Source organism: Carcharhinus amblyrhynchos, chromosome 10 (genome assembly GCF_965287045.1).
Source record: "Carcharhinus amblyrhynchos chromosome 10, sCarAmb.v2.hapA, whole genome shotgun sequence".
Taxonomy (NCBI): domain Eukaryota; kingdom Metazoa; phylum Chordata; class Chondrichthyes; order Carcharhiniformes; family Carcharhinidae; genus Carcharhinus; species Carcharhinus amblyrhynchos.
In genome coordinates this window covers 76,045,381-76,182,049 of record NC_137333.1, presented here as the reverse complement: position 1 = coordinate 76,182,049, position 136,669 = coordinate 76,045,381, and the positions used below count along the sequence as shown (strand labels likewise).

The 136,669-nt window shown below is 43.2% G+C and overlaps 3 protein-coding genes across 3 annotated transcripts in view; 2 read left to right on the top strand and 1 right to left on the bottom strand.

Moving 5' to 3' along the window:
* Positions 1–8,874, bottom strand: part of pan3 (poly(A) specific ribonuclease subunit PAN3) — a 178,657-nt gene extending 169,783 nt beyond the window's left edge. Inside the window, exon 1 of the mRNA XM_080197405.1 lies at positions 7,529–8,874. Within this exon, the coding sequence (XP_080053531.1) occupies positions 7,529–7,928 (400 nt within the window). The 5' untranslated portion in view covers positions 7,929–8,874. The remainder of the gene's footprint in view (positions 1–7,528) is intronic.
* A 17,896-nt stretch (positions 8,875–26,770) lies between these two features.
* On the top strand, positions 26,771–108,796 carry LOC145349405 (receptor-type tyrosine-protein kinase FLT3-like). Its single transcript, XM_080197930.1, has 25 exons — positions 26,771–26,847; positions 59,204–59,328; positions 61,768–61,855; positions 62,032–62,179; positions 64,837–64,952; positions 65,785–65,899; positions 67,377–67,513; positions 70,670–70,821; positions 70,920–71,070; positions 74,117–74,279; positions 77,659–77,765; positions 80,580–80,682; positions 82,709–82,893; positions 83,058–83,155; positions 85,757–85,889; positions 86,799–86,903; positions 90,198–90,308; positions 90,408–90,561; positions 92,825–92,961; positions 94,607–94,728; positions 94,818–94,940; positions 105,599–105,710; positions 105,802–105,901; positions 106,865–106,970; positions 108,387–108,796. The coding sequence occupies exons 1-25, from the start codon at positions 26,796–26,798 to the stop codon at positions 108,450–108,452; spliced, it is 3,009 nt and encodes a 1,002-aa protein (XP_080054056.1). The 5' UTR covers positions 26,771–26,795; the 3' UTR covers positions 108,453–108,796.
* Positions 108,797–125,779: 16,983 nt separating this feature from the next.
* urad (ureidoimidazoline (2-oxo-4-hydroxy-4-carboxy-5-) decarboxylase) overlaps positions 125,780–136,669 on the top strand; it is a 12,448-nt gene continuing 1,558 nt past the window's right edge. The window contains exon 1 of the mRNA XM_080197929.1: positions 125,780–125,954. Coding sequence (XP_080054055.1) covers positions 125,780–125,954 — 175 coding nt within the window. The remainder of the gene's footprint in view (positions 125,955–136,669) is intronic.

The following is a 136,669-nucleotide window of genomic DNA, read 5'->3' as shown; positions in this document are numbered from 1 at the left end:
GTATCAGCCTAGTAAACCTCCTCTGCACTCCCTCCAAGGCCAAAATATCCTTGCGCAGGTGCGGCGCCCAAAACTGCACACGGTACTCCAGCTGCGGCCTCACCAATGCCCTATACAGCTGCAGCAAGACCTCCCTACTTTTATATTCAATCCCCCTCTTCCTAAACACTTGATACCCCTGGACATTTAGCTCCCAGTCCCTGTCACCTTGCAACCACGTTTCCATAATGGCAACTAGATCATATCCATTTGTGCCGATCTGCGCCATCAGTTCATTCACTTTGTTCCGAATGCTTCGTGCATTCAGGTAAACTGTCTTGATACCAGCCTTTATCTGGACCTTATTTGAAGGAACGCTACTTATCTCTCTCATGCCCCCTACTCCTTTCATTATTGGGACATCCTCAACATTTTCCTGCGCCCGTACCCTCTCCTTTACTTTAGATTTTGTAATTTCTCCCACCCCCTAATTAGTTTAAAGCCCTATCTACAGTCCCAGTTATACGATTCGCCAAGACTCTGGTCCTGGCTCGGTTCAGACTAAGACCATCCCATCTGAACAGGTCCCATCTGCCCCAATACCGGTGCCAATGCCCCATAAATTCAAACCCACTCCTCCCACACCAATCCCTGAGCCACCCATTCATCTCTTTAATCCTATTTACCCTATGCCCATCTGCATGTGGTTCAGGTAGTAATCCAGAGATAACCACCTTGTCGGTCCTGCTTTTTAATTTGATTTCCAGCTTTGCACACTCCCTCTGCAGATCCTTAGTTCCCATTTTGCCTATGTCATTGGCACCCACATGAACCACAACGGCCGGATTCTCACCCTCCCACTCCAGGTTCCTCTGCAGCCCAGATGAGAAATCCTGGACCCAAGCACCAGGCAGACAACACACCCTTCTGTATTCTTTATCCTTGTCACAAAGGACTGTCTCTATGCCCCTAACTACACAATCCCCAATTACCACGCCCGCCCTCCTCCTCCCACCCCGGGTTCCACCCGCCCGCCCTCCTCCTCGGGTCCTCCCCCACCCTACCCTCCTCCCCCTCCTCCCCCACCCTACCCTCCTCCCCCTCCTCCCCCACCCTACCCTCCTCCCCCTCCTCCTCCCCCCCTCCAACCCCCACACTCCCCATGGCCACACTCCCCCCCCACCCCCACCACCCTCCTCCCCCTCCCCACCCACCCTCCTCCCCCTCCCCACCCACCCTCCTCCCCCTCCACCCTCCTCCCCCCAACCCCCTCCCCTCCCCCCCTCCAACCTCCCCCCCAACCCCCTCCTCTCCCCCCCCCACCTCCACCCACCTCCCCAGCCCCCCTCCTCCCCCCACCACCTCCCCCCCCACCTCCCCCACCCCCCCTCCTCCCCCCCCACCTCCTCCTCCCCCCTCCTCCCCCCCCCCACCTCCTCCTCCCCCCCCCCACCTCCTCCTCCCCACCTCCTCCCCCCCTCCTCCCCCCCCACCTCCTCCTCCCCCCCCACCTCCTCCTCCCCACCTCCTCCCCCCCCACCTCCTCCTCCCCCACCTCCTCCCCCCCCACCTCCTCCTCCCCCCCCACCTCCTCCTCCCCCCCACTCCCACTCCTCCCCCTCCTCCCCGCCCTCCCCTCCACCCCCTCTCCACCTCCCCGCCCTCCCCTCCACCCCCTCTCCACCTCCCCCTCCTCCTCCCCCCCACTCCCACTCCTCCCCCTCCTCCCCGCCCTCCCCCTCCTCCTCCCCCCCAACCTCCCCCTCCTCCTCCCCCCCCTCCACCCCCTCCTCCTCCTCCCCCTGCACCTCCCCCTCCTCTCCCCCTCCACCCCCCTCCCCCCCCTCCCCCCTCCCCCTCCTCCTCCCCCTCCCCCTCCTCCACCCCTCCTCCTCCCCCCCCTCCCCCTCCTCCACCCCTCCTCCTCCCCCCCCTCCCCCTCCCCCCCCTCCCCCTCCACCCCTCCTCCTCCCCCCCTCCACCCCTCCTCCTCCCCCCCTCCCCCTCCCCCCCCTCCCCCTCCACCCCTCCTCCTCCCCCCCCTCCCCTCCACCCCTCCTCCTCCCCCCCTCCCCCTCCCCCCCCTCCCCCTCCACCCCTCCTCCTCCCCCCCCTCCCCCTCCACCCCTCCTCCTCCCCCCCTCCCCCTCCACCCCTCCTCCTCCCCCCCTCCTCCCTCCTCCCCACCGCACTACCCCCCCCACCTCCCCCCCCCTCCTCCTCCCCACCGCACTACCCCCCCACCGCACTACCCGCCCCACCTCCCCCCCCTCCGCCCCCCACCGCCCCCCCCTCCACCCCCCCACCGCACTACCCCCCCACCGCCCCCCCCTCCACCCCCCCACCGCACTACCCCCCCACCGCCCCCCCACCGCACTACCCCCCCCACCTCCCCCCCCTCCGCACTACCCCCCCCACCTCCCCCCCCTCCGCACTACCCCCCACCTCCCCCCCCTCCGCACTACCCCCCCACCTCCCCCCCTCCGCACTACCCCCCCCACCTCCCCCCCTCCGCACTACCCCCCCCACCTCCCCCCTCCGCCCCCCCACCGCACTACCCCCCCCCACCTCCCCCCCCTCCGCCCCCCCACCGCACTACCCCCCCCCCACCTCCCCCCCCTCCGCCCCCCCACCGCACTACCCCCCCCCCACCTCCCCCCCCTCCGCCCCCCCACCGCACTACCCCCCCCCACCTCCCCCCACTCCGCCCCCCCACCGCACTACCCCCCCCACCTCCCCCCCCTCCACCCCCCCACCGCACTACCCCCCCCCCCCACCTCCCCCCCTCCACCCCCCCACCTCCCCCCTCCACCCCCCCACCGCACTACCCCCCCCCCCCACCTCCCCCCCTCCACCCCCCCACCGCACTACCCCCCCCCCACCTCCCCCCCCTCCACCCCCTCACCGCACTACCCCCCCCCCCCACCTCCCCCCCACCGCACTACCCCCCCCCACCACCTCCCCCCCCTCCACCCCCCACCGCACTACCCCCCCCCCCCCACCTCCCCCCCTCCACCCCCCCACCGCACTACCCCCCCCCACCTCCCCCCCCTCCACCCCCCCACCGCACTACCCCCCCCCCACCTCCCCCCCTCCACCCCCCCACCGCACTACCCCCCCACCTCCCCCCCTCCACCCCCCCACCGCACTACCCCCCCCCACCTCCCCCCCTCCACTCCCCCGCCGCATTACCCCCCCTCCACCCCCCCCACCGCACTACCCCCCCCTCCACCCCCCCCACCGCACTACCCCCCCTCCACCCCCCCCACCGCACTACCCCCCCTCCACCCCCCCCACCGCACTACCCCCGCCTCCACCCCCCCCACCGCACTACCCCCGCCTCCACCCCCCCCACCGCACTCCCCCCCCCACCTCCCCCCCCTCCACCCCCCCACAGCACTACCCCCCCACCTCCCCCCCCTCCACCCCCCCACAGCACTACCCCCCCACCTCCCCCCCCTCCACCCCCCCACCCCCCCACCGCACTACCCCCCCCACCTCCCCCCCCTCCACCCCCCACCCCCCCACCGCACTACCCCCCCCCACCTCCCCCCCCTCCGCCCCCCCACCGCACTACCCCCCCCACCACCTCCCCCCCTCCGCCCCCCCACCGCACTACCCCCCCCCCCCACCTCCCCCCCCTCCGCCCCCCCACCGCACTACCCCCCCCACCTCCCCCCCTCCACTCCCCCACCGCATTACCCCCCCTCCACCCCCCCACCGCACTACCCCCCCCCACCTCCCCCCCTCCACCCCCCCCACCGCACTACCCCCCCTCCACCCCCCCCACCGCACTACCCCCCTCCACCCCCCCCACCGCACTACCCCCCCTCCACCCCCCCCACCGCACTACCCCCCCTCCACCCCCCCCACCGCACTACCCCCCCTCCACCCCCCCCACCGCACTACCCCCCCTCCACCCCCCCCACCGCACTACCCCCCCTCCACCCCCCCCACCGCACTACCCCCCCTCCACCCCCCCACCGCACTACCCCCCCTCCACCCCCCCACCGCACTACCCCCCCCTCCACCCCCCCCACCGCACTACCCCCCCCTCCACCCCCCCCACCGCACTACCCCCCCCTCCACCCCCCCACCGCACTACCCCCCCCACCTCCCCCCCTCCACCCCCCCACCGCACTACCCCCCCTCCACCCCCCCACCGCACTACCCCCCTCCACCCCCCCACCGCACTACCCCCCCCTCCACCCCCCCCACCGCACTACCCCCCCTCCACCCCCCCCACCGCACTACCCCCCCTCCACCCCCCCCACCGCACTACCCCCCCTCCACACCACACTACCCCCCCCTCCACCCCCCCCTCCACCACACTACCCCCCCCTCCACCCCCCCTCCACACCACACTACCCCCCCTCCACCCCCCCTCCACACCACACTACCCCCCCCTCCACCCCCCCTCCACACCACACTACCCCCCCCTCCACCCCCCTCCACACCACACTACCCCCCCCTCCACCCCCCCTCCACACCACACTACCCCCCCCTCCACCCCCCCTCCACACACACTACCCCCCCCTCCACCCCCCCTCCACACCACACTACCCCCCCCTCCACCCCCCCTCCACACCACACTACCCCCCCCTCCACCCCCCTCCACACCACACTACCCCCCCCTCCACCCCCCCTCCACACCACACTACCCCCCCCTCCACCCCCCCTCCACACCACACTACCCCCCCCTCCACCCCCCCTCCACACCACACTACCCCCCCCTCCACCCCCCCTCCACACCACACTACCCCCCCCTCCACCCCCCCTCCACACCACACTACCCCCCCCTCCACCCCCCCTCCACACCACACTACCCCCCCCTCCACCCCCCCTCCACACCACACTACCCCCCCCTCCACCCCCCCTCCACACCACACTACCCCCCCCTCCACCCCCCCTCCACACCACACTACCCCCCCTCCACCCCCCCTCCACACCACACTACCCCCCCTCCACCCCCCTCCACACCACACTACCCCCCCCTCCACCCCCCCTCCACACCACAACTACCCCCCCCTCCACCCCCCCTCCACACCACACTACCCCCCCCTCCACCCCCCCTCCACACCACACTACCCCCCCCTCCACCCCCCTCCACACCACACTACCCCCCCCTCCACCCCCCCTCCACACCACACTACCCCCCCCTCCACCCCCCTCCACACCACACTACCCCCCCCTCCACCCCCCCTCCACACCACACTACCCCCCCTCCACCCCCCTCCACACCACACTACCCCCCCCTCCACCCCCCCTCCACACCACACTACCCCCCTCCACCCCCCTCCACACCACACTACCCCCCCCTCCACCCCCCCTCCACACCACACTACCCCCCCCTCCACCCCCCTCCACACCACACTACCCCCCCCTCCACCCCCCCTCCACACCACACTACCCCCCCCTCCACCCCCCCTCCACACCACACTACCCCCCCCTCCACCCCCCCTCCACACCACACTACCCCCCCCTCCACCCCCCCTCCACACCACACTACCCCCCCCTCCACCCCCCCTCCACACCACACTACCCCCCCCTCCACCCCCCCTCCACACCACACTACCCCCCCCTCCACCCCCCCTCCACACCACACTACCCCCCCTCCACCCCCCCTCCACACCACACTACCCCCCCCTCCACCCCCCCTCCACACCACACTACCCCCCCCTCCACCCCCCTCCACACCACACTACCCCCCCCTCCACCCCCCCTCCACACCACACTACCCCCCCCTCCACCCCCCCTCCACACCACACTACCCCCCCCTCCACCCCCCCTCCACACCACACTAACCCCCCCCTCCACCCCCCCTCCACACCACACTACCCCCCCCTCCACCCCCCCTCCACACCACACTACCCCCCCCTCCACCCCCCCTCCACACCACACTACCCCCCCCTCCACCCCCCTCCACACCACACTACCCCCCCCTCCACCCCCCCTCCACACCACACTACCCCCCCCTCCACCTCCACCCCCCCTCCACACCACACTACCCCCCCTCCACCTCCACCCCCCCTCCACACCACACTACCCCCCCTCCACCTCCACCCCCCCTCCACACCACACTACCCCCCTCCACCTCCTCCTCCTCCCCACCACACTCCCCCCCCTCCACCTCCTCCTCTCCCCCACCACACTCCCCCCCTCCACCTCCTCCTCCTCCCCACCACACTCCCCCCCCTCCACCTCCTCCTCCTCCCCACCACACTCCCCCCCCCCACCTCCTCCTCCTCCCCACCACACTCCCCCCCCTCCACCTCCTCCTCCTCCCCACCACACTCCCCCCCCTCCACCTCCTCCTCCTCCCACCACACTCCCCCCCCTCCACCTCCTCCTCCTCCCCACCACACTCCCCCCCCTCCACCTCCTCCTCCTCCCCACCACACTCCCCCCCTCCACCTCCTCCTCCTCCCCACCACACTCCCCCCCTCCACCTCCTCCTCCTCCCCACCACACTCCCCCCCCCACCTTCCTCTCACCTTTGTTCCCTACAATCCCCCCCGACCATTAACTTGATCCCAGCTCATTTTACTTTATTTCTGTGACCAGGTAACGCCCCAAGTTTAAGACTTATCTACGCTTTGTTTCAATTTCACAGAAGCAATTCAATTAATTTAAATATAGTTTATCAAATAACTTCTAAATTCATCCCAGCAGAAAAAAATAAAATTAAGTGTCATAATATGTCAAGAACACTTGAGAGCTGTGGCTGCAAATGGAATAACTTTAAAAAGTTACATTTTCAGATATGTTTACCTTACCTTTCTGAAAGCAGATATCGCCCAAATAATCAGATAAATTAACTAATGAAAAAATTGCCAACCTGATCCAGATTCTAGCCGCCTGTGTACACTGCACACCTCCACTTCCTTTTACAGCACCACTGATGGCTATAATATACATGCAAATATCCCTGTTTCCTGTCCTCAAAACCCATCTCTGATTCGGATTTTGGTGATTTCTACCAATATCTCTCCTTGGTTTAACGTCAATTTGAATCTCGCTTCTGTACAGTACCGAAGGATTATTTTTCGCATTAAAGAAGCTGTGCAAATATAAATTAAAATACTCAAATTTGAAGTCAGATTGAGCAGCCCAGTTCCAGTACTATAACTCATCAATCCCGAAAATAAACAAATGCACGGGTACAATTGTGTGCAGTTACACCCAAAAGCCCTGGGATTTAATTGGCACCTCGGCCTCATCCAGGTCAACAAGATGTGCTCTCAGAAAAAAGTTAAACTTCTCACTATTGAGGTTTCATTTTAAAAAGTGCATGCCATGTCAAACCGCTCTTTTCCAGAATTGGCCTGAGATGATAATAGCACTTTTTTTGTTTTGAGACGTCTACTCTTCCGGGTCCACTTGACAAGCCGTTTCCTTTGTAGGAGTGGGGGGCGCGGGGAGAGAGAAGGGAGGGGAAGGGAAAGTAAAAGCAAATGTATTTGCATCAAGCAAACAGCGTCTCCCCTGAGACGCGGGCACGGTGGGGACTGGTTTTTAATAAACACACCGAAATATATCCAACACTCACTGGTGAGCAACTGCCCGGGCTCTACCAGGCTTCCGAGTTCGCTTTTTTTGGGCCCTCCGTGTGGATATCCTCCACCTCCTCCTCCTCCTCCACTACCACCGCCGCCGCCACCCCCTCCGCCGGCAGCTCCTCCTCCGCCGCCGCCGCCGCCTCCTCCCGGCGCAGCCGCGGCCGGCCCGACTCCCAGTCCCGGGTGGTTGTTATTGACGACAAGACCGAGGCTCGCGGAAGCGGCGCCATTGTTGGGATCCTCGTGCAGGAACTGGCACTCGTCGCCGTAGAAACAGGTCTTGTCCTTGGCATAATAACGGCAGTACTTCACCTTGGAAGAGCCGCCGCCGCCGCCGCTGCCACCACCAACACCGCCACCCGGCAGTGCCCCGCCGCCGCCACCGTTCATGGCCGGCGGAGGAGACGGGAAGAGGCTGGAGAAAGCCACCTTCAACAACAACGGCGGCGGCGGCTCGCCACACGCACGGCCGGGGGGGCAGAGCCGCAGGTCCAGGTCCGGCCTCGCTGCTGCTGCTGCTCCCGCTGCTTCCACAATTCAAATCCGTAAGCCGAGGCCGAGTAGAAGAAGAAGAAGGACAACAACAACATTGGAAGCGGGCAGGCGGGCGGGTGGGTGCGGGAAAGGAAACACCACACACAAACAAAAAACACCGAAAATAATAGATAGGCCCCGCTTGCAGCCGACAACTCGATCAGGGTGAAGAGGGAGGGAGGGGGGAAGGGCGGTTAATCGGGTTAGGCTCAGGCTCCCGAGCGGTGGTGTTTATTTCTGCCGATGGTGGGAGCCGCTCCGACCGCAGCCACAAGTTTTTTTTTCGGCTCCCCCCCTCCTTGTTTTTTTTCGGCTGGAAGCGGCCTCCGCCGAACAGCCAGCTGGCGCCTCAGTGCGCATGCGCAGCCTTGGCGCATTCTGGGCGCCCAAGGAATCAAAACAAATGTAGAGGGAGAGGAGAGGACATTGTGCCCCTGGCTGTCAGCTGCTGCTTCCTTTAAGTGTTCTCCCTCCCTCCACCCACTTCACAAGAGTTGTGTGTGCGCGCCTACTGATTACATTCCTTATCAAGACTGTTTCTTCCCTACCCTGCTTGTCACTTTTTTTAAATATAAAAAAAACAATATGCATGCAGGCAGAGAATGAAGGAGGCAATTCTACTCAAGCTCTTGAAGTTTATTTCCCAAGCAGAAAATGCTGGGAAATCTCATCAGGTCTGACAGCTTCGGTCAACAGAGAATAGAGACAATGTTTGGAGTCCAGATGACCCTTAGAGTATTCTCTCTGCTGTCAGACCAGCTGAGACTTTCCAGCATTTTCTGTTTTCCTCTCAAATTCCAACAGCTGCTGTACTTTGCTTTCATTTAGACACTCATCACCCTCTGAGTGAAACAATTGCTTCTCTGAACCCTTTTGTAACTGTCCCCTCTCACCTTAAACCTATACCCTTTAGTTTTAGACTCCCCTACCTTTGGGAAAAGGTGCTGACTCTCTTCCTTTTTTATGCCTCTCAATCTTTTCTAGACCTCTATAAGTTCACCCCTAAGCCTTCTACAATCCAGGGAAAAAAGTCCCAGTCTATCCAGCCTCCCTTTATAACTCAAGTCATCAAGTCCCAGTCACATCTTTGTAAATCTTTTCTACACTCTTTCTAGTTTAGTAATATTCTTTCTATAATAGGGTGACCAGAACTGTACACAGTATTCCAAGTGTGACCTCACCAATGTCTCGTACAACTTCAACAAGACATCCCAACTCCTGTATTCAATGTTCCGACCAATGAACCCAAGTATGCAAAATATCTTCTTCACCACCCTGTCCACTGTGACTCCACTTTCAAGGAACTATGAACCTGTACTCCTAGATCTCTTTGTTCCATAACTCTCCCCAGTGCCCAACCATTAACTGAGTAAGTCTTGCTCCAATTTGGTCTACCAAAATGCATCACCTCACATTTATCTAAATTAAGCTCCATTTGCCATTCATCAGCCCACTGACACAATTGATCAAGATCCCATTGCAATCTGAGATAACCTTCACTGTCCACTATGCCACCAATCTTAATGTCATCTGCAAACTTACTAACCATGCCTCCTAAGTTCTCATCCAAATCGTTAATATAAATGACAAAAACAGTGGACCCAGCACTGATTCCTGAGGCACACCGCTGGTCACAGGTTTCCAGTTTGAAAAACAACCCTGTACAACCACTTTCTGTCTTCAAGGTAATTTTGTATCCAAAGAAGAATTTGGCACGGCCGATCCATCTAAGTCCATCCTCTTGGGTTGTGAACAAAGAACAACACAGCACGGGAAACAGGCCCTTCGGACCAACAAGCCCGCGCTGCCATTTTAACACTGAGTCCCCTCTCCACCCATGACCCTTGTCTATGCTTATAGTATTCCACATTGAGGGAAGACTAATTTAGGGACGATGCGAGAGGAAATCAAAGCACCTGGAGGAAGCCTACACAGACATGTGGAAAATGACACACAGACGATTACCCAAGACACCCAATTAGACAGGCAAAATACTGCGGATGCTGGAATTTAAACAAAAATGCCGGGAAAAGCTCAGACAACATCCGTGGAGAGAGAATACAGAATCAACGTTTCGATTCAGGTGACCCTTCCATTAGACACAAAACGTTGGCTTTGTTCTCCCTCAGACTGCTGTCAGACTTGATGAGTTTTTCCAGCATTTTCTGTTTTTGTCCCAGTCAAACAATTATATGGAGTATCAGTCAAAGATAACCTCTTGTCTAGTATTTTAAGGGATTGTCCCTTTATTTTGACCATTTGTCAATTATTTTTAGGACAGTTTATGAAAGACTTCCCATTGCCTCTACCTCTTTTTTTTTTGCAAACCTGTGCTCTCCCCTCCCTCCATCCCTACTTTATGGTAACCAGAAACTAACCTCACCTCAGCATTTATGCTCAGTGGCATCCCACAGTCAAAATGTTCTTTATTTTCAATCAGAACAGTTGGTCAAGTAATCATGAGGGATCATGATGGAGTAGATACAGATTGTTCCTGTTAATGGAAGGACGGAGAACCAGAGAACAACAGTTTTAGACAATAATTGGCAAAAGCTGCAATGGTGATATGAGGAAAAACTTTATGCAGCAAATGGTTAGGATCTAGATTGCACTACCTGGAACTACACTGGAGGCAAATTAATTTGTGGCTTTCAAAAGAGAAGAGAAAAAGAATACAAAATTGTGCGGAAATGGCCAGGTAATGGGGCTAGCAGCTGGCAGGAACATCACAGTCTGAATGGCCTCTGCTGATAATCACACTGTATACAACTATTAACTTCAGGACAAAATTCTAATTAGGGCAGGATAATACTTGTAGTTAATGGTTTCAAGCTTAGAAACCAAATACATTATGGCAGATGCTTGCTCAAGGTCTCTGCTCAAGGATAAGTATCAGATTAGCCTTTACGAAATTGAAGGCTGTTCCTCCAGGGCTGAAGAAAGTGACTGGTAGAAAATCATGGTCCAAACTTGAGGCAGATAACCTGATGGGAATGTGGGTTAATTTGGAAATGCAAAAATCAAAAATTTAAAACTTAAACTATGAATGGAATATCGTTGATCCTGCAGCGGTAAGGAGAAATAGAAAATTTACCCAACTTTCAACCTAGGTGCTGTGCGTGCTGGAAAGGGCTATCCAGCTGAATCTTGTTTTCCAGTATTAGTCCATAGCCCTGTAAGTTACAGCACTTCAAGTACATACCCAATTTATTTTAGTGGGATTTTTGGCAGAGTTCTACACCTGTCCCATACTTTATATCCTAAACTCCCTTCTGATCCTTCTGCCAATTGCTTGAAATCTATGCCACTTGGTTATTTATTCTGCAAACAGAAATAGGCTCACCTAGCCATTTTGAGGCAGCACGGTGGCACAGTGGTTAGTACTGCTGCCTCATGGGGACCAGGATTTGATTCTTGGCTTGGGCTACTGTCAGTGTGGAGTCTGCATGTTCTCCCTGCGTCTGCTTGGGCTTCCTCCAGGTGCTCTGATTTCCTCCCACAGTCCAAAGATGTGCAGTTAGGTGGATTGACCATGCTAAATTGACAGTGTCAGGGGACTAGCTAGGGGAAATGTGAGGGGATAGGGTCTGGGAGGAATTGCGGTCAGTGCAGACTTGATGGGCTGAATGGCCTCCTTCTGCACTGTAGGATTTCACGCCCTTCATAACTTTATACACTTCAATTAAATAATTTTCCTCCACCTCTGATGCAAATTAAGCAACCCACTCTTGATCTGAAATGCTAATTTCTTTTCTCTCCCCACAAATGCCGCCAGATCTACTGAGCATTTCCAGTGTTTCCTGTTTTCATTCTATCTTATACAATTATCCTTATAGCTAAAATTCTCACTTCCTTGCAATATCCTCATGAATCTCCTTGTACCCTCTCTAGTGTCATCACATCCTTCCTGTAACATAGTGACCATAACTGTATGCAGTACTCTATAGCTGGGGCCTAGCTAGTGTTTTATCTCATTCTAGCATAACTTCCCCACCTCAGCTAAAAAGGAAAGCACCTATATGCCTTCTTGATACCTTATTTACCACAATCCTATTACCATCAGGGCTACATGCACTTTATAGACCCTCTGTACCGCTACACATTACCAAAGCCTACAATTTATTGTGTTTTCCCTTGTATTATTTGCTCTCCCAACTGCAACACCTCAACTACCCAGCTTGAATTATTTAACACTTTTCTGCCCATTGACCAATTCATTGATAATGTTCTGCAGCCTACAGCTTTCATCCTCACTAGCAATGATACAACAAATTTATTTCATCTGCAACTTCTTAATTACAGTCCCTACATTTAAGTCTAAATTATTGACTCATAACGTCCTGGCTCCCCAGTATCGGATTTGGGACGACCCCTAAGATGCGCTGGGAACTCCTTCTCCGAAGATCCCAAGTAGTTTACCCGACAATTGTCCAAAAGAATTTACATCCTCTGGGCAATTGCGTTGTTGTGGGAACTATCAGATATAATTATTTAAATCGCTAACTTCAAAAGACTCTGACAATTTTACACTCATGGTTACTCCGAAAGAGTTAGAAGCAATAAAAATACATTCGAACTTTGGCGTAACTATTTTAAAGACGCAGACTGAGCCCCGCATGGGACACTCTCCATCTCTCAAGGTATTCCCCACCCGCACAGGATTCACAACCACGCCGCTTGACCTAACCTCCCTCTGACACAAATCGGCCCTAACATCCCCACTGGCCCAACCACCATCTGACCCAAAAGAACCTCCACCAACCTGCAGCCCCCGTCCCCCGTCCAATGTCTAACTTCCTCGATGTCCCTCTCTTGCCGACAGCTGAACCCACCACCTTCCCCCCCCACCGCCCCCCCACGACATCCTATTCACTTACCTTAGAAACTTACCTTCTCCCTGCTCTGTTATTTTCAATGGGACCTTTAAACGCACTTGCTTTATGGCAGCTAATATTGTAAAAGGAGGGATTGTCCTGCTTTACTCCGCTTCTTTTACACTTTGCCGCTGGAGCAGGGGACACAGTTCACTTTGAGTCTCGCCCCGCTTGAGTCAGAAAGGTTGGATGAGAGAGGTGCTTTACATTTTTTTAAGCGTAGGTAAGCGTATGAAGTGGCAATCTGCTGCAGGTTGCCACTCCAAGGAAGTTACAACCCATTGACATACAATTAGCCAGGGGACCCGATATTGAACCCTGCAGAATACTACTGATAGAAGCCTTTTAATCACAAATACTCATTGACCATTAGCCTTTGCTGCCAGCTATTGAGCCAGTTTTGAATCCAATTTGCCACTTACCCTTGGATGTCATTCTGTTATATGTAACCTTGTCAAAGGATTGTTAAAATTCATATAGATAGTATGGAAATGCATTACCATCAGTGACTCTCCTTGCCAAGTTTTCAAAAACCTCAAACATTAGCTAGACATAACCTTCTCTGCACAAGTGCAAGTTGACTGTCCTTGGTTGATCCATGCCTTTCTACATAATTTGTGCTATCTATTGGAACTTTTTCCAACTATTTGCCTACCACCAACGTTTCGCTGACAGACCCAGTTGGGTCGGAGGGAAGTTAAGTCAAGCAGCGTGGTTGTGAACTCTGTGTGGGTGAGTAAAATCAAGGAAAACCCAGGGCTAATTTAAAAATACATGAAGAACAAGAGGAATGCCATGGAAAGAGTAGGGCTTATAAGAGGCAAACTTGTGTGTGGAGGCAGAAGTCAAGGGCATGCATCTTAAATGGAGGGACAATGAATATATTGCAGTTAAACAGCAGTGTGGAATATTAGATGTTATTAAAAAATTAGCATCTTTAAAAATTGATAAATCACTAGCCATGGATGAAATGCATCCTACATTTCTAAGAGGGGCAAAGACAAAAATAACTGAGGTTCTGAATATCATTTCACAATTCTCTCTGGGAACAGGCTGGAGAATGCAAAAACTGCTAATGTTGTACCATGATTTAAAAAGGGAGAAAAGGGTAGATCAAGTACAGACCTATCAGCCAAACATTGGTGATGAGCAAATAGTTGGAAAATATTCTGATAGATAGTATAAATTATGTAGAAAAACATGGGTCAACCAAGGATAGTCAGCATGAACTTAAGAAAAGGTGATGTCTGGTTGATGTTTGAGATTTCTGAAAACTTAACAAGGAGGGTCAGTGATGGTAGTGCATTTCATACAGTCCACGTGGATTTTAGTAACACTTTTGATAGGGTTACTTTAATGAACTCAATAAGGCCCATGAGGTGAGTCTCTTGGAGTATGAACTCCCTGATTAAGATAATGATTGTCTGCCCAATTGGGAAGTCTTACCTGTGTACATAATGAGGAGTGTCTGATCTACTGACACTCTGGATTCTGACTTAATACCAGAAGCAGAGGTAAATTTGTAAATGAAAGGAATATGGGGAAGCAACACAGGCCTCTGAGGAGTTAGAATCAGAGTCAGAGGTTTACAGCATGGAAATTATATTTTTAGTTAAAAAATTTCAGCTACACATGACAGATTGGTATTTCCACATAACTGAAATTCCTCATGCCTGGAATTATTCTTGTGAATCATTCCTGCATTCTCTCCAATGCTTTCACATCCTTTCTCAAATATGATGCTCAAAACTGTACACAATTTTCTAGCTGAGGTTTTATACAACTTCATTATAACTTCCTTGCTTTTGTGCTTGATGCCAGGATCACATGTCATTTATTAACTGCTTTCTCAATCCGCCCTGTTATCTTCAGATTCATTTGCTCCTACACTTCCTTTATTTTACTTTTTTTCTCCTCATTATTTGTACCAAAATAAATCAATTCATACTTCTCAGCGTTAAATTTCATCTGGCACTTTTCTGCCCAAGTCCTCTTGATGTTTATCATTATCCTCCTCACAATTCTTAATTCATCCAAGTTTTGTGTCACTCACAAATTTTGTAATTGTGCCTGTGCATCCAAGTTTAGGTCATTAACAGATACCAGGAAAAGCCTGGGTCCTAACATGCAAACTTCCCTTTCCAACCTTATCCTTCGAGAATCCCACAGTTTTGCTTTCTGGGAACATTTTGTTCTGAATCTTCTCTATCTTCTTGATGATTTCCCAATGTGTTAGAACTTACATCTTGAAGTAGCTTTTTCCAGTCCACTTTTGCCACCAATATTGTGCAGACTATTTAATTTTATTCACATGCTTGTTAAAATCCAAGTACCTCTATATTTGTGTACAGGAAAATATGAAGGACCTTTATTTGTGTATCCCTGCCATTTTAGTCCTAGAGGGATGTGATAAACTTCAGAATTTATATTTATATTTAATTACTTAAAGTTTCTCTAAGTATCATGGCAGCAAAATTCTGGAAATTTGATTGTAGAATAATTCTATCCAATCAGTTGTAGAGAAATGTTTTGGGTGTCAAGACTCGTAATCAATGAAAACAGAAAATAATCAATTGGAAAGAAGAAAACACAGACAATGCTCAATGAACAAGAAGATGCACAAATCTTAATCATTAGATGCAATAGATTCCAGAAATCATTGTTGTAAAACAGTAATGTGACACCTTATAAAATTCACAATCTAAATAAAACAGTCATATGACTAGTTTATGATTTAACCTTGTAGGATTGTACAGGGGCTATCATTAATCCATTAATGGACAAATAATTTTTTGTCCAAAAAAATTGATGATGTTTTAATCAAATTAATATAATTTGGGCAAGACTGCAATTTTCTGGACTTTTTTTTAAACATGTACCCTAAGACTTCAATCTTTTCATGATTAAACTAATTTTGAAATGTATTTCTAAACCTGTTAGCTAGCACATTGAAACTAATAGTGAACCATGTTTTAGGTACATGACCAATTAATGTTGCCAACAACTCAAGTACATAACATTAAAGTAAAACTCAATCGAATTAAGGGGGAAAAAAAGGGCAAAATAAATTAAATGTATTACTGGTGCTTAATCCAAGGAACCTTCTCTTTAAAACTATTTTTTCAATCTTGTTATACCAGATATTTCATATTAGTTTATGATTGTACAAATTTTCACTTGCTTGTACACCAATAAGTAGCTTGCATGGCAAGAGGAAATGATACTTTCATACCACAAGAATAAATTACATTTCTCTGAAATTACTTGAAATGGTTTCAGAGTAAATTTTTCAATCAAATAATTATAACATTTAATTGCTAGCTTATTTCTAACCGGAAATACTGTTTTGATCTAGCACGAATTAACTGCAAAGATGGTTAGCTATAAGCAAAAATATTTAATTCAGTATTTAACTTATATCATTTGAAATTTATTTTAAGAAAAACATAATGGTGAGTCTTGATTAACAATAATTTGTGAATTATAATGTTGAAAGGTGTGTATATGATTGTGTGAATTGAGATATTTTAGATAGCTTATGTACCTCCCGAAATACACTCGTGTTATTTTATATTCAGAGTATAGAGCATACTTTGCACAAGCAAGCACATAGACCAAGCAAAGCTACATTTCTACAACGTACTGACTGTTTAAAAATAAACTGTTGTTTGTACCAGACGGACTACAATACATCATCATTCCCAGCCACGGGACCAATTTTTTTATTTGATTGGATAAGATTCATTTAAAAATGGTTTAATTTGTCATTTATTGTGTATGTCCCCCTAATAAGGAGCACCACTATCTTTTTAATTGGCAATGCCACTGTTAATCATTGTTAATATAAAAAATTAGGCAGATGTTTCCATGGTAACAACTTTATTATAAATTGCCCCTAGGCAATATGGAGCAGCGGGGCATAAGAATCTCTCAGATGTTACACAGCTGACCCTGAATTATGGGTCTTCCATCATTACAATGTTTCCAGCAGTTCAGGAAAATGGCTCACCATCATCTTTTCAGGACAATCAAGAATAATCAAAAAAAAAACCCATCAACATCTACATCATGAAGGCATTTTCCAAAAGCTTGCATGATGCAAAAAAAAAGGAAACACATGAAGTAGATCTGGAATGTTGTGGTCTCTGCATGTTGCTCTTTCACTACACCATTTAGTATGGGCAGGAAAGGTTTTGCATGAAGCGTTCCAAGATATTTAAGCCTCGTCATATACTCCCAGACTGCCTGTAAATGTTGTGTCCTTAACGAGTCCATGTTTCATCTATTCACAGACAGATGTCGCAACCCATATTCCATTATTTGAAGTGTTGTTCTTCAATATCTGACTTCACTTTAATCCCTTTGCTGATCTTTGGCTACCCAGAGTGGAGGAGGATGGAATGTTGGCCGAACTTCTCATAGAACTGTTCCTGATCTTGATCGAGGTGGTTATGCACAAGTTAAACCAAACTAGGCCCATAGGGGTGGTTTTTAGCTTTCTGCCTCTAGTCCATGGATCTTCCGCAACCATGTGGCACTGACAAACAGCACACAGTGTCAGCTGTTATGCTTGAGGTCTTCCATGACCAATGGGCACCAGTGTTCTGGAGTGCATAGTTGACATGATTGGCAACGTTATTATTTAGTTTTTAAATTGTTTTCTTAATGATTTGGGTTTCTATAAATGCTGGGACACTTTTGTTAAATGCTTCAGTTAACAACACTGTGGTGACCACACACACTTATGTGCATTAACTATAGCAGACCTAAGTTGCAGCGTAGAGGACAGCAGACACAAGGGAACAGTTGCAAATTCCCCTCCAAGTCTCTCGTTATTCTGATTTAGAACTATATCAGCATTGCTATATTGTTGCTGGGTCAAAAATTTTGGAAATTCCTCCCCAGTTGCACTCACTGGAAATGTACCTAAACCACAAGGACTAGTGCTTGAAGAATGAAGCTCATCACCACCTTGACAAAGGCAATTAGGGACGGATAATTTCATATCTCAAGAACAAATAAAAAAATGCACTACACCATTTTTAACTATTCAGTGATTATTAGTGTCATAAAAATAAAGTACTTGCATTTGTTTGCAGCTCTTTGCATGGCAAGTTTCTGCAAAATGGAAATGAAATAAATAATCAGTTTTTCTGGGGTTTCTTGGCATTGTTGGTTATGTAATCCAAAAAAAAAGTCATTCAAATAGTGCAACAAGAATTTTTAGATGCACTTGAACCACCAGATGAGGCTTTGGTTTAATGTCTCATCTCTGATAATGCAAAATGCTCAATATTGTTATCCTAAATTATACACTGAAGCCTTGGAGTCAATGCACAATTTCAAATCTGGAAAGGATTCAGAATCATCTAACTCAGACAGCACACTGCAACCACTAGGGTAAATTGACATCTGATTCCACATCCTCTTGATTACACATTCCATGTAACAGAGAAGCTGAACACAGCTCAGGAAATAGACAAAAGGAGGATTACCGATCTGTGTAGCATTTTCATTTTGTTTAAGGAACATCCTCCATGCTCCTTGAGTGAGCAACTAGGTCATATTTCCAGGGGAAAAAATAGACAGGACGTATTTTATATTATGATGAATTTAACACCAGAGATATGATCCTCCAGCTGAATCACAGTGTGCACAAACTGATTTCCTCTCTTGTACTTCATTATGTTTTTGCCCTCCAAATATTTCAAGAGCAATATAATATTTTAAAGCCTATGGGAACAGTTGGGTGGTGTGCTCCCAGTCCTATGGCAATGTCCTAGGGCTGTGATGATTGGTTTACAAAACCACAGCCAATTTCCTTTGTGCCCAGCATGACTCCCATCTCCTGGCTCACCTCTGGAATTCAGCCTTTTTGTGCATGTTTGGAACCAAGTCGCCCTGAAGGAACCCAAACTGAGCATCAGTGAGAGGATAAGGACAAAGCAATTAAGTGATTGAAAACTTGATGTATTAGGGGACCCAGAGTTAATATATATTGGAGAACACACTAGTGATGAGTGAACCAGCCTTGGTGCAGGATGAAGTATGGATGTCAAAATTATGATTGAGCTGAAGGTCAGGGTTGGGAGTTAAAGCAAAAGAGCTGTGGAATTGATGAGTTTGGAGACAATACAAACAATCATTTGGATTGAAGGAGAGACAGGGATCATGCATAAGAAATTGGAAGTCAGTATTTTTGTGATAGAACATGGGGACAGAATACCAGTTCAGGGTTTGAAAGATACAGAAGATACAATAGGTTAACAGTCTGAATCAGCTTGAGGTGGGATCATTCAGAGGATATGCAATATGTGGTGGAACCAAAGACAATGGCATTTTTCCAATGTTTCACAGATGGACTTAGCTAAGCAGAAAATCAATGGTAGTGGACCTGTGCCTGTAATACACCAGGCCAACTGACTCTACTGAAAAGGTAAATGAGACAGACTGTGTAGTGCACAGCCAGTCTTCTAATTCCTGTTCTGCACCTCTACCAAGGCAAGTTTTACTCCCAGCACATCTGAAATCTTTGTCCTAATCCTAACCTGTTTCTACAGTTTTTTCAGATTCATATATCCTCACTCCAAACATTTTGATTTGGTCTGATTTATTATTATTACTACATGTATTAACATACAGTGAAAAGTATTGATTCTTCATGCTATACAACCAAAACATACCATTCATACAGAAGGAAATGAGAGTGCAGAATGTAGTGTTATAGTCATAGCTAGGCTACAGAGAAAGATCAACTTAGTGCAGGGTCAAAAGTCTGACAGCAGCAGGGAAGAAGTAATTCTTCAGTTGGTTGTTATGGGACCTCAGACTTTTGTATCTTTTTCCTGAAGGAAGAAGGTGAAAGAGGGAATGTTCGGTGTGCGTGGGGTCCTTAATTATGCTGGCTGCTTTGCAGAAGCAGTGGGGAGTGTAGACACAATCAGTGGATAGGAGGCTGATTGTTGTGATGGATTGGGCTACATTCATGATCTTTTGTAGTTCCTTGCGGTCTTGGGCAGACCAGGAGCCATACCAAGCTGTGATACAACCAGAAAGAATTTCTCTGATTGGCCTCCCTTATTCATAGCAGCCTTTTGCTACATGGCAAATATCTACAGTTCTCTCCCTAAACATTTTGTAAGGGTACCAATGAGAAACCCAAGGTTTCTATTATGAAGTCAGACTGTAACCAAACAAATTTCAATTTTGTGTTAGTATGCGAATAAGATGTTTCATGCCAGGCATCATTCTACTGGGAAGCTTTTATTAAAGCAAACTTTATTTAACAACACAGTTTAAATATAACAAATGAATTAGCTCAACTTTTAACAATTGAACAACACTTAAACATGACAAGATACAATTCTTAACTGCTAACCTATTACTAAATTCCAATCAAGCAATATTTCTTTTAAAGACTGAAACCCTCCTTTAAAATTAGTTAGCAAAACTCAGATATACTTGTTGTAATTAAGGTTACCAGGTTTGGAGCTTTCAGAAAGTTTTTGGAGAGAGACACAGAGACACTACTATCTTCTGGCAGCCCAAACATCAACTGCTTGTATTTTAAAATGAAAATGAAACTTTTTTTCCTGCAAGTTTAGCTCCTCTCATTAGCCATGTACTCATTCCATGAAAATCAACGAAAGCCTCACAGACCTCTGCATACCTAGTCTAAAATCACAGGAGAACCTAAATAAACAAAAGGCCCAATAACTCTACAAAGTGTTACATTCCTAACTAAAATCAGTTATTATCCTGCATTCTTAGCATCTGCTGCTAATTTCCCAGACAAATTGACTCTTGTAACAAAACACTGTCTTAAAGCAGTTTACAGAAACATAAAATATATCAAAACAGCACATCATCATTACACTCTACACTTTCCTTTTTAAGGACCTACTCTAAACCCACTCCGACCAAAACTTTGACCATGCTCCCTAATCCATCCCTGGCTCAGTGTCTGCTTTCTTTGTAAAATGCCTTAGATTTAATGTTCAGGGTGTCAAATAAATGCCAGTCACTGTTGTGCAACCTTAAATGAGCCAACATTTCCTTCTGCTCAATGTCAACGAAACCAAAAGCATGTTTTCAGTTCATGTAACATGTAGCATGCCACTGGCCCTAATTTCATGCATCGCTTTATTTACCATTTTATGAGGTTTTGCAAGCACACCACACTGCTCATCACAAGCTTCATTGGACAATTAAGTTTTGTTCCACAAGAATGTCCTGCACTATCAATATTCTTCCTTTACCCTGCTGTTAGTTGTTATTTATTTTCTTTTTCCACTTTTTATTTGCTATTTTGTTGAAGTTTACATCATTACTTTTTCATGATCATATTATGTTTTCTCTTTCATATCATTCAATTCATTATGAAGCTAATGATGCTATAGTTATTTTCTTTTCCCACTTCTATATGGTGCACAAGTAGTAACTGAGTTTCCTTTCATAATAACACGTACATTTTTCTGAGTTATGATGAAGATCAACATCCTACATTTAAAATCTGTTTATTAGAATGTTTGTTCAAACAACTGGTTGTCTTTTTTTGTACAGTTTAGCACCACTTCAAAAATCCCTTCTGCAAATCTAGGTTTCTAAGGGGTGATCGTCTGAAAAAAATTTTAAGTCCAGAACGTGCATGGAAACTGGAAAGATTCGGATCCATTTTTTGAATGAGTTCAAATGTTGAATCTTATACACTTTGTGCATGAAAAAAATCCTGAAATCCATTTCTCACCAGTAGGGTGGGGGGGGGGGGCTTAAAACACCTGAAAACTGGCTCTTCACATAAATCTGGGAGCAAAATACTGGGCCAAAGTTCCTTCAGATAACTCTGATCTAGGGATCAGCTCTTCTCTGCACTATGCCCTGTGCTTGAATTTTTTTTTTTGTGTCTCAATGAACAGAGGTGGATGTAGTACACAAGCTGTGGTGAGAACAGAACATTATGATTATAAAGGAGGGAGGAAAGAGTTTCTGTTATAAAAGTGACTTTCGTCACTTCAGAAAGTCCCAAAGAAATTCACATCCAATTAAGTACTTCTGAAGTATAGTCACAATTATGTTGGTTTAGCTCAGTTGGCTGAACAACTGATTAGTGATGTGTGTTGATGCCAAAAGTGTGGGTTCAATTCCTGTACCAGCTGATGTTATTTGTGAAGGCCCTCCCTTCTCAACCTTGCCCCTTGCCTTAAATGTGACGATCCTCAGGTTAAATCACCACTGGTCAGCTCCCACCTTCAAAGGGAAGAGCAATCTATAGTCATTCAGGACTATGGTGACTTTACCTTTATGTATCAGCTAGGACATCGAAGAGAGCTCCTTTGCTTTTATTAGAAAAATCCAGTGTGATCCTTTAACTGAGATGGTAAACGGGGCCTTGGCCTAGTGCCGAAAGAAAGCTCCTCTGACAGTGCAGATCTCCCTTTGGTCCTGCACTGAAATGAATAGATTTTATTCTTGGAGTGGTACTTGAACCCATAGCCTTATGACTTAGAACCATGACTGGCATGTTTACGTCCAAAGCAGCTGCCGAAGGTAAAAACAAACATAATTTCTGCTTGTTACCACAGTTGCAAGTGCAAACCTGTTCAGAATTCAATCTTTGGATCACCCATCTTATCCATTGGGAATTATAACACCAAATTTACAGTGATTGATAGGAACTAAAATAATGGGAGAAATCATACCAGAAAGTGCCAAAGTGTTGTTTCCGGCCGTGTTTGTCTCCAAAGAAACAGGCTGGTTTTCTCTCTAGATCACACTATGCTCTGCCTAAAAAGGGGGTGTGTTTCACGTCATCGTGCAGGGGGAGGGGAGCCTCAACATGCCAGCCTGCAAAACCGGAATGCACTGAGCATCTTTAAAGGGAACCTCATTAATAACAGGAATAAACCTTCCCAGAGCCTACAAGGGCTATAGCCCCCGCTCTGGAATGAAGTCGGCACTTCTCTCCCCCTTTCCTTGATCATCGGCCCTACCCCCTTCATCATCGGCATCCCCTGCTCTTCTGGTCACTCCCATCCACAACCAAATCTGAATGAATTACCCCGCTACTATGAAGCTCCCACTGGAGCCCACCCCTTAACACTGCTTGGTTGACACTGCCAGAGTGGCCTGGGCATGGTGCCAACCAGTACTAAGGGGCAGTGCCAGGCTATGTCCTTCTACCTCAGAACTATACTCACTCTTGTGCCCATGGGGAGACCCCCCACGATAGCTTCTTGTCTAGGTGAGCCTATTGTAAACCACGGCAAAGTGACATCAACCGGCACCCGCTGAGTACCTGGTGAGGGGGTTAAGTCCCAGAGAGAGAGTGTTTGCTAATGACATGTTAATGTATTAAAATTAGCTTTCTGTGGTCCTGCAGCATGTTTCATGCTATTCCACCGGCGACGGGGCTAGCAGATCGGAACTCGGAAATTCACTGGCATGAACTGCGCTTTTCGAATCACACCGGACTTTGAACACAGATGGAGAGCGTGGGCTCAAAATCAACCCTGATAAGTTGATTCAGATCCTAGTTGCTTACATAAAGAAAAGTATATATAATCGAAATGTTGTACCATTATTCCTGTAGTCTTCAATCCTGCTCTAATCCATCCACCTGCTTTTTTAAAAAAAAGCAAAAGACTGCATGCTTTTAATAGGAATCTGACCTGTTGTGCCTTTTTCAAGCTCAACTTTACAATTTGTATATATTCTTTGTTTAAACGAATGCACGGATCAGCAACCTCCAAATGAATGCACCCTTTAAACATTGACTGAATGAGTTTTCAGAGAGTCTAAACAAACACTTTGTTGAATGCTTCACCAGCACAAATGGCATCCAACACTATTGACTGTCATCCAATCACGTGGATCACATTCGTCAATAAAACATGGAGCTCACCCTGATTGGCCTGTTCGAAAAGCTCTCTGATTGGTCAGAATTTTCTGACTATGATTGGTTTGTACTAATAAGCGACTGGGTGCATCGACAACAATCGGAATAATGACTAGCCAATTGCAGCGTGAGAACTCTTGGTGGTGTGTGCTGGTACATGCAGGCAGGCACATGAATGAATGAATGAAAGGCTGTACTCACTCTGGCCCTGCGGTGCTGAAGCTGTGTTGCTGAGCACGTGCGTCGTGTGCAAGCAAGCACATAAGCATTGAACTGAAGCGACAAGCTTGTTCTGAGACTGCTTTGGAAACGGCTGCAAAGGGAAGAATCGAAGAGGAAAATTGAGAATTTCAAGATGAATGGACTGATTCATTCGCATTCATCCCAAGCCTGGCTGGCCTCCCCATGCCTCTCAATCACAATGAGAAATTCGCCAACACCAAGAAATCAAATCCTGAGAGGCATTTCACTAAAAAACACAATGCCTCCGCCGGAAATTATCCAGCTGAAGGAGCCTGATAAAAAACAGTGCGCAAGGCAGATACATCTAGGACAAGTTCACTAAAGTGACCAAATCATGAAAACTACTGCTAGTTTTGTAGCAGCTGGAGAGATTGTGAAACTCGGAAAACTGTAACAGAATGCGTTCGCAAAATCTCAGAGCGGCTGTACAGTGATTTAAAAGTATTTAAAAATAATGATTAAAAATGCGAAGACATGCCTTTATCGGCGAAGGCTGAGAGAGACAGAACAGTGAAAATGACTATTGGTATTACCAAGCAGCAGACTGAGGATATAAATTCAGCTCATTGTGATCTGTGTGTTTAAATATTAATTTCATAAAATGCACATTGAGAAGCTAATTGCATGATGAAAGTCTACAATCCTGCTTGAAAATGAAAACAACAGCATTCTGACCAGATATCGAATAACTCCCCGAAGAAATCCATCAATAATAGACCGGCGCGGACACACTGGGCCGAAGGGTCTCTTCCAGTGCTGAAAAATTCTAAATTGTTTTAAAGAAATAGCAGTTTTCATTTAAGAAAGGAGTTAATGCTAATTAAACGGTCTGTCTGGACGATTTAAATGTTTATTAACATTGTACTTCCAAGAAAGTATCATACAATTAATAACCTCTTTCAAATGTTGTTAATCAAATGTCCTCTTTCACGGATAGTAATACATGTACATTTACGAGCATCAGTAAAATGGCATAGTAATTCATAAATGTGGCTTGTTTTGATTTCAGTTTTATTAATGAACAACATTGCAGCATTTAGACTTTTCTTTCAAATGGCTTCTCTTGTCATTATGGTGACAGACCCCTGATCTAACCTCTTGCATAGTTACGCTCATAATACTGTATGTACCTACGTGCCACTGGCGTCTATTTAGATGCGTGCAGAGCTTTGACTCGTACTGCCAATTCATCTTTGCTTTTTTGGTTGTTAGTTTTTTAACATGTGCAGAGATCCATTTGCTTGAAGTGCTGCATCAAATGTTAACATCTGTTATGCTTCCATTGGGCACTCAGCTGTTTCGTAACATGAAGCAGTTGAAAATGCAAGTTCAAAATATTAACCTAAACTTTAAAATAAAGAAACTTGGTTTTCAAAAGCAGGTGAAAGATGCAAGTCCAGTACAAGTTCGGCATTCACTATAACAACTTAAATGACATGAGATTAACTTTGTGACCTCCTCTAATATCAGCAGAATTCCATTTGAGCAACTTCGCTCCCCGCCTCTACCACCCTGAAACCACTTTCATTGAAACTTCCCCAGTTAACCTGATGTAGTTTGAACCCAGTTTATTTGGATCATTTGCTTTCAGTGCGTTTATTATACATCATGATGGCCGGATAATGGTTTTGTGGCTGGGATGGCACACTCCACTGAAACTGCGTACAAATGCATCAGAGCAGTTTGGATTCAATTGACAAAAATAAAAAGTAAGCATCAGTAAATGTAGCCAATCGTCATAAAAACCTAACTAATCTCCTTTAAGAATAGTAAAACGTTTATTAGTCACACGTAAGCTTACATTAACACTACAATTAAGTTACTGTGAAAATCTCCTAGTCGCCACACTCGGACGCCTGTTCGGGTACACTGAAGAAGAATTTAGCATGGCCAATGTACCTAACAAGCAAGGTGAGGATTGTGGGTGAAAACCGGAGCACCCAGATGAAACCCACGCAGACACGGGGAGAACGTGCAGACTGAACAGAGTGAGCCAAGCTGGGAATCGAACCCGAGTCCCAGGCGCTGTGAGAACAGTGCTGAACCTTCTTACCTAGTCTGGCCGATGTGACTGTGTGTGACCAGGGCTCTTAATTGCCCTTTAAGCTGACCTAGCGGCTGCTTTAAATAACTGCCATAGGTTCAGGGTGAAGACATCATCATCTTCTCAGGGCAGTTAGCGATGGACAGTAAATGCTAGCCTGGCCAATGATGAGTTACAAAAAAATAGTCTTTTTCAAACCGAGTAGTTACTGAGAAGTTCCGTTTAATATAGATTGAAATGCTGTAAAACAAAATTGATAAACAATGTTTGGGCATATCCCATGAAGTCAAATAAACTATTAAATCTTTAATTTATCAGTTAAATCATGATGAAAAGGTTGGCAGAAAATTCGCTGTTTTTCAATGAAAATAAAATGTTCACTTTCGCTGGATAAGTTAGTCAAATTTAGAAAATATGGTAGGTGCCAAATAGCAAAATACAAAAAAACCTAAGGTTTTCACTAATATTTTTTTCACTGCAGATAAATAAATGAGCAGTGTTAATTCAAGAGGACGGGCTAAGTTCTTTGTACTGGTTCCTGTTGAGTGACGTATGAACAGGTTAAATAAAGCCCCGCAGTCACTTTCAGTCTAATTACTTGTTCCAGTACACTTGGAGTATTTTTTGATATCCTGTTTTTGATAACGTTTATAAAGTGTAAAAGCACAATGCTGGAATTCATGATTGAGACAACAAGCAAGCTCTTTATTCTGGTCCTGAGTACGTATACATATATATCTGATATCTGTATTTAATGGTGGGCTTTGGAAGACCGAATGTGTTGTGAGTAACCGCATGAAGAGATGCGACTTACAGTTGCGCTATCTTAATCGTTGATAAATGTATTTCAGTTTGTACTGCTAACTAGTTTGAATGCCAATTGTATATTCATTCAAATTGCGAGAAGAGGTGTGGTAAACATGTAGACACTTAATAGCATGAATAGGTTCATGTGTTTCATTTGTAATCCATCTGAATCATAAACCAGAGCCACTCACGCACTGAACCCACGTGTATGGATGGAGACGGGTCTCTGACCATGAAACAATCTCGGTGACACTTTATTCAAAACAACATTTTCGTTGCATCTCAGCTACCTGTTATGACTTCTCGGATCATTTTTTCATCATTTATACGGAGAAAGGCCAATTAACAGAATCATAACTAAAACAAAATATGATAAAAAGTCCCCCCTCCCCCCAAAAAAAATCTTCTGTTCAATTTAATGTTCACGAGGTGGACTTGTATTTGGAAGCACATCTCAAGTACTTGCCTGGTTTTATACTCGTCACGTAGCTCGCATACCCAATAGATTTCTGTGCACGCGTCTCCCAGTTTTATAATCAGTGGAACATTAGCGAAAAAAAATTCTACGCAGCTAGTACAAGATCCGAGTCACAAGTCCAAGTGAGGGATGGAAGACACGTACGACTTCTGTTCCCAACATCAGATAAGCAAGTTTATACAAAGGAGCGGCCATTGGATTTAATATTTGTTTTGTTGGGATGAGTACAAGTCAAAATAATGATCGTTTGCAACGAAATTAAATCTTCACCTTGCTGCTTTGTGAGAATAACTGGGAATTCTCATTGACATGGGCGTTTTACTTACATGGTTGAGTAGATGTCAGCTATGTGAAGTGACTCGAAGTTTGGATACCATCCACACAGGTTGTTTTACACGGATTGTGAAGTTTGCATGCAGTCCCACAGACACCAGTTCGGTTGCTTGTAGGTTCGTGTTTTCACTTCTGTATAAATTTACATATTACATCTAGAATTTATTTCCGGAACAATATTGCCAATAAAGTCTATGTTGGTTTTGGACATGAAACCTGCGGCGGATCTGATATTGGATCCAGAGTTGCTCCCGAACATCTGGGACTCAGGTGAAGGCAGAGAGTTGTCGCTTCAATCAATGAATAGGCAAGGCGACCAAAACTAGTAGTTGTGCACAGGACTCGAAGGTCGGTGCGAATTCTGTATGGTAACAGCAACCATAACCATAACAGTAACCTCAAATCTGTAGAGATTTCAGTGTGTGAAATCTAGTGTGCAGAGCAGTGCATGTGGGATTTTGAGCGTTTCAAGATCAGCAAATTGTCTGTCTGAGCGCTCTGCTCTTCACCCTCTTTATGTGCAATTGAAACACGTGTGGCAGAAGAGGAAAGACATAAACAAGTTCGAAAGTACAAATGACACATTTTTTCCTCTCGTTCTTAAAATGTCCCTTGCCCGTGCAATGATCCGGAAAACAGTAAAACAAACAAAAAAGTGTGCCCCCTCCACCCCCGCCACACACACGCACCCAACATTTCCCCTTTTGCTAACTAATTGCAGTATTTTAATCCTTCATTCTGGTGGGAAACGAGTCCTCTGAAATCGCGACTTCGGTACCGTCCCACAGACGTAAATATCTGCCACCCGCTAAACCAAGTACAAGCAACATTTGACTTCACATAACGCGACGATAATCTTATCCTAGACACGCCGCTAAGAAAACGAAACAAAAACGCACCTTTGGCCTCGGGAGCCCGCATAATTTGACAGAAAACCTCTTCGTGCATATAATGGGAACATGGTATTAACAAGCCACCATCCTCCAAAACACAGCCTGAGAATGTACTCAGAGTACTGAGTCAGAGTCAATGTTAATGTTTCCAAAAATATACTTTATTCAACAGAAATATGTAAAATGATCTTCCACAATAGTTCAGATTGAACCTTACTGAAAGTGCAATGACGTTCAAGTTATTTTCGCATAGTAGGTGGCACTCTGAAGTGTCTCGATACAATTGCGATTGCAGGTGGTATTCACGCATTCCACAAGATATCCAAGTGATGTTACACAACCCCTCAGTATGCTATGGCAAGTGGCCCTTAGACAGTGTCCTTTCCTCATTGAGTTCTGGTGATGGTTGTCTCAAGTTTTAGTGTGCCCCTCACAGCATATAATCCTGGACTTTGGAAATACTAGTCTCCAGCTCTTTGCACTGGAAGACTAATCATTTTTGTGCAGAATTAAGACTTTGGCTAAGTTGATGGTCCTCTAGCAGCATTTGGGGTGGCATGGTGGAGCAGTGGTTAGTGCTGCTGCTTCACAGGGCCAGGGACCTGGGTTCAATTCCTGGCTTGGGTCCTGTGTGGAGTTTGCACATTCTCCTCATGTCTGCATGGGTTTCCCCTGGGTGCTCCAGGGTCTGAAAGATGTGATCAGGTGCATTGACCTAAATGGGTGCTGGACTGTGGTGACTAGGGGAATTTCACAGTAACTTCTTTGCAGTGTTAATGCAAGCCTTATTTGTGACTAATAAATAAACGTTATTTGATATTTATGTCAATGTGCATTCCTAGGTATAAAGTATAGAGCCCTGCATCTCCGAGCTGCTCAGGATGAACCTTAACAAAATTCACTGCATCTCTTTCCAAACCTTCTTTGCAAAGTCATATTCCAGAAAAAAAAAGTGATGGTCTTTTCCCCACTGCAGCCTTCATGAGGTATTGGGCCAAAAATATGTTTGTCATCCGATTCTGACACTACTTATCATCATACATAAACTTCACAGCTCCCATGCTTTTTGCACATCATACCACATAACACAAATCACAGTAAGTTAACGTGCAGGTTCAGTAAACTGAGAAAAACAAATGACAATGTTAGTCTTTAAATCACAAAGGGATTGGAGCATAAGAATAAGAAAGTCTTATGACAATTAAAATACCTTGATAACTGTATAGCATTTTTGATCTCCTGACCAAATGAATGACCATACAAATCTATACACTCCAATAGATTTTTTGCATGCCCATCTTCATACATGGATGAAAGAATGCCAACTTAGGGACTAATTTTAAAAGGGGGGAAATTTAGGTTTACTACAATGATTCTTGGATGACAGGATTGTCCTATGAGGAGAGATTGTGTAGAAAAGACCTATCTTATTGAGTTTAGAAGTATGAGAGGTGAATTCATTGAAATACATAAAATTCTTAAAAAAGGTTGATAGATGTTCGAAGGATATTTCCCCTGGCTGGAAATTCAAAATTAGGGAATATAGGCAAATTCCAATTGCCTGATTTGCCTAGGGGTTTAAAAAAGGTAGCATGGACCAGGTGGGCCAAAGAGCCTGTTTCCATGCTGTAAACCTCTATGACTTTATGAATACAGTTTCTGAATAGGGGTAAATCATTTAGGACTTGGAAGAGGAAAAAAATCCTTTGTCAAAGAATTGTGAATTTTTGGAATTATTTACTCAAGGGGCCATGGTTATCCAATTGCTAACTATATTCATGGCAGAAGTCAACAGGGATGTAGAATAATTTAAGAATGTGTAGTTGAGGTAGAGGTTCATGTATTACCATATTGAGAAACGGAGAAAGTCTGAAGGGCTTTATGTTCTACTGTTATTCCTATTCATTATGTTCTTAAGAGCTATATTTGGAACATCTTGATACATTCAGCTTGACACATCAATTTCACCGGCCAAGCAGCAAGCAAAAACTACCAAGCTTAAAATTGCAAAAAGCTATCAATTGAAATTGGTCAGTCTGCAATGTATTTAATGCAAAGCAACTAATCAGATTGTTCAAATTATTCTTTTGGATGTTTCAGGTGATATAAACTCCATCCAGCTGAGGCACAGTGCCAAAAATTACATCTTCAACATCATGAAAGATGTAAAGGGCAAAAAGCCAAAGGGTACAGAGCAACTTTCCCAGGATATTACCAAGGATATGGGATTTCAGTTATAAGGAGTGATTGCAAAAATTAGCACTCTTCTTGCAAGGGAGGAGGTAAAGACCTAAAAGAGGTTTTCAAAGTAATAAGGGGTTTCAATAAAGCAAGTAGATGAAAACTACTCCTCTGATGAGTGAGCCAATAACTACACATCTTTGTTTTAAGACCTTGGGCAAAAGATTGAAAGGCAAGATGAGAAGTATTTTCACTTGGGAGGGAGTTGGCAGGATCTGGAATATTGTATCTGAAAAGGTGGTGGAAGTTGACTCCATAAATCATTTTAAAAAGGATAGATTCTTGAGAATGAGGAACTTACAAAAGTCAGGATACGGAACTAAGCAAGACTACTCTTATAAAGGGCCAGCACAGGTATGATGGGTTGATTAACCCCTTCCTGTGCTATGTTTCTAACCAATGTTCTTTAAAAATGGTCAATGGAAGCCACCACCAATAAGATAAGTTTGTTTAAATATACTTAACTGATGTGCACTACAGTGCTGAGGACTATTGCTAGATTCTGCAATATTCCCTCCTGATCACCCTACATCCCAGGCAATGATTTCCTCCTCTCACAATTGGTCAGTCCTTCCTGGCCATATCCCCTTTCTCAATATTCCTCTCCTGCTTCTTTCAATCACCACTTTTCATCAGGATTGTTTCACTTCCTTCTAGTTCACGTCCCTTGTCCTGATTACCTCCTCACTCCCAGGATCCATCTCTTGGAGGACAACTGTCTGCAATGACAGTGAGCAGAAATCCAGTGCCAACTTGTGATTGCAGCTGATCCATATCATTTAAATGAGAGCTGAGATTCAATCCCCACAGAGGCCAATAACTTCAAAAAACTGAAATTCAAATTTCTTGTTGATTGCTGAAAGGATGTTGTAAGACTTTTCTATAATAATCTTGTATACTCAGAAGCAGACCATTTGGCCCCTCAAACTTTCTTCATATCCAAGATCATGGCTGATCAGATTGTGGCCTCAACTCCATTTTCTGCCTACCCCCAATTACGTTAGATTATTGACTAACAAGGGAGTCTATCTGTCTCTGCCATAAAAATATTCAGTGACATTGCCTCTACCACTCTCTGGGGAAATGTGTTCCAAAGACTTATGACCCTTTGAGAGAGAAAAAATAATCTTCTCACCTTTGTTCTGAATGGGACATCCCTTGTTTTTAAATGGTGGCCCCTCGTTTTACTCTGTTCCATGTAGGGAATCATCCTTTCAGCATTCGCACTGTTAAGTCTCTTCAGGATCGTACATGTTTAAGATCACCTCTCATTGTTCTGAACTCCAGTGGAAACAGGCCCAGATTATCCAATCATTCCTCAAAAGATAATTCCCCTAACCTATGTATCGATTGATTAAACCTTCTCTGAACTATTTTGAATGCATTTATATTCTTAATGTTTGCAACACAATATTGGAACTTTCTTCACCCTACCAGTGTGAAAGGTCATCAGTCTGAATGAGGAACTCTTTCTCTCTCTGCAATAGTCTTACCTGCTGCCTATTTCCATCATTTTCTGTTTGCATTATTATTGTCTGCACCCAGTTTTTTCTGCAGCCTGACGTGAAGCAATTTCTTCACCTGAGTCTCTCCAGACGTTAGTGGAAACTGTCAGCATAATTACAATTCCCAGCATGTATAATGCAACAGTTCCTGGCATAGCATTATCTGAATCAGTGCACCCATGAAGAAAACTTCAAATTATGTCACCTCATAACAAAAATGTTGAAGGTTGTACTTTGGAGTACTTGAGAAAGACATGAAATGACGCTAAATATTCAGAAAGAAATTGTTTAAAAATTAATGGGATTAAAATTTAAAAGTTACTAAAAAGCATCCCAGAACACTGAAGGGAAAGGCAAATGGAATTTAATGTTGGCAAGTGTGAGGTGGTCCACTTTGGTAGGAATAATGGTAGGAAGGACTATTACTTACGTGGCGAAAAACTGCAGCAGGCGATGGTGCAGAGGGACCTCGGGGTCCTTGTGCATGAGTAGCAAAAACCCAGCTTGGTCAGGAAGGCGAATGGGATGCTGGCCTTCATAGCGAGGGGGATTGAATATAAAAGTAGGGAGGTCTTGCTGCAGCTGTATAGGGCATTGGTGAGGCCGCAGCTGGAGTACTGTGTGCAGTTTTGGGTGCCGCACCTGCGCAAAGATATTTTGGCCTTGGAGGGAGTGCAGAGGAGGTTTACTAGGCTGATACCGGAGTTGAGGGGGTTGAGCTATGAGGAGAGGCTGAATAAACTAGGCTTGTACTCGTTGGAGTTTAGAAGAATGAGGGGAGATCTCATTGAGACGTATAAGATGATGAATGGGATGGATAGGATAGAGGTGGAGAGACTCTTCCCGCTCAAAAAAGACAGTAGGACTAGGGGGCACAGCCTCAAGATAAGGGGGGGGCGGTTTAGAACGGAGTTGAGGAAGTACTTCTTCACTCAAAGGGTGGTGAATCTCTGGAATTCTCTGCCCGTTGAGGTGGTGGAGGCTGCCTCGCTAAACATTTTTAAGATGCGGGTTGATGGGTTTTTGATAAGAGAGGGGATTAAGGGTTATGGGGAGAGGGCGGGAAGGTGGAACTGAGCCACGACAGATCAGCCATGATCTTATTGAATGGTGGGGCAGGCTCGAAGGGCTAGATGGCCTACTCCTGCTCCTATTTCTTATGTTCTTATGTTCTTATGTAAAACAGACACTAACCATAGAAAATATGTGCCAAAGTGAGTTTGGCAAATGTTATACCCCTGTTCAAGAGGGGACATGACCCAAACTGCCACAAACATTGCTGCCGCACCTGACCTTTACTGTGGGAAGTCTCCATCCCGAATTGACATGAATCATACTGATCATACCTGATGTTTGAGGCAGGAAGTCTAGTTGTTTGTCTGCACTGTTTACCTTGCAAAACTTCTCCGACAAGCAGAATCACAGATGGTGCCATGTAAAAGAGATTCCATGTAGATAAGAGCTCATGATATTGGGTGATGTGCTAGCATGGAAAGAGGATTGACCAACTAGCAGGAAACAGAGAATCAGAATAAATGGGTCTCTTTCAGGTTGGCAAAATATAACTAGTGGGATCCTATGGAACTAGTGCTGGGGCCTCATGAGTTTACAATCTTAATCAATGACTTGAATGAAGGCATAGGGCCTATTGTACTAAATTTTGATCAAAGATAGGTTAGAAAGCAAATCTGAGGACTGGATTTTCACTATCAAGTTAGGTAGCTCAAGTCAGGAAATTACTCAATTCACTAGACCCACCTCAATACAAATGCCCCTGTTGTGATCTTTGTTCTGGGGGCTGGGATGAGTTTGGGTCCAGTGCAGGATAAAGGTAGGTCTGTCAACCAAGAGTAGGTGGCTATGTGGGCAGCCAAGTGCCAAGGCAGACTGGTTAAAAGGCCAACGTTGTTCCTCTGAGACTCCATCCCAGTTGTATTAAAGACTGTTATGCCCTCTGGCTCTTCACCCTTACACCTTTTTCATCTTTCATCCACATGCCAATTCATGCCCCTACTCATCCCACAACACCTCATTCTCCCTGTTCCAATTCATGCTCTATGCCCAATCACCCATATACACAATGTACAGAATAAATTAGTCACATGGTATCTCTTGTCTGAAAGCTTCAGGGCAAGTTGTGTTTTGGGTTTCAGATTTGTTTTTACCCAATTAAAGGAATGTGTGAGCATCGCCAGCTAAACAAACATTTATTGTCCATTCCTAATTCCTTGAAAAGGTGGTGTTGAGCTGTCTTCTTGAAGTGTTGCAGTCCATGTGATGTAGACACACCCTCGGTATTGTTAAAAGGTGGGAGTTCCAGAATTTTGACCCAGCAAAAGGAATGGCAATATATTTCCAAGTGAGAATGGTGAATAATCTGGAGGGGAACTTCCAAGTGGTTGTGTTCCTGTGTGTCTACTGCAATGGACCTTTTAAATAGTTGTTGTCAAAAGTTTAGACAGTGCTGCATAAGGAGCCTTGTTAAGTCCCATCAGTGCGTCCTGTAGATGATGCTGTTTTTGTAACAGCAACAGGGTGTAAATGCTGAAAAATCTCAAAAGGTCTGACGACATCTGTGGAGATAGGTTAGAGCCAACATTTTGAGTCAGGATGATGCTTCGTCAGAGCTGTTGCACTGCTGCTGTGTACTGCTGGAGGAGGGAATGAATGTTTGTGGTTGGGATACCAATTGGGTAGGATGTTTTGCCTGGATGGTGTCAAACTTCTTGAGTATTTTTGGAGCAGCACTCACCAGGCAAGTGGATAGTATTCTATCACACTCCTGACTTGTGTTTTAGATGGTGGGCACGCTTTGGAGTTAAGATAATTTTCAGAACGACTACAGGCAATGAAAGCGAGGCTTCACAATCCTTATGGCCTTTTGGGTTTTAAACAGGAGGTGTCAGAAAAGTTACCACAGGAACAACTGTCTTGTGTCAGCCAAGCATTCATAGTGATGTCACTTTTTGATCCTTTGATATCAGCTCTTCCTATCATTGTGAACATAATTCACCAAACTTTGGATTGTTCACCCACTCATAGGAAATATGAGCTGGGAATAGACTATCGTAAAACAGATTAGTTTTACTGTACTGATTATAAAAAAGTGTTGCTGAAATAGTAATCCTAAGTATGAGAGGAACCACAGAAGCAGACATTTGATGTATGATCTTGGCAGAGGAGCCAATGGTGCGAAGCTGCCAACGTTGGACTGGGGTAAACATAGTAAGAAGTCTCACAACCTGGTGTTGAGAGACTTCTTACTGTGTTTATCCCAGTCTAACATCAGCATCTCCACAAATTTAACCTGATGTTGTGAGACTTCTTACAATGATACCACCGCCCCCCAGGATGTTGATAGTGGATGATTCAGTGATGGTAATGCTATTGAATGTCGAGGGGTGGTGATTAGATTTTCTCCTGTTGGAAATAGTCATTGACTATCTCATTTCACCTCTGGAGATCAGTTCTTTTGTCCAGGTTTGAACCAAGGCATAATGAGGTTAGGAGCTGAGTGACTTTGGTGGAATCCAAACTGAGCATATGAACATAAGAAATAGGAGTAGGCCATCTAGCCCCTCAAGCCTGCCCCGCCATTCAATAAGATCATGGCTGATCTGAAGTGGATCAGTTCCACTTACCTGCCTGCTTCCCGCCCCCCCCCATCTACCCGTGACTTAAACATTTTCAATGAGGTAGCCTCCACCACTTCAATGGGCAGAGAATTCCAGAGATTCACCACCCTTTGAGTGAAGAAGTTCCTCCTCAACTCCGTTCTAAACTGACCCCCCCTTATTTTGAGGCTGGTTTCCTTTCTAAGTGGAAAGAATCTCTCTACTTTACCCTATCTAGCCCCTTCATTTTCTTATGTGTCTCTTAAGATCATCCCTCAGCCTTCTAAACGCCAATGAGTACAGGACCAATCTACACAATCTCTCCTCAAACTAACCACCTCATCTCCAGTATCAACCCGGTGAACCTTCTCTATACTCCCTCCAAGTCCAATATATCCTTTCACAAATAAGGGGACCAAAATTGCACACAGTACTTCAGTTGTGGCCTCACCAGTGCCTTGTACAGTTGCAGCAAGACCTCCCTGCTTTTATATTCTATCCCCCTCGCTATAAAGGCCAACATTCCATTCGCCTTTTTGATCACCTGCTGCACCTGCAGACTGAGTTTTTGCAAATCACGCACAAGGACCCCCAGGTCCCTCTGCACAGCAACATGTTGCAATTTTTCACCATTTAAATAATAGTCCATTTTACTATTATTCCTTCCAAAGTGGATAACCTCACATTTGCCAACGCTATACTCCACCTGCCAGATCCTCGCCCACTCACTCAGCCTATCCAAATCTCTCTGCAGACTTTCCATGTCCTCCACGCAATTTGCTTTTCTACTCATCTTTGTGTCATCAGCAAACTGTTACCCTACACTCAGTCCCCTCCTCCTGATTGTCTATGTATATGTAAATCTTCATTGGGGAAAGAACTGTAGTTCCTACAACCTTATAAATGTCCCAATCAAACATAATGTGAAAGGCTCAGTAGCAGAGGCTTCAAACACTTAATACTTCTTGTGCAAATAAACATTAAGACATTTGTCAAAACAGAATCTCCTGCTGAGGTAATCCTTTTAAAACCTCAGGGTCTCAATCAAGCAGCATAATGAGTTCTAGATTTTTGACATACAAGGGAGTCAAGGGTTATGGAGGGTAGACAGATTAATGAAGTTCAGGCCACTGTCAGATCAGCCATGACTTTATTAAATGGTGAGAACAAAGTTGAGGGGCCAAAAGACCTATTTTTGCTCCGATTTTAATTTTTTAAATAAATATACATTTTTTAAAAGTACATTCCTGATGTCCTTTTGAATGTTGTTATCATCAACTCTGCTTCCATCACTGTTCAATTCAGAGAAATATGAAGCAGTATATTTTGGAAAAAGAGTAGTGAAAGGCATATTTAAGGAAGTTAAGGAAGAGTTAAGGAAGAGAAAGATTTCAGTGTGTCAATGCATGGATCTTTGATGTAGGACTGCTAAAAACGAGAAATAGAATTTCAGGTTTTCTAAATAAAAGGAAGGAAATGAGATTGAATTTGTACAAGGAACTGGCTTGGCCACAGTTGGAGCATTGCGTGCTCTTCTGGTTGCTCCATTATAGGAAGACCATTAGAAGCATGGAAGGCTCAATTAGAACAGATCCAAACATGGAAGTTATGGTATGCACTCAAAATGTTGGAATATAAACCAAAAATGCTTGCAACACGCAGAAGAATGGAAAGAGAAACGCAAGGTAAACATTTGTGATTAATGACCCGCTGTTGATCTATTAGAACAGAGAACATTAGGTGAACATAATACAAGTTCTCAAAATTCCATAACTTTCTGAAAGACACAATGAGCTGACGTCTTCCTTATATACTGTAATTTATGATTCAAGGATCACACACCACTGTTGCTTAAGCTCAGGAGACTCAGTAAGGGTAAACTTCACTTTTCTATGCAGTGCTGGTAAATCCAAGGTGCCTACCCTTAACCTTGCACATGACAGCATCTACTACCTTCCAGTGAGCATGCACAGTTTGAATTTTGCAGCATTTGGTGCATTCCAGTAAGTCTGGATCGAATTGCAAGGGTTTTCAGCGCTCTGCAGAAGCAGGCACACATGCCATCCTGTCCTATATGTGGGCCCACAATGCTGAATTCAAATTATATTTCCATTTGGATAATTGGTCAACCATCTAAATAGTTGTACAAAGGAACCCTGGAGCATTTCATCATTCTGCTATACTGGTCTTCAACTCCTCCTCATGGAGTAGCAAAGAATTTTCTCATATTGGGTGCTCATGCAGTGCAGCTACTGGTATAGGACCCACATATCATGTTTGAATGCTCCTATGTCCAGATTTAGAATGAGTCATTGCAGGGACAAAGTGGGAAATGAAAGTTCCAAGCTATCTCAGTGTTTTGTACTGAATACTGCTCATCACCTGGTCTGTGGTAGATAAGTTATGTCGGTTTGCTCAACACTAAAAAGTTTCATTTATGTAGCACCTTTAATAGAAGAAAATTCCAGGGCACTTCACAAGAGAATTATCAAAGAAAAAGTACATTGTGCTAAAAAGGGAGATCTGAGTAGGTGACCAAAAACTTGATCAAGGAAGTAGGTTTTTAAGAAATATCTTAAAGGAGGAGAGCAACCTGGGAGTATCAGCAAAGTTTCCTGAGCTTTTAGTCTGGACAGCTGAAAGCACGGCCAACAATGATGTGATGCAGGAATTGGAGGCTGCTTAAGAGGCCAGAATCGGAAAAACAGATCTTGGAGATTTGTAAGGCTGGAGGGGGTTTCAGGGATAGAGAGAAGTGAGGCTACAGAGGGATTTGAACACAAAGATGAGAATTTAGTATCAATGGCTTTGTTGAACAGGAGCTTCCTTTTGGAGACAAGGAGAATAACATGGCATTATTTGATATGTTTCAATAAGCCTGAATAGAACTGCAAGGATTTTCAGTTTGATGTTTGGCTTGTGCTCTTATTTACCTAAACACTGAGTACCTAAAATTACATTCTGGATCATAAATGGATAAGGGCTCCTTGCACAAATAATGATGGCATGAACATAAGATTAAGGACATCACAATATGATCATTAACAAAAATTCCAAATCTGGAAAATGTAAAAATCTAAACTGATTCATTGCCCACAACACAATTTTGTTTATCTGTAAAATCTGTCTTTATTTTTATGGATTTTTTGGGGTTTTTTTGTATTAATGGTTACTCATTTACTCATCTGCACGGTATATTCCAAATTTTCAGCACGTAAACTTTACCAGCAGATAGTAAAGCTGCCTGGAAATGTCAGCTGCATTAATCTTATGACTTTTTCACAGTAACTTCATTTCAGTGTTAATGTGAGACTACTTGTGACTAATAAATCAACTTTACTTTTCCTTGGGATTGAATTGTTAAAATTCAGTCAGCAGGAATTACTCTTTAAAAACCTGTAGTATTATATCTGTGTGGGCAAATGGGATTGAACCCTTTCAACAGACCAGACCCTTCCCAAATAAGTAGTAAGTTTTCAATCCAAGGTTGCGGTGTTGCAAGAGGAAAGAATGCTTGAAATAAGGGGTAGTTGTGTTCCTGTGCAAAGAATGATTGCAGCTGATCTGTGGAGAAATCCTGTTTCTACAGAAATTTTACACTGTACTCATTGCCATGTTCACAGGTGTAAACACTTGAGTATTGCCCAATCCGAACACTCTCCAAGGCAACCCACTCTCAGGTGGTTAAGTAAATGTGGCATCATGTGAAATTCAAATTCATGCTTGGCTCCACATGGACAGTTGGGGATATCTGTGTCAGAGGAGATGTTCTCCCTAGACTTCCTCCCTTTTTGTACTTCAAGATGAGGGATGTTAGTATTGTTGTATCAAACCTCCCATTTCAGACATCCAGTGTTAGCATACAACATTTGTCAATTCAGGAATAGCTTAGCTAATCCACCTAACTTACACATCTTTGGACATTGAGGGGCAATTTAGCATAGCAATACACCTAACCTGCGTATCTTTGAGTTTCGGGAAGAAACTGGAGCAAACTCACAGACACAGAGAACTTCACACTGTCATTTAGGGCCAGAACTGAACCAGAGTCCCTATGTTTATTTTAAGTTTATTTATTTATTAGTCACACATAGGCTTACATTAGCACTGCAGTGAAGTTACTGTGAAAATCCCCTGGTCGCCCCACTCCAGCGCCTGTTCAGGTACACAGAAAATTTAGCATGGCCAATCCACCCAACCAGCACATCTTTCAGACTGTGGGAGGAAACCGGTGAACCCGGAGAAAACCCACGTAGACAAGTTCTGCACGGATAGTGACCCAAGCCAGGAATCTGATCCAGGTCTCTGGCGCTGTGAGGCTGCAGTGCTAACCACTGTGCTGCATAAGAAGATACAAACAGGAGTTTTATGTAGAAGTTAATCAGAGGTGGCCATGCCCTGCACACAATTTCCTATTGTCTACATATGTAAGTGAAAATGGTTCACGCTTGCTTCCTGACTTTCTGGGTGGGTACTGTGGGAACGTTATTAATATTGTATCTGTTTGGTGCCCACCCAGAAAGTCTCCTCTTACATTAGGAGCTAATAATTGATTGCTACCTATAGCTGCAATTCTAGTATGTCTTAAAGCAGTGCAAACCAAGTTAGAACTGAATTTACACTTAAAAACATCATTTAGCCAAGAGTAATTTTTATCTTTGGATGTAAATCTTAAAGTACCAACTTTGAAGAACACATTTGAAGTACAGTTACAAGTAGCCAGTTTGCAGTCAAAGTTGTGATTGTAAAGTGGTTTAATGATGCTAACTTGTAGTATCATGTAGAATTGGGCTCTAATCTGACTCCAGAGGAAAGCATTGAGAGTTCTCTAGAAACAATGGCCGGAACTCTACCACCAAGTCCACCCTGAGGCCAGCACAGCTCACAGAATGGAATTCTCCATTGGCTTCGGGTGGGATTTTAAGAGTCTCACCTGAGCGAGGTCATAAAATACCAGCCAGTGGGTGGCATGATGGCACAGCGGTTAGCACTGCTGCCTCACAGTGCCTGGGACCAAGGTACAATTCCAGGCTTGGGTAAGTGTCTGTGTGGAGTTTGCACATTCTCCCTGTGGCTGCATGGGTTTCCTTCAGGTACCGCAGTTTCCTCTCAGTCCAAAGATGTTCAGGTAAGGTTGATTAGCTGTGTTAAATTGCCCCTTAGTGTCCCAAGATGTATAGGCTAGTGGAATTAATGGGTTAAATATGTGGGGTTATATGGGGATAGGGCTCGGTAAGATGTTCTGTCAGAGAGTCAGTGTAGATGTGATGGGCCAAATGGCCTCTTTCTGCTTTGTAGGGATTCTATGAAAAATCTCAATGTTTGTAACTAAGTGTGGGGGCGAGTGGCTTTGATGGCCCCTTTTCCAGAATGGTGGACTCCCATGTCAGGTTCTTTACTCGGAATCTCATTAATTGTGCAAAAGCAAGATCCCCCTCCAAATCTCATGGCTGGCTAATAGCTGACTTGTCCATCAGCTGGAGGGTTTGCGGCCCCTATGCCATACTTAAACACAACCTAGCACAGCCCAACTCTCTTCACCGGACCATGCATGATGTCAGCAATGCAGAGGGAAAAGGTTAGCAGACTAAAGTAGAAGTCTGCTCATTGATTCAACCAACTTCTCCCAAGCCTGCAAGGTACTCATGCTCCACTTGGACTTCTACCTACTGCATCTGGAGTCTTTGCCCATCCCCTTCCAGGGAACGATGTGCTATCCCTTTGAGCAACCCATCCCACCCCTCACCCCATCCTCCCTGTCTGTCTGTGAGCTTTTCATGTCGCCTTGTTAGAGTCCATCTTCCCTCTTTCTGGCCTTCCCTCTGTCTCCCACTGTTCATCTTCTTAACCCACTTCCTTTCCTCACTGCTTATCATTAGCCCTCACTCTCCCCCTACAACCTCTTTCTGTATCCTCCCCCCCCCCCCCACCCCACCCTTGTCTGTGTCAGGTCAGGACTCCCCCCCACCTCACCTTGCACTCCACCTTCAGCTGAACTCCCAAACTTTGTTATGGTGGCTGCTTGAGTTCTGCAGCACAGTGCTGTCCAGATAGACAGTGGTGTGTGGCACCAGGGGGAATGAGAGTCCTGTACTCACCAACCCCAGGTACTGGACTCATCTGAGTTGGTAATACAGGAGGGTCTGTGGGTCCAACAACATGATACTGTCCATAAAGACCAGTTTGGCATGGAGATGGAGGGCAGGAACCAGTCTGCCTGGCAGAATGGTGTAAGTGCATCAGCAGTGCAGCACCATGGCAGAAAAGGTTGTTGCACTCACCTCAAATTCTCTTGCAAACTGAAGATGGCTTTGTGCACGTCATTCATTATTAATCCAGTTTTAGATTGAAGTAATTTTACGTTGGTGTGACACAAGATCGGAACGCTCGATGGGATGCAAGCAGCCAACAATTTTAATGAGCATTCATGAGATGCAGATGACATTCAAGCCAACGCCTGTGGGAGGACCAATCTATCATTAACCTGCCACTGGGGGAATTGAAATATAAATGATTAGAGAGTGCAGGCACATCTACCCGCATTCTCTAAACAATTAAATATAAACTGTTGGCACAGAACTATGCACAAGCATGTAGTCATGTACTCATTTTCAGCTAGGTGAGAGTAATGAGGTATTCTTCAGCTAGAACCAATAATGCAGTCAATGACCAGAGACTGGCAGCTGCGGTTCAAAAGACATAATATTGTCTGAAGGTGGAAGAGCACTGAAAACCAAATCCAATCTTTTTTTTTTTACACAACTCCTTTATTAAAATGTGTTTAAATGAAAAGAAAATTCAACCTTATCTGAACACATATTGCCCCTTTTTTGGAGGTGCATCTGATCGAACAGAGCTATGTTGCAGATATGCATAGGTTGTAAACTGAAATGCATGTCCTTAATTGTTCACTTTGTAGTGTGTCAAATTATGCAACGTGAAATTTTTGGGGAAGAAAGAAGACGGGATCACAGGTATGCAAAACAAATATTTCTGGGTAAGGATCAAACCCCAGCATGTGCCTTGTATAAAATGGTTGCATTTGTGATCAATGAATTTGGCTCATTTTGGCCTCAATCCTGAGGCAAAGTCACCATTGTTGAAGTTATTGTAAATACGTTCACATTTTTTGCCAGTGGGAATTTGTTTTGCACACCATAATCGCTATCTACCTTTGGTTACATGCTTTCAGTTCACAAAACAAGTAATATTTCCAGCTAGAGCTGCATTTCAACTGTCAGCTAATAAAACCTAGTGGATAGAGCTGTTTCATGGTGCTGCATAGTTGTAGATGGAGTGTCAGCAGTACCTCAGGCAGTGTTTCACTGAATCAATGTTTAAGTCTCCAACATAGTTTGTCGCTGCTACTAGTTGGGTATTTTGAAGGGGGCTGTCTTTTCTGCCTTTGCTTCACTGCAAAAGGAATGTCTACACTATGCTCACTGCTACAGGATGACTTACAGACTTAAGAAGTGGGATGGGTCTTCCCAGGGCTGTCATGATGTTATGACAGCACCAAGCTATTATGCAGCAAGATCATTGCAGGCCACTATAGGTGACACCTTCTCAATTTACCAATCTGTAGTTCATCAATGGTGACACTTTGCAGGAGAAATACCTTTATCAGTTTTTCAGTGGAAATGCAATATTAAATGTAGAGGAAACAGATTTTTTACCACTGGGAGACTTGCCAGAGGTGACAGCAGAATAAATGAGGCTTATGAAGAGAGATTGAATAGACTGGGGCTATACTCATTGGAATTCAGAAGAATGAGGGGAGATCTTATAGAAAGATATAAGATTATGAAGGGAATAGATAAGATAGATGCAGGGAAATTGTTTCCACTGGTGGGTGAGACTAGAACTAGGGGGCATAGCCTCAAAATAAGGGGAAGTAGATTTAGGACTGAGTTGAGGAGGAACTTCACACAAAGGGTTGTGAATCTGTGGAATTCCCTGCCCAGTGAAATGGTTGAGGCTACCTCATTGAATGTTTTTAAGGCAAGGATAGATAAATTTTTGAACAGTAAAGGAATTAAGTGTTATCGCGAGCAGGCGGGTAAGTGGAGCTGAGTCCACAAAAAGATCAGCCATGATGGTATTGAACAGTGGAGCAGGCTCAAGGCCCAGATGGCCTACTCCTGCTTCTAGTTTTTATGTTCTTATGTTCATATGAGCAGTACACATCAACGATGAGAAAAATGCATGCTAGTTGAGATGGCTTCTGGATTCAACTGTGATCCTACATGTAAATGCCCTTCATCCAAAATGGTACCATCTTGATTTTATGCTTTGGAAGTCCATAATTCAAGCTTTATTTGAGGTGTCAAGAGCCTGAATAAATGGCTGTTGTGAGACCGTGGCAAAGTTTAGCAGCCTTGACCCTTAATTAGAAGTCTTACCTCACTGGCACAAAAACAGATGGCAAATACATTGCCACCTTTGGAGTAGCTGTTGAGCACAGTATAGGGATACTAAAGCAAATATTATGGGGCGATTCTCCCTAAAAAAATTCTAAGTGTTGAATTTGGGGTAAAACTGGAGTAATTCATGCTGGTTTTTACAGTGGGAGTGCAGACTAGAATCTCCCACACTCCGTGCAAGGCAGAGGCCACCAGTGGGATGATCATTAAATTTTAGGGGCCTATTCCCGCTGGAGAGGCTGCAACTAACAGGCCTCTGTGCATGCACAGTGACCCTGAACAGTCAACCTGCAATTTGCTGATCAGCTCAATTGCTGGCCAGCCTGGGATCCTCGCAGTGCTGCCCCCCGCTCCCCCCCCCGCCCAATTGTGGTCTCCCCGACCATTCCTGGCCCGCCCCAGTCTCCAGCCCCCTGTCCCCCCGGCACCAATAGTTCCAAACCCCACCCATCCGCCCTGGTAGACCCCCTGCCACAGACACCTCCCCAGCCTGCCCCAATTTCCAGCTCCCACAAAAAAAAATTCATCCCCCCCAACAGTCCCAACCATACCACCCCACTTGGCAGACCCACTCCAGCCCATCCCAATTGTTGGCCTCCCTCCTTTGATCCCTTTGCAAAGTAACAGTGGGATCTCTATTTGCCCTTTAGCCCCGGCCCTATTAGGCTGTGCCCCATGCCTGATGGGCAATGCCAAGATGACCCTGGGGCATGGGCATTTGCCCCTTGGGCAGTGCTGGGGCACAGGCTGATCCATGCCCAGGGACCACCATTACCACCCCCTGCTGCCCAACCCCCTTGGGGGCCCCAACTGCACCCCCCCAATTTCACTCCAGTGGAGCTGTCTTGATAGATCCTCTAAAGTGGGGATCTACAGTAAGCCCTGCTGGAGTGAAATATCCTGGTGGGGTAGTGAGGTGTTTGGGGGGTGGAGGGGGAAGGGCTAGCGGGCCTGGGTTTGAATTCTCCAGGCCCACTAATATCATTGAAATAACAAAAAATATATGCAAATAATTTACATTGTTTTCTTGCTGGTTTCCAGCGTGGATCTGACAACGTCAGAAATCCGGGGCTGGGAGATGCAGGTGTGGTGGGAATGTACGCTCAAATCCCATGTGCGACCGTACACGAGAATTGCCTCCTACATTGTTTGGAATATTTGAACAGGGATCTGACATATAATCCAACTCAAGTCTCCAAATTCCACATATTTGCTGCACAACTTTGCCATCAGACCAGAAAGAAGCATGCAACAAGGAAAGGAGCTCCATGCAAATGTTAAAGTTAAAATTTATTTATTAGTCACAAGTAAGGCTTATGTTAACATTGCAATGATGTTACTGTGAAATTCCCCTAGTGACCACAGTCTGGTACTTATTCAAGTTAACGTACCTTAACAGCACATCTTTCAGACAGTGGGAGGAAACTAGAGCACCCGGAGGAAACCCAAACAGACACAGGGAGAATATGCAAACTCCACACTGACAGTGACCCAAGCTGGGAAATGAACCCAGGTCCTGGTGCTGTGAGGTAGCAGTGCTAACCACTGTGCCACCATAAGGAAGTGTGAGGAAGATGATAACAAAGAGGAAGAGAGCAATAGAGTGCTTAAATAGTTTGGAACTTTGTGATGTAAAGCTACTTGTAATAATGGACAGTTTGCCATGGACTAGCTTTGATTTTGCCATGAAAGTTCATAAGAACATACCAAATATTGCCTGTAGGGAAACCGAAGTGTTATCTTTCAGTCCCATCCCAAAACTCGCCACTTTTCTACTTCAACCGCTCGATAAAAGCTATCCATTTAATTAAAAATAAAGAAAATTAAGGTTTATTCTGTGCTATTGATGTGACATGTTACATCATTGTGAGAATTTATTAGGGAAATTCCTTGGTCCAACTAGCTCATTTGCGTCAGTGGCCTTTCTCATCGTAGGGCCAGAAGTGGGGTTTTTGCTGATGACTACACAATGTTTAACTCTATTCAAGATCCCTCAGATTGTGGAGCAGTTTGTGCCCACATGCAACAAAGACTGAGGTTTGGGCTGAAAAAAAAAAATGGCATGTAACGTTCGTGCCACTGAATTACCAGACAATAGCTGCCTCCCCTTGATATTCAATGGATTACCATCATTGAATGCCCCACCAATGTCCTGAGGGTCACTAATTATCAAATATTTAACACTGCAACACAAACACTGTAGCTACCATAGCAGCTTAGAGATTTGGCATTCTGTGGCAAGTCACTCACCTGACTCCCCGAATTCTTTCCACTACCTACATAACAAAGGTTGGGAGTGTGATGGAATACTCTCCATTTGTATGGATGAATGCAACTCCAACAATCTGCAAGAAGCTCAGTCCTATTCAGATTGAAGCAGGCTACATGATTGTTTTGTATGGAATGCCAAAGAAAGATTGATTACACAGGAGGCCATTTGGCCCATTGTGTCTATATGACCAGCAAAACATCTTCCACCCTAATCCTACCATCAGCTCTTAATCTGTAGCCCTGTAAGGTACGGCACTTCAAGAGTGTATCTAACTGCATTTTGACTGGTAGACTGATACAATAGTCTCTAACTTCTGATCTCCAGGGGGTTCTATTCTGGAGGTATTCCAGAGATGCACTGGGGATCCCTGGGAGGTCCACATGTAAAGAGTGCTGGGGGATTGCCCAGGAAGTTTAAAATTCTGATGAGCAACAATCTTGCACTGGGAACCACCCGGTACTCCGGTGTAAATCAGAGACTTTAGATGGTTCTGATGCTGTTAGCAGAATAGATATCCAGGAAAGGTTAGAAGGATTAAAACTACTTCTATTTCTTGGGTAACTGTTCTACTGGCCTACCCCAATCCCTGACTACAACCCTAATTATTCCATCTATCCCTGACCAGTCCCCCCAGCTCTCTGACTACCCCCGACTATTCCTCATCTTTCCAACTACCCTCCTGACCAATCCCATCTACCGTCCAACTCTGACTACTACCTACCCGGTGACTATCCCCCACATGCTCAGAACCATTGCTCCACCCCCAAATCCCAACTTCCCTCCATCCTTTCCAACTATCCACCTGTTCCCCCTCCAACTACCTGACCACCCATTATCTGACTACCCTGCAACCCCCTCCACCACCCCCCACTCCCTCAATCCTTCCAATCCAGTTAAAGGGAGCCAGAAAAAGTGTTTGTGGCTTCACTTTTCCTGATGCTGCAGCCCTCCATTGAAGAGTCACAGAGGACAGTATACTGCTCATTCCTCAGCAGGACCAAGCTGGAAGGAAGGGCAAGGAATGTGAAGCTCACAAGTAAGGTAAGTAAAAAAATCAAGCAGTGAATGTAATTCTGGCCCACTGTTATTCACATGGCTGCAAACGTGACAGTGAATGTGATGTTGTGGGATATATATTCATGTGATGATTAGTTCTTAGCTCCTTATGAATAACATAATAATATAATATCCCTTCTTCTTTCAAAAAACATACAATGCTTCTATGTCAAAAAACTGTTCCAATGATTAACATTTTTTCTAAACTAAAAGGAAATCAACAATCGAATTTTACTTGATAAACTGAACACTAAGAGCGTGTAATCTAGAAGAATATTATTCATTGGATGACTTAGTGGTAGGATGTTGTGCCCCCCGTCCTGAGGATTTGGCATTTATCACTCAGTGGCAAGTTGGCACACTGCAGAGCTACTGCTGTGCTTGTTCCTCCTGGTGTTGTAAGAGTCATGCTTGATGTTTTCAACATTAATGTCACCAGGAATTGGCACAATGTTGCACTGCTTGTAGGTGATGTTGGGAATGTTGCTAATGACCTTTTTTCTTTTCCAGCTCCGTGTAAGTCAAATATGACTTTAAAATATATGTTAATGATTTGAGATGAGAAAAACTAAATGTAATATCTCCAAATTCGCAGATGAAACAAAGCAGGGTGGGAGGGTGAGCTGTGGGGAGGATGCAGACATGATTCAGTGTGATTTCAACAAAATGAGTGAGTGGGAAAATACGTGGCAGATACAGTATGATGTGGATAAATGTGAGGCTATCTACCTTGGTAGCAAAAACAGGAAGTTAGATTATTATCTGATGGCTATAAACTGACAGAGGGATATGTGCAATGAGAACTGGATGTCCTTGTACACCAGTTGCTGAAGGTAAGCATGCAGTTGCAGATGTTAAAGAAAACAAATGGTATGTTGATCTTCATAGCAAGAGGATTCAAGAGTAGGAGAAGGCATTTCTTGCTCCTATTATACAGGGCCCTGATGAGGCCACACCTGGAATATTGTGTGCAGTTTTGGTCTCCTTACGTGAGGAAGGGTGTTCTTGCTATAGGGGGAGTGCAGCGAAGATTTTCCAGACTGATTCCTGGAACAGCAGGACTGATATATGAGGAGAGATTGAGTTGTTTAGGATTACGTGCACTTGATTTCAGCAGAATGAGGGGGATCTTATAGAAACATATAAAGTTCTAACAGGACTAGAGAAGGTCGTCCAGGATGTTCCTGATGCTGGAGGTGTCCAGAACCAGAGGTCATAATCTAAGGATATGGAGTAAACATTTAGGACTGAGATTGAGAGGAAATTTCTTCATCTAGAGAATGTTAAACTTATGGAATTCACTACTACAGAAAGAAATTGAGGCCAAAACATTGTTCTTGGGTGAGGGGGAAATCAAATCAAAGGATATGGGTGGAAGGTGGGGGTCAGGCAATTGAGTTGGATGATCTTAATGAATGGCCTACTCCTCCCCTAAATTTTTATATTTCTATGTATATCTCCCCTGCTTTTTGCTGGGACATATCCTGGCTCACTTCAAGGCAAAAAGTTAGATGCAGGAATTTGTACCATGCAAAGGTGTGCTAAATGTTGTCAACAGTGAAGATTCCTCATCAAGCTTCCTGTAACCGTTTCTAGCTTTGAGTTTGCTGAAAACCTTTGTCTCTGCCAGTGATCTCTTCCAGTGCTGGAATAGGATATTGTGATAACCTCCATGGAGTGCCATGGAAAATTATTAATCAACTTCCCTGTGGATCTCGTTGAATATGAGTTCCGTTAGCAACAGACAATAGCCTGTCCATTTGGAACTCATCGCCTGAGCACTTTGTAAGGCAGACACCAGGAAAGGTCCCACTTGGGATTTGTGTGAGAACTGTTATTCCAGTTGGGACTTGTATACGTATGTCACAGAGCAGTGGCTTAATTTTGTGTTTAACAATAAATACTGTTCCTTTTAATTTGGGCTTCCGAGGTTATGCTGGGGAGTTGTTTATATGGGGTTCCCTAGTATGTGCAGCAACTAAGTTGTTACAGGATGGGTGAATCGGAGGGAACGTGCTACTGGAGCAGCGTGAAACTTGTGGGCATAATATTATCACTAATGAGATGTAAGACTCAGTCGCAAAGCACGACAGTGTCCTCAGTGCAAAATATTCAATTTTTCTTCACTGGAAACAATACTCTGCTATCTTTCAGTAAGATTTCACTCAAACGCTGGCGCTTCATCAAGGACAGGCTCTCAGGGTAGTGTCCTAGGCCCAACCATCTTAGCTGCTTCATCAATGACTTTCCCTCTGTCATAAGGCCAGAAGTGGGGATGTTCACTGATGATTAACAATGTTCAGCACCATTCGCCGACTCCTCAGATACTGAAGCAGTCCATGTTCAAATGCAACAAAAACTGGACAGTATCCAGACTTGGGCTGACAAGTGACTTAACATTTGTGCTACATAAATGCCAGGTGATGACAATTACCAATAAGAGACCTTGACATTCAGAGGTGTTACCATCACTGAATGCCCCACTGTCAGCATCCTTGAGGTTACCATTGACCAGAACCTCAACTGGACTCAAATAAATATAGTAGCTACAAGAGCAGGTCAGAGGCTAGGAATATTGCAACAAGTAACTCACCTCCTGACTCCTCAAAGCCTGTCCACCATCCATAAGGCATTAACCAGGAGTGTGATGGAACATGTCCCACTTTCCTGGATGGGTGCAGCTCCAACAACATTCAAAGCTCTTGACACCATCCAGGACACAGCAGCCCACTGGATTGGCAGCACATCCACTTCCTTCACTACCAACGCTCAGTAGCAGCAGTGTGTACTACTTACAAAATGCACTGCAGCAATTCATGAAAGATCCTTAGACAGCACCTTCCAAACTCACAATCACTTCCATATAAAAGGACAAGAACAGCAGATACATGGAACACTACCACCTGCAAGTTTCCCTCCAAGCCACTCACCATCCTGACTTGGAAATATATTGCCATTCCTTTGCAGTTGCTGGGTCAAAATCCTGGAATTCCCTCCTTAGTGACATTGTGGGTCAACCCACAGTATGTGAACTGCAGTGTTTCAAGAAGGCAGCTCACCACAATCTTCTCAAGGGCAACTAGGGATAAAGCAATAAATGCTGGCAGGCCAGTGACTCCCAGGTCCCATGAATAAAAGAAAAGTGTATCTCTTGCTGCTCTCCATGTGGCAGGTAGACTGATACATTGTTAGTCAGCGCATGATTGCAGCACCCCATGATATTTTTAAGAACATAAGAACATAAGAAATAGGAGCAGGATTAGGCCATCCAGCCCTTCGAGCCTGCCCCGCCATTCAATAAGATCATGGCTGATCTGTCGCTGCTCAGTTCCACTTTCCCGCCCTCTCCCCATAACCCTTAATCCCCTCTCCTATCAAAAACCCATCAACCCGTGTCTTAAAAATATTTAGCGAGGCAGCCTCCACCACTTCAACGGGCAGAGAATTCCAGAGATTCACCACCCTTTGAGTGAAGAAGTTCCTCCTCAACTCCGTTCTAAACCGCCCCCCTTTTACCTTGAGGCTGTGCGCCCTAGTCCTATTGTCTTTTTTGAGCGGGAAGAGTCTTTCCACCTCTATCCTATCCATCCCATTCATCATCTTATACGTCTCAATGAGATCTCCTCTCATTCTTCTAAACTCTAACGAGTACAAGCCCAGTTTATTCAGCCTCTCCTCATAGCTCAACCCCCTCAACTCCGGTATCAGCCTAGTAAACCTCCTCTGCACTCCCTCCAAGGCCAAAATATCTTTGCGCAGGTGCGGCGCCCAAAAATGCACACAGTACTCCAGTTGCGGCCTCACCAATGCCCTATACCGCTGCAGCAAGACCTCCCTACTTTTATATTCAATCCCCCTCGCTATGAAGGCCAGCATCCCATTCGCCTTCCTGACCACCTGCAAGTTGGTTTTTTGCGACTCATGCACAAGGACCCCGAGGTCCCTCTGCACTGTCGCCTGCTGCAGTTTTTCGCCCCGTAAGTAATAGTCCTTCCTACCATTTTTCCTACCAAAGTGGACCACCTCACACTTGCCAACATTAAATTCCATTTGCCATTTCCTGGCCCATTCGCCCAGCCTATCTAGATCCTTCTGCAGACTCTCCACACCCTCCGCACAATTTGCCGTTCCCCCAATCTTGGTGTCATCAGCAAATTTCGACACTCTACACTCGGTTCCCTCCTCCAGATCATCTATATAAATGGTAAAAAGCTGAGGCCCCAGCACCGACCCCTGGGGCACTCCACTAGTCACCATCCGCCAATCCGAATAGCACCCGTTGACCCCCACTCTCTGCCTCCTATTTGACAACCAATCCTCTATCCACGCTAACACCCTACCCCCAACTCCATGTCCCTCGACCTTCTGCAATAACCTCTTGTGAGGCACTTTGTCAAACGCCTTCTGAAAATCTAGAAAGACCACATCCACCGGCTCTCCTCTATCCACTGCCCTAGACACATCCTCATAGAACTCCAGTAAATTTGTCAGACACGACTTCCCTTTAATGAAACCGTGCTGCGTCTGCTCTATCAAGCAATTCCCTTCAAGATGCCTTGCAATTTCCTCCTTAATGACAGATTCTAACATTTTACCTACCACAGACGTTAAACTAGCCGGCCTATAATTCCCTGCCTTTTGCCTGGCACCCTTCTTAAACAACGGCGTAACATTAGCCGTTTTCCAATCATCCGGCACTTCCCCGGAATCCAGCGACGTTTGGAAAATAACCACCAAGGCATCCACTATCACCTCCGCCATTTCTTTCAGAACCCTCGGATGCATTCCATCCGGTCCTGGGGACTTGTCCACAATCAGCCCCTCCAGTCTGTCGAGCACCGCCTTTCTAGTAACAGTAATGTCATTAAGACCCTCCAGTCCTACCACCTTTCTATCGCTAACACCCGGCAAATTATTCACGTCCTCCTCCGTGAAGACAGAAACAAAAAAGTTATTCAATACCTTAGCCATATCCCCATCCCCTACCACTAGGTCCCCTTTCTCATCCTCTAAAGGACCAACATTCACCCTAGCCAGCCTCTTCCTTTCTATATATTTATAAAAACTCTTGCTATCCTTTTTTATATTAAGCGCTAGCCCAGCTTCATAGTTTCTCCTACCCTTCCTTATCAACTTCTTTGTCAATCTTTGTTGACATTTAAACCTCTCCCAATCCTCTTCTCGCCCACTACTCTTAGCTACTCTAAATTCCTCCGCTTTTAGTTTAACACTTTCCTTCACCTCCTTTGTTATCCACGGCTTATTACCTCTCCTCCTACTATCCTTTTTGACCATCGGAATAAATTTCCGTTGAGCACCAAGAAAGATCTCCTTAAAGATCCTCCACTGCTCCTCAACAGACCCTCCCTCCAACGCGCTCTCCCAGTCCACATTCGCCAATTCTTCTCTCATCCTACCGTATTTCCCTCTATTCAAACAAAGGACGCGTGTCCGGGAACCCACTTTCTCCTCCTCCATCTGCACCAGAAACTCCACCATACAATGATCACTCTCCCCAAGAGGATCCTTCACCACAAGGTCCCTAATTCTACCCGCTTCATTACATAGCACCAGATCCAAGATAGCTCACTCCCTCTTCGGCTCCAACACACACTGTTCAAGGAAACTATCCCGGCAGCATTCCAAGAACTCTTCCTCGAGCCCCCCACGTCCAACATGGGTCGACCAATCAATATGCAGATTGAAATCCCCCATAACTACGGCCGTCCCATTCCTGCACGCCGCACTTATTTGCGCGTTAACAGCCCGCCCCATCTCCAGATCATTATTTTCATATAACAATTAGTTCCCAACTTTTTATGAATAATTTAACACTATAACATATGCTTTTTCTTTTAGTTTTAGGTTGTCTAAGTTTAGTCATCTAGAGCTTGTTTTTGGCAACTTGAGTTTTTGTCCTTTGGGGTATAAACTAGTTATATATCATGTTAAATTCTTTTCTGAACACTTCTCACTAATCTTTGGTCTTTAGGTTTTCTCATCCATGTATCAGGATAGCCATAAGCCTTTGGTGAGCGTCTTGCAAGGCACAGCAACAAAACAGCCTTGTTTGTTAATATGAATAACAGAAACCTTTATTCATAATAATGACATGGTGCAATATTTACTCACTTCAGTAAGCCTCTTGTAGTTGGGAAGAGCCAAAAGCAATGCAGCCGCAAGCTAAAAAAACTTTATAAGAATATTAGCCTGGAGATTGTTTAAAGGTTGCTTTATTCTTTCATGTTGCTGTTCTAATGTAAAAGTCTTGTAGTTGTAAATTGGTGTGCCTGCAAGTGACTTCCACTATGGGATCAAATGGTCATTGAACAGTATGAAACTGAATGTTAACTTTAATTTGATACTCTGTGTTAATGTATATACTGTTGTCAAAGGCAAATACTATGTCATTATCATTAGCCATTCTTACTGGGGGGCGGGAGGTTTACTCAACGTCCCAGAACTCTATGTATATCCCAGTCTATTTTCCAGGCAGGAAGTAAGGGCACAAAATTCCAGTTTGGGGTCAGTTTCCCATACCTGAACAGTGGCCCAACTTTATCCAATCCAAACCATGAACTCAAAAATCGTTTGTATTAAATATTGTTTCATTACACCATAGCAAAACTCAAAAGAATGAGCTTCCTTTTTTTTGCCAAAGCCAATCCAGCCACAAGCTGAAAAACTAAATAAGAATATTAGCCTGGAGATCATTTAAAGGTTGCTTTGTTTTATGAATCATCTGCTTGAACGAGGTGCGGTTCAGATTATTACTCAATCCAGCCAAAGGTCTTGACATGACCTACTGGATGCCATTTTAATGCATGCATTGTAGCAACACAGCTGGCAACTACTTAAAAGAGGTATTGCTTTAGACCTCTTAAATATATTGAATAAGGAGCTTAATGTCTGTTTGAGAACCCAGCCTATTAATTCATCTGTTGTAAGTGACCAATTGTCTTCTTATAGCAACTGCTGGAGACCGTACCAAAAAAAAAGCTATGAAAATATATGTACCTTACGTGGTTCTCACTTCCACAGGTTCCTGCTGGCTCTCTCTTGTTTACTCACCCACTTCTGCTGGTGAGGCAACCAGAATCAGCCTATGTTGATGCATGCAACATCTGCACCTTTCACCTAAAAATGGATGCAAACCTACTTACCCCTTCAATATCAGAGTTTAATAACTACACAAAATAGATTCTGGCTTTATAAATCCATTCTAAATGGTTCCAGACAGCATCCAACCAAGCCATGGCTTAGGTTGTCTCAGGTGACAGCATTCATTGCAAGCAACATTCTAATTAGATCATCTACTCACCCAGATGCAAGCTCTCTCATTATTGCTTCCTGCAAGACAGAATAAGGTATTTTTGTATCTATTTCTTAATTTTAGACTTAATGCTTTCCAGTAGCAGTTTGTAGCTGTGCCCGGACACCAATTTTTGTTGACATTGTGCATCTGAATAATTGTTAATAGCATTGCTATTAATTCAGACTGTCCATCAACATTTCCTGAAATAAATGAAATTGGATAATAACTATTTCCTAACTCTGACCTTGAGATCCATTTACTATTCCCCTAGTTATCAAAATACTACTCAGAATTGCATTGATAATACTCAATTCATCTGCTGAAGTCAACCAATTATAATGCAAGCAAAGATTATATAAGTCTCAGAATGCTATTTTCTATAATATGGGACTGTATTTGCATCATGGATTTTTGAGGAGGACAATCAGATGAAGAGGATGACCAGAATATCAGTATACAAAGTGCACAGGCATTCAACATGGTGGATATCAAAGAATGATTTGGCACAGTGGTACCATCAGAAGTCTTTGCTACCATCCAGATTATATGACACAGATGCAGGAACAGCATAAATTATATGCAAAACTGGGTACCAGTCCAGGTGCAAACATCATTTTACTTCACACTAGAATGTACATACTCACATAAATGGCAGGTGGTAGCTTAAACAACCAATACCAAATTCTCTTACAATGTCTTTGAGATTCTATTCTTAGGATCCATTGCACTTAACTGCTATGACAGCATCCTATCCTGGTCACTCTAGATACTTTATATAATTGACATCACATGTGCAGTGACTGCAGGCCAAGGCTTGCAATGTTGTGTCCTTGATCATCAACAATCACCTTATCAAGACAATGATGAAGGCCACAAACTACAAGCAGGAGCACTGGAAACCCTATAGTAACAGTGGGAGCAGCCCTCCATTTAAATCTGCAATGCAGATATCAGCCAACAGGCTACATGGCAGGGTCTAAAAATGAATACATATACGAACTCCAAACTTGCAAACTTCATCTGACTGTGGTGCAAATACGCAATAACTATTTAGCTGACAAGAGTGGACAGCAGTCATCACTCGTTGATACTCCCAAGGATTTGCGATGCATTTATCAAAAATCAGGAAAAGTTCAAAGGTGCCCACAACTGGCATGCAGGCAACAAATTACTGAAGCTAATTGTTTGACAATGTGTTACTCTCCATGAGATCCATGGCGAATCACTGATTGATCTCCCTGTGGGGCTCATTGAGTATGAGTTCCCCTGGTAACAGGCAGTGGCCTTCCATTGCTGCCATGGCCGGACTTCAGTTCTGCAGCTTCCAAAACTCCTGATCATTCAAAGCTTCCCTTTTCAACATCAATTCCTGTCCACCTATAACAATGCCTGTCACAGCTCTTTAACTCCCTGTTTATAAATTTTGAATCCTTGGCCTTATTTTTAAATCTTTTCTTGGCCTTGACCTTCCCTATCTCTGTACCAATCTCCTGGAATCCCCTCTAGATTCTGCCTTTCTGATTTCAGCCTCTGGTGCATCCAACTTCTAAGTGCCCCACCATTGATGATAATATCCTCAGCAGCAATGTCTCATTCTTAGGAATTTGTCTCTAAACTTGGAAGTTCCCTCTCCTCAATTCACATCTTCCTCAAAATCCATCTATTTGACCCAGCTTTGGTCAACCGAATTTCCTAATTTCTGTTTCTGTGGTTCAGCATCCAATTTTCTTGCACCCCACTAAAGAATCTTTGTAATCAGCATCACTGACACTCCAACTAAGACTCAAACTTGCTTGGAATTGAATGAAGATCTGGGTTACTAATGGCATCCAGTTCACCATGTTACTCACCATGCTAGAGTAAATTTTCCACTTGCAAGGAATCATTCAATGTGTGCAGGGATTTTTAAATTCAGCCTGAAATTGGACTTTTCAACGGGAAACCATTTTCACCAGGATCCCCCAAGCACAATCCAGTCCTGTTGTTGGTTGGCATCATTGAACCAAGCAGTACCAATGGTGCAAATGAAGCAAATCAAACTGCAGTAAATTCGAATCCTTTATTGCCTGTGTGTATTATATCTCTTCATCCAGTACAAGAATTGTAACCCACACTTGCCAATGGATGAACTACCATTTACTGATGTCCAACCCATCTTCATGCTTTGCATCTCCATCTCTCAGAATGAGGGAAAGCTACTGTTGCTGAAAATTATGGACTTATTTACCTACACTTAGTTCATCTGTCTCATGTGGGAATATTCTAGACTTACCCAAATCTCCTCGTCCAGGTGTAAAGTTTATTTATTAGTGTCACAAGTAGGCTTACATCAATACTGCAATAAACTTACTGTGAAAATCCCCTAGTCGCCACACTCCAGCGCCTGTTCTGGTATACTCTTGGAGAATTTAGCATGGCCAATGCATCTAACCAGCACATCTTTTGGACTGTGGGAGGAAACCAAAGCACCCGGACTAAACCCACACACACATGGGGAGAACATGCAGACTTTACATAGACAGTGACCCAAGCCGGGAATCGAACCCAACTTCCTGGTGCTATGAGGCAGCAGTGCTAGCCACTGTGCCACCCTGTGACCCATAATTCTACAGCCCTATAATGACCCACATACTTTGGGGGAGATTCTCTCATCCTGCTGCGCTGAGATTGCACCTTCCAGGTCTGGATTTTTGGCGGTGCCTGCATGAGAGGCAGAGCTAATACTTAAATAGCCTTGAAATACAATTTAAATGTAATTAGTGGGCCCGAGACTGAATTCTCCGGGCCCGCTAACACCTCCCACCTGGCCAGTGGTATTTCACTCCAGCAGGGTACAGACTAGCTCCCCACTTTCAGGCGACTAACGGGATGATCCCACTGGAATGAAGGGGGGGCAATTGGGGGCCCCCAAAAGGGTCGGATGATGGGGAGGTGGTGGCCTCCCGCCCAAGAGGCAAAGTGCCCATGCTCAGGTGGCACGTTGGCACTGCCCACCAGGGCACTGCTGAGGGGGTGAGGCCCGGGGTGGGGCCAGCTGGGGTCGAGGCTTAGGGGGCGATTCGTGAGGTTGAGGGGTCCCGCTGCCACTCTGCATGGGGATCATTTGGAGCTGGAGAGAGGCCAACGATCAGGGTGGCCTGGGGGTGGTTGGGGGTTGGGGGGAGGGGGGCGGGGGGGGGGGGATGGAGGAGGGGGTGTCAGCCTGGGGGCCGGCCGGGGCAGGGGCGGCGAAGGTATCATCACTGCTTTGGGGGACTGGAGATCGGGACTTTCCAAGATGGGATAGGGCCTGGCCTGGGACTGATCGTGGTGGCCGTGATTGGGCCGTGGAGAGGCGGGTGGAGAGGCAGCACTGCAAGGGTTCCTGACTGGCCAGCAATCAAGCTGGCCAGTAAACTGCAGGCTGACAGTTCGGGGCTACTGCGCTCATGGAACTGTCAAAGTCTGGCGTGTATAGGCCCCATCCCCTGAGCTTTTAATGATATTCCTGATTGTGACCTCTTCAGTGCACAGAGTGTGGGAGATTTGAGTCTGAACTCCCACTGAAAAAACAATCGTGATTAACACCAGTTTTCCCACAAATTTGGCACTTAGAACTTTTTTGGGGGAATCGCAATCTTTGTGTGTATTCTACAGGAAATGATGTGGGTATGCCCCCACATCATGACTACTATCGACACCACAAACTGCCGGATACAAGTGGAGAGGATCTCCAAGAAGATTGCGCATATCGACACAGACATCAAGTACTGTCTGTGCTTTATATGCTCTGTCTGAGGCCAGAACTCTCCATTCACCTGACGAAGAGGCTGTCCCCTCGAAAGCTAGTGAGAATATTATCAAATAAATAGGTTGGACTAAAACCTGGTGTTGTCAGACTTTTTACTGGTTCTACAGGAAAGACAGTGAAGGAATATTCACTCTAAAATGTTCAATTTGTCATTTTCAAATTGTGGGACCAGTAAAATATCATGATTCCTCCCATAGCTCATAAAGGCTTTGTTAACAGGTTAACTGAAGTATTATCCCAAAATAGAATTTAAAAATGTAACTGCTACTCTGTTAAATTGTGATCATAGGAACCTTCCACTGAATATATGTAGAGGAGTATACTAAAGAACAATTTGTATTTTTGACAGTTACAAATGCTGCTTTCCCTGAGGTTTCTGAACAAGCAAAAAACAAGGGATCTTCTCAAACTGGATATTTTTTGATCTATCTTACCAAATTGGATCATCTGGAATCATCACCCATATTAAACAAGGTTGGTTATCACTTGTTCTAGTCGGCAATTTCATTCATTTTTCTTCTCTGTTGGAAAATAATTCTTTTCTCTTCCCATGCCTTAAGTTCTTTCACGACGATTGATGTACTGTATAACTCCTTAAAATGGCAATTCTTCATGTGCAAACCTACAGATTGGTTGTCAATCAGTGGCTAAATAACTGGGGCATCACAATGGACTCCATTCTTGTGTTCAAAATGGGTACTGTGCTCAAAATGGATCAACGGACATCAATCAGAATGGAAACATTCATGAGTTATTGACTATCCAACCGAAGACATAGAGGCCAAGTACAACATCTCACCTATTGCTTCAGTTAATATCAGCAAGTTTCTCCAATCAGTAATCAATTTCAGAACCTTCCAGGTTTATCGACTGCGGTATCATAGAAGGCAATGCATTTAGGAATGAACTATCGGGTTGGCTCCGTGTACTCCTAAGCTTTAGAATTAAATGATGTTGTTCGTTTGAAAACTGATTCTGTTGACTAGTGATCTTTCTCAGTGGATGAAACAAATCTGTTTAACTTCATGTTTGAAACAATAGTGAAGGTTGTCCATGCACATGTTCATAGCTATTCCTCTCTAAGACAAAATTAGTTTTTACCCATAAGATGTATGGTCCTTCCTGTGCACTCCTGCAGTGACTAGTGTGAATCTGTCAGAAGATCTTCAAATTGCTGTTCTCATGCTGACATAAAGTTCTACATATCTGAGTCCCTGTGTTATTGGCTCTTGGAGGGACCTGGCAGAGGGATGACAGTCATCTGATAAGACCAGAAGTGCTTATTTGCTAAAGGATGGAAGTGAAACCCATTTAGAAACATACAAACCCTACAGTACAGAATGAGGTCACTCGGCCCATCGAGTCTGCACTGACCACAATCCCACCCCATATCCCTACATATTTTATCCACTAATCCCTCTAACCTACGCATCTCAGGACACTAAGGAGCAATTTTAGCATGGCCAATCAACCTAACCCACATGTTTGGACAGTGGGAGGAAAGTGGAGCACCTGGAGAAAACCCACACAGGCACGAGGAGAATGTGCAAAATCCACACAGACAGTGACCCAAGCCGGGAATCGAACCCAGGTCTCTGGAGCTGTGAAGCAGCAGTGCTAATCACTGTGCTACTGTGCCACCCTGGTTGCATTTACTCCAGGCAAAGATCGCAGCCAAGACCCTAAGTGAAATAATTTCATTTTTTAAAACTTTTTGAATGGAACGCTTATTCAGGAAATTGGATCTGTTCATTTTAGAGGAGTGAAGACTTTGAGGAACCTCTATCAAAAATATATAAAATGATGCCAAGGCTGGATTGAATGCCGAATGATAGATTATTGCACATTGACTAATGGGGGAGGACCAGAGACGTGTATTCACATTAATAAAAAGTAGGACAGGTGAAATGTTGGCCATTCTTATTTTCCCAGAATGTAGTGAGTCCCTTCAAAAAGGAGTTGGACTGGTTTTTGGCTGTGGCAAAGAATGTACCATGTAGAAGACATTAACAGTTGATATCAGCATTGTCAATGTAATCTTCTGGACTAGCATTGATTGCCTGAGAGCATCAAGGTGAATTTTTCCAGTGATTTATTTTCCTTTATTGCCTCTCCCAGGAAATTGTATGACTTCAGGGGAGTGTTATGGATAGGAAGTGCCTCCTCATGATGTTGTTGGCATTGAGAGTGTAGAAAGTCTTGAGGACCAGTTGGTTCTTTTCCTGCCTGTAATTCTTGTATGTTCATACGATCTCAGGATAAGTACTAATAAAGATCTGCATGTAGACAGATTGAATAAATGATATTGCACACCATTAAATTGAAGCCCATGGTCATCAGAAGATATTAATCTATTCATCTACAATCACCCATCTTGGAGCACCCCATCGGAATATACTTACATTTTTCAAATACATTTTTGTCCTCTTTTGTTACAGTACCTAATGGGAAATCCAGTTTATTGATTGGACATCATGGCTGGAATAAATAAATAATAAGTAAATTAATAAATAGTTCTGTCCAGGATGTCCTCCTTGGAGGAGCATGACTGCTAACTCATGATATGGACCAACAGATAGAAAAAAGTATAAGGATATGCACCACAGCTTCCTTTTTAAACTTTATCTCAATGTGAGGCAACATTTTGAAGACAGGAGCTAACGGAAAGGGACTGAATTTTTCGGCCATTCATGCCCCGCTGCTGCTACAAGCGAGGACGGAGAATTTGACCCTCAGCCAAATCTCTGATCATTGCAGTGGGACCAGAGAATCCCGTTGGTGTGAATGATTGAAAAATTTTGACCCATATTGCTGAAAGCATTCATGCATAAATAATTATATTTAAGCACGATAACTATAAAAGTAGATACAAAATATATATGGGGCATTTAATTTCAGATCTTAATTTTATAGACATTTGCCACAGATGAAAATCAAAGACAATTCTGTTTGAACACCAATACTTCGGAAAGAAGACAATTATTGATGTACGAAGCCAGTGGTATGAATTCAATTACTTGTGCTCCATTTCTTTTTATTACCGTGTTAAACTATTAATATTCCTATAAGACATAAACATGTCTCTTTAACTAAGGATTTTAACTAAATAAAATGTCAGATTTCCAGATTTTGCCATTTTGTTTCTTTTCTACACAATTGATGTAAAATATGACTTAGAATTTCAGGTTAATGTCAGCAAAGTGGAAGTTAATCTTTTGGACTCTGTAACACTGAACGTGATTGTGAATATTTCTGGGAATATATCCTGCCACTGGAACTTTAAGAGCAGAACTCAGTGCAATGTGAATTATTGCACCGAGCACAGGTATTTTCTTTTACAACCAGTACATTAAAAACTATGAAGTGATATTCATGATCTGTGATCTGAAGTTGCCTATTTGTGTTCAAAAGCAGGTCATGGTTTTAAAAGCAACATAGTTTAGATTTTATGCTTGATGCTGGCGGATTTGAAGGTGAGGGGGTGCATTGTAAAACCTAGTGCCACCAGCTGCTGATAACTCACCTCCTCTTGGGCTGATTGAAGCCCATGTGACCAATTAATGGCCGTGTATGGACCTTACATATTGTTTTACCCATAGCAGTGGAGGCCCATGCCAAGCGGGTAGTTTGGTGGCTTGATTACCTGGGTTGATGTTGACAAAGGGGGGGTGGATCCCCTGTTCCCATTGCACACCTTTCAGATCCCTCACCTTTGCCTGTCAGTTTGACCCCAGCGAAACTGCCCCGCTTCCAATTTAACTTGGTGTTCGGTTCCAGCGATGATCTACATTGGGGAGTGGTTGTAGTCCCAGAGGTGGTCACCGCTCCCACCTGGTGACGCTGAAACAAGTGAACTGCCACCCAAATGGTCAACAGTTCCCTGAGGCAGGATTTCCTGTCTTTGAAGGCAGAAATCTGAGCCGTGATTCTCCCATCCTGCTGTGCAATTTTTAGCGCAAAGGAGCAGGAGATTTTCACGTCAGCTGATTTGCAGTGTTCACGTGCATGTTTGTGCTAGTGTCCCAGCTTTTCAAATGGCACGTGCTCCATACCAGAAATCTTTGGGAAGGCACAAAGACCATTAACATGGTCATTTTGGACTGAAGTTTCTGGGCCCACAAATATCTCCGCCGCACCAGAATGGTTCACTCCAGCGGTGGTTACTATAGCTCCCCACTTTCGGGGAACCAGCGGCCAGACCCTTCTGGAGTTAAGAGGGACAATCGGGGGCCCCCAGTTGTGGAGTGGAGATGGAATAGCCTGGGGGGTTGGCCCCCAGGGCATTGGCACCTTAGCAATGCCATTCCGTGCCCCGTGGAACTGCCCAAGGGGTAAATGCCAATGCCTAGGGGGCACCCAGGGGACTCCCACATTGCCAGCTCTCTGACCCCATTGCTGGCCCTTCCCCCCCGACTATTCCTGGGCCCATCCCTGACATCACTCACAGGCCCTGTATGTCCCACTGCCTTGGCATTGCCCTTAGCTCCCTACTTGATTTTAAATCCACCTCCCTGATTGCCACTGCACCTAAGTTCTAAAACAATCCTTGGAACAAAGCCAAGTCACACAGTCTCTCCCCCAGCTCACTAATCTTATTATTTCTTACTTACCTGCAATAATATACACATCCCCCTACAATATTCCCCTTTTGATTTACATATTTAAGCAAATTGTAATGGTAATTAAGGTCACCAATTTAATCCCCCGTGTAAATATATATTAGCATTTGAGACTCATTATAATTCTTACATTGCCTACAATATTCAATACATATTATATATATTAGAAAGAAAATATAATTTGAAATATTCAGTCATATATAAAATAGGAGCAGGAGTAGGTCATTTGGCCTTCTATGCTTGCTCCACCATTCAATATGATCATGGCTCATCCTCTACCTCAATGCCATAGTCCCACACTCTTCCCATAATCTTTGACGCCTTCAGAGTCTAGAAATCTATTGATTTCCTTCTGAAATATATTCAGTGAATTGACCTCCAGAGCCGTCTGTGGGAGGGTTCACCAGCCTTTCTTTGAAGAGGTTTCTTCTCATCTCAGCACTAAATGGCCTACCCAGTATCCTGAGACATTGACCCCTTGTTCTAGACTCTCTGGTCAAAAGAAATATCATCCCTACATCCAGTCTGTCCAACATTTTGAAACTGCAGCCTCAGAAGATTTGTTTGAAAAAGCTACAATATTTTTTAGCTTGTTAAATATATTATCTCACATGTAAAATCTAATTAGCCTTTCACAGAAATCATAGAAATCATAGAAACCCTAGTGCAGAAGGAGGTCATTCGGCCCATTGAGTCTGCACTGACAACAATCCCATCTAGACCTTATCCCTGAAACCCCACATATTTACCATGCTAACCACTGTAAGTTACACGTAGACACTAAGGGGCAATTTAGCATGGCCAATGCACCTAACCCGTACATCTTTGGACTGTAGGAGGAAACCGGAGCACCCGGAGGAAACCCACGCAGACATGGGCAGAATGAGCAAACTCCACATAGACAATGACCTAAGCAGGGAATCGAACCCAGGTCCCTGGAGCTAGCAGTGCTAACTGCTACACTACTGTGCCACCCTATTTCCTTCAATAATAATATTATTCCCAGTAAAAAGCCTCACAACGGCAGGTTAAAGTCCAACAGGTTAATTTGGAATCATGAGTTTTCAGAGCGCTGCTGCTTCCTCAAGTGGCTCATATTCATTTGGTATGTGGTTCCTTCACTTCCTTCTTGAAGTTTGAAGGGCAAACTAGCTTGGTCAACCACATTTACAATTGTATTGCTTATTGCGCTTTTTCAATGAATGTTACTCATTTTCTGAATTCACCTGAGTCCAATGAGGAGAATGGAAATACATTGAAGAATAATATTTCAGCAATAAAGAACAATGCCACAAGTTACATTATGAATATGAAATGATCATGTTTATATCTTGATAACCTGATTCTTATTAATTTTTCGCAGTCAAGTCATTACTTTCACAATTTCTTGGATCACAGAAAGGCATTCTGGAATAAATACCTTCATAATTGAAAGCGAAAACACTAACTATTCAATTAGCTTTCCAATTTTCGTTAGAGGTGAGTACTGAAAATAAATAATAACTTTCAGTACACAAGAATCCACTGGCGTCTGTGCATCTACATACCCGATCTACAGTGTTCCACTTCTCAGATTATCTCCTGACGGGGGGTACATTAGTGAAGAGAATATGTTATCAAACTGGCACATACACTAATGTGTGTACAAAGAGGTTGTGGGTTGAAATCCCACTCCAGGACTCAAACTTGTAAACTAATCTGAGACTCAGTGCAGTACTGAGGAAGTCCTCCTATATTTTCAGAGGCACTTCCTTTAAGTGGGATGTTAAACCAAAGCTCAAGGTGCTTCGGTAAAAGGTGAAAAGTCAGTATTGAAACAAAAGCTATGAGCTCTGCTGCTCTTGTCAATATATTTCCATTAATCAACACCAGTGAACAGGTTAACTGACCATTTATAAAGTTTGGCTATTTGTGACACCTTGATATGGCAAATTGATTGTGGCAAATGCCTACCTAACAATAGTTATGTCATTAGCTTTGATACATCCTGAGGAAATGAACAGTTTTAAATAAATGCGAGGTCTTTCAGCTTTGAAATGAGCGAACCAAGTTTGACATCAGGCTTTCAATGGAATTAGATTCCAGAAAACTGCAAAGTAGAACTATTTAAGATTGTTAAGAATTAATAGAAAGTCTTTAAACTGCTCAGAGTAAATCACTTTTGAATTTAAGTGAACTGGGCACTCTCACAAATTATTGTTCGCAGTGACCGCAGACTTATTCCATTAATGTGAGCTGTTCAATGTTACACATCTCTGCTGTTCAAGTGAACTCTTCTAATATTGTAATATTTTGGAATTCCATTCGGCAGCAAAGCCCAGGAAACCAACAATGACTTTGAAGAAAGAGGAAAATGAGATCACATTGGAATGTGCAGTAGAAAGTTACCCTCCTCCTGTGTTCACTTGGCGATCTAATGATACACGGTATGCTTCCCATTTCATGGCTTTACTTATGGTCACCTTCATTTGATCTCTGTGTTATTTCTTAGCTTTAAGATGATGGGCTTATTTCCTGCCTCTATTCATTCTGGGGAAGTAAGTGGTTGAGTTAGGATAGGTTGAACACCTGTTTTGACTTCCTCTTTCCCAAGTACTTGGTTTCTTCACGTGGCATTCTGTCAAACATATCTGAAGTCACCATGTCACAGGATCATGATGCAGACAGAGATCTTCCACCCTACTGTTCAGTTCATGTATACATTGGACGAAGTGTTAACCCACTTGAAATGCATCCACTTGAGCAGAATTAAAATAAGGCCCTCTAATTCAGCTGGTGTGATTAGTTCTTTGTTTCTTAATTACTTGGTTAGCAATTGTATTAGAATTACTTTGCTTTTATTGTTTGGCTCTGTGAAGTTTATAAAATATATATAAATGTAGATAGTATGTATTTATTTAAATATATCAAATTTCATCATAGCAGATCAAACTGCAAAAAGGAATGTAATGTTTGTGTAATTTTTCCATTTGTTTTAATCAAATGCTGTGGGGTGTATTTCCATCTATTCTCTCATTCCCACAATATAATCACTCTTATTTCTCATCCTTCTATTTCTGGGTATTTAACTTATATTTTCTACTCTGAGGACAGGCAAAAAATCCCTGTTCAATGTATCTGCCATTTCTTCATTTCTAAAGATAATTTCTCTGTCTCTGTTTCTAAGGGACCAACACTTACTTGAGTTATTTTCCTCCCTTTTCTATACTTGCAAAAAGTTCATGCAATCTGTTTTTATATTTCTGTTTTTATATTTATATTACTTTAATATTATTTTTTCACTTTTCTATCAACATAATGGTCATTATGTTTTGAGCTATGCAATTCATTTTCAAATCTACTTAACCCATGATTCCTGGTCTAGATTTTAGTTTGGGCCCTAACTCCTTGAAGTCTCTCCACAGAACATCATTTCTTGTTCTACCTATGTTTTTGGTTAATATGTGGATCACAACAATTTCTCCCCATTTCACTCTGAACTTCTCTTAGCTGCATGGATATGTCTTTAACCCTAGCACCAGACAACACCATCTCCAGAACACCCTGTTGTCACTGCAGAGAACAAAGTCTATTCCTCTGAGTATATACACTCCCTATCTCTTCACATTCCTTTTCAATCCTCCTAGTTGAATGGACCACTTCCTTATTGAAACTTAACCATGTTGGTTCTCAGGGTCAGACAGAAAATCTTTATGACATGATCCAATTGCTTTGGGGAGATGGAAAATAGTTCTAGAAATCTGGCAGTTCAATGAACTTTTCAGGGAAATTTCAAAAGGCAAAATGCTGCAACATAACTATAACAATTTGATATTTTTCTAGCCTTATATGTTATGTAAAATGCTGCAAAAAATGAGAGTATTTGATAGTTTGCTGCAGTAACAATATATTTTGAGATTACAGCTTTGTGAATCATGCTGAACCCACTTCAATTGTTGGAATGAAGAGGAAGCTTTCTGAAATGAAATGCATTTACTGTAATGAATTTTGCTGCGCCACTAATATTCTTGGATCAGACTGTTCAGGCCTTTATACTCAAGGTAATTACAACTCTAGATTATGTAGATATCAACAGATATGGGGACAATGCAGGAAAATGGCATGAAGCTAGAAGGTGAACCATGATCTGAATGTCTGAGTTGGATCGAGGTGGCCTACCCTTGCTCCTACCTACTATGTTCCAAATTCAAAAGCCAACATCAGTAACAGATACTAAAGAATGATTTTAAATTGATAATTCCATGCAGAAATGATAGAATTGTAGTGAACTGACTACGTCTTGCTTTTTAAAAAATATTCTGACTGTGCCTGTCATATTTTTCGGACCAGAGATGCCCAGAGAGCCGAACTTCTGTACCAGTGAACCTAGAAGTTGGAATGGAATCCAGTTATGCTGGAATACCATCCCATAAATTCAGGCCTTTTACTTCCTGATAGGGGTGAGAAGAGGGCGACATGGCCAAATCTTCTACAACCACCTCCACATCGAAGGATTTGTCAGCGTGACTTCCTGTGACACCCTGAAAATTCCACCCTTTATGTTATGAGAATGCCTCACTAGAATTCATGTCTATTAAGGCCTAGATTTTCACTCTGAGGTTGGGCGCACAGAGGCAGAATTCCCAATGCTAGGTTAGGACTTGAGTCTGCCATCCCCAGGAGTGTGGAGGCAGGCTAGGTGCATGGCCTGCCTCTGTGCTCTGGCACTCCGTTTTAAGTTATTTTTTATGAAGATCAAAACAAAAAATAGCCATCCAGTCCTCACTCCTCATACACTCTCCAGACTCTATCCATACTAATCTATGTCACTTCGTTCCTCCCACCCACACCCCATATCCCCTCATACCTCCTATGACAGTGCATGCTGCTGTATTTGGTTAGGTGCATTGACCATGTTAAATTCTCCCTCCATGTACCCAAACAGGTGCTGGAGTGTGTCGACTAGGGCGTTTTCATAGTAACTTCATTGAAGTGTTAACGTAAGCCTACGCTTGCTCCTACCTACTATGTTCCAAATTCAAAAGCCAATGTCAGTAACAGATACTAAAGAATGATTTTAAATCGATAATTCCATGCAGAAATTCAGACAATATCATAAAACATGATAGAATTGTAGTGAACTGACTACGTCTTACTTTCCAAAAACAATAAAAATAAATAACGTTTTTTACTCCAATAATTCCTGTGATCCCTCATATCCCCTATTCCTCCACATCCCCATGTCCCTTTATAGATCCTATGCTAACTTAGTGTCATGGCATGCCAACCCATGCCTGCACCCCTCCATGTCACTTCACCTTTGAGAGTTCCTTGACAGCTTTGACAGGGTTGATATTTCTGGACAATTTAACAGGTTTGATAGCTCCTTAACAATTTGATAGCTTTGCCAGTTCTTTGCCAGTTTTGATGGCATTGACAGTTTGACAACTTTGACAGTTCTTTGACAGGTTGATAATTCTTTGAAAGCTTGACAGTTTATGACGATTACCCCTCTCCCCATCATGTTGACTCTTAAAGATCCCAAAAGGTGCCTTACCTCTCCCAAGGGGTGGCTTACTCTTCAGTAAGGTTTTTTGCTTCTCTTAAAAATGTCCCAGGACCCTACACAAGGAGGTACTTTACCTCTCCAAAGGGGTATCCAAACAAACCTACCAAGTTCAGACCTCTCCTTACCTGATCTAATGCACAAACTTTGGATTGAACACTCTAGCCAATCAAAATCCCACATCAGTGGAACAGCTGGTGATTTAAATGGCCAGCTGCCTTCGTAAACTGTGCATGTGGGAATCCTGACCCAATTCAATCCCGCTCCCATAGAAATAGGAAGTGCTGTGTTAGGGGACAGTATTTAGAATTTTAAGCCATTTCTGGGAATTTTGACACAATGGACAGTTTCTCTGCTGTGGTACAAATTTGGGCCCAAGAGTCCCTTTAAAGCCGTCTGAAGGCTCCAAAGTTTGCTAGTGCTAAGGTAAGACAGGGTCAGTTAGATCTTCCAGAGACAAAAAAAGTCTCCTTTTGTGGTTTAAGACTCTGACCATTAATTGGCCTCACCTTGGAAAATCGCATGTGACTATTTCCCATGGGGTGCAGGCCATGAACCCACACTGATAACAGGGTTCAGAAGCCCACAGGGAAAATCCATTGTTTTACTACAAATAGTACTCTGAGAATCTCTTCACCTTTAAGTCCAACACTCTCAAAACACAGGTGAAGAAACCAGTACTTAAAAAGAAAAAGAAACACCTTTTCACTCTTTATAAGAATAAAACTTGTCTTTCTAGGAATGTACATTAAAACAAAGAAGCAGTTGGGCTTCAGTCACATGGCATTACTGAAACAATAACTAAATTTGGAAGAGTTAATTTCAAGTACAGGGGGTCAATGCAAAGCCTTTATTTTACCCAATATTTATTTTAAAAAATCAAATCATCAGTTAATTATAAAGAAATGAATGTGGCTCACATTGTTAGTGAGTCAACATAACACTGTTACACACAAAGATTTTCATCCTCAAAACCAATTTTTCTGGTCGTAGAAGAGATTACCACCTTGTATGGATAATTTAGTGCAGAGTATAACATTATCTACTTTAATTTTGTTCAAATAGTTACATTACTGTTCAGCTCACAAATACTGCAAAATGTCCAAAATAACCTCTAATAATTACATAAGGGTTCCTGTTTGTCTTGTATATGTCTTTTCCCTGTATCACCTACTACCTTCCCATCACTTCCTTCTCTGAGACCACAATCACCTCCCTCAATAATATCACCTCTGCAGTTCTGCAAATCTTGCCACCACTTCTCTTTACTGATGCAGTCTGCACTTCTCTCTCAAAGGACACACCACTGCTTCCTTCCTTGAGATCACCTCAGCTGTTCCTTTTGAAATTTCAAGCATGTCACTCCTCCGCAGTGCAGCTATTCTCATCAGGGTCAGCAGTAGCTGCCTCCTGTAACTTCATACTGGTACAACTGTATTTATGTCAAAAACTGTATTAACCATTGATCTTATGGACATCCAAACAGCCACCAAAAAGGATACTTTCTTCAATCCAAACATTTCTCTCTCAAAATTAATCAGAAAAAAAAATTTTCCTTGTTGAAACTGAAATTAATTGATATATAGTGTGGTCTATTGTAATTCAGTACACTCCATGCCATTTTACATCATTTTTTCCCTTTTGATTATAGATCTTGATGTCGAATCAGACAAAGAAAGCTCAATCATGAATGTTTATCTGAAAGTTGGTGATCCATTTCTGATAAGATGTGTCGCAACATATGAACAGTATAAATTCAGAATAAGCTGGGTTAATAACACAAAGGCTGGAAGTACTACAGAGGTATGGCGCTGACTTGAAATTACCAATTACCCAAGTGCTTCATTAAGTTTTATTTAATACACTTCAGCGCAGTTCTTGTTGTTTTTACATTTGTACAGGTCTTGCTGGCTGACCAATCGCGGATTCATTCAGAAAAGTTTACTAGGATTAAGTTTCTGTTTATTAGTTCAGTACGTTTGGTAGACAGTGGATCATACACATGTATTTCTACACGCCATTCAAACAAGACAATCAAATTAACAGTGCTTGGTAAGTTTATGCTTCAACAATTGAACATTCTATTATTTTGGGTCATAAAGATGATTTTTCCCATGTGTTTGATGCAATTAAATGTGTACCTGGTTAATCTCCCTAAAAGAACAATGGTCTAAAGTTTGTGGTAATTGTATTTTCAATTCTTGCTTTGCCTGCCTCGTATTGTCCAGTCTTTAAAAGGCATTGCACCCAATGTGACATTCCCCTGCACCTAAACCAAATTTTCATTCAAGATTTTGTACCCTGCAAAATGGGATGTGAAGTAAGTTGTGTCGACTATATAATCTTTAATAGAAATTCAGCTCACTGTTCCAGGTGCATCTCACAAAAGCTTAAAATCAAATCAATAGCCCCAATTCCATGGTTAAACTCTCTTACAGTTTGAAACTCTCACCCTCATTTAGCCTCCACTGGATTTCTAATTTAAGTTGATTTTTTTCTCCGAATATGATGCTTCCTGCCTGAGAAAGGATTTGAATACTGGAGTATATTTCTTTGGGGTCAGGCATCCTCTGATACCATACCTTGATGATTATTCTGTGGCAGTGAACTGTCTTTTCATTCCTGGGTCCTCATTCCACTGTGAGGAGGAAATGCATGAAGTGATTTGCAGGCAGGAGGGCAAATAGGAGGCCTTCCAGCACCGAGAGATAGAGACCACTCCTCTCCACCTCCTTTCGCAAGCTGGGAGCAGCATATGTGGATAGGAGAACAAGAGGGTGATGAAGGAGTCTTCAAACTTGAGAAATAAAGGGGGGGATTCTCCCATTCTGACGCGTTAATTTTTTCGTGCATCGGACTGGGAGAATCACGTGTGGTCTGATTCATGGGATTCGCACGTGCGTTCCCAACATGTGTGCATCTCTGAGCGCCGGATATCTGGTGTCACCAGGACCACGCTGGAACAGCAGGTAACTTATTTTAATCTATTTTAATGTAATTTAAATGTTATTATCAATGTCAGGGCCTGAATTCTTGAGCCCAATGGCATCTTCCACCGTGTCCATGCAATTTCACTCCGGCGGGGCTCAGACTCGCTCCCCACTTTCGGGGAACTAGCAGGAGACCCCACTGGAGTCAAGGTGGGCAATTGGAGTCCACCAGGGAGTCAGGTGGTGGGGGTGGGGGTGGGGGTAGGGGTGGTGGGCCTGGGCCTGGGCACTCTGGCGGTGTCAGTCTGTGCCCCTTGGCATTGCCCAAGGGGCAAAGTTCCAAGCCCAGGAGGAACCTTGGCAATCCCTACCAGGCATGGGATGGTGCCAATGGGGTGGGCCTAAGGGGTGGGGCTGAGGGAGTGGGGCTTAGGGACAATTGGTAGGGGTGGGGTGTCCTGCTGCCACTCTGCAATGCAAACGCTCGGGACCGGAGGGTGGCCAGTGATTAGGGTGGGCTGGGGGAGGTGGCCTGCTGGGAGATCTGCCTTCCAGAGGGGGTTCTCCTGAGGCTAGGTCTTCCAGGTGGATGGGGGGGTCTGCCTTCCCTGGGGGGGGAATCTGCCTTGGGGGGCAGATTGTCACGGCTCGGCTGGGCTGGGCTGGGGCTGGGCTGGGGGGGGAGTTGGTTGCTGGAGATCAGAGCGCTCCGGGATACGTGTCGGGGAGATCAGGGCTAGCATGGGAATGCATGCTTGTGGGGGCCATGATCAGGCCATGGGGGTGGAGGGGTAGCACTGCGGGGGCCCCCGGGCTGGCCAGCGACCAAGCTGACGGGTTGGGGCTACCGCGCGTATGCAGAGGCCCAGAGCTGTCAGACCCTGGTGTGAATAGGCCCCACCCCCCCCGAGCTTTAATCATATTCGTGACTGTGACTTTCTGCATTGTGCAGTGTGTGGGAGATTCGAGTCTGAACTACCACTGAGAAAAAGCAACCGTGAATTACACCAGCTTTCCCGCGAATTCAGCACTTAGAACCTTTTTGGGAGAATGGCCCCCAAAAAGTGGCCCAATTGTATTGTGAAGGCGATGGTTCCCCAGGATGGCCTGTGGCCCGATGGCAGCTCGGGCGGCGGGTGGGGGGTTACGTTTCAGCCATCGAGTTAGGGAAACATTGGCTTCCCTTCACTCCCTCTGCAGCCTTCATGAAAACTGCCAGGAGGCTGCACCATGCCAGCACACAGGAACAGCGGGCAGTAATGGTAAATGGCAGCTTTGTCCCCCTCTGCAGCCCTTCAACAATTGAATCAGTGCCAGCAGGTAACTCAGCCGCAGGAATATTGTTATTTCTTTGATTTCCTTCAGGTGATCAGGAATATTGAAAAGTAAATGGGCAGCGCATAATCTCTAGATTAAACACCGTTGAAGAAATTACATTTCCACAGAATCTTTTCCAGTCAGAAGATATGCCAAAGTGCTCCGTAGCTAACGAATTATCGTTTGAAATGTCGTCACTGTTGTTTTATAGGCAAATAATTAGTACACAGCAAGATCCCACAAACAGTGAAGAGATCATTGATTAGCCAATCTGTTTTAGTAGTATTGGTTACGGGATTAGTATTTGACAGGATAACTTAGCCTGCTCTTATTCAAATACTTTCATCGGATCTCTTCCTTTCATCTGAACAAGCAAATGAGAGTGACACTTTGAGTTCTGCAGCGATATCGCAACTGAAATTACACGTTCCAGTGACTGGGCTTGTGCTTAAGTCCATACATTTCTGACTGATCGAGGCTGCTGCCACTGATCCGAGTTGACACAGGTATATGTATAGGAAGCAACTTGTTGGACCAAGTGGCTTTGCCTTGTTCCATGATTTGCTTAGAACATAAGAAATTAGAGTACTATCCTCAACTGCTGCACAGCAATGGCTGCTGGACAGTGATCAGGAATGGGAACATTTAAACAATTTCTCAAAGCAAATTTAATAATCCAGGGTTGGGCAATACATTCTTCTCCAAGTAGCATGGTACATATTTTGATATTTTAGTTAGGTAAGGACAAATTACATTTAATGCAGTTTGTAAATGGCAATAAATACAGAGACATAATATGTGGGAATCAAACAAAATATCACAGTAAAACAGTACTCTGCTTTTTCTTACAGAAAAAGGATTTATAAATTCAACAACTCCAAACACCATTACCATTGGTGAAGCAGAGAACTTCTGCTTTGAAGCTAAACTGAAGGCATTCCCACTTGTAAGATGCCAGTGGTATTTTTCCCAAAAAGCTTTTGCCTGTTCACTTAAAGAATTATCTGAAAACAGGTACAGGTTTTTGAATTGAATTTACTGGATAGCTCACAAAATGTAATACCATTTGCAAAAGAGAACATGACAAGAGGAGTTTATGACCATGTTCTATGACTTGTTTGCCACTGAACTCTTTGTGTCACGTACTGGGGAAGAATAATTGAGATGGTTTCCTGCACAGCTTTAACTTTCAAAATACGTTCTCCCAAATGAGCTCTAAACAATGCTGAAAGACCCTTCCTACTCTTTTGATAGCTTTCATCAATATTCATTGCAAGCAAGTATTTGTGCTCAACATCAATCCAATATTTAGAGATCTTGGCCAGAATTCTCCCAACCTGCCCACCACTGGAATTCTAGCGGGCAGAGGATGGACCATGTAAAGGTCCATTGAAGTCGGGTGGGAATCTCCGGTTTTCAGGCGAGCGCAGCTGTAGAATCCCGCCCCATTGTTCTGATAGGGAGTAAGCTGCGGTGTAATGGTATTGTCACCGGGATAGCAGTCCAAAGACCCACACTAATACTTTTGGGACACATGTTCAAATCCCACCATGGCAGCTGGTTTAAATAGTTAATTAATAAACTGGAGATGAAAACTAGTTTCAGTAATGGTGACCATGAAATTATCATCAATTGTTGTCATAAACTCTTTTGGTTCACTGATGTCCTTTTGGGAAGGAAATCTGCTGTCCTTAGTCTGTGACTCCAGTTCCATAGTAATGTGATTGACTCTGTGGAATGTTCTCCCGCCCTCACCAAGCCACTCTGCACAAGCAAGTGGCACATCAACCACCTTCTCAAGGCAGTTAGGGATGGGCAACAAATGCTGGCTTTGCCAGCGAATCTACATCTTGCGAAAGAAAGAGATTCTTCACTCACAAAGGCTGTTATTTTTAAGCAGGGTTTGATCTTTTATCCTTTGATTAAAGAAATGCTCCAATTTACCATGCTACCCCTCCTCTCCCTCCCCATACTTTCCTGAGTGGTGGCAAGCAGCTATTGGTTGACTGATATTCTGGAGACTAGTAGCTGCCTGCAGGGGGCAGTTTAGCAGTGACATTTTATTGAGGCCCAACCAAATTACCCAGGCCATGTAACTACTGTGGACAGATGAAATAATAAAGAAAACTTACTGGCTATTAAAGATACACCCGAGATCTCTGAAGTTAGTTTTTGCTATTTTTAACCACTTCTTAGTCGCATAAACAGGAAAACATAACATTAACATGGAAAACTGACTAATTTAAAGGTTCACATTTGAAAAGCTAGAGGAGGATGAAATATCATAGAATCCCTGCAGTGTGCAAGGAGGCCATTCAGCCCATCAAGTCTGCATCGACTCTCCTGCAGAGCATCTTACCCTGGCCCTATCCACGTGATCCCATGTATTTACCCTGTGAATCCCCCTAAATTACCATCCTGGGATACTAAGGGACAATTTAGCATGGCCGATCCAACTAACCTGTAAATCTTTGGTCTGTGGGAGGAAACCGAAGCACCCAAATGAAACCCATGCAGACTCAGGGAGAATGTGCAGAATGTCAGATACACTGCACCAAGGTACTCCTGAACACAGGTTGATGTCAGTGGTTCAGGATACTCAATTACAGCATCAAGGAATGGTATAGAGTGAAAGTCAGATGTTTTGTGAGAGGGAGTGAATCCCCTGAGGTCATTGTCTTTAAGCCTTTGCGTACCTAATGGCATTGATAGAAACCTGGTGGCGGATCAGTTATTTGTCTCATTGTGGTGTACGCCATAGGGAAACATAAGCAAGTCAGTATCTTCCATGTTAAGGGATACGATTTATGGAGTCTGAGGACAAAATAAGAGAGAATAGTAGCGTACAAAAAATAAAATCAAAGTTTTGCTCCCAATTTTTTGGGAAAATTCCCGACTCTGTGAATCTAATTCAAGTGAAAATGATCCGAACTTTTGGACTTTCATTCTGGGAAAGGCAGTTGCTAATGGGAGTCAGATCTGCCACGCCCGCCCCCCCACCCCCCCCACTCCCCCCACTCCCCGAAAATATTCGGAATCAGTCACAAGGGCTGTCGGGTGCAGGCTATTTGGGATATTGTCCCAGATGCAATAAAAGCAACAAAATAACAATCAGCCCTTTAACTCTCACCCCCTTATCGTCCCTACATTCCTTATACCCTACCTATGCCAATTCATGCCAACCTATACCTCTCTATACACCCCCATGGCTAGTCTTAACTTTCAAACATATCTTTGCTTCTCAACCCACTCCCCATGGCCTCTCACCCTCCATGCCAACTGTCGCCCATCCTCAATGGTCATTTATAGCCTCTGTTGCCAAATTAGTGCCAATTTATGCCAACCCATGCCCCCATTCACCATTTGTTGCCCTAATACCCTCCATGCAAATTAACCCAGATATGCTATTGCAGATTTCACTATGTTATAGAAAACATTCTTATTGATAACAATTACATTCCTTCAAGTACATTATTCCTTATAAAACAGACATAATTCAAGTGCTTAATTCCTATTGAAAACACATTTGTATTCATAACCCCACATCAAAGACAGCTGATCCTCAAGAACTACTTGGAGATCAATCAAACTGTGAGTGTACAGGTCCTCCATTGTGATAACAATAGATTGTGGAAGCTCAAGCAGCACTAATTACCTTTGCAACAAATGGTGAAATAGCAATCACCATTTTTGCTTTGAACTGCAGTATGGATTTTTTTCCAAAAATATTTCGTGTTTAGGGTTTAAATAATTTGACAATTTAACAGTTCCACTGACCTTATCCATTTTTTATGCACATTCACGTCTACCCTTAACAATCCCAAAGAGGTATCTGATCCCTCCTAAAGGGCACCTTAGCTCTTCAGAAGGGTATTTTACCTATCCAAATAACAGAACTTTTTGTCAAATGTCTAAAACACGCAAGTCATTTTTTAGAAATCGCAATTAACGGATATTGAATCTGTTTGAAGGCAGCTGCATTTTTACAAATGCAGCTGCCTCTGTGAACTGTGGCTATGTGAAGTATAGCCTAACCCCTTACCTGCCCCCAATCCCACCTGGTTGAAGTAGCGGGTGCCATCCCTCAGGAGAGGGATTCCCAAATCAGGGTTCCATTTTGGCTAAGGTACAGCACCTTTCTGCCTGTGTGAAAATTCAGGTCTTAGAGTGGATTCTAGGACTTGCATGAGTGATGCGGAGGAAAGCTTTTGTCATGCTTTTTGTAAGATTGAAGAAGCCCACACACAGTTAGCATCTATGAATTGTATTCAGTGCGTAACTACATTTCTAATTTGCTTTAAATGTCTTAATTGCAGATTTTTTCCTTGCTAAGGATATACTTTTTTGTATATTACATAATATTCTAATTTTCATTCTCTGTACTGCTTTCTAGTTATTCTGCATCATTTTGTGGTAATGATCATGAGTCAGGAATCTATGAATTATTTGCAGAAAATGAGGAGGCAGAATTTCAGAGATTTTTTACTTTATATATAAAGAGTAAGTACAAATTATTGAGTTAAGTACATAAACTTTGTTATCAAAATTCCAGGAGCACATTTTATTTGAATTTACTTTCTACTTTGAGAAGAAAGATGGTGTAGTTTCTCACTGAAATCTCATGGAAATGATACAGTGTGGAATTAGAATGCCAAAGGCTCAAGAAGACAATGAACTTTGGAATAGTGAATACAGAATTTGACACAACCAAATCTATCAGTCTCCTTGGTGTAGAATGTATACTCAAAGTTTATGCCAGCCCTTTAACAAATGACAATAATGAGACACTATTCTGTTGATTCTTTTGAGAGTTTTCCTCACCTTTTGAATATGTTAACTTTTGGTGAGCTATTGCCCATCCATAATAAACCCTAGTCCACAAAATGTCATAGGCTGTTCATTGCAATTCTGCATGCCACTATCATTCTTCCCTCCATCCAGTTTCTGATGTTGTCCACCCATCTAAACCTTCTCCAACTTGGTCTGTTCCTTCCTGATATTTCTCCTTCTTTGTGCCAACTTACGTCTCATTCTGCTTTTTCTCATGGCTGTGTTTTCTCATTTTCTGCTTGTTCACTTCAGCCAAAAGATGCTTTTTTTTTGCAGAAATATGCTTTATTGATAAAATATCTGAAGGAACATTATAAACATTTCAAAATAGCCATCACACAAAGTGCAATAATAGTCAGGCTCTTTATGTACATCATGTCGTACTATTGAAATATTTCAGTACAGTCAAAGAAATGTTACAGACATTTCAAAATGGTCATTACAAATGGTGCAATGATATCTAATTTGTCTACACAAGTGGCACTCTGAGCTGCTTTCCTGCAATTGTGATATGTGTAAAGTCCATGAGATGCTGGACCTCCAATTTTCCTGCAGACAAATTTATTGGTTCTTCGCTCTGTGCTGCTGGTTCTCAGGCCTCTTCACCAGTGCCACATTTAGCCTAGTAGGGAAGGCAATGGCCTCATGGTATTATACCTGGACTATTAAACTAGAAACTCAGCTAATGTTCTGAGGACCTGGGTTTAAATCCCACCATAGTGGATGAATTTGAATTCAATAAAAAAAATCTGGAAGTAGGAATCTACTGATAACCATGAAACTATTGCAGATTGATTGGAAAAAACCCATCTGGTTCACTGATGCCATTTAGGGAAGGAAATCTGCCATCCTTTTGTGGTCTGGCTTACACGTAACTCCAGAGCCACAGCAATGTGGTTGACTCTCAACTGTCCCCTAAAATAGCTTAGCAAGCTATTCAGTTGTATCAGTGTTTCAAGAACACAGCTCACCACCACCTTCGCAAGGTCAACTAGGTAAGGGCAATAAATGCTGGCCAGCCATTGACACCCATGTCCCACAAATGAATAAAACAAAATTCTAACAGAAATACTTTGGCCAAATAGCCATTTTTCAAATGTGAGTGAACAGGTTATACTATCATTGAGTTCATTGCCGACGAACTCAATCCTCTTCTTATTCAATGTTCAGACATGTGCAGTCTTCAACTGGAATTACAAGGTATCAATCAGGAGTGGAAACACATGTCATGCTGCAATCTTGCACTAACTGAGATTACCTAGCTCAGCACTGACTGAGGATTATCTGTATGGCTCAGTGCACTGCAGTATCACTAACCACCAGAATAGACAATGGGAAGTATTAAAGCGAAATACTGCAGATGTTGGAAAACTGAAATGAAAGGGAAAATGGTGAAAATATTCAGCAGTTCTCTAGCGGAGCACGGCAAATCTCATGGTGGGGGTGGGAGACAGACAGTTGCTGTCCATGCCATTATCTCTTGTGGTTGAAGGTCAAGGCACAATATTTAAAAGGCACCGGGACAACCTGCACTATCCTTCCAACTTTGCTTGGTTGTTGCTCAGCCCTTCTCCACTAATCCTTCTTCCTTTCATTCACCGTCCTCCAAAAAACTTGCACTGCCACCACCAGGTTGAGTGCTAGAATCACTTAAAACTTTTGCTGTCATATTTAAATAAGAGTCCTCAGCTCGTAAGAGCCTATTTGTGTGAAACTGGTCAGTCTGGGTTCCTACTCACCCCTGTACCCCGAATCATTAATGTGAACTGAAAACAACAACTTAATGTGGTTCCTGTGAGCTGCTGGACAGGTGACTAACCATTTTCAGGCATACTCAAATTTCTAGGCAAATACAGTTTAAAAGTAAAGTCTATATATTAGTGTCACAAGTAGGTTTACATTAACACTGCATGAAGTTACTGTGAAAATCCCCTAGTTGCCACACATTGGCGCCTGTTCGGGTACACTGAGGAAGAACTTAGTATGGCTAATGCACCTAACCAGCATGTCTTTCGGACTGTGGGAGGAAACCGGAGACCTGGAGGAAACCCACGCAAACATGGGGAGAACGTGCAAACTCCACACAAACAGCGACCCAAGCCATACATGGCAATATACGAACAGATTGTTCAGAAGTAAATAATGTAAAACAAGGCTTGATAAATGCAAAGTTAGGGCAGCATGGCCTCACGGTGCCAGGGACCCAGGTACAATTAGGTCCCTGGCACTGTGAGGCCATGCTGCCCCAACTTTGCATTTATCAAGCCTTGTTTTACATTATTCACTTCTGAACAATCTGTTCATACATTGCCATTGCAAGAAACGACCATATTTGGAATCAACTAGTAGAAAGATATGAAACATGAATAATATCTATGGGATTGATGTTTTTTATTACTATAGTAGGTTCGATGAACCCGATTACTTCTTAATATGGCCTCACATGGGACTATCTACTAAATTTGCAAACCGTACTTTCTACAGAAAAACCATCTCTAGAGCTATTAATGAGAAAAGATCACATTTTGTGCAAATCCACAAGCCATCCATCAGCCACAGTGACTTGGAAGAAATGCAATGGAAAATTGTAAGTAAAACAGACAAGTGACAAGATGCCACTATTAAAACAATTGTGAGCATTTCCCCCATTGATTATGAAGAAAATAGTTTGGGATCTACTTACTCCATATTAACTGTCCACAGCAATTAAAGTACCTTGTATCTGACCTGCACAGTCACAATCACAGACTCTGGGAGCACAAATGCAGACACAGTCTTAACCCCATCCCCAGTGTATTTCATACATGTAAATTAGATAGCCATCAAATGGAAAGCACCCACTAAGCAATCCTTCCTCACATTGATCAGCAAACTAACCTGTAAACTGTGTCCAGGGACCTATCTAACCCTTAATCATATTAGGGGCAAAATTCAATTTCAGATCAGGAGTGCTGGATGGCAATTGATCAGCCATCTGTTACATATCTCACCCATTTTCACTTTCCTCGTCACCTAAAGTAAAATTGCTCACTAACACTTATTTTGTAGCCATGCAAAGTTGTATTTTACCCTCATTCTGCCTTAACAGTCTCAATCATGGGTATAGTTATTCTAAACTGGGTTGCATACCTGGATCTCTGCTCTTGACGGTCGATTACTTTTATGAATCTACCCATTAAACCATTGACTTTTATGACACATCATCATTTTTATCTGAGAAGCATACATTTGGACTGGAGAGGAATTTCAGAGATATTTTTCTCAAATTCAACAAATTTTTTGTCTTTTGCCTCTCTCATGAGATCACATGGTTTCACATGGGGCGAGTCATATGTACATATTTTAATATATTGTGACGTACGGCATCACAGCTGTGGGGATTGAAGACAGTCTTTGCCTGTCATTGCTCAACCCATACCATACATAATTTCCTTCCATCAGTGTAGATTCAAAGTCCAGACCAATTATACCCCATGTGGGTCATGGGGTAGAATTCCACTCTCCAGTGATATTGGTGCCACTTGGGTTGGAATGGGTGAACCAGCACAAAGGATTGGGGAAGTTAAAACATTTTTAAAAAAATATTAGTGTCACAAGTAGGCTTACATTAACACTGCAATGAAGTTACTGTGAAAATCCCCTAGTTGCCACACTCCAAAGCCTGTTCGGATACACTGAGGGAGAATTTAGCATGGCCAATGCACCTAACTAGTAATCTTTTGGAGGAAACTGGAGCAACCGGAGGAAACCTGTGTAGACTCCACACAGACAGTGAATTGAACCCAGGTCCCTGGTGCTGTGGGGCAGCAATGTTAACCACTGTGCCACCATGCCACACATGAATGATTTGCCTCCAAAACTACTTGCTCTCAAGTATCTGTGATATTTTACACTGGCTCAATATTCAACTCGCCAGGAGTAGGCCCCACATACAAAAATGACTAATGGTCCCAATGGTAACATTGCAAGTTTCTGCCAATTGCACTGGCTTGCACATTTTCTTAGTTGGACAGGTATTAATAGGCATGCTTTAAAGTTTTGTCATATCAAAAAATATGTAATTTATTAATAAGCCATCTGGCGCAGACCAATGAAAGAAGTAAATGGTTCACTCTAGTTTTTCAAGTCATCTTCAGTGACTTAAGGTCAGGTTACTCACTAATGGAGAGCTGGACTATCTTATTAATAACGTTTACATTTTGTGATAAATCCTCTTTCAAGATGTATCAATAAAAACCTGATCAAATATACTGATACGCTTCTGTATTGTAAGCAAGTTTTGGTCAAATATTATGGAATTTTTCTGTATGATTGCACAATATTGAAAAATGTTTTGATACTATTGCTGCTTATAATCAATGGGTAAAGCGAATTATTGCAAATATAACTCAAGATTAACTCTTCAGCACAATTTTATAACATTAGCTAATTTTATGGACATTCTCAAGACATTTGACAAAGTGCTGCACAAAAAAAAACAAGGGGAGTTTTTAAGAATAGACATTAATTGGTTGACATTTGCCCATTTAACTGGGACAATAGTGTGAAGTTGGCACATATGAGATTCAGGAACACAGACTTTTAATGTGTTCTTTCTTTTTGTTGCACTGAAGCTGCGCTGAAGGCAAAAATATAACTGAGGGCGTTCAAACTGAGGAGTCAGATGGAAAAGAATTTGGGTCCAAAAATGTAATGAGTGTACTGGATACAACCAACATGAGGGGTGGGTTTTCAATAGAGTGTTGTGCGGAGAATGGAGTAGGCTCAGCCTGCAAGAGAACCTATCTTCCAGAGCAAGGTAATGTCAAGGTTATATAATTCTTGAAGCTATATTAGTGGTAATATTCTGAACTAATTTTGATATAAGGGTGAGTTTTCTATGTCAAAATGCATATGGTTGTTCAAGGGTGGTATTCCACTGTGTTATTTTCACAGATATATAATACTTTTTTATTATTCCAGGTACACCATTCCAGCAGTTTATTTTCTACATAACCGTTGGAATCTTAGTTCCAGTTACATTGCTGTTAATAGTTTTCATATTCTACAAGTATCAACGGGTAAATAAGCACCTTTCCTTATGAATACTGTACACATTAAGACTAAACTAAATTGTGTGTTCATGCTGCAATGTCTTTCCCTGCCCACCCTCAACACTGGTTACTCAGATCACAGACAAACGGCTTTAATCTAGTTGCTGGACTGTATTGAAGGTTTGTGTGAGATATACAGGGTGTATTTCAGTTAACGTTAAATGATTTGTGATTTTGATACACAAACTGGGAAAAGGAAATATGTTTTAAATTAACTTTTCAAGTCTGTTTTTGAAAGCAACTTTTTAATGATGAAACATTACCACATTTTTAGACTTCCAGAAAGTATTTTGCTGTGATATTTCTATACACTTCTTACTTTTTTTGTGCTATTACTTTAGCATTACTTTAACTTTAATCACACCAAGAATCTTTGAAATTCCAGCACCTTAGCTGTTGTAACAGACTCAGCCGTAATGTTTGTAACTGCACAATGTACTGCATGCAAAATAGACTAAGGTGCTTGTTGAAGGGGAAATGCAGTTGCAGTTTCCCTAGCCTGCTCTTGTGCAAAGTAGGTTTGGGAAGATATAAAGGGGCAATTTTAATTTTGGCTGCTAGTTTAAAGCAATGTTAGATCATTTGACTCCCCTAATTTCCATTTTTTTCACTGTCACTTGGCCAATATCCTGGAACTCCCTCCCTAACAGCAGTCTGGATGTATCTACACTTTAGGGACTGTAACAATTCAAGGAGGCAGCTCATTGTCATCTTCTCAAGAGCAATTAGAGATGGACAATAAATTCTGGCCTAGCTGGCAATGCCCACATCCTGTGGTCTCATTGGTTATGTGGAGATTCAATGATAGTATCGGTGGGATTTTCTAGCTGTGCTTGCCCCAAGGCCAGAAATTCTTGCCTGAGATCAATGGCCCACTGTGATTCTGTGAAAGAATAAAGATAAAATTGGAGCAGAATAGAGTGTGTTCATCCACTCCATTTTGAAGTGGGCAGCACGGTAGCAAGCACCGCTGCCTCACAATGCCAGGATCCCAGGTTCAGTTCCTGGCTTGGGTCACTGTCTGTGCGGAGGTTGCACATTGACTGCATGGGTTTCCTGTGGGTGCTCTTGTTTCCTCTCACAGTCTGAAAGACGTGCTGGTTACCTGACCTGAACAGGCATCAGAATGTGGCAACATGGGGAATTTCACAGTAACTTCATTGCAGTGTTAATGTAAGTCTTACGTATGATTAATAAATAAACTTTAGAATAACACTTTTGAGCCTATAAACCAATAGAAATAATTTATCAGTAATTAATTTATCTATTCCTTTTGTCATGCTCAACATCTCTAACAATTTCTCTCTCAAACTCTCAGGTGCAGAATACAGCCCCATTGTCTTACCTTGCCTTGTGATTTTAGTCAATTATTAGTACTGTCATCCTGCTTTGCATTTTCTTGACATGACATTATTCCTATAATGAAGAACCTTAAACAGCCTTCAAGATATGGCTCCATCTTCTAGTACATGTTGTCTAGTTACCACCAACATTCATAATGGTTCTTGAGAATGGTAAAATCAATTTGTAAGTGTTCTTCTATTTCACGGATCAAACTCAGATTATATTGAATGAAATACATTTTACCAGTCTTCCTGGCAGAAGAATTTCCACTGATAAAACGTCTGTTAGTATCATTTTGTAACCAGCTACCAGGAATGTTTGAAAGTAGTTAAGTGTTTTTCAGCTTTCTCAACTTCCTTTCTATATTCCGCTCACCACTTCCCCAGAGTGCCCAACTAATACCTCAGGGTGACAGAAACCCAAAAGTGCTATGAAACACCCAGTAGGAGAATAAATGCACTCTGTGCATAAAGACGTGTTAATATTTAGCAATAGCTTATCTGTTTTGTAGCAATATAGTAGCACAGAGATTTGCAGTGAGAGACCGGGATTTGAGTTTACTCTGTTGTTTGAATGATGTGCAGGTTACTTGGATTGGTCATGCTAAATTAACCTTAGTGTCAGGAGGATTAACAGGGTAGATATGAGGGGTTATAGGAACAGGGCCTCAGTGGGATTGTGGTAGGTGCAGACTTGATGGGCTGAATGGCCTCCTTCTGCACTGGGGATTCTATGATACCCTCGTAGAATCCCAGTTGTAAAATCTCAATACTGGAGATAAGTATTGATTGGAGGTTACATGTTGCTTCACAATGGGCAAAGGGGTGTCAGCAAGGACAGTCATCACCTCTTTGCTCTCATATATTTGCAAGTGTCTGCTTCACAATTCCATCAGCAGAGAACAATTCATTTCTTCCTTCTGTTGCATACAGTTGAGCATGGGCCACAGCAAACAAGAAAGAGAAGGAAGTAGAAAGCAATGTTACTCTAACTAAAATGTTAGTTATTTTCAGTGGTCTTTGTAAAATAAGAAATGGGGTTAGACTAGATAGCTCCAATGTGGACCCAGCAGTGGCTTAGTTTCCCAACTGATATTTTCCTGATTCTATAATCAAACATTTTCTCCTCAGTACAGTTGATTACAATATGATGCATAGTATTTATTGACATATAAGAAATGTTCACATTAATTAATATACAATCCCATTCCACTCTTCATTTAAGCAACCTGGCTATGAAAGACAGCTCCACATGATACAAGTTGTTGGATCATCTGACAATGACTACATTTATGTTGATTTCACCCACATTGATTATGACATGAAATGGGAATTTCCTCGGGAAAACTTGGAACTGGGTAGGTAATCTATTCCAAAATAAATTCAATTCTTAAATTAAATATTTCCAATAAATAGCCTGAATAAGCCTAAAGTGACAAAATAAGACAGGCTATTCAGATCCAGAGTAACTTTTTATATCCGATGTGCTTAAAGGGAAACAGTTAATTGTGTGATATTTTAAAGGAAGTAAAAAGTTTAAAAATTTTAAAAATGTATCTTATATTTCAAAATATTATAATTCAAAATCACTTGAAAATTCAGTGCTTTTCTATATTCTATTTTCATTATATTCTATGTAATGAAACAGGATTAAAGATCAAGGACTAATGTTTTCTTTCATTGAAACTGCACAACAGATTGAGTAAGATTTGATTACATGAGTTTGTGTGATGCGGGTCTGTATTTGATAATTCTTAATCTGAAAATGGTTTCTAAGTAAAAGAAGACCAACGAGTTTTCCCAGTAGCGTGGAGATGCCAGCATTGGACTGGGGTGGATGCCGTAAGAAGTCTCTCAACACCAGGTCAAAGTCCAACAGGTTTAATTGGTATCACAAACTGTTTGGAGCGCTGCTCTTTCATCAGGCAAGTTTCACCTGATGAAAGAGCAGCCACTGTGCCCTTTCCCAATAGCTCACAAATACTAATTTTTCTTTGAAAAATCATGTATCTTTAAAGCTGAAGACTGCATTATTGAAAATAAAAACACAAAATGCTGTAAATATACAGCATTTATCAGCTCTAAAGAGAAGAAGAGTAATGACATTTTGGGTATTTATGTAACTGACATTGATACAATCCCTTTTTTATCATTTGCTTTTTAATTCACAATAAGATAAAATTCCTTATTTGACAACCTTGGTCAGTGTATGTTTAAATTGTAGACAAATTTGGTATTATTCTTTGTTCATTGTTTGTACACTGTAGGGAAAGTACTTGGCTCTGGTGCCTTTGGGAAAGTAATGGAAGCTACAGCGTATGGAATTAGTAAAGCAGATGTGGCTGTCCAAGTAGCTGTGAAGATGCTGAAGGGTATGTGCAATTTATACCACACTGATCTATGTAGGAGGTTTATGTTCAATGTTGTGCAGGTATTGACTCACATATGGCTAATCATTCAAATATGAATTAAATATATTAATAAAATTATGTATTCCATTTAAATTATTATAAAGGGTATCAATTTATTAAAAATTGTGGGGGCAATTCTCTCAGCCCACTTCACTAGTTTTTTAGCACAGTGGATTGGGAGACTCTAGCACTGGCCAATTTGCACAATTCGTGCTGGGCATCTGGGCCTGAGTACATCTCCCATTGCCAGATTTCCGGCACCGAAATTGGCATGGACCTGCAGTATAGTTAGATCCTGGTTTTAATATGATTTAAATATCATTACCGGGCACTGAGCTGCAATCTCCAAGCCTCCAAGCCTCTTCCTTGCCCCCCTACCAGGAGTATTTCACTCCAGCGGGATTTACTGTAGCTCCCCACTAATGGGGAGCTGGTGGCTCAACCCTACTGGAGTGAAAGGAGGGCAATTAAGGCCCCGCAGAGGTTGGATGCTGAGGGGGTTCTGCTTGGGTGTTGCCATCTTGCCAGAGCCAGATGGGCCCTCTTGCACTGCCCAAGGGGCAAAATGCCAATGCCCAAGGTGCACCAGATGTAGGGAAGTGCCAAGGGAGTGGGGTCTACTGGGGGCCGGGCCTCTGGGGGAATGATCTGCGGGGTGAGGGATTTGCGCCACTCTGCATATGGATTCAGTGGGGGAGGGAGGGAGGGAAGCCAGCAATCAGGGCTAGCCATCGGGGTGGGGGGACAGCCTGCTGGTGGGGTCAGGGCTGCGGGAGTGGGATGGCACGGTGGGGTGGGGGGGGGATAGAGGTGGGCTGGAAGGGGGGTGTTAAGGCTTGCCCAGACATGTTTGGGGGGGCCAGCGATCAGGCCGTGGGGTGGGTGAGAGGGCCAGTGATATGGGGATCACAGGGCTGGCTAGCGATCGAGCTGGCCAGCAATTGGGAGGCCAGCAGACAGGGGCCACCATGCATGTGCCGATCTCAGCGTTGACAGATTGGCATATGCACAGTGGCCTCTTCAGCAATATGCTGCCAGCCTCTTGGGTGGGAATGGGTTCTGTTCACTGATTTATGGAGTGAATTACGCTAGTGCACTCAGGAGTGTAGAGAGTGTGGGAGATTCCTTTTGAAACACCTGCTGAAAAAACCAGCATGATTTACTCCAGTTTTCACGCAAATTCACCCCCTGTATTTTAGTTCTTATTTATTAGCTTAACTACAACTCACAGTGACCGTTTTTATAGATTTTTGCTGGTTGCAAGTTTTTTTATTTTTTTAGAACCATTATTTAATTTAATAGACTTAGCCTTGCCAGCATGTTTTCCTAAATTATTGAACAGGCCCTGCTACTTAAATGCATTTAGTTCAATGTAACGGCTCTAATTTTAACCAGTGTTCTGAAGAAGCCAGGAATAAAAGATAATGTAAATAAAACAAAAAATAAGATTGTGATTTAAATTTCTACATTATCATTTAAATAACAATTGGTCAAACTAAAGCTTGAATAAATATATCCAACTGATTGGCTAACTCATAAATGACATTAGAAATGAAGCTGTGTGTGGAAACTTTGTTAGTTGGAGGCTACAATAGTCAGATAATAATAGAGGATAAGAAGCCTCACCTCTGCTAAGATCACTCCTTTTGTAAGGCACCATCCTATAGATTTGGCTTTTGGAATTTTAGAAAAGATATTTGTCTAGTTCCAAAAATAGGTAAGGTATACAAGGAGCAAACAGCATGTCCTCGAAGCAGCAAGGATCAAATTCGATCAGTAAGTAAAATACCAACATCATAGCCATCTTAGCATGTCCCAGTTGGTAGCTTGGAAGGGAACATCATTCTCCCAGTGTCTGTGGATTTCCTCTGGGTGCTCCGGCTTCCTCCACAGTCCAAAGATGCACGGGTTAGGTGGATTGGCCATGCCAAGTTACCCCTGAGTGTCAGGGGGACTAGGGGGTTATGGGGATAGGGCCTGGGTGGGATTGTGGTCGGTGTAGACTTGATTGGCCGAATGGCCACCTTCTGCACTGTAGGATTCTACAAAAATGCAACATCTACTCAAGCACACTGAATCTTAACTCATTTTAAACAAACGGATTAATTACTTTCATAAAGTAGAACACACAGGAATTTCAGAAGAATATGATAATGAACGTTCTAAAGGAGACATTTTGATTCATTAGTGTCACTTATAAACTACCTGAGAAAATGCATTCATTGACAGAATTGCTGTCTGATGTCAAATCTTTCTTAAAGATTTCCATGCTTTATTCCTAGAACTAAATAATCCTCTTGAAAATTTAACTTAACTGCCTAGACTGTCCATTGTCAGTGAGGTCTAGGGTGCCCCTGCTATTGAACTATTGTATGCTAATGCCTAACACCTCCAGATATGGGTAAAGGGGGCCTTTTTGTATGCTTTACCCACTATGTTGTGATTGCACTACTCAGCAGAACTGTGCATGCATGATGTCCATTATTTTGGCACCTGGTATCTGTGTAGTGGTCATAGAATGGACATTGTGCAATGTAATTTCTATGTATTTTGTTCAGATTACTTTGGATACTAAACTGGAGAAAGCAAAGACTACTGAGGTGCTCAGGTAAATATGGGGTTAAGATTAAAGACAACTGGAAACAATAATTTCAAATGTGTCCTATTCTTTACCCCTTTAAACGTATAGTAAGAGTTAAATGTACAGGTTTAATAGTAAGAAAGGTAGAATGTAATGTTTATTAATTTTGGAAGTTTGTTAGGTAGTACAATTTTTACAAAAATCCAGATGAGTTAAAATTCTGATGGACATTATCAAATTCAAATGTCATCATTGCAGTATGAGAATTTGAAGTCAGTATCAAAAATGTGCAAATAAAAAGTTATTTCACTAAAAGTAACCAGGAAGCTACAGGAGTATTCTAAAAATCCAAATGGTCTTTTAAAGCCCTTTAGAGAAAGGAAACTGCCATCGCTATCTGGCCTGGTCTATATGCAACTTCAATGCCATGCCACTATGAGTGACTCTTAACTGGTCCAGGGCACTATCCAGTTCTCATTGCTTTCTGTGGAAACTAGGGATGGCAAATACAAACTGGTCTTGCCAGCAACACCCATACCCCAAGAATGAATTCTAAAACTTAAACTGGCTGCTCAAATATTTCAAGAAGTTAACAATGTCAAACCATGTCTTGAATTATAATTTAAGTGAAATCAACATGGACTCATTAGTATCTTTTATTATCCACTCAAAAGAAAAATATGAACCTTCCGAAAAAGATGCCTTAATGTCTGAACTGAAAATGATGATTCACATGGGGCGCCATGAAAATATAGTGAACCTTTTAGGAGCTTGTACTATTTCTGGTAAGGAACTATGCCCTAAACCTTTGTTTACATATTTGCATACCTAAATCATGCTATTGATATTTGCTCACTCAAAGTTTCAATTATGTGCTATTTTAGGTCCAGTATACTTAATCTTTGAATATTGTTGCTATGGAGATCTTCTTAATTACTTAAGAAATAATCGGGAGAAATTTCATAAGACATTGACTGATGTCTTTGCACACAACAACTTTAGCTTCTATCATAATCTTTACAATGATGAACAACGCAGGTAAAATATACTTTTACCACTTGATTATTGGTCAGTATTATTATTTTCCAGTTTCTTTATGATTTCTATTATGTTTGTTATCAACAAATGTAGGCATGTAATAATCAAAATGTTTCATATTACAATTTCTAAATTCACCTTCATATAAACCAGATCTAATTGATTCAAATTTGCCTTGGATTCTTACTCACTTATATTTTCAAGTGTTAATATGGTTCAGTGTTAACCGTTGCTTAAGGCAGAAGATCAAAGGTTCAACTTTCATTTTCACATTGGCATGACATTTCAGCCTGAGAAGTTGCTGCATTATCGGTGATGTTACCTTTACAGTTGGGATTCTCTGATCTCATTCACCCTGCCCCTGCTGCCAGTGAGAATGGAGAATTTGGTGCTCAGCTAAAACTCCATTCACTGCAGCGGCACTGAAGAATCCCAGCCACAGACGAGGTTGGAGGTTTCTGGCATCTGTCTGTTCAGAGGAATGTAAAAGGCTCTTTTGCAATACAGCATTGTGCCTACAATTATCCCTCAGCTAATACCTCAAGGACTGGTTCAAAAGCAGAAAATGCTGAAAAATCCCAGCAGGTTTGACAGCATTTGTGGGCTATTCTCCCTCCACAGATGCTGTCAGGCCTGCTGAGATTTTCCAGAATTTTCTATTTTGGTTTCAGATTCCAGCAACCGCAGTAATTTGCTTTTTATCAGATTCAGTGGTTATTCATCTGATTTTTATTTGTAGGATTTTGCTGTGTGCAAATAGGCTGTTGCATTTGCCTACAGCATGTTGTTGAAAAGCACTTTGACATACCCTCAGAACATGAAACACATTGGGTGGGATTCTACAATCTCATTTGCCCTGAGCCCGCTGCCAGAAAGAATGGGGCTTTTAACACTCAGCCAAAGCTTCATACATGGAAACTGTACTGGAGAATCCCAGCCGAAGACAAGGTTGGAGGATTCTGGCTATTATATAAATTCAGGGCTTACCTTTCTGAGATACTTCATATTTGCTGAAAATCATTCAATTGTGATTCACAAAGGTTTTGCAATATATTTAGCAATTACAATGAAATAATTATGGCCATGAAAAGAATATCCTTCTATAATTAGTGAAGCTGAAAGAATGATTTAACCTTTGATATTGCAAACAAATTGCATAATCTATGCCAAAAAAGTTATTTTTTCCAAATATTCCAAAATTTTTTTCCAAAATATCTCCTCTGGATATATGGAAGCTTCTTTCTGTGTCTACCTTGCCCCAGCATAAACTGGACAGTATGCACTTTGCACAGACCTAACTTGAACTTAATTGAACCCACTCATTTTCTCCAACTTTGCCTGGAGCTGGGATTCTCTGGTCCCATTGCTGTGAATGGAGATTTGGCTGAGTGCCAAATCCTCCATTCTTCTTGGCAGAGGTGGCAGAGTGCATAGGACTGAAGAATTCCAGCTGCTCTTTGATGCTCACAGCAAATTGGGAGGTCAGTTATGCGCTGCTGTAGCTTTTGCTGGCCTGTAACAGTGAAAATTCCCAGTGATTTTTTGGCATGATGTCTGCTGCTTGCAGTATTCCATTGATGGACATCAGTTCAGACATCCATTGGATGGAATCCCTGGAAAATGCCATGGAAGCCATCACGATGTTGCTGACTTGTCATGTACCTTAGCAGATGCATACAAAGTACAAAATGGACAGAAACCTGGTGTTATCAGTCTGCTCCTTTTCTTTTCCACCAATTTTCTCTCCTCTCCTTTTCTCTCCTGGATGCATTCATTCTATAGTAAGTTATTATACCAGTTTCCCTGTTGAGCCCTAATCAATGGCCAGTTATTCATACATGAGTCCACACAGTGGGTATCAGCAGGCAATTGCACCACAGAGATATAACAGTCAGCTAATCATGTTCTCTCATGCTGTCTATGCACATAGATTTGCAGCAAGATTTTCTGAATGACAATCAAGACTGGGAACTCTGGATTATTTTCTTCTCTGTGTCCGGAGGCCAATTACAATGTCACATTTATTGCCATTTCTGGACAACTCAGATACTTGTTGCCTTGGCCAGTCAGTGAAACAGAACATTTAAATCAGAGTCATACAAGATCACCCTTACTTTCAGATTTACTGCTCAATTGTGAAAATTAATTGTAAACAACAGTAAATTTTTTGTCTGTTACATGATGTAAATATGTAAATATTTATTTTTATAAGGAAAAGCTTTTAATGTGGAATATTAGTATCTTTGTTCTCTCTTTTGCACAGCTACAAAGCTAGAACTTTTCTGCAGAATGAGTCTTATGTTCCAATGAATAGAGAATCTGATGCTGGAACATTATCACAAAGGTGTGATTGTGATTTACCATTCTGCGAGAATGAACTAAAATGCCCATTGAATACAGGTAAGAGGTTTTACGTGCAGGAAACAGACCAATTATAGAATCATTACAGTACAGAAAGAGACCATTCGGCCCATCAAATTTGCACCAACAACAAACCCACTTAAGCCCTATCCCTATAACTCCATGTTTTTACCCTGCCAATCCCCTGACACTAACAGATTTAGCATGGCCAATCAATCTACTCGGCACATCTTTGGAGTGTGGGAGGAAACTGGAGCACCCGACGGGAATCCATGCAGACATGGGGAGAACATGCAAACTCCTCACAGACAGTCACCCAAAGCCAGAATTGAACTCGAGTCACTGGTGCTGTGAGGCAGCAATGCTAACCACAGTGCCACCATGTCGCCACAGATTCTTTGTTACTGTAAGAATAAATATTGAAAAATAGAGCAAATGTGATTGCAAACTCTATAGTAACTGATCTTTTGGTTACTTAAGCACAGGGGGAAAAAGCACAGGCAAGGTTAGTGTGCTGCAAACATAACTAATTCATTCTGGTATATCATGCAGTTCAGAAGGGAGTGACCACTATTGCTGGATGTGTAAATCTGATGTTATAACTATATGCAGTATATATTGAATTACAACTAACCAGAGAGTATACCATATCTTCTTCCATGACTGTGCTGTAGGAAGATGCACTGACATGTGAAGCAAGCTCCTAAAAATGGTACAGAGAATACCTAAAGAATCCTTGGTGTAAAAGAGTGACATATGCAGGTTACTTCCTGAGTATAGAACCACAAATGGAATTTTTTTATTTGCCCCAGAAAATTTACACAAACATTGAGAATGTTTCAAACATTAATGCTTCTTTTGTGGGTACTCATCTTTTAAAACACATTTGCAAACTTAAATCATCTAACTCCAGTTCAAATATATGTTAAAAAGCCAGTAATCTAATACTGAGTCGTACTCCGACTTCATCTGTTCCCCAGTACAAATAGCTGTGGCAATTAACACTTACAATGTAAAGATTCCAATAAAAGTGTAGGTTGTTATCTACAGCAGAACATATAAGAGAACATAGAACATAGAACACTACAGCACAAACAGGCCCTTCGGCCCACGAGTTGCGCCGATCACATCAACACCTACCAACCTACAGACCTATCTATAACCCTCAATCTCATTAAACCCCATATACTCATCCAGAAGTCTTTTAAAAGACCCCAGCGAGTTCGCCTCCACCACCACTGACGGCAGCCGATTCCATTCACTCACCACCCTCTGAGTGAAAAACTTACCCCTAACATCACTTCTGAACTTCCCTCCTTGCACCTTAAATCTGTGTCCTCTCGTAGCAACCATTTCAACCCGGGGAAATAGCCTCTGAGAGTCCACCCTATCTATTCCTCTCAACATTTTGTAAACTTCTATCAGGTCGCCTCTCAACCTTCGTCTCTCCAGGGAAAAGAGTCCCAGCTCCCTCAACCTAACTTCATAAGGCATGCCTCCCAGTCCAGGCAACATCCTTGTAAATCTCCTGTGTACCCTCTCAATAGCTTCTACATCTTTCCTATAGTGAGGCGACCAGAACTGCGCACAATACTCTAAATGAGGCCTGACAAGGGTCTTATAAAGAGGTTCTGTGAATGCCAGATACCCATAATTACTCGGTCATTTTTGCACCTTTCTATAGAAGTTAACTATCAGAATACCAGGAGATATGAAGATGAAGATCTACATGTTCTTACATTTGAGGATCTTCTCAGTTTTTCATATCAAGTTGCCAAAGGGATGGAATTCCTCACTTCACGAAGTGTAAGCTTACTTAAAAAAAATGTATGGGTCAAATATCTAAAGTTATACCTTTGGATCACCGATGCAAGTTAATCATTGATCTTTGCTAGTGTATTCACAGAGATCTGGCAGCAAGGAATGTGCTAGTGACACATGGGAAAGTAGCAAAAATATGTGACTTTGGATTGGCCCGGGACATCATGCAAGACTCTAACTATGTCGTCAGAGGCAATGTAAGTCCCTGTACATGTTCCTTTTGTCATCTTCTTATGGATTTATCCACACATACTGTGTATAATTTTGACCTTCAGTGATAGTGTGGATGATAGCAGATCAGTCATCCACCGTACAACACTTGCACAGGTAGAGGCATAGATTGGGTTGACAGTCAGAATCTTTTTTAAGATAGCGCCAGAGTGTGGTGACTTCTTGCGAGTTGTCCCCAGCATATCCTATAATTCTATTTTTCACTCTCGTTCTATGCTTTTAAAATTGTACTCTAACTCTCTTAAACACTCTAATAATGCTCCATTTCAATCTCTTGCATATTTGGCACTTTCTCTACATCCTATAGTCCTATGATTATAACACCACATTTTATACCCTCTCCTTTCTTGTTCCCCTATGTACTCTATGTACAATATGCTTTGTCTGTATAGCATACAAGAAACAATATTTTTCACTGTACACCAATACATGTGACAATAATAAATCAAGCCAAATCGAATCAAAACTTGCAACTCCCCTTCCTGTTCTATGACAGTGTAAAAGAAAATTGGGTGAAAATTAACCAATCTGTTATTGATCATTCTAAACAATCGGCAAATGTTAGAATTATCCACATTCCCTGCTATTAGCAGTTACTGGATAGTAATCAGAAGCCGGAATTCTAATTATCCACTCCCTGACCCAATAGTAACATTTAAACACTCTCACTGACTCCTCTAAGAGTAGCGAACTCAGCACAACTGAAGTTTGAATCTTTTGGCCTTTCTGATTTGCCCAGCAATTGACCAGTAAGATGACTGGATATATCACAACAAATAAATGTCTTTTGTTGAACGTTTTCTTAGAACTTGCATAAATGCTGGTAATTTGAAATAAAGGCTAGAGCCACTGGGAATGCATGACAGGAGGTGGCACAGTGGTTAGCACGGCTGCCTCACAGACCAGGGACCCGGGTTCCTTGGGTGACTGTCTGTGTGGAGTTCACATGTTTTCCCCATGCCTGCATGGATTTCCGCAGGTGCTCTGGTTTCCTCCCACATTCCAAAGATATGCAGGTTAGGTTGATTGGCCATGTTAAATTGCCCCTGTGTAGGGTGGGGGATTAGCAGGATAAATACATGGGGTTACAGGGATAGGGCCTGGGTGGGATGCTGTGTCTGTATTGGAGCAGACTCAATGTGCTGAATGCCCTGTCTCTGTGATGGCTTTCACCTAATTGGTCTCTCCCATAATGTTTCATACTCTTGTGGTTTGTTTCTTCATCTCCCCCTCTATATTGCTCTCCCATCTTCCTACACCCCAACCTTGCCCCCACCTATCCCATATTTTCCTTTCTCTGATCTTTTCCTGTCTCTCTCTTTGGAAATGTCCTGCCTTTTTATCTCTCTTCTAACTGCCCACTAAATCTCTCTAGCCTTGGTATCACTTCTTATTTCTTCCCCAAAGTTGCCTTCTATTTGGTCTTAAATTTTCTCTAACAAATGCAAGTACCTGGCGTGAGTGAAGGAGTAGGGGATTGAAGTAGTGCTAGGGTAGCATGTGACAAAATTATTGTTTGAACAATTCATGATGTCAATAACCTTGGTTCAGTAATGAGGTTTGGGCAGCTGATTGGGCAGAAGTGAGCACGGGATCCAGGAGCAAGACATGCGAGACCTAGCTGGACCATTATAAAAGAAGGCATAAGGGAAACAGTGCCTAAATAACCAAAAGACAAAGGGGGGATTTTTCTGCCCCCAGTTTTGATCTCTCAGCAGGCAGAGGGGGCAGAGAATTGAATGGGCTTTCCAAAACGGCTTTTACATCAGTGGGGTTTCCCTTCGATTGTTCCCCGCCTCCATCAATGATACAATGGAAATCCCAACTTGTAGTTGGGATCTTAATTTCAAACTGCTTGAATATGCAGATCCCATCCCCCTGGAGGGTTTAAACTAATATGCCAGGGGGATGGGAACTAATGTAAGGAGTCAGAGAATGAGGGAGCAAAGACAAAAATAAAAGGTAGAAAAGGTAATAAGAAAAACGATAGGCAGATAAATCAAGGATAAAATTCAAATAGGGCTATAAAGAAAAATATCGGGAGTAAGACAAACAATGTTAAAAAGACAAACTTAAAGGATCTGTGCCTTAATGCGTGAAACATTATGCAATAAAGTGGATGAACTAATCCGGCAGATCGAAACACAAGGTAGACCATTTAAGAGCATAAGAACATAAGAAATAGAAGCAGGAGTAGGCCATCTAGCCCTTCGAGCCCGCCCCACCAGTCAACAAGATCATGGCTGATCTGAAGTGGATCAGTTCCACTTCCCCGCTTTCTCCCCATAACCCTTAATTTCCTTGTCTGTCAGAAACCTATCTACCCTTGACTTAAATATATTCAGCGAGATAGCCTCCACCACTTCAATGGGCAGAGAATTCCAGAGACTCACCAACCTTTGAGTGAAGAAGTTCCTCCTCAACTCCGATCTAAACTGTCCCCCCACTTATTTTGAGGCTGTGCCCTCTAGTCCTGCTATCCTTTCTAAGCGGGAAGAATCTCTCTACCTCTACCCTATCTAGCCCCTTCATTATCCTATATGTCTCTATAAGATCCCCCCTCAGCCTTCAAAACTCTAATGAGTACAGACCCAGTCTATTCAATCTCTCTTCATAGGCTAACCCCCTCATCTCTGTTATCAGCCAAGTGAACCTTCTCTGTACTCCCTCCAAGGCCAATATATCCTTTCGCAAATGCGGTGACCAAAACTGCACACACTACCCCAGTTGCGGCCTCACCAGTGCCCTGTACAGTTGCAGCAAGACCTCCCTGCTTTTATATTCTATCCCCCTCGCTATAAAGGCCAACATTCCATTCGCCTTCTTGATCACCTGCTGTGCCTGCAGACTGGGTTTTTGTGATTCGTGCACAAGGACCCCCAGGTCCCTCTGCACCATAGCATGCTGCAGCTTTTCACCCTTTAAATAATAATCCCTTCCACTATTATTTCTACCAAAGTGGATAACCTTACATTTGCTAATGTTATACTCCATCTGCCAGGTCCTCACCCACTCGCTCAGCCTACCCAGATCTCTCTGCAGACTTTCCACGCCTTCCACGCAATTTGCTTTTCCACTCATCTTCATGTCATCAACAAATTTTGTTACCCTACACTCAGCCCCCTCCTCCAGATCATCTATATAAATGGTAAACGGTTGAGGCCCCAGCACCGACCCCTGCGGCACTCCACTAGTCACCAACTGCCAACCAGAATAGCATTTAGGATGGAGATGAAGAGACATTTCTTCACCGAAAGAGTGGTGGACCTGTGGAATTCATTGCTATAGCAAAATGTTGATGTCACAACATTAAATGTGTTCAAGAGGCAGCTAGATATAGCACTTGGAGCAAATGGGATCAAAGGTTACGGGGAAAAGCAGGATTAGGCTATTAAGTTGGACAATCAGCCATGATCGGGATGAATGGCTGAGAAGGCTCACAGGGCCGAACGGCTTCTTCCTACTACTATCTTCTAAGTTAATAATCCCCCCTCATTGGACTGTCCTTTCATGTCAGTGTGAGCACACACTGATATGAATTATGACAGATCCTCCAGGATATGCACTTGGCCAACAGAACCTGTCAGAACCCAGTAAGCCCACTGGTAGGAGAGGGCCCTGGCACTGTGGATGTGCCGGGGGGAGGGGATGGGGCGGTGATTCCATGGGGGAGATGCTAGGTGTTTGGTGTCAGTGGAGGGGTGGGTTGAGGTGAAATACATGTCCATGATATTCAGGATTCTTGTTGGGGGAAGAGGGATTCCACGGTGGTGGGTGGTGGGGGTTGTTCCACAGTGAGGGGTTTCCTTTATTTTATTTCTATCTTTAAAAAGGGCACTCTGATCTTTGACCCCATGGCCTACAGTGGTCTACAGCCAAAGGTCTATATTCTGCTTTTCCCGCTTGAGTTGACACTTAGTCAAAAAGTAGTAAAATTCCACAAGCCTCCATCAGCAGGTTCAATGGTTGGCAGGGGGGTGGGAAGGGGGAGGGATGTGGAGGGTGGTGGGGGAGAGGGGAAGAGGGATTTGGAATGTAGAATTTGGCAGGAGGCCCAAAAATTGGTTTTATGCTGACGTGAATTTACAACGGGGTTTTCTGCTGGAACCCCCCATGGTAAATCAGGCAACCCGCTGGAGGCCCACCTGAAACTCATTTGCATCCCACAAAAGGAATACAGATAAGTGTCGGACCAATCATGTGATTGTCCGTGGCATCAGCAAGAAAACACACCGGTGCAAAATACGCCTGGCAAATACACCTGAAGAATGCCTGGGTCTGACTCCAGAGTTCAGGATGGCAGCTGGCATCAACCCTAGATCCTGGAACACCACAGCAGTGGGGTGGGGGAGAATCTGCAGATGGACCTTCCAGATTCAGTGTCCTGGAAGGGGTCCATCTCCCAGCCTCAAAATGTTCCTGGAGATCCATCTAATTTCTTCCTATCTGAGATTGCTCCCGGCGATCTATCTTCACTTTCAGGAGGTCCACCTTTTCTCTTTAATTGTGGGTCAGTGATGTTGGGCGCCTTTTTAATATGGTGCCCAGATAAGATGATGGGGACTGTGAACCATCAGGCCTGCCGCACCACAGAATATGGCGCAAAACATTCATTTGTATAATTAATGAGCTGGGGGCTGTAAGGTTTGGTGTATTTTCTCTCCAGTTTCTGCAGCAGAAAACACTCCCTGCCACAGGACTTAGTCCCTAGATGGGAGAATGTTGCCCAAAGTAATAAAACAGTTAATAAATGGCTTAGAATTGGGAGCTTAAAATAAATTCTATTAAATTAAATTTTTAAATCAATTTTCCTGGAAGATCTTGTGAGAAAACAAAATGACACATAAACTTTAGTAAACTGTGAGATTGCCACTAGTGGTGAGAGGACAGAATAATAGGCTTATAGTGGCAATTATTTGGAATGTTAGGAGAAAGTATTATCTCTGAGTGTTGGATAAAATTGTGAACTTTAGTGACAACTTTATTAAATGTCACAAAAGCATAACTTATTCATGACAACTGGTAATAGGTGAAAAATAGAAAGCCTTAAAAATTTTACATAACTACTTGATGTAATGTGGACACAGGAAGAGAAGACTTCTCAGTTGAAAGATAGGGTTAGAGAAGGGCCTAAATGGACATAATTCAGTTTCCATTTTTATCACTCAACATTCTGTCATTTATGATGTAATAAGAAAGATATCAATTTAGTTATTCTTATATACTTTGCAAACCCTTTTCTAAATCACATAGTATTCAATTTTATCAATAGAAAGTTTGAGTTTATACAGATGAATTTGGTAAATCACATTGCAGAAATGAAAACACCCTATACTTCCAGAAAGTCTAGGAATCCCTGGGTTATGAAACTTATGAACAATGTTCAGGAAAGTGCAATACATTCCCTGCAGTGTCTGGTTTGATATATGTAATACTGAGAGAAGTGGTGAGTAATTCTGATTCTGTCAACATATTACTTTCAGTTTGGCTTACCAAAAGAGAAATGTGATACAAACATGTATTGACAGTTTAACACATGGGGAATTCCAGATTTTTGCCAGGATATATGAAGGAAGATTTAAACAGAGGTACAATTTTTCCCCATAGGAACAAAAATGGCAGTTCTTTCATGCCTTGGTACTCCCAAGTATCTGACGACCAATGGCAGGGCAGTAGTGAAAGATGTTTGTGTTGATATGTTCAGGTATCCAGGACGAAGAAAAGTCGTGAGACCCATGCATCGTCTCTCCTGTCCACCAGCAGACTTCATTCCATGCACAATTAATCCCAGCCCTGAGGAAAGACCAAATCATAGACAGCTAAAATGGAATATCTTTTTCAAGCATTTCTCTTTGTCAGGAATGTCTCAGGGAGACTTAGCCCCACAAGTATTATCTAGAAATCTTTCACTGTTCTTGATTGTATGTTGTGATCATCTTGTTTTATATCCACTTAACATCTCTATGAAAGACTGTAAGGATTGTGTCATTATTTAGTCCTCTGGAATTGTGCTTCACTGGTCCAGCATCCTCTAGATGAACTAAAACTTCCAGGTATCCCAATTTTAGCTGCCCCTTCCCCAGATTTCATGCATGGCCTCTATTTTTAGCATACCACACCCTACCATTTTTCATGATTTGATTTGATATGTTTTGATTTGATATGTTTTAATATGACTTCACTTGACTTGATTTATTATCATCACATAAATTGGCACAGTGAAAAGCATTGTTTCTTGTGTGCTAAACAGATAAAGCATACCATTCATAGAACACATAGGGAAGAAGCAAAGGAGAGGCTGCAAAAAGTAGTATTACAGTCATAGCTAGGGTGTAGAGAAAGATCAACTTAATATAAGGTAGGTCCATTCAAAGATCTGAAGGCATCAGGGAAGAAGCTGTTCTTGAGTCAGTTGATATGTGATCCCAGACTTTTGTAACTTTTCCTGATGGAAGAAGGTGGAAGAGAATATGTCTGGGGTGCAAGGGGTCCTTAATTATGCAGGCTGCTTTTCCAAGGCAGAGGATTCTGGCACTTTTTAATGATCCTGAAAACTTGAATCAAATCTCCTCTAAGTCTCCATCTCTCCAGCAAGTGGAAAGCCATGGTGTTAAGTTTCTTTTCATAGGTTAACATTCTCAGTCCAGGAATCACCTTTGCTGTCCTTCTTTGCTCTAGAAGTGGTTTACCAGAGTCTGATGTAGCCCTATTATAGTGCTCCTCGTTTTAACATGAACTGTCTGGGGAATGCAGCCCAAGATTCTATTTGCTATGGCCATGGCCTCCTGAAAATAAATCGCCAGTCATCCTCTTAATCCTGGAATGATAGATGGCACACAGCAGTCTATAAAATAGTTATAAAAAGTGGAAAGATTCCACTTGAGAATTCTGAGTATTATTGAATTTATAGAGCCCTTTTTGACCTTTTTAAATTCAGACCGAGGTACATTTTAATTTGCTGCTCCCAGACACCACCTGTTTGTAACAGATAATTTGAAGCATCTTATGCCTGGATCTGAGAGCTATTTGATTTTCTGTTAGTGTTTCTCCCTGGTAAAATGCTGAAGCACTTCCTGTATAAACACATAAAATGAAAGTATGTACTTTCAGATTACAAGCTTTCCTGTTAATTTACTCCATACTTCCTTTAAAATAGTCCTTTAGCCTTTTCTGCTCTTTACATTATATTCTGAGTTCCTAGGGATATGATAAATACTCCATGTAACTTAACAGAATAGATATGTGACCCAAAACACTTCTGCTAGACTATCTGTTGCTTGTTTTTGAAGAAAGGACTTGCAATTATATAGTATAGTATATCACTCAGAGATGCTTCAGACAATTATTAATTATATTGAAGTGCACTGTTCGTTACTATGCAGGAAAATACAACAACAATATTGCACATAAGACTGTATAAACAGTGTTATGATGAGTGACCAATTTTTTTTTTGACAGTGTTGACTTCGGGAGAAATTTTGGCCAGGATTATAAAAAGCTCCATTGTTATTACTTCCTGAAAGTCCAGTTTTGCAGTTTAGTGCCGAACACTTTCAATTCTTTTATATATTACCTCGAAAATACTCTGGGCCCGATTTTACCATTGCCCATTTTCAGGCACGAAAACTTGGGAAAGTCAGGCATGAGGCGATTAGTACCTGCATCTGCGCAGATGCCACTTTACTAAGGCCTGAAAATTGCCGTGATCCAAAAGGGTGCCACGACCATTTAGATGCATTTGCATGCATTTAAATTGAATTAATAGGCTGCCTGCCCAACTTTACCAGCATTTCCCCCTTTACCATCATGTTCACCCGTGCAGATTTGGCACGAAACAGCCATGCTCAGCAAAGGCCTGTTTCGGGCACTCCAGCTTCTGAAGAGGTAAGTTCAGAGCTTCCAACAGCTCTCTAACTGAGATCAGTGGTTGGGGCGGGAGGGGTTGGGGGAAGCAGGCCAGGTAATTCTCCGGTGGAGGTGGTGGGGGGTGGTGGTAAGAAGTGATGGAAGGCCTGATCATTTTCTGGAAGGGGGGAGGGAGGTGGGTCAGGGGGGAGGCCAGATCGCTTGCTGATGGGGGGAGAGGGAAGGACAAGGGCAGCCTGATCATTCTCCGGGGGTAGGGGGAGTGGAGGGAGACAGGTCAGATCTCCGTTGGTGGGGGTAAAGCCCAGGAATTCTCTGGTGTGGCTGGGGGGAAGCTTGACCCCTCTCTGGTTTGGGGGGGGGGGGGGGGGGGGGGGGCAAGGGTAAGGGAGGAGGGAAGCAGGCCAGATGGATTTCTGGTGGGGGGGGGTGGGTGAGGCAGGGACAGGGAGGTTCTGTTGCCTCTCTGCTGGCGATCAATATGGGAGAGAAAGGGGGCAGAGGGTTGAGATCAGTCTGGGTAGTGTGGGGGTGGATAAGGGGGACAGTTATGTTATCGGGGTGGGGCAATGTCTGTTGGGGCCATCGCTCCCACGTTTTGCTCACGGGCCATTTTATCTATTTTTTGTGGCCCGGGAATGATGTGTTTTTCTAATTTTTTTTCTCACTGTGCATGCGCAGTTCAAAGCTCCAATCAAACCAGCAGTGTTTCGGGCGTGATAAACCCCTATCACAGCATGATTCAGAATTGTGATTTTTTTTCTAAGCTAAGTGCGCATGGGGACACCTGGGAACAGTTTTCCAAGTCAGATCTGAATTGCCCAGATTCAGCACTTAGAATGAAAATGGTAAAATCGGGCCCTCTAGGCCATTCCTTGGAGCTGCTCTTTCTCTAATAACAGAAGTTTTCATACAATTTCCATGTTAACCATCATCTTAACACCAAGGAGTCAGTAAGGACTCCCAGTCATGCTGCAAGTGTAACTGCTATTACCTTTCTTACTCCTCCACCACACCCCCACCCTGCACTATTGCTGTATTTGTCTTCCTGTGTACAATGGAGTATCAGCTTTGCTCATTATGCATGCTTGGCTGAGAGGCCAGGCAGCTATTAGAATAGTAATACACCTACTCCCCAGAGCAAACATTTTTTGATTGCCAACTTAGTCTCTGGGATGCTGGCGAATGGGATGCTGGCCTTCATAGCGAGGGGGATTGAATATAAAAGTAGGGGGGTCTTGCTGCAGCTGTATAGGGCATTGGTGAGGCCGCAGCTGGAGTACTGTGTGCAGTTTTGGGCGCCGCACCTGCGCAAAGATATTTTGGCCTTGGAGGGAGTGCAGAGGAGGTTTACTAGGCTGATACCGGAGTTGAGGGGGTTGAGCTATGAGGAGAGGCTGAATAAACTGGGCTTGTACTCGTTAGAGCTTAGAAGAATGAGGGGAGATCTCATTGAGACGTATAAGATGATGAATGGGATGGATAGGATAGAGGTGGAGAGACTCTTCCCACTCAGAAAGGACAGTAGGACTAGGGGGCACAGCCTCAAGATAAAAGGGGGGCGGTTTAGAACGGAGTTGAGGAGGAACTTCTTCACTCAAAGGGTGGTGAATCTCTGGAATTGTCTGCCCGTTGAAGTGGTGGAGGCTGCCTCGCTAAATATTTTTAAGACGCGGGTTGATGGGTTTTTGATAAGAGAGGGGATTAAGGGTTATGGGGAGAAAGCGGGAAAGTGGAACTGAGCCACGACAGATCAGCCATGATCTTATTGAATGGCGGGGCAGGCTCGAAGGGCTAGATGGCCTACTTCTGCTCCTATTTCTTATGTTTCTTATGTTCTCTGTGATCTGTTCTATCAATTTCACAAAGTTTGGTTACACCAATAACGTGGTTGCAAGGGTTTGTGGTTTTTGGTACTTTAAAGGGCATTGATGATTGTCACTTTTGTTAGCTTATACTACAGGTTCCTCTTTCAACAGAAGAGAAGACAACCTATTAATTATGTTTTTTCAACTTCATTTAACACATACCACCATAGGGTTCATTGGTCCTAGAAAGTGTATGGTGCATCAATGGGCATGTAAGTGCCCTAGCTTGGCATAGGTGGCATGAGGGGAATTGGGGTATGTATGGAAGAGCTGAGCTTGACATGGGGGTAGCTGGGGCTGGTAACTTGGCATAGAGAGTATGAGGAGGACTTTTTAAACTTGCTTTTTAAAAGGACCTCTCATGCAGTCTAGGGTTCATGACTCCTGTGAGGGGTTGTAATTTTCATGGAGTTGGGCCAGATTTCCAGACAGCTGTGACTCATGACCCCGCTCCCCCATCCCGCCCCACCCCGCCGTGCCGCACCGCAGGAGATGTGAGCGTTGACTCTTTAAAACTCTTGCCTGATTTCATGAGAATTGTGGAGATGTAGCATGAGCCTCTTCTCTGCAATGAAGCTGACCAGGTTGGGAGTGTCAAACATGGGTTTTTGGCAAGCACTAGCCTGCAACCTTTAAAGGCACTCCTGAAAACTGGAAAACCTGGGGTCTGGAATCCTGGAATTGGGACCCATCCATCATTTCTAAAATGCTTCCAAGTCAACGTGTCAGAGAAAATCCAGGCCATCGACTTTGGCGTGCTTCCCATTTGCAGCCACAGAAAACAATCAATATAGTGCCTCTCTCATTATGCTGAGAAGAAGCAAATTAGAGTGGCCTAGTTATAAGTAACACATTTTAATTATTAACTTTTGTTTCCCAATAAAATTTAGGCACGACTGCCTGTCAAGTGGATGGCACCTGAGAGCTTGTTTGAAGGCAGTTACACAACTCGTAGTGATGTCTGGTCATATGGAATCTTATTGTGGGAAATATTTTCACTCGGTAATGGTTCAGTTTTCATGATAATTCAAATATTGTCCCATGAATTCTACTCTATTGCAGTGCCTAATATCATATTTTCAATATCACTCAGGTGTCAATCCATATCCTGGAATTCAAGTTGATACAAACTTTTACAAGCTAATTCAGAATGGATTTAAGATGGATCAGCCATTTTATGCTACTGAAGAAATGTAAGTTTCCTGACTTTCAATTTTACACAAGAATTTAAAACAAAAGGGAAAGAAAAGAAAGCTGAGATTGAGCCCTTGACCCAGTTTTATTCTGTTGATATACTTTTCAATGCTTTTGGAGTTACCTTCTGAAGAAAAAAAAATGAATAAGGTCATCTGGTGGCACAGTGGTTAGCACTGCTGCCTCACAGCGCCAGAGACCCAGGTTCGAATCTGACCTTGAGTCACTATCTGTGTGCACATTCCTCCTGTGTCTGCAAGGGTTTCCTCCAGATTCTCCAGTTTCCTCTCACAGTCCAAAGGTGTGTGGCTTAGGTTGATTGGCCATGCTAAATTGCCCCAAAGTGTCAGGGGATTAACAGGATAAATATATGGGGCGACGGATACAGGGCCTTTGTGGGATTATAGTCGGCGCAGACTCAATGGGCTAAGTGACCTCCTTCCGCACTGAAGGAATGCTATGATTCTACTATCCTATGGCACACTATATGATGTCCCATGGAGTGGCAGGAAGAAATGGATTCATTCTATGATTCTGGCACGTTGTCAATCTCATAAGGTGGTGCAAAATGGAAGTTTGTTCTTACTTTGAGGAGGACATTTAGAAGGTTGAGCTATCCAAGTGACTGTAGTGTCTGATTACTGGCTGCTGTGGCAGAAGCCTATGACTGGACTATCAGCCCGTTCCCTTGGTCGGCAATATAAGCTGCAGGAATAATCTATGAAATGTGAAACAAAAACTCTGAAGTGAAGGAATATTGCATTGTAATGTCTGTTATCAACACTTTAGGTTCTACCATTTGCTCTTTCTTAGGTATCACTCAGGCAGCAGCATACAATCATTTTTAAATAAGCATCAGGAACTTTTGAATGTATTCTTAAAAACATTCATTACAATTCTGTTATTTCTGTGCAACCCATAACTGTTCTTACCTCCTAATATACGTTTCTATCTTTCCATAGATACAGTGTGATACAATCCTGCTGGGCTCTTGATCCAGGAAAAAGACTCGCATTTTCAGACTTAGTTTCTATTTTTGAAAAGCAGCTTTCTGATGCTGAAGTGGCTGTAAGTCAACATAATCTTACAGGAAGAACTGATAGCATAATTCCAGTACTTGATATGGAAGCTTTTTCTAGAAATGGAAGATCTTATCTATACAACTTTCTTTACATTATTGAGAATGTAAAAGCATTTCACAACCAATAAGTATCTTTCTGAATATAGTCCCTATTGTTATATAACCAAATATGGCAACCAATTTGTGCACAGCAATATCTCACATGAAGTAAATGAGATAAATCATCAGTTAATTCATTTTTTTGTTATATTGGTTAAGGGATAAATATTGACAAGCACACCAGGAGATCTCACCTGCAATTTTTCAAGTGGTGCTATGGGATCTTCTATGTCTATTTGCACAGGCAGAAAGAGGAGCCCCCCACCCCCAAACAATAGGGGTGGACCATGGAAAGGTCCATTAACCTCAGATGGGATTTTACAGTTTCAGGATGAGCAAGACCATGAAGTCCTGTCCATAACTGGCTCTGGTCAAACCTGACAATGTTGGTTCCTGATTCAGGAACTTACTTTTACTAAATTACCATCATTACCTGCTGAATGAATTTATTATTACTTCACTTGATTCATTCACTTTGAACTGGTCATTTCTACAGCATCCACTTTATGCACACCAAACTCCAACAAACAATATTGTGAAAATGTCCGGCAGCATGGTGGCACGGTGGTTAGCACTGCAGCCTCACAGCACCAGGGACCGGGGTTCAATTCTCAGCTTGGGTCACTGTCTGTGAGGAGTTTGCACATTCTACTCGTGTCTGCATGCATTTTCTCCAGGCACTCCAGTTTTGTCCCACAGTCCAAGAATGTGTGGGTTGGGTGGACTAGCTATGGTAAACGCATGGGATTATGGGGATAGGGCCTGGGTGGGATTGTGGTCAGTGCAGACTTGATGCCTCCTTCTGCCTGCAGGATTCTATGATGATCTGCTTTTTGTAATGTTGGTTAAGGAGTAAGTACAGGCCATGACACTGGGCATAATTCTCCTGCTCTTTGAATTAGTGCCATATGATTCTTTGTGTCCACCTGAGGAAGCAGATTCAACATCTCATTTGAAAGAAGGCAAACAGTGCAGCATTTTCTCAGTGCAGCATGGGGACTGTCCTCCTGGATTCTGGTCTCAAGTTGCTGGTGTGTGACTTGAACTTGTAAATTTCCATCTCAGGGGCTAGAGGGTTATTAAGCAAGCAACTGCTGCAACTTCATGGCCAATACCTCATCCTGCTACTATTTGTTCGGTTCTACATTTCTGCAAAAGCAACAATTAAAAATAATTATAAGCTGTGAAATATCATCATCTTATAGTTTTATAAAAATCTTTACTGTGAGATTCATTCCTACAGATGACAGATCCTTGAAAATATACTTTTCCACTAATTCTTTGTTTCTTTTGTTTTTATTTAGCTTTATCATAACTTAAAGGTGTGCAAATACAATTCAAACTATAAAAATCTACGTATCTGTTCTTAGGAGCGTGCCAGCATCCATTCTGCCAATTCATCATGGGGAAAAGTATTCTAAAGACAAAGATGTACAAATGTAACTTTTCTGCTGTATTGACCATCAGGACATAAATGGTTTCATTAGACCCTGAATGTTTTCTTTTCACCACTAAGCTAATCAATGAGTGTCTAAGCTGCTAACATAAAAAAGGGTTGTAATTAATTGAAACAATTTGATTTTTCTTCTGTTGTAGTTCAGTTGTTGCTGAAGGGGTGGGCTGCCACTTCCATTTTCCCCTTTGTATTCAAAAATTGTAGATTAAAAACTATAGGCATTAAGCTATTTGCTTCACTATGAAAGTTAACAGCTCAAAGGCGTTGAAAATTACAATGAAAAAGGGAGAGATAATGAGCCTGTTTTATAAAATGGATGCAGACGCAAACAGCATGTTTAAATTGCACTATGAGTATAGAGTTAGTGGGCAATGTATGAATTGACTAGTCTCCAGCAACAAATGAGAATAGACAGAATTTCCCAATCCGAGTACATAGTTATGTGACGACTGGATTGTCATAAAACCTCCCTGGTTCACTAATGTCCTTTAGGGAAGGAAATCTGTCATCCTTATTTGGTCTGGTCTGTATGTGACCCTGGATCCACTGTAACATGGTTGACTCTCAACTGCCCGCTGGAAGAGCCTAGCAAAGTATTCAGTTATCAGGAAAATGGTTCACCATCACTTTCTCAAGGGTAATCAGGAATGGGTAATAAATTCTGGCCTTGTCAGTGATGCGCAGATCCCATGAATGAATAAAACAAAAGTGAAACTGGCCTCATCTAAGGCGGATAACACCTGAAGAAGAAGAACTGGATGTACACATGGTTAGAGATGGGGTTAAGGGATGTTTAGATACAGATAAAGAGATAATGAAATGCTATGTGAATCATTGTTCCTTAATCATTGAGACAAATATCACTATAAAAATTTGCACATTACATAGAAATATTATCACTGTTCTTAAGATTTAGAATGTAGGATTTAAGATTAGTTTTAGGAGCTTTTGCTTGAATTGCTGTTGCAATAACTTTCATTTAATACCCCTTTCAGTGCAGTAAAAAGTCTTCATGCGACAGTACGTAGAATTCTTTGGCCATTCATGCCCTGCCACTGCTGCCAGTGAGGATGGAGAATTTGGTGCTCAGCCAATACTCCATTCACTGCAGCGGGATGGGAGAATATCGGCTGCGAGTGAGGTCGGACAATCTGGCCCATAGTCTGACAAAATTTTTACAGAAAGCCAAAGGAGGTGTGAGGAAAGGTAACCACAAGCCTGCTCAAAGAAATAGGTTTAAGGAATGTTTTGAAAGAGGTAAGGCAGGCAGAAAGATGAAGAGGCTTAGAAAGAATGGCTGAAGGCATGGCTGCCAATGATGGGGAAAGGGGAGTGGGAGATACTCAAGAGGTGAAAATGACAGGAATGCGGAATTCTGAAAAGAATTTATGGACAGAGAAGGTTACAAGGCTGGGAATTGATTTAAACATGAGGATGACTATCACAATGAAGCCTAGAACCACTATTCATTGTCATTCCTCTGATTAAATAAATTGGATAGGGTGCAAAATTGAGATGTTAGTGCATGTTCTGTGGAGTGGATTTGGTAATATGTTATAGAATCATAGAATCCCTACAGTGCAGAAGGAGGCCATTTGGCCCATTGACTCTGCACCAAGAACAATCCTACCCGGCCCCATCCTCGCAACCGCACCTATTTACCCCACTAATCCACGCCTTCCGGGACACTCGGGCAAATTAGCACGGCCAATGCACCTAATCTGCATGTCTTTGGACTGTGGGAGGAAACCGGAGCACCCAGAGGAAATCCATGCAGACATGAGAAGAATGCGCAAACTCCACACAGATAGGGACCCAGGGCCACAACTATCAGGCAGCAGTGCTAACCTCTGTGCCACCATACCACCCTTGTCATAGAGTCAGAGAGTCACAGAGGTTTACAGCGTGGAAACAGGTCCTTTGGCCCAACTTGTCCATGCAGCCCTTTTTTTTTAACTGCTAAGCTAGTTCCCATATCTCATTTGGCCCATATCCCTCTTTATCCATCTTACCCATGTAACTGTATGCTTTTTAAAAAACAAAACTGTGTGAAAAAATTGCCCCTCTGGACACTTTTGTAACTCTCCTCTCTCACCTTAGACCTATGCCCTCTAGTTTTAGACTCCCCTACCTTTGGGAAAAGATATTGACTATCTGGCTGATGTATGCCCCTCATTATTTTATAGACATCTATAAGGTCACCTCTCAGCCCTCTACGGTCCAGAGAAAGAAGTCCTAGTCCATCCAGCCTCTCCTTATAACTCAAAACATCAAGTCCCAGTAGCATCCTAATAAATCTCTTCTGCACTCTTTTTAGTTTAATAATATCCTTTCTATAATAGGGCAACCAGAAGTGTCCACAGTATTCCAATAAAGGCCTTACCAATGTCATGTACAACTTCAATAAGATGTCTCAACTCCTGTATTCAGTGTTCTGTCCAATGAAACCAAGTATGCTGAATGCCCTCTTCACCACCCTATCCTCCTGTAACTCCCACTTTCAAGGAGCTATGAACCTGTACTCCTAGGTTCCTTTGTTCTGTAACTCTCCCCAGTGCCTTACCATTAACTAAGTAAGTCCTGCCCTGGTTCAATCTACCAAAATGCATCATCTTGCATTTATCTAAATTAAACTCCATCTGTCATTCGTCAACCCACTGGCCCAATTGATCAAGATCCCATTGCAATCCACAATAACTTTCTTCACTGTGCACTATACCACCAATCTTGGGGTCATCTGCAAACTTACTAAGCATGCCTCCTATATTCTCATCCAAATCATTAAGATAAATGACAAATAACAGTGGACCCAGCACTGATCCCTGAGGCACACCACTGGACACAGGCCTCCAGTTTGAAAAACAACTCCCTACAACTACCCTCTGGCTTCTGCCAAGAAGCCAATTTTGTATCCGTTTAGTTACTTACCCAGGATCGCGTGAGATCTAACCTTATGCAACAACCTACCGTGCAGTGTCTTGTCAAAGGCCTTGCTAAAGTCCATATAGACAACATTAACTGCATTGCCCTCATCTACCTTTTTGGTTACCCCTGCAAAAAATCAAATTTGTGAGACATGATTTTCCACTCACAAAGTCATGCTGACTGTCCCTAATCAGTCTTTGCATCTCTAAATACCCATGGATCCTGTCTCTCAAAATATCTCCCAACAACTTACCCACCACAGATGTGAAGCTCACCGGCCTGTAGTTCCCCGACTTTTCCCTGCAGCCCTTTTTAGGCAAAGAGATGATATTCTCTCATGGTCTTATGTTATTGCTGCATTTGTTATAAGAAAAGCAACTTAAACATTTCTCGCTTTACCATATAGAGTGTCCATTTTTATAAATGTTAAAATATTTTTATACCTGTTCAATTTAAGAAGTTGTCTTCTCTAATAGCTCAGATGATGAATAGGTAACAAATTTCAGTCACTCACAGTGCCATTCGACCCAACCACTAAAGCATGTGTTGCTCCAGGAGACCAAATTTCCCCTCCCTATGCTGTGAATAGGATGGTTTCACCAGCTTGCCTTTTCCTTTTGATGGCATGATTGAAAATAGGTAAAAAAAACTTGCAAATGCATTTCAATCTAGGCAAATGTGAGACCATCCACTTGAACCTAACAAGTACAGAACAGTCTAGATGGAGACATTCTAGAAACAGTGGAACTTCAAAGAGACATGAGGGTCCAGATATATAGATCATCAAAATGCCACAAACGGCTACAGACATTAATCAAAAAGGCTAATGGCATGCTGACCCTTTATATCTAGTGGACTTGAATACAGGAGTAAGAGACATGCTTCAGTTATAGAAAGCCCTGGCTAGATTATCCGTAAATACTGTGAGCAATTCTGGGACACGTAGATTTGGAAGAATATACTTTGGTAAGAGTGCAGTGTAGGTTTACCAGAATGATACCTGGAAGAGTTAAATTACAAAAATGACACAGATGGCAGTAATGTTCCCTGGAATTTAGCAGGCTAAGGGGTGATATGATCCAATTTTTAAAGATTTTAAGGAAAACATATAGGTTAGATAGAAACTTGTCAGAGATTCTATGATCAGGGAACAAATAAAATTAAACCTTTCTGGAGTGAAATTAGGAAACATTTTGTGGAAAAAGTTGGAAAATTTCTTTCACAAATAGCAATTGATGCTAGATAAATGTTTAATTAGAGGTTGATAGGTTTTTGTTAACCAGTGGTATTAATGGATATGGGGCAAAAGTTGTCGCAGGTCAGCCATGATCTCATTAAATGGGGGAACTGATTTAAAGGGGCTAAATAAACTACTCTTGTCCCTATGTTTCTATAAACTTAAAAGTTCACTTGACATATCTGCATGCTGAAGTATTCATCACCAGTCAAAAACAACATTCAGACAAAAACAGTTTGATTGCTGAGCTGTGGGCACAGCAGATTCATTCAGGTGATTACATGGATGGCATAATGGCACAGTGATTAACACTGCTGCCTCACAGCTCCAGGGTCCTGGATTCGATTTCTGGCTTGGGTCACTGTTTGCATGAAGTTTGCACATTTTTCCTGTGTCTGAGTGGGTTTCCTCAGGGTGGTCCGGTTTCCTCCCACACTCCAAAGAGGTGTGGGTTAGGTTGATTGGCCATGGTAAATTGTCAGGGGATTAATAGGGTAAATATGTGGGGTTACAGGAATAGGGCTTGAGTGGGATTGTGGTTGGTGCAGACTCGATGGGCTGAATGGCCTCCTCTGCCCTGTAGGGTTTCTATGACATTCAGAGTTGTTGTAACACTTTAATGTGTTATCCTGAGAAAGCATATTGCTTGTTTTGCAAGCTTTCTGAGATTATAGTACAGTAATGGGAAAGGCTCAATTCTGATGTTTCAAGCCTTTGATAAATCAAGATAAAACATGTTGATCAATTAAGTTTGATGGCTATTTACTCAAAACATAATTTTAAACTCTTTTTATGCCTTCTGGCACTATTTACTATTGACGAGCTAATAGGCCAGGCAGGTGACCAGGCCTCTGCTGTCAGATAAGTTTGAGAGGTAGAGGTATTTACCCATTTCTCTCATAAGGAAATGTCTGGTTTTCAGTCAGAAACTTAAGAACCTTTTTCTAATGATGCAACTACTTGAAGAATTGCACTGTGTAGAGAATCAAGTCAGTGAAACAGCAATCTATCATTCTATGGCACCAATACACATAATCACTATGCTGCTCTTCCAAAAACTACTTTCAGTCCAGTTGTGTGATTTGGACAAAGCTATTCATATTTTCAAATGAGCATTGTATCAGTGCATCAACTCCAGCATATAGTATTTCTCAGAAGTGTGCCTATTACATGCTTGGTTACAAATATTTCATTGCTGCAAAACATATTGCTATATTTATCAATATTCTTACTTTTTGGATTTATGCTTCCACATTTTTGTATCAGTTAAGATTGTATTTATATTATTGGTTTGACAATGACTTCAATGTAAGGGCTTAGCCAGTCCAGTTATGTATGTAGCATGTATCACTCATGTTCATTCAGCATGCAGTTACATGGTGAAAGTGTGGCACAGAAATAAGTGTAGACACAATTAAAACATTTTTGGTTGAACGTGAAGTGGACCAACCAGAAATGAGTTTGGGTTATTTGAATCATCTGTACAGCCCAATGTTTTACCAAGCTGATCGTTAATTTACTAATTCTGAAGCACTTAGAAAAATGGAAATGGTAAACTATAACAGGGCAAGGGTTGTAGGCACATAGGAATTAGGAGTAAAAGTGGGCAATTCAGCCCTTCAAGCCTGCTCCGCCATTCAAACAGATCATGGCTGATCCTTCCCTGGTCTCAAATCCACCTCTCCACCTATGCCCCATATCCCTTTAAACCATTTTTAAAATAACAAATATATTTATATTAATGATTCAGACTCCACTGTGCAATAGACAGTAAGTTCCACAAATTCAGCATCCTCAATAAGAAGTAGTTCCCCCACATCTCAGTTTCAAATCTACCATTGCCTATATCTGTGACCTCCTGTTCTAGATTGCCTCACAAGGGGAAAAATTTGGCCTACGTTTACTTTGTCAATCCCTTTTAATATTTTATATACCTCGATAAAACCCCCCTCATCCTCCTAAACTCCAGCTAGTATAAGCTCAAATTGTTTAATCTCTCCTCAACTTTTTATCCCTGGAATCAATTTGGCGAACCTTATCAGAACTGCCTCGAATGTCACCACATCCTTCCTCAAATAAGGAGACCAAAACTGGACACAATACTCCAGGTGTGGTCTCACCAGCACTGTATACAATTGCAACAACTTTTCTCTACTTTTACATTCCAGTCCTTTTGCAATAAATGCTAACATCCCATTTGCTTTCTTTATTATGTGCTGTATCTACATACCAACTTTCTGCAACCTACGGTCATCTGGGACTATGGCAACTTTACCTTTGGTTGGGATTAAAGCATGTTACTGAGCAACATAGCAGTGGTGCATGGATGGACATTGATCTATATATCTAATTCTTACATTAAAAATATCAGAATTTTACAAAGAGCAAAAGACTATCAAGTTCAAAATGTTTCCCCCTTTTTGATAGGTCTAAATCCTACCTTCTACATTCTTCAAACCCTTTCCAGAATTGTGTTGCCACTCCATGCGCACAATTTATTTCAATTACAGTCTCTGATACTCTAGTTCCACCAGTCCTTTATCCAGATTAGGAAAACATTCTACCTGGTTTCCCTCACTGCTAACTTCCTCATTTTTAACTGAGTGAACTACATAACAAGTTCACGAGGGAATAATGCCATGTGTAAATGCTCTTCTTTAGAAAGGGGAAGGAAAGAGGGAGACCAAACCTATTTTGCTTCCATGCACATCCTAGCAGTAGGCTATTGTGTGGCTACGAAGAGGAGGCTTACCTACTCTTCTAGCAATGAATGATGCATGGTATAGGATGGACACTGAGACAGAAGGAATGCATTGATGGAATTATATGGAGAGAGATTAACATTGCAGTTGATCTGTGCCACACTTATATGGAAGTATTTAATGCTGTTGTCACTGAGTGTGCAGTGGGGCAATAATTAATCAATTGTTCCTTAGTTGATAGGTAAAAAGCATACGTATGTACAAATTATAGCTACAAGAATCAATAGATTGCTACGGTATGATGTATGTACTGCTATTATACCATAGAAATAACTTTTTATGACTTTGTATTTTATCTTCCTACACTGTTCTGGACAATATTTATACTAATGAAATGATACTGAAAGCTGCAATTTTTGCTAGTGTACTTACTTTTTTATTGCAATTGAATAAAATTTGAAGTTAAATGTCAAATCTCTTGCCACCATTGTAAAATGCATTTGTTTTGTTTAGAATCTTTGGAGGAAATAAGCACCTTTTAAGGAACCATTAATGAGCACATGTATAAATGCACTTTTTTATGCTTATTTATGTCAGTGCATTTACAGTCTCTGATGCGATTTTATGTTTGAGTGTCTCCGTGTTGAGCATTCTAAGTGTGCTATGTAAGTTGTACACTAATAAATCAAACTGATGCTAGCCGGCAGCAAATTTACCATTATAAACAAAGTACCAAGGCATAGAAGCATAGAAGATAGGAGCAGGATAGGGCACTTGGCTCTCCAAGATTCAATATGATCATAACACTGATATTAAAACAATAATCCTGCAGATTCCACATATCCCTTGACACCTTTAAGTTAACAGGCAGGATTTTCCTTCCCACTCCATGGAACATTTCTTGGTGGAGTGCTACTCGCTGGTGGTAGGATCCTATTGTCCCACCTTTGTCAATGGGGTTTCCTGTTGAACACACCCCTCACCACTGGGAATCCAGTGGCGGAGGTGTGCCATTGTTGGAAATGTAAAATCCCACCAGCGTAAACGGCACCAACTTTTGTGCACAGAAATCTATCTATTTCCCTCTTAAGTATATTCAGTGACTTGGCCACCACAGCCTTCAGTGGGAGAGAATTCCACAGGTTCACTATCCTCTGAGTGAACATGTTTCTCCTCATTTCAGTTTTATAATGGCATACCCCAGATCCTGACACGGTAACTCTTTGTTTTAGACCCCTCTAGTCAGAGGAAACATTACCCCTCCATCCAGTCTGTCAGACCCCTTCAGAATTTATGATGTTTCAATAAATGTATCCTTTTACATTCTGGTGAATACAAGCCTAATTGACATTAATCTCTCCTCATATGGTAATCCTACCATCAAGATACTGAATATAAGTTGAGGGTTATTTCCTTTCATCTTGCCCTTCACATATACGGGTGATGCATCTGACTCATCATGTCGGTTGATTGGCATGATGAGCCATTAAATTTGTGAAAGAGGCGATAAACTGTGTTCGCGCCCAGTTTCTCAGCTCTCGCAATCTTACTGGCCCTGGCTTGTTGGCCTGATCAGTGGTTAAGTGTGGGCAACATATTATCAGGGTGAATTGGCTGGTAAACAAGTTTGGGGCTGGATGGGAAGGTGGTGGGTTGAGCAGCCACCCTATTTTACAAGCCACCCTCCCCAATGAAAATGTACCTGACGGAGGCACGTAAAATCCAGCTCGACAACAGGAATATTTCCACTCACTTCCAATCAAAATGAATGACACTTGCAAACTGGAGGAAGTACAAAGAAAATTTACAAGGCAATGTGGAAAGCTTGAATGATGAGCAAAGCCCAGAGAACTATGAGCTTTTTAATCTAGAAAGTGCCTCAGAAATAATAGTACAAGAAAGTAACAGGTATGGAAAAAAAGTAAACATGTAATATTACTTTATGTTAGGGAATTGAACATGTGGAAAGTAGGTTCAAACTAATAAAATGTTACTCTAGGACTGATCAGAAAATTATTCACACAAAGAATGACCAAACTGTGGAGCAAATTTACAAGAGGGAGCAATGGAAGCAAAAATCCTGCAATCATCTGAAAAGCTATTAGATATTAATATGGGGAAGCTGGGATTCTTTCTGAATTGATGCATTAAGATGGGCTGTATTATCTTCATCATCAGTAATTATCATGACTGAATGAAGATTACAGTGAAGGTTAAGGAACAGGAAGACTAATATTTCTCTGTGTTAATTATGCATTCAATATCTTGATAATGCAAGATGTAGAAATCACATGCTTTGAATTTTAAGCTTATTGGAAGATATTGAATATTTCCTGGCATTATTGAATGCACAATTCACATGTTTAAAATAATACATCAGAAAGAGGGATGTATGAACATCTGGAGCGCTGCAATCTGATCAGGGATACGCAGCATGGCTTCGTTACAGGGAGGTCGTGCCTTACGAATCTACTGGAATTTTTTGAAGAGGTGACAAAAACGGTTGACGAAGGACAAGCCGTTGATGTCGTCTATATGGATTTCAGTAAGGCGTTTGACAAGGTCCCTCATGGTAGGCTGATAGAAAAGGTGAAGGCTCATGGGATACAAGGCCAGGTATGTAGATGGGTGGAGAACTGGCTTGGGAGGAGGAGACAGCGAGTAGTAGTGGAAGGCTCCTTTTCCAATTGGAGGTCTGTCACCAGTGGTGTGCCGCAGGGCTCGGTACTTGGACCTCTTCTATTTGTGGTATATATTAATGACTTGGAAGAGGGGGTAGGTGGTGTGATCAGCAAATTTGCTGATGACACTAAGATGGTTGGATTGGCGGGTACTGAGGAGCAGTGCCTGGCAATGCAACAGGACATAGACAGGCTGGTAGATTGGGCAGATAGATGGCAAATGGAATTTAATCCGGAGAAATGCGAGGTGATGCGCTTTGGCCGGAATAATGTGGAGGGGAGTTATACGATAAAAGGTAGAACTATCCGGAGTATAGATACGCAGAGAGACCTGGGGGTGCAAGTGCACAAGTCCCTGAAGGTGTCGGTGCAGGTGCAGAATGTGATGAGGAAAGCGTATGGTATGTTAGCCTTCATAGGAAGAGGTATAGAATATAAGAGTAGGAGTCTGATGTTGCAGTTGTATAGAACGTTGGTTAGGCCTCACTTGGAGTACTGCGTCCAGTTCTGGTCGCCGTACTACCGGAAGGATGTAGAGATCCTGGAGAGAGTGCAGAGGAGATTTACCAGGATGTTGCCTGGTATGGAAGGGCTGTCTTACGAGGAAAGATTGAATGAACTTGGGCTGTTTTCCCTTGAGAGACTTCGGCTGAGGGGGGATCTAATAGAGGTTTATAAGATTATGAAGGGGATAGATAGAGTAAATGGTGGTAAGCTTTTTCAGCTATTAGAAATGGATAGAACGAGGGGTCATGGGCTTAGGGTGAGGGGGGCTAGGTATAAGACAAATATTAGAGGGCAGTTTTTCACGCAAAGGGTAGTGGGGGTGTGGAATGCACTGCCGAGTAAGGTGGTGGAAGCAGGCACGCTAGGGTTGTTTAAGAGTCACTTAGACAGCCACATGAGCGGGCTACATATAGGGGGATATAGTAGGCCTTACTAAACATTGTAGGCTTGGGAATACGTTTTGCCTCAGGGATGTTAGTCTTTGCCTGTTTAATAATGAATTTTTTTGTCTCCACAGGCATTTAAGTCCAGCAAGGGGCATGCATGCGGCAGGTTGTAGTGGGCTGCTCTTGGACGTTGCTTCGGGAGTTGCCTATTGCTTCATGTCGTTAGTGTGCTTAAACTGGACCATCTCGAGGGCAACATGACAGCTCAGAGACTATCTCTGTTACTGTGCGGACACATGGATTTGGGCCTGTGTCTGTGGGAGTTTGCGCGTTCTCCCCGTGGTTGCGTGGGTTTCCTCCGGGTGCTCCGGTTTCCTCCCACATCCCCAGGGATGTGCTTTTAGGCTGATTGATTGGGTACTAAATTGTCCCTAAATTGGACCTCCCTGATCCTCGCACATTAGGCGTAGACTAAAATCATGAATAGGTCACTGAGACAGTGGGACGGCGGCGCGGGCTCGTTGGGCCGAAGGGCCTGTTTCCCGTGCTGTGTTGTTCTTTGTTCTTTGTTCTTTGTGTATAAATTAATGAAAAATAAAATACAATGGACTGTATTTTACTGGTTGATTGGAGATGGGCTGGATGGTGATAGGACCATTAAAGTGGCAGCAAAGTGATGGGATGGGAGCCCGATGTCTTTCTGTTTCCACAGCATATTACCAGTGATAGGCACATCAGTGCACAGTAACCCAACAGGCAGCCAACTGTGGCTGTGACATGGGCTATTAAAGGTCACCTTCCACCCACCCTGGCATTTTACTAAGGAAGAGCTGCTGTGATTTGACATTTTACTGACATCAGGAAGATTTTCCACCCACATCTGGCATTTTACTGACATCAGAAAGAGCTGCTGCGACTTGAGGAAGATTACCAAGTAAAACCTGGTAGCATCCCAGCAGGTATGCAAGTGTAGAGTGGGGGAGGAAGTCCTCGTTTATGATCTCTCTGAGGAATGTGGAGGGACCCCCTCCGATAATGATCACTGAGGCAGGTCCCAAATCTACCTTGGTGGAAATAGGATTGAACCCTATGCTGTTAGCATTAGTCTGATCCACATGTTAGCTAACTGGGCTAGCCAGCCCTCTATACAACTGTTGCCAGCATTCTAAAATAGTCTATGTAGCAAAGAATTGCAATGTATCAGAAGAAATATGATCTAATGCTTTCCCATTTCTGGGCAGTGTCCAGCAGGAAATCATTCCAATTAATATATTTATTTTTTATTCTGGGATATTATCTTCACTGACAAGCCAACATTTATTGCCCATTCTTAATTGTCCTTCAGAAGGTGGTGGTGAACTGTCTTCTTGAACCATTGCAGTTCATTTAGGACAGGTCTTCTGTCATTAAACCAATGTTGTATCCAATTGGCTACTTCACCCTGGATCCCATCAGATTTAATTAATCTTGTGCAACAACCTATCACACAGTACCTTGTCAAAGGCCTTGCTGAAGTTCATGTGGACAATGTCGATTGCACTGCAAATTATTCAACATTCAAAAACTCAGTCAAATTGATGAGACATGATTTTCCACTCACAAAGCCGTATTGAGTGTCCAAAATCAGTCCTTGCCTCTCTAAATGCCTGTAGATCCTATCTCTCACAATACCTTCTAGCAACTTACCCATTACACTAGCCTACGGTTCCCAGGCTTTTTCCCTGCAGCCACCCTCCAATCTTCAGGCACCTCGCCTGTGACTGTCAATAATTCAAATATCTCTGCTTGGGGACCCACAATTTCTTCCCTAGCCTCCCACAACATCCTGGGATACACTTCATCAGGTCCCAGGGATTTATCTACCTTAATGTACTACAAGACTTCCAGCACTGTACTTATTTGTCCAAGTTCCCTAACATCTATGCCTTTTTCAACAGCAAATACTGATGAGAAACATTCATTTAGGACCTCACCTATCTCTTGTGGATCTACATATAGATGGCCTTGTTGATCCTTAAGAGGCCCTATTTTCTCCCTAGTTACTTCTTTTGCCCTTGATGTATTTGTAGATTGTGGCACTGAGAAAGGAATAGCCCTGTAGGAATGGAAAAGCAGAGTTCTTTAGAGATACCAGACCTGGATGAATGATTTGCTAAATACAACCAGGTTAGAAGCAGACAATTAAAATAGCAGAGGACAGTCAGGAACCACAGCAATAGGATGTGGTGGCTGCATAGTGACTCATAAAAGGTTGTATGAGCATATGAGGAAATCTGAGGAGGAAAGTGAGAACACGAAGAGGGAACTCACTAAGGTTTCTGGTAACCAGCTAAATCGAGAAGCTATTATTCTAAGGAAGCACCTGTGTGTGATGGATAGAGGTATGTTAGGAAGGAATATAGAGAAGTACATTCTGCACTTTTGCTGAAACAAATTTCAGTGCACATTAACAATTATACTGAACTAATAACTTCCTTTTTTTTGGAAGTTCTGAATCTGCATAATTCTCCCCCTTCTTTCCCTGGGGTACGGACTGACTATGGATGAATTACATGTCACTCTGAGGCAGCCACCAGGAGTAACAGACAATGGCCTGAAGAAAATTTAGTTTCAGTGTCTTTTGTGCCTTTTGAAAAAATATTACTTTCAGCATCACTGGCATAGCCAGCATTTGTTGCCCATCCCTAATTGTCCCTGAACCCACTGGCTTGTTAGGCCATTTCAGAGGGCAATTAAAATTCAACCATATTGCTGTGGGTCTGAAGTCACATGTAAACCACAGCAGGTAGAGATGGCAGATTTCCTTCCCCAAAGGACAGGGCAGCAGCATAGCAGGGACAAGGAAACCAATTTTACACAACTTCGGCATTTTTTGTATGTTCCCCAAACTCTCTTAAACTGCATGTTTTACTTCACAACTAGCAACCAGAGAAGTCAAAATATTGTCAAAAAAGGCATACAACTTGCACTATCAAGTAACTTCCATCCAAATATCACTCTGTGTGTTGCCTAGCACTGTGTGCGTTCTACATGGAGACTGGGAGGGTAGGAAAAGAAGCCTTTGCTCCAGAATAACAGCGGGTGGTGAAGTTTTAGTGCTATGGCAAGGACTGAGGCTTAGATTTTCACTTCCAGGTTGAGTGTGCAGAGACATGAGAATTTCTATCTCCGTGAAACAACTTTTAAAACTGGCTGCCCAAACTTCTGATTTCTGGTCCTGGGGAGAGCAGACTAGATTAAGAGTGGGTGACTCAGGCATAGTTAAAAAGCGGACCTTTAGAAAGGCCCATTTTAGAGGTTCATCGCCAATGGTGAAACCCCTTTGCCTCAGAGAAGAAGCCATTGCCTTATCAGGAGAGTGCCAATGCCCTAAGTGTCCATTTCTGAGCAGATCCTGGAATGGATGGCTCATCATGGGCTTTCCCATGGAAGAATTGTCATTGTTGCTGACTATTCAAAGCATACTTTACTGAACGACTGAAAGCATGGAGTGAATTCTCAAAACACAGCTACCACAAACTAGTGCAGATATTATGCAGTCATGTTGTTAGCTGCTAAGACTCAGTGGGTTGATGAATGATGAACAGCGCCATGTTCATTATCCCATCCACTTGCCCTCTTGCCACCCATCTGTCAGGATGTGCCCATATTGTCGACCTTTGAGCAGGTCCCTCACAGCCGCACCTGTCATGGCATAATAGTGTGATTAGTGTGGCTGTCAGTGGTGGCGGAGCTCAGCATGCGACCCCAGAGTCACAGCTGCAGCATACATAGCACCAAGCATTTGTGCAAAACCATTCCTTCCGCCAAGCATTACCAGAAATCATTGCTGATGTTGTGAAAATGGTTACTGCATTTACTTACACACGTGTGTAACTGGTTGTGTGTTTGTGCACTAAAGAGCTCAAAAAGAATGGAAACATTATGAAGGTGGTTCTCACCTGTAATAATGAGGGTGAAATGCTGAGGTCCATCTTGACCTGCTATCAACAGGAGCAAGGTTTTTGGCTGATTTGCGATGCCTTAGAAGTCTTCTTCCATCTCTGCTCTATCACTTAAGAATCCAGAGTTCAAGCTCTGAGATGCTCCTTACACCTTTAATTGCCCATCCAAGCTTGACTTTAAGGGAGGCTCAATGACCAGAATCCACAAGGAGATGATATATACAGGTGCATGTCCAGCATGAAAAGTTTAAAGTTTATTTATTAGTCACAAGGAGGCTTACATTAACATTGTAATGAAGTTACTATGAAAATCCTCTAGTTGCCACACTCCAGCGCCTGCTCGGGTACACTGAGGGAGAACTTAACGTGGCCAATTCATCTGACCTGCAAATCTTTTGACTATGGGAGGAAACCAGAGCACCCAAAAGAAACCCATGCAGACACAGGGAGAACATGCAGACTCCGCACAGGCAGTGACTCAAGCTGGGAATTGAACCCAGGTCCCTGATCTGTGAGGCAGCAGTGCTAACCACTGTGCCACCTTGCTGTTCCAATAATTAACAAAATTACAAGTTAAAAAAGTTACAAGTTACAATTACAAAATTACAATGAGTGTTAGATGCAAGGCATTCATTTGCACTGCAGTGTTACATATTGACCTAGGTGTAGGCATTGCAACTTGAGAGGATATGTATTGTCCAGTAATATTGATGATCTCCTGTACCTACTACTTTGGCACATTTGCATTCCAGGTGTTGCAGGATGTGCTTTGAATAGGGAGCAGAATTATGTGGAAGTCTGGAATGTTGCGTGTGGTGTCCATGCTAGAAACAGGACCACTGGTCGGAATAGCTACAAATAGAGCCGTTGCTCCAAAGATATGGGCTCATCATGCCTTATTTGTACACCGGTTACAACATACACTTCTCTTGGTGTTTATTAGCATTTAAGTCTCATATCATGTCACTCACTATTATGGGCACAGTCTGATTATGAACAATTTGGCTATTTTGCATACATTGGTATCCACACTCGTAGGCTACCGAAATCTGACTGGAGTGGAGGCAGATGCTGGTTTAAGTGGCCAGCTGCTTCCTTAAAACACACATGTATGACATGTATCCCTCCCCCACTTCAGTCCCTGCAAAAATGGGAAGTGTTACGTTTGGGGATGGGACTTGTGATTTTTTTGGGCAGTTCCACAATGTGTGCAACAATAGAAAGTCTGTCCTGAACGCCACTTACCTTGACTGGCCGTATGTCACTGATTTTGACAATCTCTCCCCCAGTGCTCCAGCCTTGGAAGAGGCATCTCAGTGTTTGAGCTTTTGAACATCCACTTTGTCCCCTCTGCCTCATTTCCTGTAAGCAGGGGTGGGGGGTGGGGGGTGGGGGCGGGATTGGTCCTCTAGCTCCTCATGTCATCATATGAATGTTTTGAATTAATGGTTTAAATTGAGTTTACTTTTTTCTCTGTCAGAGGCAAGGGATCATTAAAATCTCCAGGCACACATGTCTGTGTACGGATGATTTGTCCAAATATCGGCAGCAATTGGTGGGCATTTTTCAGACATAATTCCCAAACACACTAATACTCTCCAATACATGGAGCTCACATTTTTCTGACTGTAACAGAATGTTTTAAAGAACAAAAGCTTCTCATATGAAACAATAGGTGGAGTCTTACCACCTCACCACACCAGTTTTGCAGCAGGAAGTCGTAAAACTGGGCATGATGCAACTAGTGGGAATGGCGCCTGTTTTCCAGCCCATTCCCATTTTATCAATAAAATAAAATCAGACCAATTGGGAGGCCACCCAACATGGACAAAACATCAATTTGCATTTTTTTGCATTTATCACAGTATCATTAACAAGCTTCACTCCCAATCGTCCCAGCTCATCTGTCTCGACCACCTCATTCACTGCAACCAGATCGGTCAGGAAAATACCTCATGTATAAAAGTCACATTCAGTCTCTGGAACAGAGAGAGTGAGTGAGAAGGTAAGTCTCTGCGTTCAAACTGCTCCATGCTACTCAGAGGGGGTTGTTTCATGGTGACCGCGTTGCGTCTCAGGTCAGGGGGGCCTGTGAGTGTGTGGGGAAGGGTGGAGGGATTGCTGCTGTTCATGGCGTCCGACTTCGGACCACCTGTGTTCTAGCCATGGTGGTCCAGCCCTCTGCAATGGTGACCTGAGTCGGGGTCCACCTGTCAATGGCCGCAGCAAGTGCCCTCTGAGACTGGCCATGCTCTGCAATCCCACAGTCGTGACCCTCTGTGGGTGGGCCATGTTCTCAAGGGCTGCTGCCATAGCCCATTGTGTCTCAGCGCTGTTCTGCTGGGTCTTCTGCAAGCTCTCGAGTCTCTCAGCCACAGGCTGCAGAATCTCTAGAAGCCTGCTGGGGCCTCAGCTCTGGCCTGCTGTGACTGAGCCATGGCCCTCTGAGACTCTGCTGTGGCCTGCTGTGACTCGGCCATCGTTGGAACCTGCCTCTCATGGTTTTGAATTCATTACCACAGAATGTAGTTGAGGCCGAAGCATTGTCTGATTTCGAGAAGAAATTAGATATAGGTCTAAGGGCTAAAGACATCAAGGGATATAGGAGGAAGGGGGGATCAAGGTATTAAATGTGATGATCAGCCATGATCAAAATGAATGGCATAGCAGGCTCGAAGGGCCGAATGGCCTATTTCTGCTTCTAGTTTCTATGTCCATTCTGTCTGACATTTGGAGCCTCTGGGAGAGCCTGGTATGTTGCTACTGGACAGGTGCACTGACCCTGCGTTCAGTGCCATTAAGCATAAACAAGCCTCTCGACTTTTACACTCTGCTTTCTGCAACAGCTAGAAAACAGACATGGAACTGCAAGCTGTTAACTCCATGAGTTATGAACAGTTTATTGATGTGTTTGGGAATGTGATTGAAAAATGTCCCCTTGTTGCAGCTGCAGCCTGGGCAGATCACCCCTTCTCAAGTTTGAGTGCCTTGGAAAAAAGCATTGGGGATTTTATAGATTCTCTGCCTCGGTCAGGTAAGGAAACTCGCATACATTTGAAAACTCAATTTCAACAAGTAATTGTCAACTTAAACTTAGTTAAAATGTGCAAAATCTTCAGCTGAACACCAGTGTACTAAACTGCTTTTTTCCTTCTGAATGTTACTGGAACTTAATCCAGTGAATTGAAGTCTAACAATTCAGAAACCAGGGACCCCATTTTACAATGCATTGTTGGCTCCTATCCCATCAGGGCAGCTGGAACATTTAAATTCAGTTAGGTAAATGAATTTAAAAGCTAGTAGCAGTCATGGCCATCCTATAGATCTGGAACTGCTGTCAAAACCCAACTATTTCACAAATGTCCTTTCAGGGAAAGAAATCTACTGTCCTTACACATTCTGCACTAAATATGACTCCAGACACATGTGATTGCCCAAACAAAAAGCCTAACAAGTATCCCAGCTGTACCAAATCATTAGGATAATACTTTCAAAAGAATAAAAGTGAACATTTCAGGTATTAATCTAATAAACCTTCTCTAAACTCTTCCAATGCTTTTACATCCTTTTTTAAATAAGGAGGCAGTACCCAGCTATGCAGCATGGCAGCACAGTGGTTAGTACTGCTGCCTCACAGCGCTGGGGAGCTGGGTTCAATTCTGGCCTTGGTTCACTCTTTGTGTGGAGTCTGCATGTTTTTTCTGTGTCTGCATGGGTTTCCTCTGGGTGTTCCAGTTTCCTCCCACAGTCTAAAGTTGTATAGGTTAGGTGGATTGGCCATGCTAAATTGCCCCTTAGTGTCCCAAGGTGTGTAGGTTAGGGGGATTGGAGGGGAAAATAGCTAGAGTTATGGGGATAGGAAGAAATGCTCTGTCAGAGAATTGGTGCAGACTTGATGGGCTGAATGGCTTCCTGCACCACAGGGATTCTATAATCACATTGCCTTTGATCTAGAGTTGAGTGCAGACAAGCAGATTTCTTTCTCTAAAGGGCACTAATTTACAGCATTGTTTTCTATTGGTGATACCAGTTATTCATTCCAGATTTATTAATTACATTTTTAAATTCCACTGGCTGCTGTCTGGGTCTATGGACTGCTAGTCTAGTGATATTATCACTAAACTACCACTTCTTCATAGAGTCAAGATGTTCCCACTTATGGGAGAGACTAGAACCAGAGATCAGGGAGGGGGTGGAGTTTTCCTGTCCCACCCACCATGGGAATCTTAGCAGGCGGCAGTGGCGGTGTGGGGGTTGGGTGGCAGTCCATGTAAAGATCTGTTGACCTTGCTTGAGATTTTCCAGTTTTGGGGTGAGTGTGGCTGGAAAATCCTGCCCCAGAAATATAACAATATCACTAATAAGTCTACTATCAGTAAATTCAAGAGAACTTCTGTGGTCTGAGAGTGGTTAAAATGTGAAGCAAGAACTGTAGTTAAGGTGAGCAGTGTAAATTAATTCAAGGGAAAACTAGATAAATCCATGAGGGAGTGAGGAAGGGAAGGATATATGGATAGGATTCATAAGAGGAGACTCATGTGCTGCATGGATGCTGTCATGGTCTTAATGAGCCCAATGGCCTGTATGTGTGGTGTGATATCTAACAAAGGCTAAAAGCCAACACCAAAATGTGAAGATCTATCGATAATAGCAGCATTACATGTTCACTTTGAAATCAGTCTAATGAATCCTTGTCTTATAGGACGGCTCAGGCCAGGGAATGAATATTAAATTCACTATGACTAGGAAACTGAGTGTGGGACATTCTGAAGCCAGGCAGAAAAGCCTGAAGCCGAGGAGTAGGATCTAGAATGGTCTAAGGTTGTGCATGAAACCTTGAGTGCCACTAGAGTGCGGTTCAGCAGCACAGCCTGAAGTGGCCTGAGGCACATTTAACATAAGAGCGTAAGGACATAAGAAATAGGAGCAGGAGTAGGCCATCTAGCCCTTTGAGCCTGCCCTGCCATTCAATAAGATCATGGCTGATCTGAAGTCGATCAGTTCCACTTTCCCGCTTTCTCCCCATAACCCTTAATTCCCCTGTCTATCAGAAACCTATCTACCCGTGACTTAATATATTTAGCGAGGTAGCCTCCACCACTTCAACGGGCAGAGAATTCCAGAGATTCACCACTCTTTGAGTGAAGAAGTTCCTCAACTCTGATCTAAACTGCATCCCCCCTTATCTTGAGGCTGTGTCCTCTAGTCCTGCTATCCTTTCTAAGCGGGAAGAATCTCTCTACCCTATCCATCCCCTTCATTATCTTATACATCTCTATAAGATCCCCCCTCATCCTTCTAAACTCCAATGAGTACAGACCCAGTCTATTTAGTCTCCCTTCATAGTCCAACCCCCTCATCTCCAGTATCAGCCTAGTTGAACCTCCTCTACACTCCCTCCAAGGCCAAAATATCCTTCCACAAGTGCGGTGACCAAAACTGCACACAGTACTCCAGTTGTGGCCTCACCAGTACCCTGTACAGCAAGGCCTCCCTACTTTCATATTCTATCCCCTTCGCTATAAAAGCCAACATCCCATTCGCCTTCTTGATCACCTGCTGCACCTGTAGACTGGGTTTTTGTGACTCATGCACAAGGACCCCCAGGTCCCTCTGCACCATAGCATGCTGCAGCTTTTTGCCTTTTAAATAATAATCCCTCCTACTATTATTTCTGCCAAAGTGGATAACCTCACACTTGCTAACATTATGCTCAATCTGCCAAGTCCTCGCCCACTCGCTCAGCCTATCTAGATCTCTCTGCAGACTTTCTACACCCTCCACGGAATTTGCTTTTCCATTCATCTTCGTGTCATCAGCAAATTTCGTCACCCTGCACTCAGCCTCCTCCTCCAGATCATCTATATAAATGGTAAACAGTTGAGGCCCCAGCACTGATCCCTGCGGCACTCCACTAGTCACCAACCGCCAACCAGAATAGCACCCATTGATACCAACTCTCTGCTTCCTATTAGACAGCCAATCCTCTATCCATGCTAACACCTTACCCCCAACTCCGTGCACCCTAACCTTCTGTAGCAACCTTTTGTGAGGCACCTTATCAAACGCCTTTTGGAAATCATCTATAGTGGCTCCAATGTGGAACGGTTCCGGGAAAACTATGGTAACTAATGGGAATTATTTCTGTTCAGGATCCATTAAAAATTTACAAAATAATTAAAAATTGCAATAACTTGCAGAGAAAATAGCTGCAACTGTTCTTGAAACAATCAACCTAATTTTAATTGCATTTTAAGAATGATGCAGTAAACAAGGCTTTATTTCTGATCACATCTATTGGACAAATCAGACCACAGAATGTGATCGTTAGAGGGGTTCAGAATTTTAATATCATGAATAAATAGAAATATTGATAACTATTTTATGAACTTTATTAAAAATCTTCGGCAAAAACGCATGTCTGATCTGAAATACAGTAGCCAGTCACCAGGTGGCACTATATACCTTTTGGATTGTAGTGCTTGCTTATTATTAGTCAGTACTATGTTCAGATTATGCTGATTTAAGAAGAGATAAACCAGCGATAGTCACTGAAACAGCGAAGGAACAGCTGAGGTGCATCGGTTTTGTTCACGGGAGAAGCTGACACCGGCACTTATATTTTCTGATTGGACAGAAGCGTATCCGCAAGATTTTCAGTGAACTTAATCTACTTCTGAAATTGTCTTCATTATCAGAAAGTAGGCAAACTCTTGATGGGAACATCGCTTCTGATGAAAAGCACAGGCATTCACAACTGAATCCAAATAAGTAGGAATGCTAATTATGCACGCTGGAAAAATGGAAAAGGAATTTGAGCAGACTTGCCAATAAAGAATACTCTGAATAGAACAGCTTTCTTTTAAATGAAGCACACAGGATCGTGAACAGACCAGTCAAGGGAAAATGTGGCTACCAGTGCAAATGTTATCTCGAATATTCCAGACACATGGAAACAATATTGTAAAGTCAATTAATAATGTATGAACTGTGCCTGCCACTTATATCTCCCTCTTGCAATGTGCTTAGGTGGGAGGGTGAGATGTGGGGCGGATGCAGAGATGTTTAAGTGTGATTTGAACAAGTTGAGTGAGTGGGAAAATGCATGGTAGGTGCAGTAAAATGTGAATAAATGTGAGGTTATCCACTTTGCTAGCAAAAACAGAAGATAGATTATTATCTGGACGGCTATAAATTGAAAGAAGGGAATGTGCAACATGACCTGGGTATCCTCTTACACCAGTTACTCAAGGTAAACATGCAGGTGCAGCAGGTGGTAAAAAAATGGCAAATGGTATGTTGGCCTTTATAGTGAGAGGATTTGAGGATAGGAGCAGGGATGGCTGTTCCAATTGTACAGAGCCTTGGTGAGACCACACCTGGAACATTGTGTGCAGTTTTGGTCACCTTATCTGAGGAAGGATATTGTTGCAATAAAGTGCAATAAAAATTTACCAGATTGATTCTTGGGATGATGGGACTGATATATAAGGAGAGATTGAGTTGGGTAGGAACATATTCACTGGAGTTCAGAACAGTGAAGTGGGATCTCATGGAAGCCTATAAAATTCTAACAGGATTGAAAGGATAGATACAGGTAGGATGTTCCCAACAGTGGAGGAGCCCAAAATCTGGGGTTATAGTCTAAGGATAAGGACTTTTAGGACTGAGATGAGGAGAAATTTCTTCAGTGTAAACCTGTGGAATTCACTACCATAGAATGCAATTGAGGCCAAAACATTGCACGTTTTCAAGAAGGAGTTAGATATTGCTCTTAGGGCATAAAGTATCAAAGGATATGAGACCAAGGTGGGATCAGACTATTCAGTTGGATGATCAGCCATGGCCATACTGGATGGTGGAGTAGCCTTGATGGGCCAAATAGTTTACTCCTGCTTCTATTTTCTACGTTTACATTCTGATCTGCATTGCAATTATGCCGGTGTTACCTAAACTGAAGAGAACAATGGGACCAAGATCAACATCATACTTACTTATCTCTATATATCTCTTGCACATAAACAACTCCTTTACTGCAATCCAACTCAAGAATAAAGCTACATTTCATAGCTAATATAGTAATTATTGGCTTTGAAAGCATCGTAGGGCTCAAATGACAGTCAAAAATAAAATGTTAAAGTTTTACTTCATGTAGGGTTACAAGATCAAATGTTAGAACAATCAGAAGTTAACAATTCTATATTTTCAGGCCTATCAGTTACCACCCATGCAGTTACCACTATCATTCCAGATATCAATGCTATTCCAAAGCTAATCCAGATCAGACTTCAGCGAACAATACAAGGATAACAATTTCTCCTTGCTTAAATTTGATACAACATGGAGTATGATGATGTACAAGTAAGCTGTTGTACCTACCCAGAAGTGATCTGCTCATTTACATGCACAGAGCTCTGTGAACATTTTAAATGAAAACTTAAAATATTGAGAGCACTTGCAGGAAATTCCGCACATTATAAACATTTGCATCAACTGCAAGTAAGTTTTAAAAGTGAATAGGCAATTCTAAAGACATATTATCATGCAGACTACTCCAGTTCTATTCTATATAATGTCTAAGTGAACTGCTGAATTTTCTCCCTGATGTGGATGTGCCAGCGTTGGACTGGGGTAAACACAGTAAAAAGTCTGTCAACACCAGGTTTTAGTCCAACCGATTTATTTGATAGTAAACTCACAAGCTTTCGAGGGGACTCCCTCTTCGTCAGGTGAATGGAGAGTTCTGGCCTCGGACAGAGCATATAAAGCACAGACAGTTTAGAGATCACTGATTAGTCTCTAAACTGTCTGTGCTTTATATGCTCTGTCTGAGACCAGAACTAGCCATTCACCTGACGAAGAGGGAGTCCCCTCAAAAGCTTGTGAGCTTACTATCAAATAAATCGGTTGGACTAAAACCTGGTGTTGTCAGACTTTTTACTGAATTTTCTCCCTTGCAGGGGTTCACAGCACATTTCTCATGAGTCACATTTCTGATGTAAACTGTTACATTGGCCCCAATGCTAAAGTTATATTGTAAATGTAGCCTACAGACATGGCACTGTCAAACTGGAGCCACAAAAATTTCAGGGAGCTTGTCATGCCTTTGGTATATTTTATAAAATAATATAACTCTATTTAAACCACTGGGTCAATTTTCCTCTAAGACCTCACCCTGAACTTGTTCATAAGTTCCTCTTTTTTCTCCTCTTATCTCATCTCCAAGTCTATTTTGTCCGTGAGACCAACCAGCTGCACTCTTGACCCTATAACCTATAAACTACTGACCAGCCAACTTCCTTCTCTAGTTTCCCTGTTAGCTGATATTGTTAAAGGCTCTCTTTCTTCTTCAAACCTTCCATTATGCTTCCTCAATAAACAACCCTTGACCCCATTCATTCTTGCAAACTATCACCCTGCCTCAATCTCCCTTTCATCTCTAAAGTGCTTGAACATGTCTTCATCTGCCAAATTCATGGCCATCTTTCCCAGGACTCCATGTTTAGATCCTTCTAATCAAGTATCTGTCCTGTTACAGAACTGAACACCTCTAATCAAAGTTACAAACAACACCCTAGTGACTATGAAAGATGAACAATGTCTGCCTCACCCTTCAAGTCCTGTCTGCAGCCTTTGACCTAGTTGACTGCATTAACCTCATCTATTGCCTCTCCCCCATTGTCCAATTGGACGGGTCTGCACTCACCTGTTCCATTCTTATCTATGTAATTGTAACCACAGAATTGCCATCAATGCTTCTCTTCCTGTTTCTGCACAGTTACATCTGGTGTTCCCCAAGGATTTAATCTTGTACCCTCCTGTTTCTATCTGCATGCTGCCCCTTGCAGCATCATCAGTAAATACTTCAGTCCACATGAACATTAATGATATTCAGCACCTGTCTTGACTTATTCATAGAATCATAGAATCAACGGCACAAAGACAGGCCTTTCAGCCCAAACTGATCCATGCCGACTAAACTGCCCATCTAAACTAAACTCATTTGCCTGCATTTGGCCCACATCCCACTAAACCTTTCCTATCCATGTATCTGTCCAAATGCCTTTTAAATGTTGTCAATGTCCTTGCCTAACCACTTCCTCTGGCAGTACGTACCACCCTCAGGGTAAAGAAATTTCTCCTCAGGTTCCCATTAATTCTTTGCCTCTTAACTTAAAACTATGCCCTCGTTGATTCCCTAAGCCCAGAAGAAAACTGCATTCACCCTAACCATGCCTCTCGTGATCTTATACACCTACATAAAATCACCGCTTTCGGTCTCCTACACTCCAAGGAAAAAAGTCCCAGCCTATTCAATCTCTCCCTATAACTCAGTCCCTTGAGTCCTGACAACATCCTTGTAAATCTCTTCTGCACTCTCTCCAGTTTAATAACATCTTTCCTATAACAAAGCAACCAAATCAAGTGTGGCCTCGCCAACGTCCTGTACAACTGCAACGTAACTTCTCAACTTCTATACTTAGTGCCCTGGCTATGAAAACCTGTATGTCAAAAGCCTTCTTCACTACCCTATCTACCTGTGATTCCACCTTTAGAGAACCGTATATCTGAACTCCAAGGTCCCTCTGTTCCACAATACTCCCTAAGGTCCTACCATTCACTGTGAAAGTCTGCCTTGATTTGACTTTACAAAATGCAACACCTCACACTTGTCTGTATTGAACTCCATTTGCCATTTCTCGGCCCACTTCCGTAGCGGATTATCATCCTGCTGCAATTTTTGATATCCTTCCTCACTATCCACAATACCACCTGTTTTAGTGTCAGCTGCAAACTTACTAATCATGCCTTGTGCATTCCCATCCAAATCATTGATATAGATAACAAACAGCAATGGACCCAACACTGACCCCTGAGACACACCACTAGTCACGATGTGGAGATGCTGGCATTGGACTGGGGTCAACACAGTAAGAAGTCTCACAACACCTGGTTAAAGTCCAACAAGTTTATTAGATAGTATACCCACTAGTTTTCGGGCTCTGTCCCTTCGTCAGGTGAGTGGAGAACGTCTTACTGTGTACACACCACTAGTCACAGGCTTCCAGTCCAACAAGCATCCTTCCACCATTACGCTCTGCTTCCTACCATCCAAGCAACTGTATATCCAATTTGCCAGCTCTCCCAGGATTCCATGTGATCTAACCTTCCAAAGCAGCCTATCATATGAAACTTTACCAAAGGCCTTACTGAAGCCCTTATAGACTACTGTCGTGCCCTTATCAACCTTCCTGGTCACTTCACTGTCTCTAAATCGTCAGACTGCTTGTCCTACATCCAATATTGGATAAACAGAAATTTCTTCCAATTAAGATTGAGATTGAAGCCATTGTCTTTGGTCACCAACACAAACTCTATTCCCTCAGTACTGGCTCCATTAACAACTGCTGAGGCTGAACCAGGCTGTTCACAACCTTGATGTCATATCTGAGATGAGCTTTCAACCACTTACTGTTTATTTTCATCTCTGTAATATTGCCCGGCCCCGTTTTAGTCCAATGGCTGCAGGCTCCTTCATCTGTGCCTTTGTTACTTCCAGGCTTGACTATTCTAAGGCACTCCAAGCCAGTCTCCCTTATTTTACTCTGTGTAAACATGAAGTGATATGAAACTGCTCTCCGTGTCCTAACTTGCAGCAAACTCCATTCACACATTGCTCCTCTCTTCACTGACCTATACCGACTCCCAATTCAGAGATGTCTTGATTTCATCCTTGCTCTCAAATCATTCTGTGGACGGGCCCTTCTCCAGCTCTCTGCGCTGCTCCAGCCCTGCAACCCTCTGAGATATCTGTGCACCTCTACTTTTGGACTTTGGGTATTCCAACTTTAATTGTTTCTCCGTGGCAGCCTTCAGTTGCCAAGACCCTAAACTCTGGTATACCCTCACGAAACCTCTCCAACTCTGTATATTATTGTCTTCTGAACACCTACCTCTTTGACTAGCCGTTTGATCATCTGCTCTAATATCTCCTTGTGTGACTTGGTGTCATATTTTATTTTCAGTGCATCTGTGAAGTGCCTTAGGAAGTTCCATTCTTTAAAGGCGCTACATAAATACAAGTCGTGGTTACGTCTGCCGAGAATGCAGGAACTCCTCGCCAAGCCCTCGCACCTTCAAATGACAGTTTGGGAACAGAAGTTCCAGCTGTTGCCTGCTGTGACTGCTGCTATCGAGCTGGAAACTCTGTTGATTCACCATTCAAATTGACACTGCGATCTTGAGATCGAGAAAGCCCCTCCTTCCCTGGAGGTGAGGCTATAGCCCTGATAGAGCTCCAGATGGCAGTGCAGGATTATATTTCATGTTTCAGCTGCAGTTGGAAGCTGTCTTGTGTTCCTTGGTCACACAGGGGACCAAAATATCTGCTCCATCATAGAAGAAAGTTAAACCCCTGTGAATCAACTTAATGCTGCAGTCCTCTTCCACTCAGAAATGCCACTTACTTCTACTCAGTCAGTGGGGAATGCATCCTATTTTGACTTCACAAACCAAACTAATGATTCAATAAGTAGAAATCCAACAGTACAGAAAGAGACTATTCAGCCCATCGAGTCTGCGCCAACAACAGTCCCACCCAGGCCCTATCCCCGTCACCCCATATATTTACCACACTAATGCCTCTAAGATTAGAGGAATAAACCCCAGGGCATTAAGGAACAATTGAGCATTACCAATCACCTGCAAATCTTTGGACCGCGGGAGGAAACTGGAGGAAATCCACCCAGACACAGGGAGAATGTACAAACTCCGCACAGACAGTGACCCAAGCTGGGAATCAAACCCAGATCCCTGGAGCTATGAAGCAGCGTTGCTAACCAATGTGCCACCATGCCGCCCATTATGGCTGTACATTTATTTAAACTTGTAGCAGTATATCACATTGTTTTCAAATGCAGGTCCCGTAGTTGGGATAGAAAGAGAGTTATTGGGTCATATAGAGTGTCAATAAAGCTTTCACTTGTTGAGTAATTTAGTTGATGCATGTCATAGATTTTAATAAAATAATTTATATTTCCATTATTGCAGTCTGGAGTTGAGAAGCATTTAAAGCTGTTCAATGTTTTCTTACATAGAATGTTTACAGAAGGAGGCCATTCGGACCATTGTGTTTTCACTATCTCTCTGACAGATTATCTTACCCAGGCCCTTTCCCCCACCCGATACCCGTGAACCCACACATTTATCATGGCTAATTATCCTAACCTACACATCTTGGAACACTAAGGAGCAATTTATCATGGCCAATTCAGCTAATCTGCATATTTTTGGAGAGTGGAAGGAAACCGGAGTCCCACGCAGACACAGGGAGAAGGTGCAAACTCCACACAGATGGTTACTCAAGGTCAGAATCAAACTTGGGTCCCTTGTGCTGTGAGGTGCTAACCACTGTGCCACCATACCTCCCTTTACAGGCAAACTTCTGTTATTCTAATTATCTCGCTATTTCCTGATTTTTTTTAGCATTCACCTCTAAGATGTGTGCACTGTTAGACATGATATATTTTATCACATTTCTCATGGAAGTACAGTATATTTGAAAACTCGTAGATAACTCCATAAAACCGTGTACATAGCAGTTTAATCTCTTAATCCTGCTACTGCCGCTGATTTGCCAGGCTGCTTGTTAGACAACCAGTGTTGAATGACTAGAAATTTTCTCCATTTAAATATTGGGAAACCAGCTGATTCTCGTCACAAACATTGTTTGGGAGCTACTGACTCCAT

Coding starts and splice junctions, on each gene's coding strand:
- LOC145349405 (XM_080197930.1), top strand. CDS start 26,796: ATGCTGGAATTCATGATTGAGACAACAAGCAAGCTCTTTATTCTGGTC. Junction 105,711..105,801: donor GTGGGAAATATTTTCACTCG/GTAATGGTTCAG, acceptor AATATCACTCAG/GTGTCAATCCATATCCTGGA. Junction 105,902..106,864: donor TTTTATGCTACTGAAGAAAT/GTAAGTTTCCTG, acceptor ATCTTTCCATAG/ATACAGTGTGATACAATCCT.